Genomic DNA, 144,179 nt, shown 5'->3' with positions numbered 1-144,179 from the left:
TCTTTAGTGTCTGGTACTCAGAATATATGATTGCTAGGAACCCACAGATCTTCAGGAAGGCACAAGAAGTGAATCGTGAGTGAGTAAAAGCCTCCTTCCTCAGAAGCAAACATAATTTTACTAGTGTGTTTGGCTCTTTCCACTTCTTTTGAAAAGACATATGAGGAATATATACGCTTGCCTCTTCTGGATTTGTATTTCTATCTGTATCTTCTCCTTTATGATCTTATATTTTGATTCCTTGGTATAATTGTCTTTTCCGAGATTCATTAATGTCTATTGTTCCTTCCACAGAACTTAATTGTCTTAAATAACTATGTAATTAAGCATAGCCAAAGCCCTGACCTCGTTAAATTTCTAACCACAGAATAAATGTTCACTCAAATCTTAATATTGATATAATATATATCCATGTCATACACCAGTGTAATTTATGTGATAAAAATAAATGCAAAGTTTTCTGATATAACATTTACGCCATTTTTAAGAATGAAGTAGAAATGTACATTTATAATTGCCAAAGTAATGTGCGGCCATAATTAATGATTATTGTGAAAGTAACTGATTTTATTACAAACAATTATTTGACATTTCCAAAGAATCAAATAGAGAAATAGATTTATGGTTCTTATGAATACTATTATAAGTGCTAGATAACTTTAAGAGAAATATCCTTTTTTTTGAGCTAACACATCTTTATAAAATTTAAATAAAAGGCAGAATAATTGTGATTAGAATAAAACATAATTTTAATCTTTGTAAAATTGTTTGATATAATAGTATTTATAACATTAAGCAAAACTGTACTTAGGAATTGTATTTAGCATTTAGCTAATTAATTCTATTTATGCCAAGATGTCCTTCAAGAAAAACTCCCATTTGGAATTTTTCATGATTTCTGAGGATGAAATGAAAGTGGATGTCAACTTTGCCACCTCAAAATTTTGATTAGAAGGAAAATTCCCCAAATAATTTCAATGATAATCAGAATAAATAATTGATCCAAAAAAAATAAAGAAAATGACATGAAGTTAATAAGAAAATACTCCACACATTTTGTTCTCATTAATCAAACTTCAAGGTAACAGACACTGCAAGATGACTTAGAGACAGTTACTAGTGATTTTGAGTCTCTGGAGGTTGACTATGGTGTTTGAATTTTGTCAAATTGACTATTCCTTTCCAGTATTTCTCAAAGTGTTGTCCCTGACTCAGTAGGTCAGCATCATCTGTGAGTACAGGGCCACAGTGAGTTTTATTAGGAATCTTCTAATGATGCAGGGTTGCAACAAAGTATGAGAATCACTGCTCTCGACTGTTAACCATTTTCTGTAGTTGAAAAGGAAAAAATTTTGAAAGTTGCCCAGTTACACATCTGAAGCACACAGTTTCTTCTAGAAAAGACATTTCTTGTTTTTGTTATTTCAAAAAAAATTTTTTAATGTTTATTTATTTTTGAGGGACAGACAGAGCGCCAGTGAGGGAAGGGCATAGAGACACAGAGAGAGGAAGACACAGAATCTGAAGCAGGCTTCAGGCTCTGAGCTGTCAGCACAGAGATCAACACGGGCTCAAACTCATGAACCATGAGATCATAACCTGAGCCTGAGTCAGACAGTTAACCGACTGAGCCACCCAGGCATTCCTAGAAAATAAATTTCTGAAAAACATGTTTCTGAGTTTCTTTCTGCTGAAAGCAAAAAGGTATTACTAAATGTGTTCATTCAAAGCAAGCATATTTTACACCACCATAAGATAGCAATGGTGAATATTATCTAACAGCTGAAAGTTCTTAAAATTATTGTTCTTGCATGGTATTTCAAACTTTAAAAATTTGACTATCAGTTTTAATAATACAATTGCACTCATAATAAAAATTTTGATACAATTTTATCTTTCTTCCATGAGTTGCGATGGTGACATTTGTCTTCAGCTGACTATTGGTATTAACAACTGACCATTCTCCATTAGACCAAAAGGTGAATTTTTGGTTTACTTGTAGTATGAAGTTATAGTTCCCTTAGAACTCAAATCAGGAAGATATCCTTTTGCTTTTTTCATTCATTTATGTAGACCCTTCCGTTTCTCTATCTTGCCTCCTCATTTGTTTCCTCATTTGCAATATAAAATTGTTTCATATATTCATTTACTTAATGGATTGTTTCTCTCTCCTACTTGACTGTCAACTGCATAAGGCAGAGAACATGTTTGATGTTTTATCCCTGATGTTTATAACAGTACCTTGTTCCAAGTCAGCATTCAATATTGGTTGAATAACTGAATTCATAAATTAATGCATTAGCATATTCAATTAGAATGTACTAAATGTTGGTGGGGCACCGGGTTGGCTCAGTCGATTAAGCATCCAACTCTTGATTTTGGCTCAGGTCACGATCTCAGTTTGTTTGTCTGAGCCCCCCAGTGGCTGACGGTGCAGACAGAGCCTGCTTGGAATTCCCTTCTCTGACCCTCCCTTGCTCATGTGCACTCTCTCTCTCTCTCAAGGTAAATAAATAAACTTTAAAAAAAATAGTATTAAAAAAAAGAACGTACTGAATCCTAGATATATGAGCCAAATGTCAAAATACAAGGTAAATGCCCAAGAAATGCTCCTTAGTTACACTTAATTTCTAGTTCCTCAAAATGAAGAGATTAAACTAGTTCTAAAATTTATAGATTGAAAGAGTCTCACATGTAGTTATCCAGGCATGCATTTAATATATTATTATGACTAAAGATGATACAAACAAATGGAAATCTATTCCATGCTCATGGATTAGAAGAATACTGTTAAAATGTCCATAGTATCCACAGCAATCTACAGATTTTAATGCAATCCCTATCAAAATACCAACAGCATTTTTCACAAAACTAGAACAAATAATCCTAAAATGTATATAAAACCACAAAAGACTCTGAAAAGCAAAAGTAATCTCGAGAAAGAACAAAGCTGGAGGTATTACACTGTCAGATTTCAAGATATGCTACAAAGCTGAAGTAATCAAAACAGTATGGTACCAGCCCACCACAGACACATAGGTCAATAGAATAGAATAGAAAAAAATAAATCCAGAAATAAACCCATGCTTTTATGGTCAATTAATCTATGACAAAACAGGAAAGAGTATGCAAGGAAAAAAGTTCTCCTTAACAAAGGAGAATGGTGTTGAGAAACTTGGACAGTTACATGCAAAAAATGAAACCGGGCAACTTTCTTACACCATACACAAAAATAAGCTCAAAATGGATTAAAGACCTAAATGTGACACCTGAAACCACAAAATCTCTAGAATAAAACATAGTAATTTCTTAGACACTGGCTGTAGAAATATATTTCTAGATCTGTCTCCTCTGAAAAAGGAAATAAAAGCAAAATTTAACTATTGGGATTATATCAAAATAAAAAGCTTTGCATAGTGGAGAAAAGCATCAACAAAACAGAAAGGTAACCTACTAAATGGGAGATGCTATCTCCAAAAAAATATCCAATAAGGGGTTAATATCCAAAATAGTTAAAGAACATATACAACTCAACACCAAAAGACAAATAATCCAATTAAAAATTGGCAAAGGATCTGAACAGACATTTTTCCAAAGAAGACACAGATAGCCAACACCCAAATAAAAAGATCCTCAACATCACTCATTATCAAGGAAATGCAAATTAAAAACACAATGACATATCATTTTAAACTGTCAGAATGGGTAAAATCAACAACACAAGAAAAAAAACAGGCATTATTGAGGATGTGGAGAAAAAGGAACCCTTGTGCACTGTTGGTGGGAATGCTAACTGGTGTAGTTACTGGAAAACAGCAATGGAGGTTCATCAAAAACTTAAAAATAGAATTACCATATGATCCCATAATTCCACTACTAGATATTTACCCAATGATTACACAAGCACTAATTCAAAAAGATATATGCATCCCTATGTTTATTGTAGCATTATTTACAACAGCCAAGATATGGAAGCAACCCAAGTGTTTATCAATAGATGAATGAATAAAGAAGAGTGATACACACACACACACACACACACACACACACACACACACAATGTAATATTACTCAGCCATGAAAAAGAATGAAATTTTGCCATTTGCAACAACATGGATGTATCTAAACGATATAATGCTAAGTGAAATAAGTCAGAGAATGACAAAGGCCATATGATTTCATTCATTTGTGGAATTTGAAAAGCAAAATAAGCAAACAAAGAACAAAAGAAACAAACTAAAAAAAACAGACTCTTAAATACAGAGAACATACTGGTGGTTGCTAGAAGGGAGGCAGGTAGGGAATGGGTGACATAGAGTGGAAAAAGAGTACACTTATGAGCACTGAAAGATGTATAGAAGTGCCGCATATTGTACACCTGAAACTAATATAACACTGTATGCTAATTATACTTAAATATATATATATATATAATTTTTATTCTGTCATCTCTTTCATTATCTTGAAGTGATACACACCCCTTACCCTCAAAAAAGTCTTTGTTTATATCCCTTCTGAGCAAGCATATAATATAGTTGATGAATCATTTCTCTCCCTCTTATATTGTAAGCTCCCTATGGGCAAAAGAAGTGCTATTTTATGTATCTTTGCATCCTCTGATATCTCATATATTGTCATGCTATATACACAGAAAGAAAGAATTAAAGTTAGTAGCTTCAAGAATTCATGCCAAGCTTTCCTTTCTCCTTTGCCTTTAACCTCACTGTTGTTGGCTAGGGTGAGCAGAGTCAATCATACAGCAAAGATATCTGGGCCTGTGAGGAACTGGTATTCTGACCCTTGCGAGACACATGGCCAATGAGGAGACTTCAGAATCCCTAGTCATAAAAGGGATCAATGAAGTCCATGTCGGTAAACTAAGTGAGCCTCTTTTGAGATCAGGGAAACGTGTGATTAAAGCTGCCATCCTTGTCTTTCAAAAACATCCATAGCCAGCTAGATGTGTAAATCTAAAAGCACACTAATCATCAGGAAAAGACAGTGAAGAGTGGTGTGCAATCTGGAGGCCTCCTTGGTATGTTCTGCTTGGAGAGCATGAGGAGGCAAGGCTTCTAGTCTGTTCTCTGATACTCATTAGCTGTGAGATTTTAGTCAATATGATTTAGACTCATGAATTGAAGATCCTTAAATATCATATTCCCAGTGTTTTCATTTGACTTTCTTAGGGCCAACTTTTTCTGAAGGGTTTACTCTAAATTTACTTTCTTTTATTCATTTCATAAATTATTTTGAACCTCTATGAAAGACATCATAGTCTAGTTCAGTAGTTAAGAATATGTGCTCTGCTATTGGATTGCATGGATTCAAATCTTGACTCTGCCTTTATTAATTATGTCAGTTGAGCAATTTATTTCATATACTTCAGGCCTGTAAACTGGGCTTAACAAAAGCCCCCATGGTTGACATGAGGATTAAAAAGTTGGCTCATCAGAAGTACATAAAGTCATGCCTGGAACACACAAAGAGATGAGTAAGTGTCAGCTATAATTACATATGTGGGAGAAACTCCCAAAGTATGTGTCCCATAGCTTACATCAGGAGAGAAATAACACACAGCATAGTGCCTGTCCCCAAAGCATAAGCTCACACATTCATGGCAGAGAAATGAAATAAGAAAACTAACCATTACACTAAGGGTAACAGTGCTACACACAGGGTCTCAACACAGCCCAAGGGTACCAGATTTTACCTTATGAAGATCAACAATTTTTTCTAAGAGGAGCAGGTACTTAGCTCTCGCAGGACACACTGCTGTAATGCCCGCATGAGGGAAGGAAGGTAATTACCGACAGAAACTGACTACAATAAAGAAGGTCCAGAGGTTTTGCAGGTCCCTCTGCCTTCAGGGGAACTGCCCTAAAGTAGTTTCAGTATGAATCTCTATGCTGTCACCCCAACCTGTACAAAGGACTTCATAATCCTTTACTAACATCATTGGGATTTCTTCTATTTTAGCGAGAAAAATATTTAAAAATAATAAAGCAGTGTATCTTTTAGAACAGATAGGAATTTAGGAATTAGATCTAGATTCAAATTACGGCTCCATGTCAATGAATTTGAGCTAGTTCTCTAACCTCCCAGAGCCTTTCTCCTTTGATAAAATTAGACATAATCACACCTACCTCATGAGTGAAGGAGGATCACCCCTAAGGAGGTGTATGGCGCATGGTGGCAGCTCCTTTAATCACTGCATTTATTCCTTTCTACTGAAAGCTTTCAAAAGCGAGATTATTTGAAATGCAAAAGAGTTACAAAGATGGTTTAGCAATTAAATAATTTATCTCATCTTGGTAATAACTACTTGCAAATACGGTTCCCAGAGACCTTTTTGTAGTATTTTAATCACAGAGGTTAGAATTTAACAGTAAAGAACATAAAGAAGGAGGAGGAAGAGGGGGAGGGAGAAGAGGAGTCAGAAATATTCTAAATCAACATGCCTTGATCAACTTTTGCTTAGGTAATAACTTGTCCTGAAATTTCATCACATTGTAGTGATAATATCATAAATAGTTTTCAGTTTTTGAGTCTCTTCCAAATCTACATTGACCCCCAGTCAAAATAGATCCTTTTCCATTTTGATCACCTCCTCCCTATTTTCAGAAACCTCTAAAGCCAAGCATTTGCCAGAAGCAAGCCCAGAGCTCTTGGACAAATAAATACACATTTCCATCACAAGGAAAAGACAACATAAACTGGGAGAAGCTGCAAAACACATTACGTTTAGTCCAGCGGCCCTGCCCTATTTTTCTGGCACCCTGCTGCACAGTGTGTACTAGGCCCTTCCAGATTTCTCTGGGACACTGAAACAAGGCATAATCCTCTCTGTCCCTTCAAATATAGAAATACTCCCATTACAATGAATTTAATTGCTGAAATAGAAGTGGTAGACGGCCCAGCTGTAATCTGTTATCTTGCGAAGGGAAACCAGTTTCAGGAATATCTCTCAATGGCTTCAGCATTATATTTCATTTCTCCCCTCCTCCCCAGTCCATAGACAATCTTTCTCCCAAGCTATGCCAAGAGACATTTGTATCACAAGATAGCAGGCTCAGCTGCAGGAACTTGCTACAATACCTTCATTTTTATCACGGCCATGATTTTACAGCCCCTCTTCTTTTCCTAGAAGTGCATGCACATTCTCAGTGTTGTGCTTAGTTAAAAATAATTGTGGAATGAGCTCAAAGCAAAGAAAGTAGAAGGTGTGATTTGCATGCGCAGAATTCTTGTTAGAAGCATCAAAACTTGTGGAGGAAGACTGCATTCCTTCTATCAAGTGTTTCTCTTCCTACCAGTTCCATAAACTAGAAAATGCAGTAATCATGCTTTCAAAAATAATAATGAGAACGACAATGATATATTTTTTAAAAACGAAAAAGCCTGGTTCAATCTCTCTCTTCGGCTACGTTTGTCAGTTTTCTGACTAGCCTCAGTGGCAGACAATTAGCACAAAGCACTTTCTATTCGGATGAGATATCACTGTGGTGGAAAAACACGAGGAAACGTGAAAAGTGTTAGACAGTGTTGGGCTAGAAGGGTGAACTGCTGCAGAGAGAGCAGCACAGGCAGCTTGTTATTATGAAATGTCCCTGGATGCGATAAAACAGTCAAACAAAAGGTATTTCTTTTCTTTCTTAATTAACAACTCGAAGATAAATAATTTTCCTCTTAAGCTCAAATCAGGATCAAGCAAAAACTGCTGTGTCCGCTGACTTTCCAAAGCTGCTGCATGAAGCATCACAGACAGCCATTTTTTTTTTAACCTCCTGATTTATTCACTTAAGATAAATGCCTTCGCTATCATAACCTGTCAGTGTCATGCAATGAAAAGGAAATCAGTGGTGGTAACCAGTGCAAAGCTGCCTAGCATTGCCAGCCTTAGACACCAGACTCAAACTTTCCCTAAGTCCAGCCTCTCCGCTACAGGAAAGAGCCCACCAGCACGTTCCTCATTCATTAACTTTCTAAAGACATCTGTCTTTGCAGAATCTCTGAGGCGGCCGAACATGATATATGAAATAAAGAATCCTGCCCACCTCATGCACAAAGAGAGAGGGAAAAGCAGTGTGTGGAGGAAGCAGTAATACTGTGTAGGTTAGCTTCAGCGGACTCAACTGGCAGAGATGCACCTCATGAAGATTCAAGGAAAGGAGTTTTCTCTGTTTTTCAGTTCTTTGAATTTGGCTCATTTCCCTTGAGTACAAGTCACCTCTAGAGGCAGCTAATGAGGTACAATTTACTAATAATAGCAATAGGAAAAAATAAGAAAATTGCCCCTAAGATAACAAACAATCTAGGTCAAGTTTCATCCTCTTCCCATAAACTTGCAACATATTTACATATAATGACTCATCAACACACCTGCTAGTCTCTTTTTGGATTGAGAAAAACGAAAACAAAAACAAAAAACAAAAAAAACCTCAAAAGCCAACATAATACTTAGACAAAAATAGATGCTTTTGGGGTGCCTGGGTGGCTCAGTCAGTTGAGCGCCCAACTCCTGATTTCGGCTCAGGTCATGATCTCAGCGTTGTGGAATCAAGCCCTGGGTCGGGCTCTGTGCTGTGCTGCTTAAGATTCTCTCTCTCTCTCTCTCTCTCTCTCTCTCTCTCTCTCTCTCTCCCTCCCTCCCTCCCTCCCTCCGTCCCTCTCCCCTGCTTGTGCATGCTCTGTCTCTAAAAAAATAAAATAAAATAAAATAAAATAAAATAAAATAAAATAAGATGATTTTGTTGGGATTTTCATTTAGATATGTACAGCATCCTATAACCCCCTGGATATCATTTACAATATTTACAGCAACATTTATAGTAATACAATCTTAATGATATGTATGTGGAGATTTTTTTACTTATCATGGAATTTGGTCTTTTTTCTTGTCATAGCTGGATATCATGAAATGTTATTTTAAAAAGTGGACTGCCAGGCTACATACAACTTTCTTTCTTTTATCACCTGCAATTTCTGAGGTCTTCCCAGAAGGAAGTTAGACAGAGGCTTTTAGCTTACCTAAGGTAGTATGTAAAGGGGAAACATGTTCCCTTTTAAGAAAGGTATTCCTTCTTCAGAGAAATCGCTGCTATCTATATAGTCCATGGCTTCATAGTGAGGGTTCATAGCCTATGCTCATCTCTGGCAATTTCTAAAGTTTGTCATGAAAATGATCCAGAAAGTGAAATCAGAGAGAAACAACCCACTCTGACTTATCTGACCTCTCCGATAGTCCATCAACACAATTGACCCTATTCAGTCTTACTGATGCTATTCCTCACATCAAAAAGACGTCGCTGGGTCGCCTGGATGGCTCAGTCAGTTGAGCATCCGACTTCGGCTCAGGTCATGATCTCACGGCTTGTGAGTTCGAGCCCCGCGTCGGGCTCTGTGCTAATAGCTCGGAGTCTGGAACCTGCTTCAGATTCTGTGTCTCCCTCTCTCTCTGCCCCTCCCTTGCTCATGCTCTGTCTCTCTCTCAAAAATAAATAAACATTCAAAAAAATTTTTAAAAGAAGACATTGCCATAGGTAGCATTTGTTCTAAGGCAGTAAAAGCAGGAAGGACCGAGTTTTGCCTGTAGCACAGGTCTCCAGAGATGTCATCATTTTTATTAATGTTGGTTGCAATGATGTTTCCTAGGTTTGTAATGAGATTTCAATGCTGAGAAAATCTCTGTCTTGGGCCCCTACTTGAATCATTAGCATGCCCATTTGATGCCTCCATGGTGGGTGAGGGTAGTGAAGAAGTTAGAAGCTCTGTTAATAGTCACTTGCTTTTTTTCTTGAGTTGGTCCCTTTCAGTAGTATAATAAATGACAAGTTACTTGACTCATCTGAGGTCTATATTCCTCTTCTGTTAAACATAGGAAGTGTTTGGGTAGATTGAATGAAGCAGTGTGTGCAAAAGTATTTCAAATGCTACACAATGCCTTATAAATGACAGGCTTTAAGATATTTATTTGAGAAAAATTAATTAATGCATTCCTTAAAATTACGCTAACCACAGTACTGATTAATATGCTAAGAATAGCATCATGATGAGCTCAAGTTAGGAGTAATGCCCTTGGGGTCTGTCTCCCTGAGTTCAAATCTTGGCTCCTTTGGTTCAAATAGGTGACAATGGACAATTTCCTTAACATCTCTGTGTGTCAGTCTTCTCAGCTGTAAGGTGATGCTAATTCAAGTGCTGTCTTAAAGGAAAATTTAGAGGACTTAATAGTTGATATATATCTGAAGTGCTTAGAATATTTTCTGACATATAATAAGTGCTCATTAAAAATTAGCTATTAACCTCATTGTCATCACCTGAGGTGATATCTGAAGTATGAATAAGAATGGTAAAGTTAGAGGTGGGAGAGCATCAATTCACCTTGGGGTTTATTCCTCTATGCTTTCTGGAACAGAATAGCCCCATGTATTTGTACATTACTACTACGTTTATTAACTATTATTATCCCCACATGAGACACTTGAGGCTTAGACAAGCATATTAATTGTAACAGAATTCCAGAATACCTTTCTTCTAATAATGTAAATCTCTTTCTTTTCAAAAGTAACTAGCTTAAATATAAGCTTCTGTGACCTTGTGTTCCCTAGTTAAATTTTGTAGTTCATCAGGACTAATCTATAAAGAATTTAGGTATATGGCATCTCCACCTCTGACCATGAAATCTATGGTTAAAACAATGTAGCTCATTTTGGCATTATAGCCTTGATAATGGTCAGTATTATTACTGAACAATTACTATCTGGTTTCTTTCAACAGCTGTAATTACCCAATTTGGAAATTATTTAGTACTTCTCCTTAAACTGAACTTCTCGCCTAAACTGAACTTAAGTTGACCAAAATCATGATCATCTTTTCTTAATTTCTTGATTTTCTTCAAATCAAGACATACTTTGGGGAAGCTATCTGACATATGTTTGTACTCCTCCTGGTACAATATGAAATAAAAACTAAACTTACTTAAAAAATTTTTCAGTGTTTATTTTGAGAGAGAGAAAGACAGACCTTTTGAGAGAGAGAAAGACAGACTGGGTGCAAGTGGGGGAAGGGCAGAGAGAGAGGAAGACACAGAATTGGGAGCAGGCTCCAGGCTCTGAGTGATCAGCAGAGTCCGATGTGGGGCTTGAACCCACAGTGAGATCATGACCCAAGCCAAAGTTGGATGCTTAACTGACTGAGCCACCCAGGTGCCCCAGAAACTAAACTCTTTTTAACCTCTTGTTTTTCAAGGGGTGCCTGGGTGGCTCAGTCCAACTCCTGATTTTAACTCAGGTCATGATCTCACAGTCAAGACTGAGCCCCTTGTTGGGCTCCATGCTGGGCATGGAGCCTGCTTAAGATTCTCTCTCCTCTTTCTCTGCCCCTCCCCTGCTAGCGCTTTCTCTCTCTCTAAAAAAAAAAAGAAAGAAAGAAAAAGAAAAATCTTATTTTTCAAAACTGTATAAGCCTCTAAGACACATTCATGATGTGGCATTAAATGGAAAAAAATCAAGCAAAATAATATTATAACGTTATAAAAATCATTTTAATAGAAAAAGTACTTACAATAGACATTAAAATGATAGTGGTGATCAACAGAGTTCTAAAGCCTGAACCATTTTTATTCTTTTCCTTACACATGACAACAATTTCAAAATTTTCCTTTAAAGATATGAATTACTATTATCTGGAACAGAAAACACGCACATGACAACAGTAATAAAATATTTTTCCAGTTTAGCTCAGAAAAATATAGGAAAAAAATGAAAACTCCGCAGGTGAAAAAAAGGGTTCTGAATAGGTCAGGATTTTCAAAGGAATGTTCCTGGGGCTTGACACGGGGCTTGAACTCACAGACTGCAAGACCATGACCTGAGCCGAAGTCGGATGCTCAACCGACTGAGCCACCCAGGCACCCGTTTTTGTTTTTTTTTTAAGTAACAGAGAGTGACTAGAAAACTATGGGATCCACCCAAGATTTTAACAACATGGCAAAGGGATACACAACATAACCTAACAAGTAGTTGGAGACAAAATAAAAGCATCCTACATGTTACTCCTGTGATGGGGCCTGCCTGGATGGTGATCACCTGGCTGGGTGCCTACCAAGCTGCCATGGATGGTTTTAGGATTCAAGAAATCCCAATCACAGAGATCAAAAAAAAAACAAAACTTAAAAATCAACATCCACAGGAGAGGGTCTGAAACTTCCATGTAAATGAGTTTTAGCAAAAACAACAGATAATATTAGAATATTTTTGTTTCAATGTGCAGAGTGGTTATGACAGGGACCCAAGGGCAGTCAGGGCAAGGAGAAAAACTGCAACAGCAAAAAGACCTTGAAGATGTGAACTTGGGCAGGGTGACCCTGATGGAGAGGACAAACTGGAGAGGGCTATGGGGATCAAAATCCAGGTGGCTGATTTCACACAGCTCTGCTCAGTTATCTCCATCCCCAACCCGCCCCCATCCCAAGACAAGGAGAAGATGTAGACAAAGGTCTGTTTCACCCTCCATATCCTCAATCCTCTCTTTTTAAATGGCTACAATGATCTCAGCAAAAGAATTTACTTAACCATATTAGTAACATCTTAAATGATGCAATTTTATCTTGTCAGTGAAATAGCTGCAATTAAAACAAATTATCTTTTTCCATTCACAGCTTAATTCAGATAGCCTATCTGATAGATACTTTTGAAATGTTAACTTCTGTCAGTCTTGTCTTATTTCAAAATTAATTCATGTTTATAGTATGGATTTTAGAAAATTCTAGTGCAGGGCAAGTCCATGTTTGTGTAGTTCCCCACGGAGGCACCAGTGCCAGCACAGAGGATATGAAACCACCTGTGATTTCAATACTAGTAATTATCCTTACTTTTTGATATCTATGTTCCCAGTCACATGTTTGTAAGTACACACAAATAAGTGTATGCATGTGGGTGTAAAATGTGTGTTCACATAGTTTTACAAAACAGTCAGATGGCTGTTATAGGGCACCTGTCGAAAATACCGTTACAAGGATGAGTCAAAACTTTGGGACCATTGCTCTTCAGAGTCCCAATATTTGACCTTTCCACAGCAGCCCTGAGACAGAATAAATGATTTCTGCAAAACACTTATTTAAATCTCCCCTCCTTTTTTGAAGCATCCTGCTCTCTTGCTTTTATTCTTGTGGATAAATTAGAGAGAAATATCTCATCATGTATAAATAAGATTAGAAGTAGTAACTATGGGAAAAGTAAAGAAAAACCAAAATGCCTCCTTTTCTTAATAGACTGTTCCCTAAATGGTCTTTAGGCTCTCCTGCAGGCTGTAGCTAAGACCTCTTTAGCATAAGTCTCCCAATCACGGAGTGAGAAAACACCACCAGGGGTCAGGAATATTCAGGCAGTTGAAGATTTCCACATTCAGGGACAGCAGTTCATCCAAGTATCAAGGGAAATAATGAATACACTGTGGTACATTCATACGGTGGGATACCAGTTAAAAAACATGCTTGAGTTCCATGTAACAACACGGATAAAATCCCAAATGCAGAATTTTAAGAGAAAAGGTAAGTTGCAGAATTAGAGGTGCAGTATAATACCACATATATAAAGTTTAAAAACAAAAATGTGAAATATGCTTTTATGGGGACATTCATTTGTAAAAATTAAAAGTATGAATGAGAATGATACAGACAAATTTCAGGAGATTCATTACCTTAGGGAGAAAAGGAAATGATAGATCATAAGGGGTACAAGAAGATCTGAGTTAAATCTGTGATGCCTTATTCCTTCAGCTGAGTCAGTATACTCAAAACCATTTGTGGTGTCTGAAATATTACATAATGTAAGAAAAACAGATGATATAGTTCCCATACATGAAGACCCAGCATGCTAATGATGGAAAGTGTCTCATGGCCTGTGAGCAAAGCTATTATAAAGACAATTTTTAGGTTATTCTTTGGGAAAACCTAAGGGGATTGCATAAAAAGTGAACAGCTTCTCTTCTATGGCCAAGGAGTAAAATGGAGCCAAGGCCTTCAGGAGTAGCATATCACAGTGGAAAAAGAGTTTATCTGTCTTTGTTTTAAGAATAAAAATGTCTTTTTCATGCAAAATTTCTAGGATGTATCCTGCTAGAGCTTTACATTATGACGACATCGCTCTCATTATTCTTCTTTCAATGGGTATCCCTGGAAGCGCCCAACCCTACTTAATTTCAGCTTATCAGACAGGATTTCCTGCTACTTCTACCTTTGACATTGCCATCTGACACTGCCCATGCTGAATGAAAATACCACCCAGGTCTAGATTCCCTTCCCAGCTGCGTTACTGTCACCCACTATGTCAGCCGTTAAGACTCACTGGTACCCCTGTGAGATCAGGAGTCCCCTGTCTGGAGGTGTTCAAAAAGAGGCAGATGGTTGGCGAACTAGAGAAGGGATTCTAGTAGAGCCTGGTATGGTGGAGTAGACAACCTCTGTGTATTTACATCTATATTCACCCAATCAAGAAAATCTTTGGTGTTTGTATTTACTTTGTGCAAAGCACCTTGCTTGTTCCATGTATATATAGTTCTAGGCTATGTCTTTGCAAATGTGTCTCTGTTTTCACAAAAATGGAAATCAGGACACAAGGGAGAAGAAACTTATTTAAGGAAACAACAGGCAGGCTGTGGTCTGCAGACCCATCACTTACAGTCTCATTGCCAAGAGCACTACGAGAGTCACAGGATCATTTTGGAGATAATGGTTAAATTCACAGACTCATAGATGTCTCACCATGGAAGAGACCCTAGAGGTCACCTAATTCAAATACTTCATTTTACAGATGAGGAAACAAAAGGGAGGTTCAGTGGCTGACTGCAGAACCTATTCTCGGATAGAGTATTTATTTCCTTTCCAACCTTGAAGGTTATGTTCCTGAAAATCCCCACGGAAATGAGAAATTATGTTTGAGGAACTTATGACCTTTAGAGGAAAACAGTTTGGGAAGTAAAATAGTGAAAGAGTCTGAGAAAGTTATATAATTGTTTTACATTTACTAACATGAAATAATACAGATGCCATTAATATTCACTTTATTTTACGCTAAACAAATTTGTAAGGATGAGTCCCTGGAAAATGATTTTTATTTACTTTTCAGAATTCCTTATTACCAACTCTGAAGACACTCCTACTCCCTCTGCACAGTATTTAAAAACTTGTCATTTGTTCTCCTCTTTGCAAATAGTAGTTACAATGGATAGTTTTCTGTTTCAGGTACTGTGGTCTTTACTTTTTTGTGCTTTTGATATGGTCATTCTTGTGGTCTCTCTTACCTTGACTCCATTTCTTCCTGATTCTTCTCCCACTTCTTTAGCTGTTCCTTCTCTGCTGCACTTTAACTGTAGCTACTCACCAAGATTATGCCCCAAATGTTCACCTCCTCTGTTTAGTTTCCTTATCATTATTTGATAACTAGGGCCTGTCAAATAAACCTTCTTAATTACCTTTCTGATCTGTGCCCTCCCCTCTATTCCTGCTGCTACTGCCTTAATTCAGGATACGATCATCTCTCACCTGGACCATGCAGTAATCTCTTTACTGATTTGTCACTAGTTTTACCTTTCTCAAAAGCATGATCTGCAATGTAGTCTGAGTGCCATTTTTCTTATGACTGCCTACAGCTTTCAGGGGCGCCATACTGCCTACAGAACATAGTCCAAACTCCTAGGTCTTGCATCCTGTGCTCTGGCTATATTAACATATTGAATCTATTTAACGTTGCCTAATGCACTAGGATTGTTTCATCTTTGGTGACTTTGTCAACAGATGGTTCTTCCTCAAATGTTCTCACCTCTGCCCCATTTCTCTTCCTGTGTGCCACCACCTACCTGGTGAACACCTTTTTCTCTTTAAAGACTCTGCTCAACCATCACCTTTCCTTGAAGGTACCATGCCCTACTCTCTTTCTGCTCACATCATACTTCACTGAGAATAGGAGTTTTCTACCTTTTCTGAAATCTGAAAAGCTGAAATCTGAAATCTTCTATCTGAAAGATTCTATCTACCGTCTCCTTCCCTCTTTACAAGTGAATGTGTCTGCTTTTTATCAAAGGCCTGTCCCTTATTGTGCTTGGGATCCCACTCCTTTTACCTTCTCAGGAACTTCAGGGCTTCTATCACACCTCCTCTACTGAATTATTCCCACCAGCATATAACATAATCTAGTATGACCATCCTAAAAATCCTAAAAAAATAATATTAAAAGTTCTATATCGATCCATATCTCCTTCCAGTTATCATCTCATTCTTCTATTTCACAATAAAACTCCACAAAATAGTTGTATATACACAGTGCCTTTATTTTTTTTCACTTCGTGCTTACTTTGTAATTCACTTGAAACTAGTATTCATCCTCACAACACAACTGGTCATTAATGGCCTCCATATTATGAAATCCACATTTTCACCTCATTAGAACTTTCAACAACATCCAATAATTGACTTACTCTTCTCTTAAAATTCTGTCTGTTCTCAGCTTACATGATTCCATATTTCCCTATTTTTTCCCTGCTTCTGTACCCATTCCTTCTAAGTCTCCTTTGTGTCTCCTCTATCATATCTCTAAATATCGAATATTTTTAGTATTCTGATCTAAATCACAAGCATAATGTTTCCATAAGTGATTTTATCCATCTTCATGACTTAAAATGCTATGTTCAGGCCAACAATGTTTACATTTGTATCTCTAGTCTTAACCTTTCCCCTGACCTCCTGACTTATATACCTATTCATGTAACACACTCTCATGGATGCCTCATGGTCAACTCACATAAACATATCCAAGAGCCAGTTTTTATTTCCCGCACCATCATCTATCTAGTTGCTCAGACATGAAACCTAGGCATGTCCTCCCTGTCTCTCTTCTACATCTAACTGATCACGGAGTCCAATCATGTGTGTCTTATAAATGTATTTCAAGGTGAACTTCACTGTCACACTCTAGTCCAAGTTATCATGATCTTAAAGTCAGCTGCAGCAATACCACTCAAACTGATTTCTGTGCACACAGAACACAGCTATGCCCAGCTCTAATTGATTCTCTACATAACACAGAAATAGTCTTTCCTGAAACACAAATCTCAGCATGACACTCCTGACATAAAATCTCACTTTGCACTTTCTCTTAAGTCCAGGCGTACTGATATGGCTATAAGCCCCGCTGGTCAACCTCCTACCCAGATCCCCAAGCTCAGCCTACACCAGCATTCCCTCACCCTCCACACTCTCGACTCAGACTCCTGATATTTTCTCAGGCAAGTTGCTTTCTTTCTCCTCTCAATCCTTCGCACAGCGATCCCTTTGCTTAGAACCCCACTCTCCCTGTGTTCTCACAATGACTTAGATTTCTCTTAGGTCCCGGCTTCATGCCATCTTACTTAATGTCATGTTTTCAGAGAAACCTTCCCTGGTGACCTTATCTTTGTCAATGTCCCATTCATTCTTTTATCTCCATGTCCTGTTTGTTTCCATAATTTGTAATTATATATTTATTTACTCATTTTGTTGCTATTTGTTTCTTGCTTTTTCTACTACTTGACTCTGTAGAAGGCTCTGCATAACTGACCAAAATAAATCCAGTGCTGTCAGAGAGCTTGTCACCTAGTAGCACTAAATAATTATTTGTTGAATAACTTAATGATTTTTGCAGTCATGTAAGTGTTTTTTTGATTGACTGAAAATAGATTGCCTGAGGTGACATGTAGGATCAAAGAGGGAGGCATAGAAGATAGCACCACTTTGGGATAAAATTTCACTTCAAAGTCAGCAACGCTTCAAGAAACAGTTACCAGCATTCCTGGAACTATTATGCCATTATCTACTCCAGCCTACTTTGGCACATTAGCATCTCTACTTACTGACCTTTTGCATAAGAATAGAATAGAAAGTGGCTTGAAACCATGAATACCTGAAGGTTGACATTTAAAAATTCATCCTCAGAAGAAATAATATCCTGATTATCGTTGATTGTGCTAAAAGATTCTAACATTGGATTTCATTTTGAATACTCTACTAGGGTTCTCCAAAGAAACAGAGCATTTTACACACATGTTACATAATACACATAAATACAGGTATATTTATAAACATATATATCTTATACATATAAAAATATAAACATATTTTATGTTTATATATAAGTTATATATATACACGCTATATTACATATATTTCTTATCTATCTTCATTTTGTGTACATTTTTGTCTTCCAATTCAAGAGCTTTCTTAAATTATATATATATTTTCCTACTTTATTGTTTTGGTCTTCTTTGGGGGAAATTTATTAATGCACAAACTGAATTTCCTTTCTCTTCTATAATCCCCCTTTTTTCTTTATGATTATTTTTTAACTTAATTTTAATTTATTCCCTCATTTCTGTTTCACTTTGCTTTTCTATTTTTTATCCTCTGCGTCTTACTCTCTGCAATGTCTCTTCACTCATGCTAATAACTACTCTTCATTTCTGAAATAATTTTATTTTATCCATTTCTTTCAGTACCTGCTTTAACTTCTCCTATTTTGATATCTTTAGTCTAGGCAACACTTCCTTGATATCCTATATTTCTGTTTTGTGGTTTTCTTTTATAATAGCAATTGATTCAGTATACTTTTAATACTGAGTTATAATTTTCATCTATTTTGTAGATAATTTTCTTCCTATTGAAGGTGGCTTTGCAGAAAAATTTTGCTCATTTTTAAAAACATTTTTTTTGTGTGTCTTTGTATATGCACTGTGCTTGTTCTTTATTTGATACTTATATTGAATGAGGTGGGTTCCTTTGGATTTGGTTAAGAGTCAGAGTTTCATAGAGAAAGGACAAAGGACAGGGTATCCCTCAAGGCTTTCTAGGTCAAAGACACCTTTGGTTGCTACAGAGATAGACGTTTTCTTTAAAATATAGCACAATTCTTCTAGAACCAAGTTTAATTCAAGAAGATGTATTCAGCCAGTCCTGCATTTGCCTGGTTCCTTCACCAGCTGCCGGTCTTTCCCTACCCACATGGGTACAAGCCTTGCTTTCCAAAATGATCCACTCTCTTTTGAAGGTACTTTTATTTATTTACTCATTATATGTTTGTTTGTTTTCGCTGTAGCATTCCAAGATCTATCTTTGGGCCTACTGGGCGCCTTCCTCACCTCTCAATATGCCTCTTCCACCATTTAGTTCCTGTTAAATCTCAGCCTACCTCCCAGCAGTTCCTGTTCTGGGCAGAGTTCTCTCCTCTTAGCAATGTATGTTTTCTGGAAATTTCTGAGATCTGCATCCACTCAGCCTCTCAGCCTGCCCACACCTTCTCAGTAGTCTGTCTCGGTGTTCTACAGGACAGCTGAGAGTTCCCTTGGTCTTAATTACTTTGAAAGAGTTTAATTTTTTTTCTGTTTCCTAGTTTCAATGAAAATAGAATTTGTGGCCAGTTTTGAAAAATTCTCCCATTGCTCGTTTGTTTTCTAGGAGGAAACATGGAAATATTCGAAACTAAACTACTACTGCTTTCCTGCAAAAATCTCTATGAAAACGTTCTGTTGCTATCAGGCCTGCCCCTAACATCTTCGGTTTCAGGAGCGAAAGCACATATGAAGGCCAACATACCGTATGTCAAAATCTTTAAGGGTTATAAATCAAGCTAACAAACTATTAAGTGAGACATGTTCTACTCTCCCTCCTTTGTAAGTACATCTTCATAATGATCCCAACGGGCAGATTCAAACACATTATTTTCAGACTCTGCTGAGTTCCGCTCCAGTCCTCACCTGCCCACTGCACTTCTCTTACCACCTTAAGCTGTGTCTCACATCATAAGGGCCTCATGAGCACCTGAGTGGACATCCCAGCCTGACTTTCCAACTTCCCTCCACATCATCAGCTGTCCCTTGGCTACCACACAGACCTGAAGGTGTACCCAACTGCAATGCAATGCCCAGGGAAGGTGTGAAGGCTTTGAAGGTGGACTCTGGACAAAGAGTCTGGCCCCGGATCCCTGAAGCATGTTCTAAGAGTGGGCTGGGGCACTTTCCTCTTGCCCTATTGTTTCCTTACCCAGGGCAGAAGAGCTTTGGCCAAAGGAGGCCAGAAGAGGACCATATATTTTTCCAGTGCTATTTTAATTTCTACCATTAATAATGGCGCACCTGGGTGGCTCAGTCGGTTAAGCATCTGACTTCGGCTCAGGTCATGATCTCGTGGTTTGTGAGGTTGAGTCCCGCGTTGGGTTCTGTGCTGACAGCTCAGAGCCTGGAGCCTGCTTTGGATTCTGTGTCTCCCTCTCTCTGAGTTCCTCACCCTGTTCATGCTCTGTCTCTCTCTCTCTCTCAAAAATAAATAAACATTAAAAAAATTTATAATATTTATTTGTCATAAAATGATTTTTTAATAAAAAGGAATTCTAAATGAATCAATTTTTTTCATTTAAAAATATTTTATAATTTTACTATGGGAAATTTAAAAGCTAAGCAAGAGGAAGTCAGATTACTGATAATTTTCTTCTTTGTCCTTTAATATGGCCATGGATTTTCTACTCTCAAGATGTATTATTTTCATAATTAGAAAAGAAATTGTTATTAAAAATGAAAAGAAGCCTTTGAAAATAAATAGTGAGACCCCCTAAAATGGAGTCTAATACTAATATTTACAGGCAAAAAAAAAAAAAAGTCTGACTGAGGGCATATTTTCCAAATGCTTTTCTCCCAACACACAAACATGCAAACACACACTCCCAGATCTTAAGTGTATTATTCTAAAATGTCCCTTACCAAGACAGCCGATTTGCCTTTGGGTTTGGGATATAAGATGTACCTGGGTGGTGTCTGTAGCTATGGCCCTTGTGCACTGTCCTCTCTGATGTTCAGGTGCATGGTCAGCAAACAGAATATCTACAGAGAGCAGCCAGCTCCTCTCCACAGGCTTTCTTTTCACCTGTCAGGGTGCCTACATGACTATTTCTATTTGTGTGCATATAGTAACTGCCTACGGTGGGCTCCAAACAGAAACAATGAGTATGAAACTGTCAATGTCAAAGAAACACTAGGTCCAGAATTCCCCAGAATCAGTTCCAAAGTGGGGGTTTTCCAGTATTTGATTTATGGCCCTTGTTCCCTTTGGGTCCCAGGTTTCTCATTTTGGAAAGCTTTCAGAATTTTTCCTCAGAACATTTCCCCTCTCCACCTTTAGGACCCCTAATTGGATAGAACTGATTATATTATTAAACTTTTGTTTTATTAATTACCAATATTTGTGTGGAATACAAATAAGACTTGATTTCTTCTATCATAACAAATCTGTCTTTAGAGTAATATTTCAATTTTTTTTTGGCTTGGAACTAGAGGTAGGATACCAATTTAATTCATCTCAAGTTCACCATTTTTCAATTTGCCTAATTAATTACCACTTGTTCTTCACGTATAGGATTCCTTTTGTGAAGTCAAACCTCTTTGGGGACTCACATAGCAAAAAACTTAGACAAGAATATTTGTGGCTTTAAATAATTCTTGTAGGTCTTGAGTTAATGGGGCTCTGATGAACAGGTCATTCCTCCCTTCTGAGAAGTGCACCTCCACATCTGACACTATGTCCTTATCATCTGTAGCTTCACTTCCCTATAATAATAAGACAACATCATCCCCCAGGTGTGTCTTCTGCTCTGCTAAGTGTGCTGCAAAGCATCCCAAAGTTTGTTTGGCATGTTGGTATTTTTTATGTGTATTCTCTTGGCTTTGTTTTCTTTTCCTAAGAACAGTTCCTTTAGAAAATGGATCTCCAGCCTTTATGTTTTTATGTGTGTTTTTGTTATTTTTTTCTTTTATGTAGTTTTTAAATGTACCTTACATAAAAATTAGGATGACTATTTATGCAAAAAAAAAAGAAAGAAGAAAAGGAAAAATCATCTGTAATTCTACTATCCAAGATAATCGTTGTTACTATCCTCATTTTAGTGCACAATGAAAAATGGAGGGTTTTTTTTCTCCTTTCCAAATCCACTGCTATACATAATGGAAGCCTCTCCAAGGATAACCCTATTCATGAGCAATTATTCTAAAGTGTTTCATTTCTAAATATAGAATCTAGATTCTGAGAATTTACTAAATGCAAGGATGACATCATATAAACAGATATCCAAACCTCTTATGCCATATTTGTGAAAGTGCTCATTTCTGTGTTTGAAGATGTATGGCTCTTATCTTTTTATACCATGTTTTGCCTGAATTTTATTTCTCCTTTCTACATGATCCAGCCAGCCATACTGCCTGTGTAAATACAACTCAGGCTTCTTTCTTTTTGATGCTCAGAAATCCATCTTCAACATTTTTGATCAGTGTGCAGTGCATTAAATACTACAGCAGATGGTGCTTTTTGATGATGTGTTTCTACATGAAGCAACATTTTGTCCTGTATGCTGCATTATCAAAAAATCAAACATGTAATTATGCAAATATGTATGCCTTTATAATAATCAAGTTTTATTGTAAATGGTTGATGCACATCAATTTGATCCTGTAGTGCTGTTTTAAGTGCGGTTTAAGTGGCTTTTCAGTGTACCCAGAGGCAACACAAATGCATCTCTGGAATATTAATAAAATCCTGAATCTTTGAGACCCCAACTGGAATCTCATTGCTTGTACTGATTGAAACAAAATGCTAATCCTTTCCTTTAAAAAAATCCCCTTTGTTATTTAAAACACTGATATTAGTATGATATGAAGGGCCATTTTATTTTAAATTGTATTTTAATGTAGTTGTTAAAATAATGCCTAATCATACTATATTCAGTCTTCACAATGTAAATTTGATGAGACATGAATCCAATCATTTTGCAACAATGAATGCAGTCATGTATTTTAACCAGTCCGGTTTTTCTAATTCCATAAATTTCTATTGCCACTGGCTGTTTACTGGTTTCACTTTTGGATGCATTAGCTGTCTTTTGTGGGGACATGTATTGTGAATATTCATTGCAGAAACAATTGACTTCTTAAAAAAAGAAGGGGAATTCTTTAAGTTGAATTCCTATGAGCATTTTCAAGCAGGATTATAACATAGACAGTGGAATTTATTACTAAACAGAATCTGGGTTTTATACATTAGATTGTTTCATTGGTACATAATAGTGCCCGCTCATCTCTCCCCAAATACAAACACTCTCGCACATTCTGTTGTGGTTAAACTAACCAGATGGACTGTGGGTACTGATAATCTATGATTGTAAATTATTTTTGCTTGTTTCTTCCTCTTGAAGAGAAATAAAAGGATGAGAAAAGCAGAATACAAAAGGAAGCGCTTTAAAAGGAATGTAGCTTTTAAAGGGAAGAAAATAACCATGTAATTTCCCTTTTCTATTTCCAGTTATCCTTCTCTTTATATTTGCTTTGTTTATTGGGTTTTCTATAATTATGGGTTATGTTTCCAATGGCTGCCACTCCCTGGCAAAATGAAATATTCACTTTTCCCCTTTGGTCTCATGCCTCGTTCCCCTGTGCTATCCTTCATCTTACCATAGACCACACCTTTCTTCCAAATATGTGGATTCATTTGATGTTTTCTTTCTTTTTCATAAACTGCCATTAAATCTCTGGCTATTTTTATTTGCCTTTTGTACAACTTTCTGATTCATAGTCCCTAATGCACCATGGTCTATATTCACTGTGTCCTCCTTATTTTGGTCCCTTTGGGGGTTGTTTGCCATGCAATCTGCTGTATGCATTTCTTTGTCAAACTTACATCATTTCATCTCTTTCAAATTCTTGGGTCTCCATTTACCCATTTCTCTGACTCACCAAGATCAAGATGCGTAGAAACATAGATAAATAAATTTGGGGAGCAGGGATGGAAGGCATGCTGGAGTGGAGACTTTTATTGCTTAGATGTCTATCTATAACCACATGTTGAAATAAAGCATTGAGGATTCCTATGTGAATATTCAGAAATAACTTCAGTGCACTATCGTTTTCTAAAAATCCTTAGGCTTAAGACTTCCTATAATTTAATTACTCTCAGAGATATCAATTATCCATGTCCATTTTGCTCCTTGCAGGCCTCCAGGTCTACTCTTGATGGCTGAAACTGCGCTGTTTGGGTTAAATCATTAAAAATTCTATGGGTTTTGATACTTGTTACTGCAGTGGGACTTACAATACAAAAATGTTGTGGTCCAAGGACTATTTAAATTGCAAACACACACACACACACACACACACACACACACACACACACCCCTACATTAATGTAGTAGCCATTTGTAAAGGTCAAGGCAAGCTCTGGACTGTTTTCATATTCCAATCTATGTGATTTCCTTCTCTGTCCATAATCAGAGCCCTAGTGATAGCTCCTGGAATCAAGAGGAACTGAGCCTGCATTTATGTTTGAGTGGCTATCATATCCAGATTTTACTAATCACCATGGTATGAGTGTGTCAGGGCTGACCTGAAGATCTATAAAAACTCATATTCATAATCCATGTATGACTAAAGAAGTTATTTCACTCAGACTTTATAATCTTATAAGTAACTGGTTTTTTGTTTTGTTTTAAAGGTTATTCATTTTGAGAGAGAGAGAGAGAGAGAGTGCGGGAGAGGGAGAGGGAGAAAGGAGAGGGGGAGGGAGAGAGACAGAATCCCAAGCAGGCTCTGGCTCTGGCAGGGCAGAGCCAGACGCAGGGCTCAAACTTATGAACCATGAGATCATGACCTGAGCCAAAGTCAGACGCTTAACTGACTGAGCCACCCGGGCGCCCCAGTGACTGTTACATACAAAAGATCAAGAACCAGTTAGTTTCTTGGGTTTTTCCTCCAATAGTCAGATTCATACATGACTTGAAGTGTATGTTGATGTTTCATTCAGCCTCTTAATCTTTATTAGGAAAATCAATAGTGTCCCTGGCCTTCTGACTGCTTTTTAAATATGCAAATGTAACACAATACTGTTTTTTCAGCTTTTGAATTTAACTTTAGATGACATGACATTTCAAGCTCAGTTTAGAGATAAAAACACGACACTAACATACACAACTGCAGCACTGATTTTAATAGAGTAACAAGAAATGTAGTCACATATTCTGCTGAAGTTTCCCCAGCAGAAATTGCTTCTGCATCAGAGCCTATTACAGATGCAATTCACTAAGGTCTTATGGGTGACAAAGCTTTAATTAGCATCACATTGTTTTCTAATGTGATTTTGCACTTGTAAAAACAGGATTAGGAATCAAAATATACTTTTATAAATGCCAATTTTAATTGCATTACTGATGGTTTGCAGGTCTTTAAGCACCCCACGCAGCTTCTCACATAATACCTCTCCATTTGAAGGATTAAGTGTAAAACATAAAGAAAAGATGGCATATATTGTCCTATAAAATACTTCTAAATCAGAAGAGGAAATACAGTCATTTATAGTATACAATATTTCATCTAACACCAGCACCTTCCTAGCAAGTCTATACCCTCACAGCAATCAGTACCCATAAAATAGGTAATGCTTAGTAATTGTCTGCTGTTTTATTCCATAGCAGGGAAATTAGAGCAGCAGTGCTCAATGGGTGTGCCTACTTGAGAACAAAACTCAAGACCCACTAAATTCTTTCTAGTCCTTCCTTTACAAGAAATCTGCATTGTTTTGTTATTTCTTTTTTTATTTAATTTCCTTGCCATCTTTTCTTTTTTTTTTTTTAAAGTAGGCTTTATGCCCAGGGTAGAGTCCACCGTGGGGCTTGAACTCACAACCCTGAGATCAAGATCTGAACTGAGATCAAGAGTTGGATGCTTACCTGACTGAGCCACCCAGGCCCCCCAATGCCATATTTATTTTACTTTTGTGTTTATTTCTATACATGACCCATTTAAGAAAAGGGCCATCTTCTTTTGCTGAGAGAATTTTCTCGAAGATCATGGTAAGTACGTTTGACCCTTGAATTAAAGATTTGCTTTAAAAATCACACTCTTTCATCATCCCATCAGGTCTCTATTCTGAGTGCTTAATAGACTTGTGCCCACTCACCCACACCACACGCTTTCCACAGGTAGGCAACAACTTTTCCTCACCTTTAGTCAGAGGCGGGTCCAAAGACACAGTGGGGTTAAACAATTTATCAAAGGTTAGCCAACATTTCAGTTGGAGAAATATACCAAAGTGTGTGTTTCTATTCCCTAGCTTGCAGCTATAATCACTAGACCTGACAAAGGTAATAACTGGACATCATAAGAAGGGATCTTGTTTTAAAAAATCATAATAACTTTTGTTCGATTTTGTTTTACTTTTGTGGATGAATACTGCTTCTAAGTTTTGGTTATTTGGCCAGGGGTTAGAATGGAAATGATCTTAATTGAAAGTGACAGTTTTAATTTTGAAATGTTGCCTCTGTGCCACAAATGAAACGATTTTGGAAATGGATTCTTATTCTATAGCAGCTCTACACAGTCACAGCTCTTTTTACATAGTCACAAACTATGTTGGTGTCCACTTAGCTCTTTTCCTGAATCGGTGGGAAGAGAAGACATTTTATATTACCATATAAATGTAATTATGTTATTTGTTGTTAGTTTTAAAACCTTAAAGTTCTTTATATTTTTTTATATTTTTACTGTTTTTTCCACTAATTTTTTATTTAAAAAATTTTCAAATTAATGAGAAAGAATGCAAGAGCAGTAAATGAATTCGATTGTTTTTAAATTTTTGATTTTCTAACAGGAAAAAAACTGACTGCTAGATCAATGTAAATTTTTAAGTTTTTTTCATTTCTCTTTAATTGCTTCTTAATTTCTTATTGATCCACTAACTAAAGGATTATTGTTTGATTCACTGAGTGAGCTGGCAAGATTGTCTGGGTGAAATTAAATCAGTTGACCCAGCCTCTTTTGCTGGAAATTGGGTTGTGCAATTGTAATAGCTTTATGCACTCAATAAGGCGAAGAGAGAAAGGACAGCCCAGCCAGGTAGCTCCAAAACATGCTTCCTATTTTAACTCATTACCTTGCCTTTGCTGTACCAGTTAGGCAAGGATCTCGCAAGAGAAACCACCCCCGCCCCCCCCCCACCCCGAAACAGCTTTGGGCTATTCCCAGAGCCAAAGTGCGGCTCAACTGTCATGAACTTTTATTTCTTTTATTTATTCTTACATTATGGTATGAAAATACCAAAAGAGAAAGGTCAGTCATTAAACTGTCCCATATTCCTTGTCCAACTTTAACCCATACTTTTCATATCAATGTTTAGTTTATTCTCCGTTCTCTCCTTCCTGCTCCTCTATGTCTTTCTACTTTACCCCATCCCTTCACTTACTGTTGTCTGTCTTAATTCCTATCGTTTTTCTCACTTGCATTTCATCCAACTAATGCAGAACCATCTGTCTTTTTTTTCTGTCTAAAGACCCTGAGCACTTCTGAATATCAGCACAAGTCCTGTGGCCTCTGGAAAGCTGATCCTGATGTGGCTACTGGGCATGTGGCACTCCCTTTTATTACTCTTTTGGTGCTTATATGTTATCTTGTGCGACTGAACATCTTACAAAGCCTGAGTGATTATCTAATTGTTTCATGTATGTCTGTCTTGTATACATTAGATCGGTAAACAGCTCTGTGCCAGTAGGTCTTCCTTTTTTGTATCCTTCTTGGGGTCCCTTTCCCCCCACTTTGCATAGAAATAGATCTTATCAAACAGGTGTGTGGGGAAGTGAGGTGTGCCCTGAGATCTCAGGGAGAAGGCAGCAAGTAGATTGGAGAGGACCAGATCCTAACAAGGAAGGAGGAGTTCCAGGACAGGTATGGGGTCAAGGACTCAGCCTAAAAGTACAGCACAAAGAAAGTAAGGATCTGAACAGGGTTACATGGGTGACATTTCAGCATCAAAAATGGGTAAGGACTAAGAAGTGTCTGCACCCTCTATGATTACATGTATGTAGGGATCAGCTTCCTGACTGATCTCAGGGTAGGGACAGATCCTATACACAGCTACGTGGAATCGGGTGGAAACATCTGTAGCACAGAGAGGAGTGAGGGAGCAAGAGCCTAGCAGTTTCTAACAGGCATACAAATAGTGCTTAATAAATGCTGGTTCATTAATTAAAGTTCACTCAAAAGCACTAATGTAGCTCCTCTTCCCCTGGATGCTAGCTCAAGATATGGTAAGTAGATAATATTCAAATCAAAATCTACTAACATATATTTTTCTGAAGTCTATCAATCTAAAGCTTTTTCCTATTTACCAAGTTTTCACACATTGTATACTAAGGACCACTGCAGGGACAGGAATAAAAATTTTATATTCAGCTTGTTTCAATAGCGTACCCCAGATTTTAATTGCCAAATTTCTCTTCTCAACAAACAGTTCTCACTATCTTTTGTTAAATATATCCTGGTAGCCACAGCCAGTTTACAGTCATGAGAAAGAAGTGTCTTTTAATTATTTCTATGAGCTATGGTCCTATAAATGTTTACTGGCCCCTAAATGTCTCCCTTTCAAGTATTATTGAGTGGTGTTCCTGATATCTGTAGGGCAGTATTTCAAGCATCTCATACATGTTGCCTACAATGGAGAACTTTCAGTCAGTTGTAGATTCTAAAACCTCTGTTTCTGACATGAAGACAAGTTCTGGCACTCATTTTTATGTCCATTTGTCACCCACAAGAATAATGGTAGACATAATTAGTGGAAAGAATATTAGCTTGGTTGCCAAGAGACCTTGGTTCTAATTCTGCTTCCATTGCCAACCCTCCCTTTGGTCTTGAACACACTCCTTCCTCTGTAGCCTCTGAACCCAGTTCTCTCATCTGTAACAGAAGGGAGTCAATCTGTATTGACTAAGGCTCCTTGTATTCGATTTGATGTTTCCTTCCCTGGACAGAATATAAGATTTTAGGTGTCATAAAGTTTATATAAATACATGAATTCCTGACAAATTAAAGTGCAGATAGGATGTATACAAAGGTACTTGATATGTCTTTGTAATTTTCTGGCAGTTTTGATACTGAGCAGGAAATTTTTCTCATGCGTTTAGTGGTCTCCTGATGGCTGGATTAGTCCTTGTCATAGAGCATTCATTATTGCTTATTTAATCCCTGACTCTTTGAGGTTATGCTTAATAGGTCTTAATTTTTATTCTCATAACTTAATGGGCCACTTATTATGTGTCATGCAGCATTCTAAATCCTTTATATCTATTTATTCATTTAATCCTGAAAACATGAGTGCTATTATCTCTTATCACCAGACCAGGATACACAGGCATATACAGCTAAAACTGTTGCTTAAGATCACCTAGAGAGAAGTTAGAGATCTTCAATTGGAAACAGGTAGCACAGGTCCAGAATCTATGTTCTTTGATGGTTATACTATTTTATTTTGCCTCTTCTCCTCAAAGCACTTGAAGGGAAAGCACAACCTCAGCTAATGTTTTCAGAGTAGGTGAAACTTTCCACATATGCTCTATGATCACAAGTTACTTGTAGGGTAGCTGTTAGCACTACAAAACAGTTGGTTAAATTTTCATACTTTAAAATGCATCCTAGCCAGCAGGGACCGAATAAAAATGCTGATGCTCTGAGAATGCCACCCCATTTGGAATTTGAGGGAATGAATCATAACAATCAACAGGGACACAGAACATCCCCACATCAAAGAGGTGAAGTTAGTCACAAGTGACAATCCAGTGTTAAATAATTAAATTGTTTTAGTTGTTAACTGTAAGTGAATGTTGTTTTTAATTGCACTTTAATAATGCCATGCCCTTTATAACCAAAATTAATGTTTTCTGTCACTCTGTTTTTGAAGTATGTGCCAGTTTAATTAAACTATTAATGGTACAGATTCTAAGTACTTTATATTCTCCATTAAATGTATCTGTTCAACAAGCATAAGCAGGAAAATGGAGTCAGTGAGGAGCAGGCTCACATTCTGCCCAGTTAAATCACAAATCAGCAGATAAGATGATGCTGTGTGCTTATTTAGGTGCTTACTCCCACGGTAAACAAATCCACTTCCAGGTTGTAATATTCACTATTTTGTTTAAAAAGAATGGTGACTGGGGCACCTGGGTGGCTCACTCGGTTAAGCGTCTGACTTTGGCCCAGGTCACGATCTCACAGTTCGTGAGTTCAAGCCCCACGTCGGGCTCTGTGCTGACAGATTGGAGCCTGGAGCCTACTTCGGATTCTGTGTCTCCCTCTCTCTCTCTGCACCTCCCCAGCTCATGCTCGCACTTTGGCTCTGTCAAAAATAAATAAACTAAAAAAAAAATAAATAAAAAATAATGGCAATTTGAACTTTTAAAAACAAGAGTTTATGGAGCTTTTAGGAGACAGACAATCAAAATGCAGGACGTGAAGAACTATGGTGGTAACCGTTCCAGTTCACTTGGGATCATGGGCCCCTTTCTGCCATCTAACTCTGACAATTCAGGGCAGAGAGACAACAAGAGGGGTAGGCTTCCTCTCTTTTATCCTGTCCGGATTGCATAATTATAGTCAAGTCTCCTGCAAAACGCATGAAACCAACCTAACACAAAGCAGCCATTTGTTTTTATTGCCAGAAATGACAATTGATAAAGTAAACACTGTGCACACCCCAAGCGTCTCCTGGATTCAATTCAAGAGAATCGATTGAGTCTGGCTTAAAGATTAGGAAGGGCTAGAGCAGGATAATTTCTTGTCCCTTCAGCCCATTGACAACATATGCAAATAGAAAGGGGACCCTAATTGGCAAATGCTTCAAGAAGCAGGACAGTAGAGAAATTACACTTCTCCAGCAAGAGGAATGGTGGGGCAACATCTGCTGCTTAGAGTTGAAGATGTAACATGTTATAATAGAGACAAGTGTGTCTTTCCTTTGTGTGGCAGATCAATCAATAGCTTTTCATGTGATCTTGTTCACTATTATGTTAGTAATGAAACCCTCGTGTGATGTGACAACTGTGGAATAACATTTGGTCACAAAGCTGGTGTTAACAAGCACAACTGGCACTCTGGTAATTAGACTGATTTCTGGTCTCTTCTTTCACAAATTGTCGATAAGTGCAGTAAACAGGCCGTTGATTCCTTTCTGAACAGCTATATTAAGCTTCATATTCTTGGAAATTCATCTAGGTTTGTTTGCAGGGGTGAACAAATAGATTACATGACAATCTTTCTTTCTTGGCCAGCCTGTGCATATGTAAACACATGCATGTAGATATGCATCTATCTATCTCTGCTATAGAATCTTGTCAGGAAAATGTAAAGCATATACTAACATGTTTAGTTTTAATTAACCGGCAGTGGGCTGAGAACAAGAGCCAGATAAACGGGGACTTGGTGCAGATTCTTGGGTTTAAGATTCGCTAAAAGAAGCGGAGAGATAGACCTTAAAAGGAAGGCAAAACACATAAAAAAAAAAAAAAAAAACCCTAACCATTTATTTTACACTTTTGTACAAGAAGGGCTCTGTTTAGAACTATAATTAATTTACAAGCTTAGCCTTGGGAAGAAGCTTAAATATATGATTCTAATATCTATTCCTTACTATCCATTCTGATAATTATTTTTGGCCTTAATGTTTTCTCCTGCTATATGGATTTTCTGCAGAGGGGTCGTAGAAGCTCTTAAATATAGAACAACATGAAAATCTGATCCATCTATAGACAAATCAATGGGCTTTTCCCTGAGGACTTCCCCATTGTTAACAAAAGGTGCTAATTGCATTTAAATGTGAGTGGCACTGAGTGCTGGGTGAAAAAGTTTATCCAGATGGGACCTCTGCTTCAGGGAAGCTCTGATCTGAGCCAGCAACCCTAAAAAGGCCTGACATGCTTTCAGCCAGTCAAAGGACAACTTCAAGTAAATCAGCATTATATGATCATGGGAAACATTTGGACGCCAACATGAAAAGCGGGTAGAATTGGGTCCTTCATGAAGATTCTGTTTTAAGCCCCTCTGTGTTTCAGTCCATCCCTGTCCCAGACATTTGTTTGCTGCTTGGTACACAGATGCTTAGAGACAAAAATACATTTGGTCATGTCAAGTTTTTCTTTTTTTTTTTTTTCTCCTCCTGGACTTAGAATTGCATTCTCTGACAGGTTTTTAGATATTTTTTGTTGTTAAGTTCTAGTGGATGTTGAAGTATTTCAATCATATTCCTCCACAGAGATGATTCTTGCCCTAGTCCTCATGTAGCTTTTCCCTAGTTTCCCTACTTTTAAGACAGTTGCCGAGAGGATGGAGTGCCATCTCCGGTTATAAATGTTTCATGGGAGTCAAGTGGAAGCTTAGTGTGTCATGAACTTGGCTTTCTGACCAAGTATTCTCATAGGCTGATTACCTCATATAATGATTCCCCTGGTATGATGATGATTTATGCAAAACACTTCCACAAACTTTTACCCGGTGGCTAGTCCCCTGATAGTGAGGGTACAGATAGTGGAATCCTTTCACAATGTATATGTATATCAAATCCTCATGTATATACTTTCAATATCTTGTAATTTTATTCGACAATTATACCTCAATAAATGGGGAAAAAAAAAGACACAGTGCTGTCCTCACTGTGCTCACAGTCTTAATAGAAGCTTTCTGGGGGTGTCTGGGTGGCTCAGTCAGTTAAGCATCCAACTTCAGCTCAGGTCATGCTCTCACGGCTCATGAGTTTGAGCCCCGTGTCAGGTCTGTGCTGACAGCTCAGAGCCTGGAGCCTGCTTTGGATTCTGTGTCTCCCTCTCTCTCTTCCCCTCCCCTGCTCCTGCTCTGTCTCTCTCTCTCAAAAATAAATAAACACTTAAATTTTTTTTTAAAAAAAGAAGCTTTTCTGTAAGTCATTTTCAGAGGTTTGACTTAATTCAGAAAGCAATGATGGGACACTGAAGGAATGAAGCCAGGAGAAATATATGGGTATGAAGGATAGTTAAAGTGGGGAATCTATAATATTTGGCACAGTTCATTCATTAACTGTACCAATATTTAACATTCTTTCTATGGCTCCCGTAGAAAGATATGCAAAGCATGGAGATAGCAAAGAGAAATGAGACAAGGTGTTACTCCAAAGCCATATAGTTGATATGGTCTAGGTAAGGCAGAAAGGCACCCAGAGACTGTGCTACGGAGCAACAGAGGCTCTGAGGGAGAAAAGCCAGAATTCAAATAACTACAGAGTCTGTTCTTGCTGCTTATGCCTCAAATGTTAGTGTTCTGGGGTCCGCTGAATGCAGGCTCCAGTAATTTGACTTAAACACAGCCCTACATGAAATCTTACTTAACCTTCCCAGTAATATTTCGAGGCCATTGCTATTGTCCCCATTTAGTAGATGAATAAAATTGAAAGCCAGAGGAGGCAATTTACTTGCCCGAAGTAATATAGTTAGTAAGGAATGGGTAAAAAATTAGGACAAAAGTCAAAATCAAAGCCCACCTATGCTTTATACAGCACCAAAATTTTCAGGGACTCATAACGTATGTTGTAACATGTGGGCCACCTACCTAGGATTCTCAGGACACAGGTTAGCCACCACCCTCTACATTTCAGTTATGTAAGTCATAGAGGGTTAGTCCTCAACTGGTATCATCTGAGCACTAGAGAAGATCAGAACTTGAAATTTCTGCTCAAGGCAGCCTGAGAAATAGACCAAATTTATAGATATCAAATTAAGAGTCAAAACAACCAAATCTAAATAGCCAGCAGTATATCCCCACATAAAAGCTTAGAGCTAGCTTTCAGGCAACGGCAAATCCATAACTCTTGAAAGGCTAATGAAACAAAAGACACCAATATGCTCACTGCTTGATTGTGGAATCTAGAGATCATTTATAAATCTGCCAACTATTATAAATCTGACTGTAAAGACTCTGTGTTGAAAGTTGGGACTTTACTTTGAAATATATGGATGTCTTTGTCCACATCATTCATGGCCCTTTATGCATAGCTGTCCCTCTCATACTCTCCCAACTAGTCATGCTAGGCAATATACATTTTCTAATTTATGCCTGATAATTACCCAATGAGTTAAAGGGAAAGTTGAAGCTTAGAAACATTGCTCTAGGTTATATTGCTCTATGGTTTGGAGCCAGAATTCAAACCTAACCCCTTCTTGGTCTTCCCGTATTTTCGACCCTCTTAAGTATATGAAAAAGTAGCAAGGGATAACAGATTTCGTCCCAGGATATTAGCTAGAGATGCTCCCCATGTCCTTGCAGCTGCCATTTGAAGCTCATCCCCACTGTTCCCTGATTTCTGGCTTTGGACACCTGCTCTTGGTCCTTCAATTTGGAGACCACATAGATTTCCTCTGTATATGCCCCACTTATGTCTGTTTTCTACACCCTCTCTGATATTATCATCTACTCTCTGCAAGACTATCTTTATGAGACTCAAGTCAACAGAGCTGGGGTGTTTATACCTTCACGAACACGTCTTGAAAAGGGAGAAAAACTGAGATGCCATGCAAAGATGTTAATAAATTCGCGATGAGATTGAAGATGAATTTTAAAAAGAATATTGGTTGCAGCATGGAGAATGTATTGTAGGGAGGCAAAGTGGACACAGAGAGACCAATTAAATGGCTACTGCAGCAATGCAGATGAAGAAATGGTCTTCGCTTGCACAAGGATAGGTCCAGTAAAGAGTAATGATTAAGAACACAGACTCTGGAGTCAGACTGCCCAGGTCTGATTCCCAGCTTTGCCATTCTCTATGTGGCCTTGGGCAAGTTATCTAACTTCTTTGTGACTCAGTTCTCTCACTTGAAAAATGAGGTTAATAATAACAATAATAGTATCTGCCTCCTAAGGTTATGAACATTAAATGAATTAACATAAACAGAAGTGGCTAGCACATAGTAAGTGCTATTAGTGAGGGCAGTTAAAAGTGAGTGAAGAGAAATTATGTAAGGAGGTAAAATACATGTCATTTAGTCGATTTGGTGTAAGAAATGAATGATTCCTAGGTTTCTATCTCGAAGCACTGCTTTCTAAAGTTTCAGTCTCAAAAAGTGTAATTTTGTAAGGAGGGAAAATCGGAATGGGAGGAGACCTGGGATTGATAATTATGCCTGATAATTGCCCAGTGAATTAAAGGGCCAGAAAGAGATGGCACAAATCTTCCCCTGATTCTAGGGCCTGTGTTGTTTCACTGTGGCCCGCTGCCCCACAAGCCACAGAGTGACACACAGGTTCAGACTAGCAAGTGAAGGGGAAGGATCAGGTTAGGGCAGCAAGCTGATGAATGATGATGAATGTAGTTCAGAGGGTGCATTTTAACGGGGTAATGCATAAAACCCTCATTTGGTACCGTGACACTTGAGGTATTTGTTATTTATTTTTGTTCTTACTTTTATGCAATATAATTAACTTTATGAGATAAGGCTTATTACAACTATTCTATCTTCAGAATGGTTTGTATCATCTGCTTTTTGCGAGTTTTTGTTGTTTTTTAACCAGATGGTATTTAAAATTTAAAAAGCAAGTAGATCGGTTCTCCGCAAGTACGTAATGGAGAGTTAGAAAATAGTTGACCATATTCAGGGAAATTAAACTATTTGTTTTAAAAATCAATGAAACTGAGATCTACAAGATACAAAACATCGTAAACATAAGGAAAACTCTGAGTTAATACTAGAGAGCAGCCACGATTCCTTTTTAAGTTTTAAAAACTGTTTAATTAATTAACCATAATCCTCTAGATTATTTATATCCCTTTAAAGATGTCCTACTTGAAACATCTATCTGCCATATTATAAACACAGATGATGTCATTCCTTTATTTATTCATAGAATACCCGCTGTGTTCTAGGCAGTAATCTGGACACCGGGATACAACAGTGAACAAAATCAAGTCCCTGTTCTCATTCACCTTTGCTTCCAGTGAGGGCACAAACAACAAATAACTGAATAAATGAGTAATATAATGATACCATATTTCTACATGTATAGAATAAGACCCAGAGCAACAACTCCCCTCCCTCTGTAGCAAGTAGCTTAAATCATGTTTTTCTCTTACAATAGACCAACATGCCTGATTGGTGAGCACCTTAATCCCTTGGTATGTTAAGGGATGTCCCTTCCAAGTATCTGCTCCACCATCTCCTATAGTACCGTTGTTGTGATCTGGTCAAGTTGGGTCACGATTACATCCAGGGGCAAGAAGGTGAGGCACCAGGCACTTCCCTGTTCATTCTACTGGAGAGACTTCAGACACTAAGGGAGGCAGAGAAGTGTGTGGCTACACAAGCACATGGTCAGCTTTAATTCCATTACTTTGGAAAGAGAGGGAAAAAAATTTTTGATGGACTTCTGATCTCTGAATAGTACTATATGTTAGTTTAATTCAATATAGGAAATATTTATGGTAAATTGACATAAAAGTTTCTTCACAAGCCTTGATTAACCATTCTCCTGGGGCATATAGTTCGCATCTAACTTTTTATTATTATAGACAAAAGAGCCATTAATAATTTGTGGTTATTTTTTTAGATTATTCCTTAAGATATACTCTAAGAAATATAATTACAATACTTGGAAAATTTTATTTGCTATAAATCATTTTCCAAAAGCATTATAGACATGTTTCATTTACCCACTGAGTTTCTTTCATACTCTTGCTGGACATGAATATGAAACTGGTTATTCCATGTTAATATGAGGGAGAAAAACACTATCTTACTATTTAAATGTACATTTTTTTATTGTTAATTAAAGAATGTCCCCCCCCATAATTGTTTAGTTAACTGCATTTTTTCCATTTACTTTGTGGAGTATTTGCATTGAATTGAATACATTTTTATACATTAAGGATAAATTTTTTGTCATATTTGTTACCAGTATGTGTTTTTCCTAAGTACTTCTGGAGGCGCCTGGGTGGTTCAGTTGGTTAAACATCTGACTCTCGATTTCATTTAAGGTCATGATTGCATGGTCTGCGAGTTTGAGCCCCATATGAGGCTCTGCAACCAAAGTTGCAGAGGGATTCTCTCTCTCTGCTCCTCCCCTACTCTTTCTCTCTCAAAATAAATAAATAAACTTAAAAAAAACTAAGTATTTCTAAATACTGTTATCAGAAAATACTAGCAATTGATATATTGATGGTGTACAATTATGTTCCAATAATAACCCTCATTGAAACTTTTTGCTTCTCTGGTCAATGGTATTCAGCAGTCATCCCTTTTATTGCTTGTCCCTCGAGCTTTCACACATCCAACTCTACACAAGCCTGAGCAACTGCATACTCTCCATCCCCAGTCTCTAGTGTGACTGAGTCATGGTCTGGGGAAGTTGTATGGAGTGCTGGGAAAAGATGCCTCCTGCTTTTCTCTTTTTCTTCAGAGCATAACCTCAAGGATGTAATCTTAGGTAATGTTGTCCATCCTTATTCATTTCACCTTTGAGAAAAATTTGAAAGAGGAAGGTTTAGGGTAGCGTGAGATCTCATTGTTTTGCTTCCTCTGTATGTTTAGCTGTCCCATTCATTCTCACAATATTGCACATGGTACATTCTCAAACAACTTTCTTTCAACCCATTCTATCACTTAATGATGTGTCTTAATTAATACATAGTGTATATAATATGGATTTTCTTAATATATTTTAAGCTCATTAATGATAAATTCTTTTTTTTTTTTTTTAATTTTTTTTTTCAACGTTTATTTATTTTTGGGACAGAGAGAGACAGAGCATGAACGGGGGAGGGGCAGAGAGAGAGGGAGACACAGAATCGGAAACAGGCTCCAGGCTCTGAGCCATCAGCCCAGAGCCCGACGCGGGGCTCGAACTCACGGACCGTGAGATCGTGACCTGGCTGAAGTCGGACGCTTAACCGACTGTGCCACCCAGACGCCCCTGATAAATTCTTAATATATATTAATACACATATTATATACAATGTATAAATTTAATATATTTTAAGTTCATAGTCATTATTTAAACATGAAAACACATGAGAATTCTATTTCTCAAAACTATATAATTGCATTTTTTAAAGAACATTTTGATTCTAAATAGATCAGTCAGTTTTTGCTAAGTTATATTGTGAAAACAACCCTAAATCAGAGTGTTTTTTTTCAAATTCTCTGAATTAAAAATTAGAAAGAAAGTGAAATAAATTTAAAAATAAAAACAAGTCACCTTTCGGGGCGCCTGGGTGGCGCAGTCGGTTAAGCGTCCGACTTCAGCCAGGTCACGATCTCGCGGTCCGTGAGTTCGAGCCCCGTGTCAGGCTCTGGGCTGATTGCTCAGAGCCTGGAGCCTGTTTCCGATTCTGTGTCTCCCTCTCTCTCTGCCCCTCCCCAATTCATGCTCTGTCTCTCTCTGTCCCAAAAATAAATAAAAACGTTGAAAAAAAAAATTAAAAAAAAAAAAAGTCACCTTTCAATAAAACCTACTCTGACCACCTTATTTATTTATTTAAGTTTATGTGTATATTTTGAAAGAGAGAACACAAGCAAGAGAGGGGCAGAGAGAGAGGGAAAGAGAGAATCCCATGCAGTCTCCACACTATGAGTTTGGAGCCTGACACAGGGCTTGAACTCATGAACCATGAGATCATGACCTGAGCCAAAAATCAAGAGTCAGTGGTGCCCCGGCCACCATATTTTTAAAAGAAATCATTACTACCCCTTTACTCATGTTCTTTTCTGATTAATTTTTATCCATGATATTATTTCTTACTAGCATACTATATTATTTACTTTTTAAAAAATTATGTCCAGTTGAATATAAATTCCATAAGGGCAAGATTTTTCTCTGCTTGTTCAGTCATACTTCCCCAATGTCTAGAACAGTGCTTGGCACATACTGGGCACTCAAAAAATAATTGTTATATGAATGGGAAAAAAATTTCAGTGGCTTGCACCAACAACAAAATTTCCCTACTCATGTAACATGTCTTTCAATGACTGGAAGCATCCCTGCTCTATGGCCTTCTCATTCTGAGACCCAAGTGACAAAACAGCCATACTTTTGGAAACACTGGCCTTATTTGGAGACAGAAAAATTTATGATAAGACACAGGACAGCTCTTACACCTTCAGCTGGAATCACAGTTCACTTCCACTAACATTTCCTTGGCCAAAGAAATCAATTTGGCCAGACAGTATATCAATAGGGTATAGAATATATAATCATCCCAAGGGGCAGGCAGTGGACATTTGAGACAATCATATGGTCTACCACATTAGTGTTCTTCTCATTTTCCTTCCCTAAAACATGTATGAAAAGTGTCACCTGAAAGCAGAGAAAAATCTTCACAATGTATTATGTTCTCTTGAAAGAATACAGTGCAAGAACAACCAAGTGATAATGGGATCTAATCTATAGTTTGGGAGTAACTAGGTGAGAATAATTGCTCTAAAAGAGATCAAATTCAAAGTAAATTTGAGTTCTTCTAACTATGTATTCCCATGTGCCCTCTCGTCCTTTCTCTCTTGTTCTTATAAAATACTCCATTCATAGGTAGTAATTTTTTGAAGATGTAATAACCGTAATATTGCCTGCTTTAGATACTAACAGAATTCTCAGTGAAATATTCAAAATGAGAATTAGTTATACACGTAACCATTCTATGAAGCTTAAGAAACCCCAAACCAAACATACTGAAAATTTTAAGTGAAAAAAAAAAAAAAAACCTTTCTACCATTACAAAGGCAAAAACTATCAACCTCCATAAAGGTTATGGATCCTAACTCAAAATTAAAGTAATTTTGAATATCAAAGGAGAATACCTGGTAAACAGATTCCCCAGGGGCTTTAGGAATTAGCTGAGGTTTTTTTTATTTTTTTTATTTTTTAATGTTTAGTCAGTTTTGAGAGAGAGAAACAGAGAATGAGTGGGTAAGGGGCAGACAGAGAGGGAGACACAGAACTAGAAGCAGGCTCCACACTGTCAGCAGAGTCCGACACGGGGCTCAAACCCACAAACTGTGAGATCATGACCTGAGCCGAAGTTGGACGCTTAACCTACAGAGCCACCCAGGTGCCCCAGGAATTAGCTGAGGTATTAAAGGGGAGGGCAGATGCACAGATATCAAACTTGCCCAAATAGTTCAGTCATGCCCAGTTGATTTTGATGTATAGAATAACCAAACATATACTTATTATTAAATTGACCTGAGTGCTTCATATCATACTGGCTATAAATGCCTTTCCATAACCTTACTCACTAACTGTATTATTTGATAAGCCACTTTCCATTTTGACTTTCTCCCTTCTTACTATTTTTGTTTTTCCTCTTTCCCTTGAATTTGTCCCCAAGTACACCAGGAAGGATCCTAGGAGCTAAGGATATAGAAGATATGTTCCCTGCCCGTGAGGAGTTTACACTGTGTGGTAACACAAACAGTTAGGTAAAATAACTATTAAGAAGATACTAAGTGCTTTCATAAAGGTATTTATGTGGGAGTAGAGCAGAAGAGCACCAGCTCAGTATGGAGTTGCCAGGAACTCAAATGTGAAGGATGAAGAGGTGAGCTAGGAAGTACAAAGTCATAACTTTAGATGGAACAAGTTGTGCAAAGTCAGAGAGATATGGGAGAGCCCAGCCCAGGGAACCTAACCTATAGAAAGCATGCTGGAGAGTATTGGCGGCAGGACTATAGCACTGGTTCTCAAGGAGGAGTGAGGGGTGGGAAGAAGGGGAAGACTACAGCCACCCAAGGAACATTCTGCAATGTCTGGAGACATTTTTGGTTGTCACAACCTGAGGGGGTTCCTACTGGCATTTAGTGGGTAGAAGCCAGGAATCCTGCTAACCATCCTACTGTGAGTGGGACAGCCCCTCCCCCCAACCCCCGCCCAACAAAGAATTATATGGGCCACAATGTCAGTAGTATCATGGTTCAGAAATCCTGGGCTAGAGAATATTAGAAGCCCTGATCCTCCTACATATTCCGCTTAAGTTTTTAGAATACAGAGCCTGAAAGAAAAACCCTTTAATATCAATGTTCTTCTCAGCATTTGGCTGGCAGGGATAAGTCCCTGATAAATGCAGTTATCCCATTTTATTGATTCTAGGGCCTACTGAGGAATTTCTCGACTCTACAAAGATTCTGCCACAGACTTGTTATTTATTTGGGTAAAAATCCGTGATGAACACAGCATCTATAATGGATCAAATCAGTGATTTTGTCTTGAATTCAACAGATGAGTTAACTCGGTTTTTTTGTTTTTTTCTGGAATTCTAAATGAATAGTGCTGCTTTGTGGTGACACAAAATAAAGCTACCAGGCTCAGTAGACCCTTTATATTTTATCCCTCAATCTTACCTTCCTTCCTAGCATGGCATGCTTGAGTTCTTTCTTCTTTTCTAAAAGAAAGTAGAAAAAAAAATCTTCTTTCTAGAAATCTTCATCTACTTGAAGGAGAGTCTGAGTACCCCGAAATATCTAATCTTTCCTCGCCCATCCACCAAGGCAAAGTACTGTTCCTCTTGTAGGATTTTTGTCTAAAGTTATGATGCATACTGAATGCATAAATGAGCAAATTAATTACACTGGAGTTTTGTATCAACCACAGTTAAGCCACTTATTCCTCGAGTAGTCTGGTCAAAGGGAAAAGTACTCCAAGCTTCTGTGGATTATACAGATCTAAGTTATATTATTAACACTCGAGAATTGTGCTATAGTTATTATGTATTACACACAATGTATGTTATTATATTTAATTACACAATCATAAATCTCATAAAGCAAAGAGAATGGAAAACCCCTTTCTTACTATTACAGCCTGTTTTCTACTGATTGTTAGGATTAACACTTGAAACTCTGGGATATTTTAGGTCATCTGAAATCACTCGGTAGAATCATTTGTATCCATGCCCTCTCTCTGCCTTAGCTATGATTTCCATCTTTCATACTGAAACTTGGGACAAAAGTAAGAAAATACATACAATTATGTGTGCAGTTTTCCAGTGTAATTTTCCTTTTCCAGTATAAAGAAAATCCTGTTTTGCCAAACATCCTATTGAAATTGGTTAAATTTACCCCCAATTGTTGTTTGTTGTTTGCCGATTAGTTTTGCTAATGAATTAACTAGTGCAACCGACCACTTGCAGAGCTATTCTCAGTATAATGAATGTAATTATTTAGCACTAAACCAGGACAGCATCTTTCTTTTTCTGTGACAAGCATAATTCTTTATTCTCCCATTAGCCAGGTGCCCTGGTCTCTGTAAACTAGTTATTGACCTGCTCATTTAAGGAGCTTCGCTCTCAATGCTTCTTCCCTTATTTAACTCAAGTAAGCGCCTATAATTTCTCCACACCATACGAGGTTAGCATGTAAAGAGTTCATTGTTCATTTATTGTGAGTAAAGCAAGGCGTCAGGGAGCTATTCTTAGATAGATGCTCAGACTCCTGAGCCCTGCTTACTTGTCCCTGGTTATAATGGATACAAAACCGTATGGGGCTGAGCGAGCATCATGTAAGCTCCGTAGGAAATCTGAGGCAATGAATCATGGAGCCGGACTCCTGCTGAGGACTGTGTGCCTGAACAGACTACAAATAGACAGAAAAGCAGCTTAAGCAAGTGGCTTTCATATGACAGGAATGCATATATTAGGCATAAGAGGAAGACTATTTGGATAAGGATGTTTATATATAAAGGGCAATAATAATTCTTCTAGCCAGACTCTGAGAAAGCAAACTGTTAGAGAAGAACAATGCCCCTTGGGTCCACATTGACGTGTTTCAGCCGTATCTTCTGCCACCATTTAATATCCTTTTTTTAAAAAAATGTCACACGATATTGGATCACCTTGGCCTGATTTATTGTGTCAGGGCACACGCAATGAGACATAGTGAGATGTGACTGGCGAAGCCTAAAGTAAAGATTAGATGTCACAAATTAAAGAAAAAGCCACTGCCATCATTCACGACTGAACTCCCCTTTGAAACCAGGGAAAAATTAAAAGAGTTTAAAATTACATAGGAAAGAAAGTTGTGTGTATAACGTTTGAGGGATAGTGTTCTCTTTCTCCCACATTTTCTTTAAATAGCAAGTGCTATAAGTTATACCTGACCTCTATCTGTAGAAACATAATTGTGCTGTTAAAAAAAAAAAAGTAAGTAATAAACACCCCCACCTTGGGGAAACCTTGTTAACATTTTTATTAAATTTTTATGTTTGAATAATGATACTTTAATATATCTTTCTCTTGACTGCAATTCCCAGAGTCCTTTTAAGAGTAACTTGGCTTGACAGCCCAGGAATTTTGAGATAAAGAAAAGACAAATTAGGACCAAGTCTATTGGGGGAAACAAGATTATATTGGAAAGTTTATGGTGTGAAGAGAGCAGAAACAGAATCTATTGGTTTTCTTTCAAGGCTGTTTATGTATATGTATGGTAAGTGAGAACAGTCATACAAACATATACATAAACATGTTTACGTTCGTCCCCACGCATGCTCTCTTGACTTTTTAAGCTAACCATACAAATATAAACATGGATGGAAATAAACGGTTTCTTTCAGAATAACAAATATGATTCAAGCTGGGAATACGCCCAATGAAGTAAACACTAAATTAAGAATATTACCAAGCAAGAGAATGCACTAAAAAGAAAAGGACAGACTTACAGCAAATTACAGTGCAGGTACTTTGAATCTTTTGACAGAACTGTTCTGTTGTGGGTTCAGTGAGCATGTGGCTATTGGGCATTCTAAATAAAATAATGCTTCCATCAAATAAAAGCTAGGCAATACCTCATCACATTCTCAAGACACACAAATTGAGCTCCAAAATTCACAGGTCTGAAATCAAAATTCCCTTGCTGTGTTTAAAAAAAGAATTTAAAGTTTCAGAAATAATGTGCATATCCTTGAGGTTGTTAATTACAACCACTAAAGGTGAAGGGCCATGTAAATCAGGTTTGTTAGTGCACTGCCATCTATGTGCCACAAAGCCATTGACATAGAACACGGCCAGTAAATACTTTTGAATAGACTTTGAAATGACAATGTGTTAGCTGACTTGTGTTGCTGACTTGATGGTAAAAGAAAACAACACAAGAAGTTAAGATACAGAAGTTCTAAGATAAAGTTTTTCGCTATACTTTCAATATTATTTAATACATAGACATTTTTAATTTAGATGTGATCAAATGTATCATTTTTCTACTTTAACAGCTTATAGTTAAGTGGTAAATGTATCATTTATCAAATGTGATCGAATGTATCATTTTTCTACCTTAATGGCTTCAGGTAGTTACCCGAAGTTAAGATCTTGTCTAGTAGTATCTTACTTTTTTTGACGCCCAAATATTTACTTCTTTTTTATTGATTAAAACTGACATACAACATTAGTTTCAGGTATACTATATAATGATTTGATACGTGTATACATTGTGAAATGGTCACTACAATAGGTCTAGTTAACATCAACTACCAGACAAATTGACAGAATGTTTTGTTGTGTGTGTGATGAGATCATCTGAATTTACTCTTAGTAACTTTCAAATATGCAATACAGTACAATTAACTATAGCCCACAGGCTGCACATTTTATCCCCATGACTCATTTATTTTACAACTGGATGTTCATACCTTTTGCCAGTATTCATACATTTTGCCCACCCTCAAGCTCCGACCCCTGGCAACCACCAATCACTTCTGTGTATCTGTGAGTTGTTGTTTTTGATTCCTCATATAGGACAGATCTAATGGTATTTTTATTTTTCTATCTGATTAATTTCTCTTAGCATAAGGCCCTCAAGGCCCATCAATGATACTGCAAATTATAGGTTCTCTTTATTTTTATTCTTTCTTCCTTCCTCCCTTTCTTCCTTTCCTTTCTTTCTTATTTTAAGTTTTTATTTTAATTCCAGGTAGTTAAGATACAGTGTTATATTAGTTTAGGTGTATAATATAGTGATTCACAGCACTTCCATACATCAAGTATTATCTTCTTTTTTAAATTATGCTTTTCACATTTAGACCTTAAATCTACTTGGAATTAACTTTTATAATTTATGTGATATAATTGATGCATAATCAGTTGTCCTATGTGTTAAGTTTTTGTTAATCCCTTCTGTTACACATTACTACATCTGGAATATAGTAGTTACTTATGACTATATTACTTTTATAGTAAGTTTTAGGGGCCTGCTTTTAGGCAATCTTTTGTTCCAAAAATATTTTCTATGACAGTGCCACAATGTTTTATAATTCTAGTTTTATGGTAATAATTTTGGAAGCTTGACATGGCAAAATATCCCACCTTGTACTTCCTCAAACTTTTCTTGGCTAATATTGGCCTTTGCATTTCCATGTGATTCTAGAAAAAATGTGTCAAGTTCCATGAAAAATTCTGTTTTTAAACTAGACTTGCATTTAATGAACATATTAACCTAGGGAAATTAAATGTTTTAATATTATTGAGGCTTTCTAGCCATGAACACATAAGTCACCTCATTTGTTTGGTCTGTGTTATGTTTTATTATTTTCCATATAAAGGTTAAGAATCGTTTGTGAAATCCGTTACTATGTTCAGCTTTTGTGCCCCTTTGTATGATGATTTTGGTATTGCATTTCTAATTCACTTTTGTATATTGAATTTGTGTCCAGAATACTTGCTTAATGCTCTTATTGATTCTAATAGTTAGTAAATTATCTTGGGTTCTCTATGTAGACAATCATATTGTCCTTGAAAAACGAGATTTTGATTTTTTTTTCTATCTGTACATATTTTATTTCTTTTTCTTAATTCCTTGCATTAGCTAGGCCCTTGAGGACACTATGAATTAGAAGCAGTCATAGTAGCACCCATCTTGATCCTGACTTCAAAAATAAAAAAGTTCTAATTATGTGTAATATTTGCTACAGCTTTAGTAAATACTACTGAAGGGGGTGCAGGATGAGACACCCTAAAATGTACCACTTCGGCATAAAGACTATCTCAAGTTAGGGGCCCCTGGGTAGCTCAGTCGGTTAAGCGTCCGACTTCGGCTCAGGTCATGATCTCACGGGTCCGTGAGTTTGAGCCCCACGTCGGGCTCTGTGCTGACAGCTCAGAGCCTGGAGCCTGCTTCACATTCTGTGTCTCCCTCTCTCTCTGCCCCTTCCCTGCTCATGCTGTGTGTCTCTCTCTCTGTCTCAAAAATAAATAAACATTAAAAAAAAAAAGACTATCTCAAATTAAAAGTAATAAAAGCCCAGCAGATGCAGGAAAAGCTTTCTGCCTCCCCCCCCCCCCGTAACTGCCTAATTTACATTGGAAAGGAGAGCCTACAAGAGAGAAATATTAATGGACCCCCTTTACCTAAGGAACTCATCTGTATAGTAGGACAATCTTGTTTTTCCAAACATCTCCTTTTACCTTCTTGCTAATGAGTTTTCTGTCCTTTGCATCCTCAAACCCTACGTCTTCTGCTTAGCTCATATAAGCTTCATGTTGCCTCACTGTCTTTGGAATCTCATGTCTGTGTGTAGATTCCCCATACATAATGCCTATTACATTTGATTTTCTCCTGTTAATCTGCCTCATGTCAATTTGATTCAAAGTCCAGCTAGAAGGACCACAGCACAGAGGAAGGTCTTCCACCCCAACAATACTTTATTAGGTTAAGGAATTTTCCTTGTAGTTCTATTTTGATTATTGTTTTATTTTATCATTAATGTACACCTGGATTTTTCTGTATCTATTGGTATAGTTATGTGTCTTTCATCTTTATCTGCTGTGAGAAATTACATTTATGTATATTGTAGAATATTAAACCTTGAGTACATGCAACTTGATGGCAGTCAATAATTTCCTTTTCCTCTAATAGCCTTTTTGAAATAGTTGAGTAATTTTTCTTCTTTCTTCAGTTTTTGGAGAATTTCACATAAAATTGGGATTATCTATATTTAAAGCACTGGCAGAATTATTTTAAACTGCCTAGGTCTGTAATTTGTGGATATATAGACAGGGTTATTTTTAAGTAGTGAATAAATTTACTTAATAATTACAGATCTATTCATATCTTTAATTTATTGGCAAGTCAGTTTTGTTAAATTATATTCTTTTGGGAAGCTGTTTCCATTAACTTTCTAATTTACAAATTTATTTATAAACAAATGCTTAAGTATTTCAAATTTAAAGTTTACATTGTATTATACCATAATTTTTTTGCTTATTTATTTATTTATTTTTATTTATTTTGAGAGAGAGTGCACACATGTGAGCAGGGAGGGGCAGAGAGAGAGAGAGAGAGAGAGAGCGAGAGAGAATTCCAAGTAGGCTCCACACCGGCAGAGGAGAGTGCAACATAGGGCTTGATCTCACACTGTGAGATAATGACCTGAGCCAAAGTCAGACACCCAACCAACTGAGCTACTCAGGTACCCCTACTATAATTTTTTTTAATCTCTAGCTGTAGTTGTTTTCTTTGCCATTCTTCATTGTATTCTTCTGTCTTTTTCTTTACCTTTAATCAGAACCATAAGAATGTAGCTTATTTTAATGTGTGTGTGTGTGTGTGTGTGTGTGTGTGTGTGCATGTGTTTTGCCTTACAGCCAACAATTTTTGTTTGTTCCCTCTTCTATTCTTGCTTTTTCTACTTCTATATTTTCTACTGTTGTACTACTTCCTTTATTATACCTACATGGTTTAACTTATTTTTTCAATTCTTTAAATTGTTGACTCAACTCATAATTGTTAGTTGTCTTCTTTTCTGACAAATATTTAATGATAAAAATCTCCCTCTAAATCATGTTGGTATCATCCCTCAAGTTTGATATGTAAGCTTCTCATTTTCAATTTTAAAATAGGTAAGAATTTATTATAATTTTTTGACCCATGAGTTAAACATTTGTGTTTGAATGTCCATGGAATGGTTTTTGTATTAATTGTTAATGATTTAAATAATGATGCAATGACTCTGTTGTTCTTTTTGTTGTTGATTTCAATGACAATGCAATGATTCAATTGTATTTTCATTAGAAAACATGGCCTATATCTTATTGATTGTTTGCTGTCAGTGAGATATGCTTTAAACTTGTTGTCATTTTTATAAATGTTCTCTTTGTGCTTCAGAATAATGCTCAGGGTTATATATAAATCTATTAGAATAAGCTTAGGTAACTAGATTGTTCAGATTTTCATACACTTACAAATATATATTTTCTGTGTAATCTACTAATTGTTCACAGTGTTTTGTTCAACTAAGCCAATATGACTGTATATTAATCAATTGCTCCTTATAATTCTCTCAGTTTGTTTACTAATATATTCTGAAGCTATCTTATTAGGTACTGAAAAGTGTGGAATTTCTATATTTTCTTGGTGAATTGTTCATTTTTCATTATGTGCTGACCCTTTTTATCCCTAATAATGTCTTTGATTCTATTTGATAATAGATCAACCACAGTTTTCATTTTCATTGGAATATGCTTATTGCATTTTTTTCCATCTCTTTACTTTTACCTTTTTGTGTCTGTATGTTTTAAGTGTGCCTTATGCAAATAACAGGAAGATATTTTTTTAAAGATCTGAAAAGTCTCTTTTTCAAGTGTTAGATTTAGTTTATTTATATTGTTTGTTTACTGACATATTTAGAGACGGTTCCATCATCATATTTTGCTTCCTATTTATCACGTCTTTTGGTAGGAAATGAGGTTATTTTCTTCCTTTATGGATTATAGCTATTGTGGATTTATGCTTTTACCTTCCTCCTTTACTGATTTAGAAATATGTTTCATTTCTATCCTTTTAGTAATTAGCCTTCAAATTTTAACACACCTTAATGAATACCTTTTCTAAATCTAATCATAATCCTTACCTACTCTCAACAATCAAAGGACTTCATGCCTTAACTTAAAATTCCTTCAGTATTACATGTATTGTTGTTCAATATTTCATTACCACAATGAAGTGATTACAATTACTAATTTATGCCATCAAAATTATTTAGCTATACTTCACGTTTTACTAATTTGCTTACTACTTGCATCTCCTTCCTTTCCAGTTTCTTCTTCCTCAAGTACTTCTTTTAGAATCTCTTTCTGTAAGGATGGATAAATGATGTATCTAACAATCTTTGTGAAGAATGTTTTAAGTTACACTAAGTCTTAAATGAGAATTTAATCATGCAAAGTTTATATTTACAGTTACTATTCTCTCAGAACCTTAAAATTATTATTCTAACACCTTTTGTCTACTGTTGCTTTTTTCAAAAGTTTATTTATTCTGAGAGAGAGAAGGAGAGAGAAAGTAAGGAATTTTCTTTCTACTCCTATTTTGATTATGGTTTTATTTTATCATTAATGTACACCTGGATTTTTCTGTATCTATTGGTATAGTTATGTTTCTTTCGTCCTTATCTCCTATGAGAAATTACAGTAATGTATATTGTATAGTATTAAACCTTGAGTGCACGCAACTTGATGGCAGTCAAAGTCAAAGAATTCCTTAACTCTGCACCAGTGGGGAGGGGCAGAGAGAGAATCCCCAGCATTCTCTGTACTGTCAGTGTGGAGCCCGACACAGGGCTCAAATTCACCCACTGTGAGATCATGACCTGAGCAGAAATCAAGAGCCAACACTTAACTGACTGAACCACGCAGGCACCTCAGACTATTGTTGCTTTTTATTTGGTATGTTGCAATTCTGCTATGATGTATCTGTATGTGGATTTATTCATTCATTCATTAGTTTATTTAGTTATTTATTTAGTTCTACTCTGATATTAATGTTCTATATTATATTATATTATGTTATATGTATTATATTAAAAGCAAAAATAAAGTTGGGTTGTATGTAAAAAAGTATTATATGATGTTCATCATATATTATTAAATCTGAAAAATTCTTAGACACAACCTCTTACGGTAGGTTGATTAATGGCCCCCAAAGGGATCCGTGTCCTAATCCCCAGAACCTATGGATGTTACTTTATATGATTAAAATAACTTTCATAACATCTATTTTCCATTTCTCTGCTCACTCTCTCTTTAGCAGTTTGTAAAATGCTGTGTAAAATGCCCTTCAACTCCCCAACTGAATTCTTAATTTCACTGACTATATTTCTCTTTTATAAATATTCTATTTGAATCTTTTTCATATCTGCTTCCTATTCCTTTTTAATCACGTTATTGTATTTTTGAGTTTGTAAGCCCTTCTTCTACATCTTAATAAATTTTAAATGTACTTATAATTTCTTAGTTTTATATCTAAAGTTCATAAGGATCAAACTAATGTTTGATATGCCTGCTGACTCTCCCTCATTGTGAATTATTTCCTTCTTTGTTTATGATGTTGAATTGTAAGGTTATATTTATGTGTGGGAGTCCTGTGTAGTCTGGTTGGAATGCATGTCTCCCAAGTGAATTTGAATGTATGTATTACAGATGCCACAAAGGGATCATCAGTCAGAAATAATTTTGCATTACTTTTTCCTATTTTAATTTAATTTGGGGAATTTTAAACTCCCAGGCACAGACTAAACTTAAATTCCAAATCTTAGAAAGGGTACATCCATAGGTAAAAATCTCAGAGGAGACATTCTATCCAGATCCTAGGTGAAAATGAGCAAGTTTCAAGTTTCTTTACACGTGCTCTGTGCCGTTAGTAGATTTCCCTATCCACCCCTCCAACTTTCTCCATTTTTTTATCTTTAAGTGTCCTCCTAAAACCTGCATTTTTGGGTGGGTCTCAATTCCCATTCTTCACCTTGAATAGGTCCATAATCTAGTCTCCTATTTCCACTCATATTAGTCCACGAATGTGTACATGTCCCAATGGAAAGGCTCTCATGGCATAGTTTCAGAATCAGTTCATTTGCTTTCAGCTCTTTTTGGTTTGTTTTCTGCTTCATTTCTTGTCGCTAGAGGTTTTCCCAGTTTTCTGAAGAATTTAGCTTTTATAAGGATGATGGTTCTATTTTATCATGCATTTGTGGGGTTTTGTAGTGAGAAAGAATTTCATGTTGGTTTATTTATAATTTTGATAGAGTTGAAAGTCTAGGAGACTTTTTTTTAAATAATATTTTAAATCAAATCCATCTTGAGACAAGGCTGTTTTTTCTTGCTTAGATTGAAAGTATTCAAGCAGAGTTGGAGATGATATTTATGTAGATGTTCAAAAAGTTTTTCCTTTGAGAGAGATGGAGGAGATCATTTATAAGCTTGCCCTGAATCTGGGATTTAGTTTCCCATATTCAATCACTAATCCTGAAACTTGTTTTCTTTTGTAGATGTTCTTGGATTAATTTAATTAAATTAAAAGGCTAATTTTCTTTAATGAAGATGGCTATTAGCTATCGTTTTCTTCACAGTATTGTCAATATTCTAATAACCATAGATCTCCTATTTTAGAAATAATAATCTCAAACATAAAGTTGTTAGCTCAAGGAATTAATATAAATTATATATGACTGAAATATGATATTTAATGAAATTTGATTCACTCTCTGAGCTATATAAACTTATTTTTTTTCTTTGTTACTTTTCTGCTCTCTTTCCTAATAAAAGAATTAGGATGTTAGTTATAATCTGTGTGGATATTAAAAGAAAAATGATAAGAATCCTATAATTGCCACTGTCTATTAAATGATTACTATGGTCAGATATTAGTATAAATATTCCATATATATATTCTATATATGTTGTCCAATTCATCCTTAGAATAGTCTTACAATATTCATATAATTTCACCTACGTTTTATTTGTTTATTTTTTTGAGAAAGAGAGAGAGAGAAGGGGAGGGGCAGAGGGAGAGAAGAGAGAGGCAGGAAGAGAAACTTAAGGAGACTCCATGCTCAGTGTGGAGCCCAACACGGACCCTGACCTCATGACAGTGACATCATGACTTGAGCTGAAATCAAGAGTCGGACGTTTCACTGACTAAGACACCCAGGTGCCCCAAATTCGCCTACTTTTTAGATAAGAAAAATAAGTATGTATATTATAGTGTGTAGTAAAGAATTTAACCTTATCCATATAGAGGCTTGTGGGAGGTGATCTCTAAGCCTTTGGAATGTCATATTTGATAGGAATGTCTTTGTTTGCCTGAGGTCATGCTGCAGTATGGTTTCAGATAGAGACTGATTATGCCAGAAAAACCAACAATTGTGTGGTTTAATGTGGGAGCTTTGGGTCACTTGGAGATCCACCATACTGGCAATCAATTAATTAATCAATCAAACTGGGTGATAGAGCAACAATAAAAACTCTGGACTCTGGGAAAACACACACACACACACACACACACACACACACACACACAAAATAAAACAAAACAAAACAAAATAAAACAGGACTCTGGAGCTCAGGGGAACTTCCTAGATTGGTAATATTCCATGCGTATTGTCATACATTGATATCAGAAAAGTTAGGTGTTCTTACTCCAAGGGCAGAGGACAAAGGAAGCTCTGTTTTCGATATTTTCCTGGATTCTGTCCTATGTGCTTTTTCCTTTAATTCTAATTTGCATCCTTTCTCTGTAATAAACCATAACAACAAGCGTAACAGCTTTCAGTGAGTTCTGTGAGTATTCCTGGAGAATTATTAAACTCCTGGTGTTTTGGGGAACCTCCAGAATGTGCAAGTAGTGTTAGAATTCAGTTTGGTCTTGTATGGACTGTGTTCCCTCTACCTGAACAGTTAGTTAACTCTAAGCCAATATACAGTTACAAAAAGTGGGCTGTAGAAACATGGAAAACTGAGTGGAAAGAAATGTCTATGCAAGTCAGAAACTTCTAACAGTTTATCTAGAAGTTAAGGAAAGAACATTATTCTAGGTAAAATAAACAAAGGCAAGGAATCAAGAAGCGAATATCATATTTCACTTAATCAAATACTCCATGGAAGAGCTACCAAATAAAACAAAGCTACCAATTAAATTGTCATATGTCACTAATTTTAAGGTACATCCTCATATTAGTGGTAATACTATCTTAGAATCAATAAAATATGGTAGACTACTTAGGAACTGATGTAAACTAAGTGTGGCTGAAACATTAGATATTTCAAGGCCGGGAATAAAGGAAAAATATAGATGGGAGGGGTAGCAAGAAATGATGTTAGGGAAGCAACTTAGAGGCAGACTGTGAAATTTAGGTGAAACATAAATATTCACTGTATGCCATTCTTCTAATAAGAGCCTTACATAAAGTATGTCTTTCAGTAGTAAGAATGACTTGAAAGTACATTATACATATAGAGAAATTGAAGTTCAGAGAAGCTACAACGTTAACCAAGGTCAGAGACCTGTTAAGTTGGAAGGCTAAGACTTTAAAGCTGGTGTTTCTGATTCTAAAAGACATAAAGTGTTCAGATTTTACCTATAGCGGGGGCCATATGGAGGGTAATGACATTTTCTTTGGGAATGTAACTCTGGTAATACTGGGAAAAGACTAGCAACAAAGAGAGGGTAGACTTTTGCAGTAGCGTGAGCTAATATTTTGTGGTCATAAGCTAAGGAAAGATGAAAGTTTCAACCTCAAAAGGAACATTTAGGGAACAAGGACTACTCTGAGATACCTCAATTGGAAATGTATGACTATTAGAGTCACAAAACATTTGGAGAGAAAGTGAATTATGATTTAAACTTCAAACTCATTTTAAGTTCCAGGCACTTACTAAATATCCCAGTTGGGCTAGCCCATGTATCTGACAGGGTCAACTGTTGCACATTTAGATGTCAGAGTACACACAAGTTTAGAATATTCAAATGAATGAAATCACCCAAGCACAGCATATATAGATAAAACGATTAAGGCCAGATCCCAAAAGCACCCCAACATATAAGGGGCAACCAGAAGAAACAACTAGATCAGTCAACAGAGAAGTAGAAAGAAAGCTTCCCTGCTGTTTCATAAGAAAAGAGAAGTCAACCACAGTGTAGCAGAGAAGGGCTGTAAACCAAGAATTACAATTAGGTCAGTAAAACCGGCCGCAGCAGTCACTAGTTAGTGACCATAACAAAGTTATTTGGTTGATGGAGACTAAAACTACATTGTAATGAGTTAAAAAGCGAGTATTAGTTTTTGTTGTGATTTAGAACAACCACTATTCAGTTAACTCACAATTCTGTGGGACAGTAATTTAGGCCAGGCTCAGCTGGGTGATTTCTCAGTACTCAGTTGCACCTACTCTGCCAATCAGTTTCCGGTGGTTGCCTGGCTGTCAGCTGGGGTGATGATGGTGCTTGGGCCGCGTGTCTCTCAGCGCCCAGCAGGCTAGCCCCAGATTTGCTCACATGGCAGCTTTGAAGGGATCCAAGAGAGTGAGGAGAAGCATGAAAGGACTCTTGACATCACTTTCCCCTTCTACTGGCCAAAGCCAGTCTCAAGGGCAGTCAGATTTAAGGGGAGAGAAAATGGACTTTACGTCCTCATGGGAGGAATGGTGAACACACTTCAAAAGGATGTAGAAATAAGGAACTGTGGCCATTTTTGCAATCTACTACGAAGGACAAGATGAGGAAGAGCAAACAGGAAATAGTACCTTGTCAATAAAGTGGTGATGAGAAAAATAGTACAGAACACCTCAATGAAAGGAGACACAGCAGGTCTTTTACTCCATAAGCAGGAAAATAAAGCTCGCCTTTAAGGCTGTTGCATCCCCAACTCTTTTGGTGCTACTGCTCATCATCTGCATCCATCTTGCTTTCAGTTACAAGTCACTGCCAACACCATCCATCCCCATGTTTGGAAACGCTTCAATATGGATATTGATTTGAAGACATAAATCAGAATGAGGCATTTGATCTCATCTGGTAAGATTTGTTTCTGTCAAATGTCATTTTCCAATTAGCTACTGGAGTAATCTTTCTAACCTGCCTTTTCTAACAGTGTTGGCTCAGGTCCTTTCAAGAAGTAGACACCAAAAGAAAATTGTGATTGAAAGAGAATTATCAGGGAAACGCTCAATCTAGGCTTTTCTACATATAATTTAATAAATTATCACAGGACTATAGTGTTTTATCAGCCTTCAATTTGATCACTGTAGGTATTTAAACTAGCTGTTGGCACAAAAATCACTTGCTCTAAGTCTTGATGTTTGAGAACACTACTCTGTGACCTGACCAATGATGTAGTATAAGAGTCCTAGAACAACAAGATCAGTTCTTTCTTCATACCGCTAGTTAGTATTCAAGTACAGGGTTTTGTTTATGATGTCATTATGAAGTATCATTCTCTGGTAAGAGAATTTAAGGATACTTGTTGTGATACAAATTTAATGCCACTTATTGAAACATGACACATTTGTATCATCAAGAGGATGAAATCTCTCACATAAGCCAACACCATAATATTATTACTAATAATAACAGCGATAATAACAACAGCTAAAGTTACAAGTGTTATAACTGAATATTATGTGCTTTGCTCCAGCTCTTATCAAGCAGAAGGAAGAGTTGGTCTCATTATACTCTAAGATGACTGTTAATTTTTAATAGTGTTAATGTTTATTAGTGACAGATGATTGGCTTTAAGTGTCTTATGAATAATAAATAAACTAGGTGGATGTCTGGTGTCTGTCTCAAATGTGCATTCAAGGCCAATGGAGCTGCCCTTCACTTGGCTTTGGAGACCTTGCATGCATAGATGATAACAGAATGTACCTTCAGGAATTGGGGCCAACTTTTCACATTTTAGCACTGAAAACAGTGGGGGAATTCTTGGCACTTTTTCAAACCTCTGAGATTCCACTGAAGTCCTGAGATATAGGAAAGTTCATCTCAGATGTTTTAGCAAATAGAAAACTGCTGGAAAATGTTTCTCTTGTTCCCTGGCCCTGTTGAATTCATAACACTTAAACACCTGTGTCCATCAACTAGAACACACAGGATCACAGCTAGAGCTGTTCTTGACTTTGCAATTTCATTGACTGACAGTTTAATATCTATTTATTTTCACATCTGACACCAGTAAAGACAGGCTGGCATCATGAATGTCAAGACATTATGCTGACAACTGTATTTTTTTTTTTATCATTTGGGGGGATAGAGGAAGGTTCAACATTCCCAAGGAAAGTATTCTTTTCAGGCACTGCAGCTCCAATAAAGACCAAATTATAGTTCAGATATAATTGGCAGTAACTATTGATAGGTTACCTGTACATGTTTATATAGGAACGGGTACGTTCAATTTGAGATTTACTAGTAAACTAACTGTTACTGTTATACTCTGGAATGAAATGTGTAATTATACTATTTAAATAGCTGAAACAGCTGCCATTACTGTGGACCGTGTAAACAGTGTTTTCCATGCTAAAATTGAATGTTTAGAATATGGTCCCTTATTTTCAGCAGCTCTTGTTTAGTCTCTGAAATACAAACAAGAGGTCTAGCTCCATTCCAGTCCATAGTATCAGAACAACACTCCAGGTAAGACACAATCACAAAATGAAAGTGAGATGGATTTTTAAAACCTTAAGCAGGACCACAGTGTTGCTCACAATTAACCACAAAGTAGAGAACATAATGTTCACATTGGGAACTGTGCAAAATACATTTTCGTTTCCATATGCTGAAGCAGCTCTGGAGAAAGGCCTTTTGTCTCTCTCATTTACACCTGCTATCTAAACAGAAAATAATTCAATTTTACTATACCTCTATGTATGGCTGGGGAAATATTATTATGATGCTGCGATCACTGAACTTTTCAGTCTGCTATCTTGAGAATTTTCTCATGGCTAGAGGTAAGGTCTGATAATTCACAGAACCAGTTTCACTGTGCAACCATTAAGGAGCTGCCTTATAATCAGGCAGTACTGAACGGACCGACTTTATTGCCTTTATAGTTTAGGACTGAAGTATACTATTACATCTTACAATTCTCCTCCCCAATGTCATTTTGCCAAGTACTCTAAGAATGAAATATGCTCTCTAAACTGAAATTTTGTTCAGAGTGCATTCATTCACAGAAATTAGGCCTGAGATTGATTGTGGATTTCCACAAAATCACATTAATTTCAGTTCTTGGCAATTACAGTATAATTAGTGTTATTGATGTAGCAGCCTCATAAATAAATATTTTGTAGCCATATAGAGGGCTTTTGTTTGTTTCTTGTTTTATGTGTTTGTTTAGGCATCATTTATGGCTGAAATTAGGACTGGGTGTCTTCACTCTTTCTGTGAAGGGAAGCATACAGGGAGGGGTAAAGAGAAGAAAGGAATCAAAATCCTCTCCTCCAACGTACTGAATCCAGTTCAGTGGCACATATATGCAAACTGAATCTTGATTTCCTGTAACCTGAGTTCTCCATATCCCACGTCCCCAGTGCACTGTCAATTTCCTTGTGTCTATCCATACTAACCCTCTTCTTGGGTCCCTATGAAGTGTGACCTCAGATGCAATGTTCTTAGGTCTTTTCTCCAATACTCCTAGTGGTTTCCTATGCTTATTTTGCTTTCACCTCATCTCTTTGTGGTTTGTAAATCTAACTGTCTTGATTTGCAAGGTGCACTGGGTTTGGAACCTGGAGCACTGGACTTGAGTCCAGCCTCTACTACTAACATATATGTTAATTGAGCAAATACTCATTTCTAAAATGAGAGGGATACTAATTTATTGATTCACCAAATGGTTACTGAACAATGACTATGTGTCAGGCACTATTTTAGGTGCCAGGGCACAGCAATGAAAACAAAATCAGCCGAGGTTCCTCCCTCAGGGGACTTACATTCTAAAGTTATCTACCCTTAAAGGATCAAATAGAAAACAGGGGCACCTGTGTGGCTCAATCAGTTAAGTATAATACTCCTGGTTTTGGCTCAGGTCACGATCTACAGTTCAAGAGATGGAGTTCTGCGCTGGGCTCTGCACTGACAGTGTGCGGCCTGCTTGGGATTGTCCCTCTCTCCCTCTCTCTCTCTGCCCCTCCCCTGCTCATGCTCTTTCTCTCTAAATAAACTTAAAAAGATATATGTGAAAGTTTGTTATAAAACTATATCTCTAATGTATTTTATGCCAATGATAACAAGAAAAAAATTGTTTTGCTTTTGTTTTGCCTATCCCAGAAAAAAATTAGCGTGCCATTGTATAAAGCCTAGCTTCCTAAATTTGGTGAAAAGGAAAGGAAATAGAAAGTTTTTGCAAAACTGTAACATAAAGGAAGTTATTGGGAAGAGTGGGAAAAGATGGAGTAGAAAACAGAAAAAAAGTAGAAAAAAAATACAGATGATCAAATTGACAGTATTGAGTGAACCCACACACAAAGTATATGGTGTTAAAGAAGAGGGGCCAATGCTGATTTACTGACCAAGACAGAACAGTGCAGCAGAAAGAGCCAGGACTGGGAGTGTGCTGACCGGGTATCTACTTACCTTCTCTTCTTTGATCTGTATGATCTTGGACCAGTCATTCTACCTGTCTGAGCTACATTCTTCTAGTCTATGAAAAGAGAAGGTGGACTCCCTGACTTCCAAAACTGCATTTCAGCTGTTGCTTTCTATGACTCTAAAGCAGGAGTTTGTGTCTTTGGGTTTAGTCTTCAACTAGAACCCTTCGAAATGTTGCCCCAAGAGAGACCCAGGATGTTTTTTTGTTAATAGAGAAGTATTTGATTTTTCGTTGTTTTTTTTTTTTTTAAGGCTGTGGTAAAATACAGAAAACAGTGTTTATCATCCTAGCCATTGTTAAGGATACAGTTCAGTAGGGCTGAGTACATTCACATTGTTCTGCCTATCTCACTTTTAAATGTTAGAGAATAAATGATGATGCATATTGTCTCTTCATTAAAAAACTGACAGACATTTAATCTTAATGAATATTCCATCTTTGGATTTTTCAGGAAAGTATAGGTTATTCAGCTATGTATAGTTTTCAGCAGTATTAGTTCTGACTAAGGAAACAACCTCAAGCAAATTTCTACAGTGACTAAATGCAATTCAAATTACTTTCATATGTTAGTCCTAAAGGTATTCTCAACATTCCCCCCTCTTTCCTGAGAGTCTATAAAGGCCTTGGCGACGGGGAGAGTCTTAGATTTCCACCCAGCCTTAACAGTGGATTTTATAAATAAACAGGGACAAATAGACTATCATATTTGTGATCTGCAACAAGGAAAACTCGAGCTTCTCCTGACTCCATGTCACCTCTCCTGCCCCCCAAAATATCCAAGATGACAAAGAGTTCTAATCTAATTATGAACACAAAGAGACATCATATTCTAGAAATAATAAAATGTAAGTAAACAATATTTTCACATTTTAAGCCCTGTGGGAAAATCCTTATCTTTACTGGATAGAAAACTTACGTGGGTGACAATCAAGTGACCAAACGCTAACCCCCACACCCCTGCTGTCCACTTTCTCAGGGAACAGTGACTGCTTTTGCTTCTTTCCACAGCAGATTCTGTCATTTTCCAGACTCAGCACTTCAGGCCACACTCATGGGTGTCCAACCCCCATGAGCTTTGACACTGCTGCCACCCAGCCCACCTGAACTGAGTATTCCCAGTAGAATGGGGAGGAAGATGAGACCATCATATGATTATAATGTCATTGTGTATGTCCACCTAAAAAAATAGTTTTAAGGGATAATGTGATTTTCCATTATTATGTCACCCTTAATAATACTATTTTGCTAAAAAGAGATAAGCAAAAAGAATGGTATATGAGTTGGGGCACCTAGGTGGCTCAGTCGGTTGACTGTCCAACTCAGGTCATGATCCCAGGCTGTGGGATCAAGCCCTAAGCTGGGCTCTGCACTGAGCACGCAGCCTGCTTAAGATTTTCTCTCTTTCCCTCTCCTTCACTTGTGTGCTCTCTCTCTCTCTCTCTCTCTAAAAAACAATAAATAATAAAAACTATTTTTTTTAAAAAAGTAATGGAATATGTGACAAAGCCATAAAGCAGGTATCCATCCAATTCGGGCACTCAAAAATGGTGCCAGGCAATATTTACCAACTTGCAACAACTTAAAGGAGCTACTACCTTCTTTGGATATGAAGTTTGTAGGGTTTCTCACATAACTCTTCCCACCACAGCCATTGTCTAATATGGGTGGTATAACAGACAATACTCCAAGAGTGACAAGCTCTTTCCAAAGTAGCTGCAAAATGAAAGGGCCATCTTAGCATGTCTCTGTGTGAAAAACCTGCATGGCCTTTTCAATCAGTAAATCAGTTCAAATAAACTAAAGGCATTCTTAAATCACCACCTCTGGTTTTAATTTGGGGAATGGCAAGTTTGCCACCAGGCCTATCATTACTTTTTTAAATGACACCCATCACTGGGTCATATTTATGAGTATTTTATTTGTTCATGTGAACATAATTCTTAACACTGTAATAGTATAATAATAGTGACTTTTCATTTATAAAGCATTTAAATGTTCAATGTACTTCTACCCATATGATGTATTACACTGTATATAAAGTGCTATTAAATGAGCAGTCAAATAATAAATATCTCAAATACAACCATTTGGAATGTGGAAAGTTCTGCAATATCCTTATAAATTCAAAATGTCTCATTTGCTGATCAAATGTCTCAAATATGAACACTGCCTAGAACTGATAATGAAGATACTAGGAGTTCTGAAAACCTATAGGAGAGATTTGTCTGCTTTTCTTCTGACAAGTTCTACATTTAGATCTCAAAAGTAATTACCAAAATCTTGTTCCCCTTAAGTACTTTACTTGTGATATGTCTCTGAAAGTAGCTCATGATCTCAGGATTATGGAGTCCATTCAAGCCATTCAGATGGTAGACATAACAACACGTATTTTTTACAATAAACAGTATATTTGTTCTGTAATTACCTTATGGATTGCAGGGTCAGAAAGAAAGGGAATCTGCTGACAACTGAGCACCACCGAGCCCACAGTAATTTCTGGCACTAATTAAATTACATGTTTAGCTTGATTAATTCAAATAGTTTCCTTCTTTTCAGGACACATTGTTCCATCATACTGCTTTGCTATAACTGGTTGCTTGGATCTAACACTTCAATACATTGCATTCATTTTCAGAGTTGATGTGGAGTGTGAAAGGTAAGAAAGCATTTGTGTGTAATTTTAGATATCCAACACACAGGGAAAGCCTCTACACTGCGGTGGTGTTGGATGTGGAAAGGGTCTCGGCTACAAAGCCATTTGGAAGAAAGCCTCCTTCCCCCTCCCCAAAAAGAAAAAAAAAATTCACAATGCTTATCTCCAACTTACAGGACTGACAGAAAAACAAGCATTTAAATACAGAAGCCAGGAAGCAATTGGAAATACTTAGATATACATTAAATTTTGATCCTTTTACATGATATAATCCTTAATTCAATTCTTAATTGTCATCAGGTATGCGTAGGTAAGTATTGCCTTTCTGGGTTATGATCCCTAATAAAATAGGCTTGTCTTTTTCTTTGAGGGCCAAATGTAGAATATTATGTGTATGGTAGTACAAAAACCAAGACATTTTTCGCTTAAAAAAAATAAGCAAATATACTTATCAAAGTTTTAGTCTTAAATTAGCCTCAGCTATTGGGTTTGTATTTTCACCTCCAAATAATGAAGAACAGCACTTCTGAAAGATAAAAAATAATGAAAGATCTTGAGTGGTTTTATTAAAACAACAATAATAACATAACACATTTTTTTGCCAAAAGTTTTGTCCTCATATACTTCTTGCAGCTATAAAGGTAGTATCCAAAAATGAGCACGTCTTTCTTTGCAATTACCAAAGGGCTGCATGTGTGTGTGTGTGTGTGTGTGTGTGTGTGTGTGTGTGCGCGTGCGCGTGCACGTATGTATTTCCAAATCATGCTCATGTGCTATGTAGCTTTCCAAAGTCAAGGGAGAAAAATATTCATAGAAATCACAGAAAATCAGGGAGGTGGCAAAAGTTCTGGGTCTTTTCCAGCTGAGAAAAGGAAACTGGCTTCATATCGTTAAATAATACAGCCACCTAGAAAGTTAGCAGCAGATTCACTCAAACATTATGATCCTGAATGGACCACCTGTATGTTTTCTATCACATCATTCTCTCCTTATAGACAACTGCTTTAAAATAAAGTTTGTTTTAATGTTTAATAATACAATCATAGTGTTTCAAACACAGACAGGGGCAAATAATAATGGAAAACAACATGTCCCTCACCCCACTCTCTCTTCACTCCCAGTTCTGCTTTTGAGGGGCTCCATATATGATCATTTGCAGTTTTGTCCTCCTGATATACCCTCCCCTCACCCTCTCCATAGAACACTCAAACTGACATTTTTTGCTTAACTACTTAAAACACTGTCTCTTACCTTTGGCTGCGATGGATAAGAATTTAATGCATTTACACCACTTCCCACTTTTCTCTCCTCAAACATGCAAAATATTTAAAACATTTATTCTCAGTTTCTCCATTGGTCATCTTTGCAATTTCAGTTTTTTACCCTCCTTTATTATCCAGCAGTAGCTCTTTCTTCTCCACTTTTAACGCAATGACATTAACCTTCCCACACTCGCCTCCACCTCTCCTTCTCACCTGCTTTATGAACATGTCTTTCAGTCTATCCTGACTTTTACATTGTCTAGGTGGCTTTCATTTAGATTCTGTTTTTACCCATAAGAAACCTTTTGTTATTTGTCTATGGATGGATCCTAATGAAAACTATCCATCATCACTTATAACATTATGGCTATGTAAATAGTGTTCATTTCATAGTCAAGGAGTTTGCAGCAATTATATTTTCTTCTCCACAGATTTAGTGACATAAATCCTATGACACCCAAGGTGAATTTTTCTGATGTCAAATTTGAACAGATTCTCCTGTTTTTTTTTACATTTCCCAGATGTCTTAGTCTTTCCTTTGCGCATTCAATAAATACTTAGCAAGCATCCATTGTAGGTGCCAGCACCTCAACAGTAAGTAAAACAAAGTCCTTGCTTTCATGGAGCTTCTATTGTAGTGAGGGTGGGGGGACGGAGAAGACGGTAAACAAGGACACAGTAAGTATATCCTCATGCCAAGTGGTGGTGTGTTGTCAAGAAAAATAAAATGATGAGAGAGAAAATAACAAGACTTGCTGTTAAGTAGGGTGGTCAGGTAAGACTTGGGTAGTAAAGTAACATTTGATGAAGCAAGGCTTTGTTCTGTTTTATTATTTCTGGAGTGATCTGCAGAGATCTAAGCTAGTTGATTTCTGTTTGCTGCCACCTGGAACTTTTCTTCATTGGTCCATTAGGCTGAGTTCACTGTTTCTTACTTTCAATGAATTCCTTTGTTCTTCTCCCCTTCTAGATTTCTGGTTTTTTGCAGCATCCATCCTCGGTAACTTCCTGAGAAGGTGAGGCATCAAATTTTCTGTGTCCCTGCATGTGTGAAGATATCTTTATTTTCCTCTCACACTTAACTGATAGGTTGATTGGATATGTGTAATTCTAGGGTAGGGAGAAGTAAAGCAAAGGAACTCGTGTTTGCCTCCATTGTCATGAATTTTGCTTATCAGAAGCCTGTTACCAGTTTGATAATATTCCTTTACAGATGATCTCATGGTTCTCTCTGGAAGCTTTTAGGATCTTTTCCTTCTCCTCACTGTTTATAAAGTTTCAAAATGATGTAAAAGAGGTTTGAGTGGGAGAGAGCCAAAGAATAAGAGACTCTTAAAAACTGAGAACAAACTGAGGGTTGATGGGGGGGGGGGGAAGGAGGGGAGGGTAGGTGATGGGTATTGAAGAGGGCATCTTTTGGGATGAGCACTGGGTGTTGTATGGAAACCAACTTGACAATAAATTTCATATATTAAAATAAATTTTAAAAAATGATGCACTTGGGATTAGGTCTTTCTAACATTAATTGTACTGAATAATCAATATATTTTTATTCTCTGAAGACAGATGTTTCTGCTCAACAAAATTCTCTTGCATTATTCTTTCGATTTTTTTTCTGTCTGCCAATTATTCTTTCTTTCTGTAACTTTTACTAATCAGATCATTAAATGTATTAGATTGATCTTCTATCTCTCTGACTTTTCTTATATATTTTATGCTTCCTTTTCTCATTCTGTGTCCTGGGGCAGTGACATGTATTTAAACCCCAACACTTCTGGGGCGCCTGATGTGGCTCAGTCGGTTGAGAGTCCGACTTTGGCTCAGATCATGATCTCATGGTTCACAAGTTCGAGCCCCACATCAGGCTCTGTGCTGACACCTCAGAGCCTGGAGCCTGCTTCGCATTCTGTGTCTCCCTCTCTCTGCCCCTCCCCTGCTCCTGCTCTGTCTATCTCTGTCTCTCAAAAATAAATGTTTAAAAAAAATGGAAAAAAACCACTTAAAAAAAATAAACCCCAACACTTCTGTTGAATTTTATATATCAATGTGGTATTTTTATTCTCTGAGAAATCTCTCATTCTCTGATTGCTTCTTTGCCTAATGTCTCTTACCTGTTTTGTTTGTTTCATTTTGGTTGGTTTGCAATTATTTTTCAAATTTGTCTGAGTTCTAATTAAAAGGATTCATTTATGGAGGTTTTATAACTTTTTTATGGGGCATTTTTTGGGGGTGTTTATTTTCAATTTCATGTGACCAGCTTTCCCAAAATGATGATCTGTGACTATATTCTGAATAAGGATATTTAAAAACACTGCTTGTGAGCACTATATTTTTAACTTTTTTTTTTTTTTTTTTTTTTTTTTGGAAGAGAGAGCAAGAGCGAGAGAAAATCCCAAGCAGGCTCCACACCCAGCTTGGAGCCTGGGCTCAATCCCACAACCATGAGACCATGACCTGAGCCGAAATTAAGAGCTGGACGCTTAACCGACTGAGCCACCCAGGTGCCCCATATGAGCACTATATTTATGGTCAGGATTTGATGACTGGGCCCACTGTTACTTTGGGACCCTCAAATGGCATGGCTTTTTCTGGTGTTTTGACGTCTACCTTAGACACACTAGTTTTCATCAGATAGCTCACTTAATTTCTTTTGAGAAGAAATTTCCAATCTTTTGCCTGAGAAAAACATCTATCTACCAAGCATTCCATGCAATGCATGGACATCATGCTGGTGATGGAGGTCAAATGCTTGGTAGACAGAGTTAATTAACATTTCTGCTTTCTGGTTTACTTTCCTTCACACCTAATATTTCTGAGTCTTGAGTTCCTTGGGGTTTCTAGGGCAAGTAGGTCCCTCTCTGAGCCCATCTCTCTTCTGTTACCAACCATTTGCTGCTTCCCCCCAACTGAAATTTTTTTTTGTCATGTCTCCTCTGATAATTTCCTTCTTATTTTGGGGGGTTTGAGGAGGGAGAGACAGGTTGGAGAGGAAAAATGCACATGATCTATCCACATTTTAAAACCAAAAGCAATCTGAAGTGCATTGTAATCCTAGGTGTCTCCCTTCAGAATGTTCCCCCTTAAGTTGTCACGGACAACATAACTATTGGAGACAAATGAGTGTAGGACACAGCCATTTAGGGTGTGCTTCTTGAATGCATATAAACACTTCCATAAAAAGACTAATCTACCCACTAACCCCAATCAACCACCCACTGCAAGGTGATGGAAATAAAATGACAGGTATTTAATGCCACTAAAATGGCTTAATCCCACGGTGTCTTGCTGGATAATGCTCTGCTCAAAGTAATTCTTCTGATTGTGCCTGTTGTTATTATGCTGTTAATATTACTAAATTTAATATCAATACCCACAGAGAGACAATGGTTACTTTTCATGGAAACTCCATGGTTCCAATTTGTACCAATTGGGTATTAAATAACTCACAAAAATAACTCATAACAAAGAGCAGAATGATATAACCTATGTATCATAAATTGGATACTATGTTATGATGAAAGCTAAAAACAACTGAATATGTTTAATGTTTATGAAAGAAAGCTGTGTACTGAAATTCAACTAGTTTGACTAAATTCAGTTAGAAAACAAGAAGAACAAAACACAGGTGGAGATGAGGGGATGGGAATAAAATTGTGCTCATTTCTAGGTGTCTGTCTCCAAATAAATAGATTTGACTGAAGTATCTCTTTTCAAGCAGTTGTGTATCTAAAAATAATCTTCCCTTTAAGAAGACTTCCATATATAGTTGTTCTGTAGGAAGCCCTGGGGGCAAAGAGAAGACCTTTACTTAAGTGAAAAGGAGCCTGAGAATTGCCTCTAGGCAAAAGCCATTATACACTTCTCTTCCATCCTTTAGACAAGCAAAAAGCAGAGCTTCCCACTGATACAAATCAGCTCACAACTTGGCTCTCATTAGCTCTAAGTTTATGGAAATCTTTAGAAGCTTGGTTCACCCCACCAAGCTCATTAGGTGTTTAAAATTAGGCATTCTTTTCATAAGGAGCAACAGGAGTTCTTCCTGTAGCACAGGTATATATATAATGTTCCCCCAGGCTTTGTTAGGTTAACAAAGTGCAGTGAGAGTGCTCACTAGGCCTCCTTGGCTGTACTTGTTAGCTCAGATTTCATACTTAGCGCTAAAATAGAGCAGTGATTGGTATACCTAAATCCATTTAGAGTCTAGGGCCTGGATATCTGATCTTTTTTCATATACTTTTAATCCCAAATGCATCCATTTGTTTACTTCCTATTTCTGAGATTGTTGGTGCGGAGGGGGAGGCAAGGAACATTCAGTTACTAGTGTCAAGTGTTCTAAAATCACATAGAAAAATATTCCTGCAAGGGATAAAGGATTCAGGAATACGCCTCCAATTGAATTCTGCTTTATAACAAGGCCTACACTTTTCGACTTCCATGAGACTAGGAAGTGAAATTGTCTGTGCTCTCTTCGATGTAATTATAGTCATAAGGTGTCCAAAGTCTTTTTATTTACGTCAAATTAGGGCAGATATCCAAGGCACTGAGCTTGCTGAAATGGTTTTGTTTAATGTGTTCCATACGACTTGTAAGATTCTGGGAAGCAAGGGGGGCAACTGGGGAGTCAGGATGTGTTCCTGTGCAGTAAAAAAGATGTCTTAAAGAAAAACCGTAGCTGGCAGGCCCACAGCTTTGGATCAAGGGTCAGCCAGTGTCTGCAACCTTGATAACTCCTGTTGCTTTGCTCCCACTACTTCCCAAATTATCAAGACAATGTAGAAATAGATTTCTCCTTATTACAAAACAATGCTGTGGTACATAAAATGTCAGTCTGCTGTCCCATTACCTCATACATTACAGGTATAAATCTTGAAGAGGGCATAGAGTTCAACTTGCCTTTAGCATGGAAAAGAAGCAATTACTTAGCTGTTTAGAAAAATCCTAATATCGTTACCAGATAACCCTAATAGCCACCTGATATCTAGCTATTATTTTAAATGCATTTAAAACACATTTTAAAATCTCAAATTCAAATCATATGGAAATAATAACATAAGTTATCATAAAGGTGTTTTGAGATAATGCTAAATGTCAATTTAGCATATTTTCCTATATTGGTTTTCTAGAGTAAATGAATAGGTCCTTTTATGAGGTAAATGTCCTTTGGTCAAATGAAAGGGACAATCATATTTAAAGGTCAGTTAATATAGTGAGGTAGATGTAGTCACTAATGTTCAAATTTCAAATCTCTAAAAAAGGGTGCCCACTATTTTGACTAACACTGTGCCCAACAGCTTGGCCGCTTATCTCCTTTGTTCTCACGCTGTCCTACCATGTTGATCTAGTATTTCTTTTTTTAGCCTCAACCATTCTGTCTAGTGTGTCTCACAATCTAGTGACAATAATCTAATTCTCTTTCTGTTTTTGGTACAGTGACACCCACCATCACATATATTTCAATGGCAACCCTTTTTGTAATTCCAAAGAATTGTATTGCAGAACTGAATTCTTTTTTTCAGCAAGGTAAGAATTCTCTTAGAATAAGGGAATTAAGTCTTCTTAAACAATAACAACAACAACAACAACAACAACAGCAACAACTGAAAATCTGACAATTCAGACATATCCTTCCAGTCCTGGGACCATGTTTCTTAAGACTACCTGGGTGAAGGCACTTAACAACCACTTAAACTGAACAAACCTTCCTGCTTACAAAACAAGATTACATTGTAGTAAAAAGCAACTCTCTTTTTCCCCCCACTTGGACCCTCAATCCGTGCATACCAACACATACACACAGCATGCATAACTTGGACTAGTTGTTACCCTGAATTAGCCACAACTCTATGGAGTTACAGAATTGGCCTCTTTTGGGAAAAAAATATTTCAATAATTCTAGTGTTTGAACTAGAAATAGAAAAGTAGTATTTTATAACTATTTTACCATTACAATCATGAAGACACAGTTACTAAGAATTTATTTAGGACTCTCCACTGATATAAACCGTTCTATGAGATTAACAACAACCACCATGACAATCGAGTCATTAGTAAAGTGAAAAATTTGAGTAGAGTGGTCATTTACTCAAGAACTCGTAAATCCTAATTTTTCTGTGTTTAAATATCTGCGTTAATGGTATATGTTATCTCAGCCTGAGTGTCCCAATTCACAGATGCTACCAGAACAAAAAGGAACCTGAAGGCCAGAGGTCACAATGTGTTTTTCATGTTCATCAAAGTCAACATAAATATTTAAAAATAACAAAATTCATCATACTTATTTATTCAACTGTGATATTCTCCTCCAGGACTATTCTTTCAAAATTGACACTCAAGTAGAGGAATATATTTCAAGTTTGCAGTCTTTGAATAATCCAATTCAAGCTGTAGTATATTTTCTTAAATAAGCTTTAATAGGAGTTGATAAAAGGCTTTGTTTTACTGGTGGGTATAGTTTTATAAAGCTATGATCATTGATAGTTATTCATAGGTAAACTAAACAGTAAAAACATTTTTTTAAAGAAAGAAATAAGAATTTCACTACAAAAAACTGGCTTTGGGCTGATGAGGCAGATCAACCCTAGAGTGACCCAATAGGACACATGTTTGTCTAACCTCCTCCTCTTAAGTGCAGACAGAACTTGGGACTTGTTTCTGGCCAATAATATATAGCAAAGGTGAAAAGATTTTTCAAATGTAGTTAAGGTCCCAAAGGAGTTGATCAAAAAGGAGATTATCCTGTGTGATCTTGACTTAATCAGGTGAGAGGCCTTAAGAGAGGGACTGAGTCTCCCTGACTTCAGAGACTCTCTCCTGCTTTGAAGAAGCAAGCCACCATGAGTTGTACAGCTGCAAAGAAATAAATTCTGCCAGCAGCTACATGAGCCTAGAAGAAGACCCCAGGCATCAGGTGACAATACAGCCCCAGCTGACATCTGGAGTGTAGACAGCTTAAGACTCTGAAGCAAAGAACACAACTAAATCACACCTGGATAGGTGACCTACAGACTCTGTAAGATAACACATGTGTGTTGTTTTGTGATAATTTGTTAAACAGCAAAAGAAAACTGACACAGCTGAGCAAGAGAATATTTTCACGTGGACCAAGTGCGGGGAAAACAGTTTGTATAAATGAGGCTGGGAATGGGAATGGATTTGGGAATTTTTATTCGGGAATTTAAGTGGATTGGGGGGGGGGTTCATTTGGGAGCTCCTCCTCAAACTATTGACTGGTTAACCTTGCTTAAAACTGACGAAATAAGAGAAGACATTTCCCAAACTGATGCATAAGGAACACTATGATATTTTACAACCTCATCCACCTTACCTCTGCCCTTATCAAATGACCACGAAGGAAGATCCTATGGTCAAATATCTTTGACAGGCATTATATAGATCCCACTTACCACCACCGCTTTCTCTACAAGCACCACCACTGGTACCCTACCCTTGAAGGTTCGCAGTGCAAAAGTTTCTCAGCCCGTAGTAATGAAACAAAACAAAACAAAAAACAAAAAAAATCTCACCTTTTTCAAAAACTATGTGGCCATCAAACTGTATAACAGAGTTCAGTAGAACACACTTTAGAAAGCAGAGTGGCAGGGAGTTCCAGTGTGCGGAGACTGTGCTAACTGGGAAGTGGAATGACATGAGTAAGGATCACCGTCGTCCTCAAAAGTAATGCGCTTTGGCAAAAAGGGTGACTAGGGTGGAGAATGGCGCAAACAGATGCTGGCCATAGGAAGAAGTTGTTTCAGACGGCAGAGGCTTTCTTGACCTTGCCATTCATAACTCCTTCATAGGAGGGTATTTACATGTAACTATTTATCTTTTAATTTCACCTCAGCGTGAGACTGGATGAGCCGCTAAATGTGACTTGGTAACAAAAAAGAAACCAAACTAGTGGGGATGATGATGATGATCTCGTTTCTTAATGTTTTATTTTGACCCAGGACTGGCAAACCCATCCCTGGATAGAAAAGTGAGACTTTTGACCTTCAGTGGCCTCACACCTCCTATTTCTCCATTGTGGCCCCACAAGATGCCCTGTGCTGTTATATCATCCTTAGGTGCCACATTCTCCTACTCTAGTCCATCTCTTCTGCGGTGGGTCTTTTCCTTCAGATTTATCTCTTCAACCTCTTCCTGTCTAAACTCACCTATTTCTACAGTCCTAGCTCTAAGCCAATCGTTTTCTTGTTTGAAAAGTACTCAGATGGGGCATCTGGGTGGCTCAGTCGGTTGGGCGTCCGACTTCAGCTCAGGTCACGATCTCGCGGTCCGTGAGTTCGAGCCCCACGTCGGGCTCTGGGCTGATGGCTCAGAGCCTGGAGCCTGCTTCCGATTCTGTGTCTCCCTCTCTCTCTGCCCCTCCCCTGTTCATGCTCTGTCTCTCTTTGTCCCAAAAATAAATAAACGTTGAAAAGTACTCAGATATCTTTGTTAATAGGTATTAAAAAGTCCTCTTGGCTTTCTTAATTCCAGTAATGGCTGCCCAGCCACAAAACAATAAGCCAAAAGAATTATGGATTAGACTCAAATACAAAACCAAAGTATTTTTAATAGAAAAACTTAAATTTCACTATGAAAAGAAAAATGATCCCTCTTAGGCCAAGAATCTCTTCCTATTCCTATTTAATTTACCCTTTCTTGATACTTACAGGCCTTTTTCTCCGCCCACCAGAACCATTACACCAGCCGTACTCCATAATATATGCCTAACGTACCAGAATCCCTCCGTATGTACCTAATCTCATAGTATTGCAGTTACCTACAAGCATCATACTCTTGTCATGTGCATTTGTGTCACTGCTGCAGCCTTGTCAGCAGAATGTTAGATGACTACCCAATACCGATAATTAGCAAAGAAAGGATGGAACTACTGAAGTCCTACAGAAGATACTTAATCAAGGGATGGAACCCTGAAATTAGGCTGGCTCTCTACTTTGGATCTGTATAATATACAATGCTTTGCAGGCAAATTGCATCAAGTGTCATAACATCAGACACCACTTTAACTAATAGATACCTGTGTTGTGCAACATAAGTGATTTTCTCTGATTAACTAGAAAAAGAGGGATTAGCTAGATGAATGGGCATGCTTGTGGCTAGCTAATGAAGCTTGCAAAAAACTTGTGTACCAAGTTGAGGGTGTGAGGCCATTATCTGCACTTGTCAGCAGGGCTGGCACAGGGTGAAGTGAATGAGGCACTTGCCTCGGTGCAAAATTTAAGGGCACAGGGTGACAATAATCAAGAATAAACCTATTCCATCCCAGTATTTTTAAAAGTCTAATGTAAGAAGTCATGATAAAGTATCAAATGGTTAACAGAGGCAAAACTAGTAACAATGCTGTGCCAAGCTATATTGGAGCCTCAAGCCAAAGGAAAAATCAGCAATACTAATCTGTCTTTATTTAACATTTTGATATTTTGTTCATCATAAACTTTTCCATAATTTTTTTATTATTTTTTCAAAATACTTCCTTTGGCACTTCTCTAAATTTTGTGCCTGAAGCTAGTGCCTCACTTGCCTCATCTTAGTCCTGGCCCTTCATTAGATCTATATGTTAATGTTCTGGCTAACTCCTTCAAAATATTTTCTCATTCTTGTTAGTCTCTCATAGTTTGGGGTCAAAAGTCTGTGACAGACATTTATAGTCAACTGGTTCTCAACAAGAATGCCAAGAATTTTCAATGGAGAAAGAATAAGTCTTTTCAACAAATAGTACCAGAAGTTAGATATCTTCCTTACACATAAGTGAAAATTAACTCAAAATGGATCACAGACCTAAAATAAGAGCCAAAGCTACAAAACTCTTAGATGAAAACGTAAGAGTGAATTTTGTAACCTCGAGTTAACCAAAACCGTTTTAGGTTTCACACCAAAAACAAGTGACAAAATAATAGACAAAACAGACTTCACCATAATTAGAAACTTTTGTGCTTCAAACGAAACTATCAAGAAAGTAAAAAGACAACCTGAAAAATGGGAGAAAATATTTGCAAATCATATTTAATAAGGGACTAGGAACTAGAAAATACAAAGAACTTTTACAAATCAACAATAAAAATGTAAATAATCCAATTTAAAAATTGGCCACTGATCTGAATAGACACTTCTATAAAGAAGCTAAATGGTCAGTAAGCACATGAAAAGATGCTCAACCTCATTAGTCATTAGGAAAATATAAATCAAGCCACAATGAGATGCCACTTCACACTCACTAGGATGCCATAATCAAAAAGACAGAAAATGTTGGCATGAATATAGAGAAACTGGATGAAAATGTCACAGCCATGTTGGAAAAAGTTTGGCAGTTAAACATAGGGGCACCTGGGTGGCTCAGTCAGTTAAGCACCTGACTCAGTTTCTGCTCAGGTCATGATCCCATGGTTCGTGAGCTCAGTACCACATGAGGCTCTGCACTGGCAGTGCAGACCCTGCTTAGAATTCTTTCTCTCTACCCCCCCCTCAAAATAAATAAATAAACTTAAAAAAAATGTTTAACATAGAGTTACCATAAGACCCAGAAACTCTGGAAGAAGAGAAATGAAAACATGCATCCACAAAAACCTGCACACAAATATTCATAGCAATATTACTCAAACAGCTAAAATGTGGAAATAAATAGTTTAAATAGTTTAAATTTCCTTATATTACCCTCACAGAATTCAGCATTCCTTAATACCAAACCACAACAGGTAGAAGCGCAAAATGCTAGTATTGCCATAGCGGGGCGTGGGCTCTTAAAAAATACAAATTCCTCCCAACATTTTCTACCTTGTATTTCCTGAATGTATTCACGGCATGGAAAGACTTACAAACAATATTATAAGAGGAAGCATTGAAGAAACAGGAAAACCTTTTAATGAAGAGCTATGGGGAATGGGAATATAGTCACTGCCTTCCAATTTTGAAGGGTACTGGAGAGGGAGTTGAGTTTTCTTTACAGCTGTAAAAAGGAAAACTGGTATCAAAGAGTAAATCTTATCGATGCCCGTTTTTTTGTTTCAACTTCTTATAAAGAACTCTCAGCAGTCAATAGATGAACAGAACCTCCTTTTTCCCAGGCACTGGAAATGTTCACACTGGAACTGATAAACTGTGTTTCTTTAATAAGGTAGGACATTAAAATCTACTCCGAGATTCCATAATTCATTGTATCACCCAGTGATGTCACTCATGTTAATTAATATTCCTTTGTAAATTGTAAAAACCAGTAACTACCTCCAACTCATTAACACCATAGTATTCATTAGTTTTTTTTATTCATTTCAATACTCAAATAAAATAAACTGTTCTGAAGAGCTATGATATATTTTGTTTTGTTTTGTTTTTAGAGGATGGAGAGAAAAATTGGAGCATGTGGCAGTTTAGAGTAAGTTTAGAAGCCAAACTGAGAGCCTCTTGGGTCAATCAGAAACCAGTGTAGGTGGGGCGCCTGGGTGGCGCAGTCGGTTAAGCGGCCGACTTCAGCCAGGTCACGATCTCGCGGTCCGTGAGTTCGAGCCCCGCGTCGGGCTCTGGGCTGATGGCTCAGAGCCTGGAGCCTGTTTCCGATTCTGTGTCTCCCTCTCTCTCTGCCCCTCCCCCGTTCATGCTCTGTCTCTCTCTGTCCCAAAAATAAATAAACGTTGAAAAAAAAAAATTAAAAAAAAAAAAAAGAAACCAGTGTAGGGCAACACACTCCTCAGAGGGCACCGAAGAGGGGCGGGAGGTCACTGTTCTCAAAAGTCACCTACCTTTCTCAGAGGATAGGGACAAGATCCAAAAAGAACTTTCCTCTCCCAATAATTGTCCAGCATGCTGGCTGTATAACACAAGTCCCAATGTTATTTCCCCTAGGCAAGAAAGGATGGTTCAGAGAGGTCCCATCAGCTCTCTGCTGGAAACCATATATTTTTTTAAAAAAGATCTTTATCATTCACTTCTTTGAGATACTAAGCAAGATAGAGTAATAAAAATAAATTAATTGATAATTAATAAATTATGTGGTATACGAGTACTGAATCATTGCTATTACCCTATCTTAATTCATTTATAAAAAACTTATGTTTTATTTTTATTTTTGAGAGAGAAAGAGAGGGGGGGGGTGAGTGGGGGAGGGGCAAAGAGAAAGACATAGAATCCAAGCCAGGCTCCAGGCTCTGAGCTGTCAGCACAGAGCCCTATGGCAGGCTCAAACCCACAAACGGCGACATCATGACCTGAGCTGAAGTCAGACACTTCACCAACTTAGCCACCCAGGCGCCCCTTAATTCATTTTTTAAAAATGCACTCAATAGGGGTACCTGGTGGTTCAGTTGGTTAAACATCTAACTCTGGATTTCAGCTCAGGTCATGATCACATGGTTCCTGAGTTTGAGCCCCATGTTGGGCTCTGTGCTAACCGGCAAAACTTGCTTGGGATTCTCTCTCCCCCCCCCCAACCCCTCAGCCCCTCCCCTGCTTGTGCTCTCTCTCCCTCAAAATCAGTAAATCAAACCTATAGATAAAGAAGTTTTTAAAATTTTAAATTTATAAATAAAACCAACAGATAAAGAAGTTTTAGAGTAGGGAAGTCTTCCACCCATTTCCATCAGTTATGAAGAAAACAGCTGTGAGCAGCTCTGAGGTTGAATTTGAGGTATTGTTTAAGGAAAAAAGCACAGTCCGAATGTCAGGGATCTAACAGCGTTGCTGCTTTGCAGCACAACATAAGGAAAAACACAACTAAGAAACATCTATATTCATTATCCCTCTATAACCACCATGCCACATATTCCAAAATGGCTCCATAGAAATATGCCGAAGAAGACAGCTGAAACATTCATTGGTAAGTTATTGGCTTTGTATAATATACATTTAAAGGGAGCTACAAATGTAAAGGCAGATGTGTAATATATGGCTGGCACAGTTTTTATTTTCTTATACATCTTGCTACTGTCTGGGGGCAATGCTCTAGCGACTACTGAAATATAATAGCTGCTTTCTCTCTCAGTACACAATTTGACAGCATTTATTCTTTCCTTCAGTGAACATAATTACTTCACATATGGAACCTGTGATAGCCTACAGGCATCTGAGAGAAACCAGAATCATGCAATCTGTCCCCTTTGTGAGCTTAATTTACATTCACAAGTGTCATTTTATTAGGGCTGGCATCATGTAGGATAAAAATTACAGGTCAGCTATGGCATGTCACTGGGAGTGTGCTTAAGTCAATAATGTGGTATTATTACATTTGGGATAATTTTACAAGGGAGATCTCACAGGAGGAATCCGACCCTTATTTCTTAGTTTTCAGCTTTACTATTACCAACAAGGTAATTCATTTAGAAATGAATATCGTAACAGATAGTTTAGCCTGCTGTAAATATTTGTGCTGAGTGTCATACACATCAATGTAACTTTCCAGCATCATCTACAATCTTAATGGACATGGAAGATTTACCTCGCTAACTATTAAAAGTGGGCATGTTCAAGTCCGTGTAATCATAACGGCATCAGTCAGAAGCCTGTGCCCTTTATTTTGGCCTGGTTGAGAGTAGAAATTAAGAAAATTGTGCTACTGACCCTCTCCATCATAAGTTAAAACAACACTGTTGGTTTAATAAATGTTCCCTGGAAATGGGAAGTGTAGGGCAAGCTGTAGGCATTACAACTGGTGATTGTTTCCCTGTTTGAACAGCGAGATGGACTTGAGGTAATGCTTCCTATTTGGCACCTTTCTCTGCTGATAAGGTCAGAAATAAATTTTAACATGAGAAATTAGACATGGTCAGTAAAGTCTAAATCATGATTTCTTCATGATGCCATATTCTTTTATGAGATATATGGTCTAATAAGCCATAATTCAGAGATGTAAGGATGATGCAGGCTGAGAGAGATGAGCCACGTCAGAACAAGCCTTCAAGACAGTTGCTGAAAATGCTCAGCTTCATCCTACTAGGGGTGTTCACAGTATGAGGACAGTGGATCAAAGTAAAACCAAAGCTGAGTCTGTGGAAGGGCAAAGTTAGGGAATAGAGTTCAGATACTAAACAAAAAGCAGAATCATTAATATCATAGTGAGTGTCTAAATAAGCAGGTAAGAGTATTTGGGATTAGGTTCATTTACCAAAATACTCTTTTTTAAGACTGATTAAAAAAAAACAACTGACTTAGGTGTCATTGAACTTTAAAACTACCTTATTTTCTTAAATACATTTAGTTAATTTTTTATCATATTAGTCCATAATATGATCAGAAAATCCAATGGCAGGCAGCTAATTTTGAGAAACTATTATCCCATATCCCATATTTTCACATATTTATTATCCAGAAGCAAATCCTTTTAAAACCTTCAAGTTATAGCCATAACCTACATATTACTTAAATGTATGCCTAGGCTGACATTTTTTTTTCCAGCTCTAATGAGGTCTAATTGACAAATAAAAATTGTAAAATATTTAAAGTGTACAATATCATAATTTGATATGTGTATACATTGCAAAGGATTACTCTATCAGGTTAATTAACACATCCATCACTTCACATATTTATCTTTTGTGTTGGACATTTACATGTCTTCCTTGGAAAAGTGTCTATTTAGGTCCTTTGACCATTTTTTAATTGGGTTGTTTGTTTTATGCTATTGAGTTGTAAGAGTTCCTTGATACTAACATTTGATTAGATATGTGGTTTGCAAATATTTCCCCCCATTCCATTGATTGCCCTTTCATTTTTTTTTCTTGATGGCTTCTTTTGTTTTGCAGAAGATTTAGTTTGATGTAGTTCCACTTGTTTAATTTTGTTTTTCTTGCTTTTGCTTTTGGTGTCAAATACAAAAACATCACTGCCAAGACCAGTGTCAAAGAGCTTATCACCTATGTTTTCTTCTAGGACTTTTATGGTTTCAAGTCTTATATTCAAGTCTTTAATCCATTTTGAGTTGATTTTTTTGTGTGTGTATGGTGTAATACAGTGGTCCAGTTTTATTTTTTGGCATGTGGCTCTCTGGTTTTCCCAGCACCAGTTACTGATGAGACTATCCTTTCCCCATTGTATATTCTTGCCTCCTTTATTGTAAATTAATTGACTGTATATATGGGTTTATTTCTGAGCTATCTAGTCTGTTCCATTGATCTACGAGTCTGTTTTTACGATAATACCATACTGTTTTGAGTACTATATAGTTTGAAATCAGGAAGGGTGATGCCTCCAATTATGTTCTTTCTCAAGATTGCTTTAGCTCTTTAGGGTTTTTTGTGGTTCCCTACAAATTTTAGCATTCTTTGATCTATCTGTCTGATTTTATGACAATACCATACTGTTTTGATTACTATAGCTTTGTAATATAGTTTTAAATCAGGATGTTATCTATGGGCTTCTCATATATGACCTTTAACATGTTCTCTTTCTGATAGTTCATTATTGGTGTATAGAGACACAACTGATTTTTGCAAATTGATTTTGTATCCTGAAACTTTACTGAATTTATTAGTTCAAAGAGTGTTCTGGTGGAGTCTTTAGGGTTTCCTATATATCATATTATCTCATTTGCAGTTACAGTCAGTTTTACTACTTCCTTTCTGATTTCTGATGCCATTTATTTCTTTTTCTTGAATAATTCCTCTGGCTTGGACTTCCAATACTATGTTGAATAAAAGTGGTGAGAAATAGCATTCTTGTTTTTCTTCCTGATCTGGGAAAGAAAGCTTCCAGTTTTTCTCTACTAAGTATGATGTTAGCTGTGGGCTTCTCATATATGGTCATTATAAGATCTACATATTGTTCCCTCTATGCCCACTTTGTTAAGGATTTTTGTCACGAATGGATGTTGACACTGTAATTTTTAAACCATGTTTTTATACAATTGAGAGAATAGCATGCATATTTTGGTTCTTTTCAATATTGCTTCTGAAAATGCTCTACATATGACTATAAGAAACATAATATTGTCTATCCATCCTCTACTAGTGGAACATTTAGCCTATTTATACTTTTTTGCTATAAATAATGCTACTATTATTTTCTATAACTAGAGTCAATAAGAAATTTTCAAATGAGTAAGTATAACTTGAAAGTTTGGATACTATAAGGAAGAAAATAATTTCACAAATGGGAGCATGAAATTACAGCTACCACAACAGAAGAAACATACATGTCCTGTGCCATTGTTAGAGGATAACTTTATTCTACCCTATCCACTTGTTTGAGGGATGGATATTTACTTGGATCCAATCAGGTAAATCTTTGGTTTGTGCCTCATTCCAATTTTTCTTTAGAGGTGAGAAAGATAGGCTTTATCAACAGATCATATTCCACAGGTTGACAGAACAGCCCTATCGCAATTATTTTTATGAGTAACAATTATAACCTGTCTCTAGTGTTGCACCTTATGAAGAAGGTAAAACAAGTATTATTGTCATCTGCATATTCCAGAAATGTAGAGAGCTTATGGTTACTTACCCCAGGTCATGCAACTATTAAGTGATAGATTACGCCAGTTACATAACTGGTCACATCATGCAAATTATACACCAATACACACGCACAAAAGCCAAGTGACATCCTTAACTGCATTTCTAAATCAAGAATTCAAGTTTATATAAATTCAGTTTACATAAAAGCCAACTGACATCCTAATTTATATCTTTAAATTAGGATTTCAAGCTTATTTAAATTTAGTTTATTGAAAGCAAAGTAACATGCTGAACTACATCTTCAAATCAAAATTTTATATTATTTTATTTTATTTATTTATTTTTTCAATATATGAAGTTTACTGTCAAATTGGTTTCCATACAACACCCAGTGCTCATCCCAAAAGGTGCCCTCCTCAATACCCATCACCCACCCTCCCCTCCCTCCCACCCCCCATCAACCCTCAGTTTGTTCTCAGTTTTTAACAGTCTCCTATGCTTTGGCTCTCTCCCACTCTAACTCCTTTTTTTTTTTTTTCCTTCCCCTCCCCCATGGGTTTCTGTTAAGTTTCTCAGGATCCACATAAGAGTGAAACCATATGGTATCTGTCTTTCTCTGTATGGCTTATTTCACTTAGCATCACACTCTCCAGTTCCATCCACGTTGCTACAAAGGGCCGTATTTCATTCTTTCTCATTGCCACGTAGTATTCCATTGTGTATATAAACCACAATTTCTTTATCCATTCATCAGTTGATGGACATTTAGGCTCTTTCCATAATTTGGCTATTGTTGAGAGTGCTGCTATGAACATTGGGGTACAAGTGCCCCTATGCATCAGTACTCCTGTATCCCTTGGGTAAATTCTTAACAGTGCTATTGCTGGGTCATAGGGTATGTCTATCAAATCAAAATTTTAGATTTATATAGTTTTAAAGTTGATAATTCCACTCATATATCTGTAGATAGCACCTCTTAGAATTTTGCAGGGCTTCTATGCTTACCATGATAACCTTTCTTAAGTTTAGAAAGAAAACTTTGTTAAGGAAAATTATATATTGTATAAAGAGCATATAATATATATTTACTAAGAAAGTCTATAATATGTAAGATAAAATACAAAATATAATATATAAAATGACACTTACATTTAAAAGTATGCATTATAAAATTGCTAGGCAAAATATAAACATACATGTTTTTCTAAACCTCAAAAATGAGGATTATGAACATGTACTTTTGAAGGGGAAGTAGACACTTTCTGCATGCAGTTTCTTGTTTTTATTTTAAAAACAGATTTGGCTTATAGACTGGTTAAAATTGTTATTTAACCCTGGAAGCCTTCAGAGAGGCTGTCTCCAACCCTCTTACCCATTTGGGCAGATTTCAAAAAATGTTTTTTATTTTGAAATAATTATAGATTCACAAGGAGTTATAAAGATAGTACAGAGAGATTTCCTACAATGAGCTTCTCCAACAATTACCACTTACATCACTATGATATAGAGTCAGAATTTGGAAAATGACATTCATACAATGTGTGTATATAGCTCTATCCCATTTTATCATATATATAGATTCAGGTAACCATCACTACCCCTTACAGTCATATCTACTTCTCACTTCACCATCCCTAATCTCTGGCTAATTTGTTCTCCACCTTTATAATTTTTTCATTTTAAGAACACTGTATCAATAATGGATTGTATTGTGACCTTTTGCATTGGCTCTTTTTTCACTGAGCATAATGGCCTTATGATGCATTTGAGTTGTATATCATTTTTATCATTGAATAGTATTTTATGGTATGAACGTGCCACAATTTGTTTAATCAATTTTGGGTGGATGTTTTTTTTTTTTTTTTAATTTTTTTTTTTCAACGTTTATTTATTTTTGGGACAGAGAGAGACAGAGCATGAACGGGGGAGGGGCAGAGAGAGAGGGAGACACAGAATCGGAAACAGGCTCCAGGCTCCGAGCCATCAGCCCAGAGCCTGACGCGGGGCTCGAACTCACGGACTGCGAGATCGTGACCTGGCTGAAGTCGGACGCTTAACCGACTGCGCCACCCAGGCGCCCCTGGGTGGATGTTTTTAACTAAGGGTCTGAACTGGACTCAGAAATGGAAGCATAAGGAAGAATCTTGTCTACCTACAAGGCATACTTCTGGTACTCAAGGGGTTTTGCTCATGAAAGAAGTAATTGAAAAGGAGATAAGGTAAAAGGTAAGCGTGATTAATGCAGTTTTCTGATTGAACTTTAAAATGCTATAGACTAGAGATTTCTGGAAGATGGCTTAGGTCCTGATAGTGGTTTGAATATCTTGTTCCTAGAAGCCAAATTTTACACAAGTACCAGTGTCCAAAGGACCATAATTAAACCAATCAAGCAGAAAGTCAAAGCAAGAACCAATTCATAGACCTACAACCAAATCTATTTTAAAAATCTTGTAGTTTATCACTAAATATATATGTTCTAAGAAAGTTATCAGAATACTTTATTTTTAATCTATGACTTTTCTTTCTAGAACAATACAATCTTGATCAAAAGTGTGAAAGAAAAAATAAAATTAATTACAATTGTCCCCCTGGCCCTCCCTGTTGTGCATATTTTCAGTAGTGTTTCCCTACAGTTTTGTATGAAATTTCGTTTGGCAACTAAAAAACCTAGTCACTGATTTCCTGATTAAATAATAGCTCACCCTCTGATTTTCATTCTGATTGCTAACAGGTTTATGAAGTTAATTACCTTTTTTATTGCTATTTATAACTTAAAAGACCAGTATGAAAATCTCCAGTGGAACAATTAAGACTTGTTTTTTCATGAGAATTGTGGAATATATCTTTTTTTTTAAGATTATTTATTTATTGGGGGAGGGGAGGTGGTATGTGAGCAGGGGAGGGGCAGAGAGAGACGGATAGAGAAAATCCCAAGCATGCAGGGCTTGAACTCATGAACTGCGAAATCATAACATGAGCCAAGACCAAGAGTCAGGTGCTCAACCGACTAAGCTACCCAGGAGCCTCTTGAGAATTGTGGAATATATCTTATTTTCAAATTGGAGTTTTCCTATTTTTATAGATTATTTTTTAAATAACTTACTTGATGTAAATGTCAAAATGTGTCTACATGATACTATATCAATGATGGGTAGAACTTTTTGTGTGTGATTCTAAGAATTCATATCTAATAAATAAAGCCTTGCTATCTAACATTTAAAGAGCTCCTCGAAATCAATAAAACTCAAGCTCCCCCCCTCAAAAAACACCTGCTTTACAAATAAGGAAATATAAATGGTTAAGAAACATTTTAAATGTTCAATCTCAATAGTAATAAAGAAAGTAGTCAAAGTAACATTAAGATAATATACCACATTGTCAAAGACTTTTTCTTCTGTTTTTAGTTACAGTATCTAGTGTTGAAAAGTATGCAGGGAAATAATCACTCATGCCCAGCTGAAATGTAATTTGGCAATGTGTGTCCAAACTCTTAAAATTTAGTAAACCCTTTATCCTGCAATTTTATCATAAGGAAATGATACTGGATATGTTAAATTTTTATGTATATAACATTATCACTACATTTTTAATATGAAAACTAAGGATAAATCTATTACCAAAGACTAGAAATTGGTTAAATATAGTATATTTATATATTAAAATTCTATGCAATAATTAAAAATTTATGTTCTAAAAAACATAATTGATGTGAATATATATGTATGTATTTCTAAGTAAAAGTAATTTATATAGCAGTTTTAGTTTAAGATGCCTGTGTGTATGTGCATGTGTCTCCACGTTTGTTCATGTTAACTATTATTTCATACTGACTATTCACAGAGCATGAGAAAAAAAAAACACTGGGGAGATACTATGTCAAAATGATAGTAGCTATGGTATTTCAGGTATTTCTAACATATTATACCTATTTTTTAATTTATATAATCATTATGCGTTACTATCATAATCAGTATTAGAAAAAACAATAAAAGTTCTTTTAAGAAGAAGCTAGAGAAAGGTACACCATTTTTCTTAGTGAATTTGACAAGAATGATAAGTCTAAGATGAGAATGCAGAGACTCCTTTCACATACTATGAATCGTTATAAAGAGAGCAACTTAATTTAAAAAAAAATAATACTCTTGATTCAAGAATGGTGATTAGAAACAGAATGACTTACTATATTCATTACCTTAAGCACAAATGTGAAGACTTGGAGAATAAAAGAACTCAGTGGTTCTCAGACTTTGATCCCATTGGGAATGAAAGTCTCTCTCTCCCCTTCATGTTCCAAGTTCTAACATGTAATTCATCCAGCAGATTCCTCTACAAACACTTAGGTCTTTGATAATTGCTAAGCTGACCAACTGTTAAATGCCTTGGTAAAACTACATTGCTTCTACGTATGGGAACTCCAAATCTCAACTTGCATTCTCTTGTGATTCTAGAATGCATTAGTCGATGTACGTATTTGACAAAGGGTCTAGTAAAATTGTGGAGTAAGTAGGCAGCACAGAAGGGGACTCTTCCTATTTAGGGTCTATGAAGCAGCTATTTAACAATGTCTGCTCAAATATCCTACACATTCAAGAAAACAATTTTTAATAAACCTGCAGGCCTATACACACTCTACATCCAATCATATCAGACTATTCCTGGTTCCCAAGCAACTCCATGCACTTTGACCAACCCATACCTTTGTTCATGCTTTTTCCTCAGTCTGGTATGTCCTTGTCCTTTGCATCCTTCTGTTAAAATTCAATTCATCCTAAGGAACAATTCTATTATTCCATTACTGCTTCTTCCCTTTTCCATATTACTTGTTTCAGGGTGAATTCAAGCTCTCTCTTTTCCTTTCCCTGAAGAATAAGTCTTTTCTTTTTCATTTTTCATTCACCTAACATGTAACTAAGGGCCATTACTCAGTAGACACTCAGAAAACATTTGGTGAACTAATATGGCCTAGTAATCTAAACTTACAGATGCTTTTGGGTTTAATGATCCTCTCAGATATTGAAAAGTCATTTGGAATGATAAGATTTATCAGAATTCTAAAACATCTTAAAAGACTTGTAATACTGCAGCTAGGGTATTATTTATGAGTCTGTATTCTACCACACACACAGAACATACTTTTTTTGAATAACACATAATAATGAATTTAATGACCTCTAAGTAATTTTTTTGTCCCCATGAAAAATTATCTCTGGAGCGTTTGAAAGCAAATTTTTGCTATTCTTTCTTCTTTTAATCATATTTATGTTAATAATTTGCTTAGCAAATGTTTGGCACATTAGAATAATCATAAATTCCAAAAAAGTGAGATTGATTTATTCAACATATATTTGCTAATCACCTGCTACGTGTGAGATACAAAGTGTTAATAGCAGTTAGCTCCCTCCCAAACACATACACCCTTGCCCTCATGGAGCTTACTTCCTAGTAGGGAGAATCAGACAATAAGAAAAACATGTAAAATACAACCATGTATATATTCCTGTAATAAATACTATGAAGAAGTACTAATAAATATATGAAGAAAAGTAAAACAATGAAAGGCTGTCAGAATTTGATGGGAAAATAAATCCAAATGACTTAGACTTAACCGTGTATCTCCTTTTACAATTTTTTGTTTATTCTGTTTCCTGTTCTTTGTATCACTCCAGAATCTCTACATTTGTTAAGTTATGATACAAAGCACGATGGAGACTAACTTGATCTGAAAGCACAGGATTTTAATGGATTATGCAACTTTAATGCAATGTGGCCAAGACCATTTGAACAGCTTGGAGAAATAATGAGAACATCTCACATGCTTATAAACAGGTAAATTCACGTAGCATATTGGAGTCAATAAATTAAAAGACAATAATTATTTATTTTTATTTTTTTAACGTTTATTTATTTTTGAGATTTGAGAAAGAGAGGGAGAGAGAGAGTGAGCGCAAGCCAGGAAGGGGCAAAGAGAGAGGGAGACAGAATCCGAAGCAGGCTCCAGGCTCTAAGCTGTCCCAACATGGAGTTCAAGCCCACGAACCATGAGATCATGACCTGAACTGAAGTTGGACGCTTAACTGACTGAGCCACCAAGTGTCCTAATAATAATTGTTTTTTATTAGTTTTCTTTTTGACAGGAAACATCAAACATTTTAAGAATAGGTATTTGAGTCCAGTAATATAGGAACTATATTACAACACTATTGGGATTAAATATCACTGAAATAACCTTAGGTTTGCATGGACAATTTTCCCACCATGACCATCCCCAGGATTGCTTCTTTCCCTTTAAACTCTGAACCTATCCTGTCAATGACTGACACTACCTACTAGGTACGCAGAAGCATCCCGACTTTTGGTGTGAACCTGTCACTTAAAGGGACCTTGGGTAAATTATGGATTCCTGAGAAAGATGATCCAGGCCTTTGATTAGGCATTTCTGAGAGGAGAGAGGAAAAAGGGAGAGAGAAAGCAGGAAAAAAGAGAGGGGGCAATGGAGAAGGGTGGGGGGGAGAGAAGAACAGAAAAAAGAGGGAGGGATAAGGAAGGAAATGAAATATCGGAAGAAAGAGAAGGAAGGATAATAATAGAATTGTGGCAAAATTTAAAAGAAATAACATGCCAGGATGTAATATTGTCAAGTGCTGCCTAAATAACTTTTGACTTTCTGTCTGTTTCCAAGAAAATTCTAATTTTCTTATTTACAAAGTTTCTGCTCCTTGACAATGCCCTGGCTTTAGGTCTATCTTTGACTTCTGTAAGCCATGTTTTTCTTTGGCATTACCTATCACAGAAATTTTATCTAGATATCTGTTTATTTCCAAAATTACTTTTTTTTAAACTTACTCTAGCATCTGTTGCCTAATATTGGTTTTAGTTCTCTCTTACCCTTTATTTATATTAAATAGATATATAACATCCACTAAAAATTTTCAGTGCTAAAGGTCTTGATATTTTAAAGCTTTTACAGCTCTGTCCTGAATTAGTTTCAAAACATTTACACAATAGTTTCTCCACACTACTCAACACAGCCACAGTATTCATATTTCACTGATGTAGGGATGATTGTATGTATGGTACAACCCTTGTTTCTCAGTTGGTCTTGAGATCCAGTGGGCTGACTATAATAAGTGGGTCATCTTGACATTAGTAACCTTTATTTGGCTTGTCTGATCCAGTTCCCACCTGCTATTAGAGAGTCCTCAAGCATTGTAAATATCTTCCTCGCCACTTAAGAACTTCTGGAACTCCCCAAGGGCTTCTAGCATGTGCTTGGAAATAAGATCCGTCAAGCACTGTGTGGATTCTGACAGGTATTGCCGCCATTCCCCGAGTCCCACTTGCATGAATGCTGTACCAGCCAGTTCTACTATCCAAGTATGCACACCAGGGTGGCCTATGCCAGACACTCCAGCTTCATCCTCTAGTACCATCACCACCTCTTTTGATGGGGCTGCTCAAGTACTGGAATGTTTATGAAGCTGAAGCGCCAATGAATTCTGTGGCAAAATAGAGAAAAATGCTTGCTTGCTTCCTTCCTTCCTCCCCACTCCATCTCTCCCTACCTCCCTTTTTTCTGTCTTTCCTTCCTTTCTTTCATGCAATACCTTGTTGTAACGGGCACTCAAGCTGTGCGGCTTACACCTTAATTAATGACAGTTTCCAGTGAACATAGATCTCTCAGTTTCTATGCACACCCCTCCTTCACATTAGATTGCAGGAATGAAACTACAGGAATGACAGAGGCTCTGCTGTGGTTAGAATCCCTCCAGCAACTGATACAATGGTAACTGGGCAAATCAAGGATGCCCCACTCCCTCTTTCCTAACTTCTACCAGTCTCTGCAGCCCCTTAAATCAATAGACTCCTGCTTTGTCTAACTTAGGTCAGGAGATGTGCCCACAAGGGTCTTGCTGTCAGCAGCAGAAACTGTTTAGGCATAAACTAGGAGCACCACCCCACAAGATAATCCAGGATTTTATCTTCCCATTTCCTGTCTTGACCACTTTACTCTTCTAGGTTTTGATCACTTAACAATTTTACATTTTCTACTTCTTGCTAATCATATAGATGATAATTCTCCCATGCAGTAATTTCACTACTTATTTGACTCCAAGAGAGATTATGTTGAGAAAGAGAAAAAGATTACTTGAGAAATATCTTGCGGGTCTCAATAACCCATGCTACTCATGTCTTCCATTTTAAAAGCTAATGGATAATTAACTCACTTGGCAATTAAATTTGAATTATACTACTTGTTTGCTATTTAACAATACTTCATTTTGACTAGTTAATATGTTTCCAAAATGGAGCTGCATCCTATTACACGCAATCAGCTTTATTATTTTCATACTTAGAATTAAATCATGACAAAGCAGACTTCAGCTAAAAATGTGTTCATTTGCCAATCCTTTCCTCTGATAAATTCCCACAGTTTAGCAGGGTGCCTGGAATGTGTGCTAAACATGTTGGATGACTGCATGAATGAATGAATGCATCAATCAATCATTCAATCAAGTTCTCCTGGGATACACTATGATCTTGTTAATTCAGTCTTCATCCATCCCCATGATTTATTCGGATCTCTGTTCACCTAACTAAATCCTTACCAAAGGACTTCCCTAGCATCTACTCTTATTTACATGTCATATGTAGGGACTGGCCTCCATTCCTGGGTGTTCCATTTTGTATGTTAGGAGTTGTTTTCAAGGAAGAGTTAGTTCACTGATTTCCTTCAGTGCTGTCCTACCATACCTTCTCCTTTGCTCCCATTTGCTCTCCCTCCCTTTATTGTCACTGGTCTGGCCCTCCACTTACATGACTTTACATATCCAGTTCTCATGGCCATTTACGACTCTGGGCCTTAACCCCTAACTCTCTTCTTTTGGATTCCTAGTACAAATTCTCTCCTTTTGATGGGATATTTCCTCAGACATATCTCCACAAATCAGGTAAGTCTGAGACTTCCTCTCCCTATCAGTTGCCTCCACCAGACCTGTCTAGTCCCAGAGGCAGACAGATGGATTGTTACAGAGTACTGTTTTTCAACAAGAGATCTATGAATCTCCTGATTCAGAATTACCTGCAATGGTTTAAAAATGAAGTTTTTCACCCTCCTGTTTCCAAGAAACATGGAACTGGCAAAATTGAAGATAATTTTCAAATGCATAAGAACATACCCTCATTTTTTCTTTCTTTAAACTGTTCTTTATCCTGATTGATGTAAATGTAATAATACCCCCAAACCATGTTAGATCCAGTACCGCTAGGGTTAATTTCAATTTAATAATTTCAATTTGCGTGTCAGAAAGCACTGAAGCTGATATAACTGGCTTAATTTGTAAAGCCCATTCCCACATTTGTGAATTCCTCTGAACAAAATGTGAGAATTCTCTGTATGTGTATCCTTGGGCACAGTTATGTATATTAACCACTCTTAAGCTGTCACAGTGTTTTGTGGGTCAGAATTTTGTTAGGTTTATAAAAAATTCTCCCCTAGATAACTTGAGGCAGCTTTTTTGATAACATATTTTGAGATTCACAGATTGAAGTTCTGATGTCACTGTATGTCTTGAACTAAGTTTTCCTGGATTTCCCTAAGAGTGGCATTTTCCAGCCCCAAACCCTATAGCATTCTGTTTATTTCTAAGGCTACTTATCATGTTGTATCTTGAATTACATTTGTTTTCATTTATTTTATCTTGATGGCATTTCAGGGCAAACCACTACCACCTGTCAGCAAAATGTGAGGGTAATGAAGCTGAAAATCAGGGGAGGGTCAGGAATTGGATAGTGAAGAATTATTATCAAAATGCAAAACTCATTCATGTTCCTTTCATGGAAGCAGAGTTGAAGATGTGGCTAATGGAACAAGACACATTAAATCTATATAGGGCATGTGCGAGGATCAAAGTCCATGGGGAAACATGAGGTCGCAGTAGGAGGAAGCTAATAAAAAGGCACATGTGGAAAGTAATGGTAGTGTTCACTTGTTCTATTCAGATTTATTGTCATAGATGGACTCTCATTACCATTTTGAGTTTTCTTTCTAAGGTTCAGGGCTTCTCATACTTTACTTCATCTGAATGAAGTAGCCTGCTTCATATAACAAGTCGAGAATCCTATTTCCTGTACTCCTATAACTCCATTGGTTATTCCTTTTTTTTTTTAATCTCCACAGCATTTAACACTCACACATATAAAGTGATAAATCTGAATGGATGAATTATACATACATTTTTCACTTCTAAGGGTTAACTAAAATTTTTGAACACGCACTGGTATTTGGTTGTGCATGCTAGTATAATTTTCTGTGGTTGAGGTAGCAAGTTCTCCAATTATACTTTCTATTGCCTCATTAGTCTTTACCTATTAGCAAGTAAGTTGTCCTTAATGGGGTATTTCGGATCATTTTAGTGATGGTCATTTATAATAAAAAGAAGAGACTACAGTAAACCTTGCACTGAGCTTTAATGTATTATTTAATTCTTACTCCATCTGCAAGTGTTTATTTTCTTTTATTAACTGTATCAGAAGAGGCTAATTTGTATAGCGTTTACATGTTATTTTCCCCAGTGAGGTGTCTGCTGTCATGCTTCTATGGCTCTATTATACCAGAAAATGATACAGCACTGCTTTCAATTGCTTTAATATAAAAATCAATAAAAAGAATTATATGGGGGGGGGAAGAATTCCCCTTACAACTGAGAATATGTAATAAACAGAAATGAGGAAAAATCTTGTAGTTGGTCAAACTTTTTTCTTCTTCTTTTACCTTTCTTCTTAAAAAATAGAAAGTCCCCTCCTGTATGTCTCAGAGGCACAGCTGTGTCACTGGCATGCCACCGCTGAGTCATCTGTGGCAGTCACTGTGTGCTAGTTAATTCTGCACAGTGCAGGGTAGGAAAAGGACCCATCAGAGAGTCTACAGCATAATTAAGAAACACTCTTCTCATCCCACTGCTCTCCATTATCTCTTCTTTTCACCTTGCCCTGTGTTTTTCTTCTTTATGAAATGGTAGTAGTTTTTCAGTCTCGGTGAGAAAATAACAATTTAGCTAACCCCAAATGACTTGTGCACCAAGTTCCAGGTATGTGGCCGAAGTGAGAGATCTTGCCTAGTCATTTTCAGGCCAAATTTGAGGCAGATAAAGGGAAAGATAGAAAAATGTCTCAGGTCAAAAACTGTTAGCCAAATTCATTAAAGAAAACTGGATGCTGTTTGACTAATTGGAGGCTTTTTATTCCAAGATTTTTCCCACCCTCACTGTCTTCAGAAATTTTTGTCTTCATAAACAAAGCATTTTGCATAAGTAATCTGTACATCCAAAATGGGGCTCAAACTCACGATCTTGAGATCAACAGTCACATGCTCTACTAACTGAGCCATCCAGGCAACCCTAAACTAAGCATTTTTGATAAAGCCTTTCAGGTAAAGCTTTTTTTTTGTGGGGTTGGGGGGGGCGGATAGTAATATCCACACCAGTCATGACCTGAAGTGAAGTGATACCTCACTGAAATTCCACTTTGTTTCAAGGTCTCTGAGCTGGCAATCAGTCAGATTATCAACATATGACAAATAGTTACTTCCGTGTGTGTGTGTGTGTGTGTGTGTGTGTGTGTGTGTCTGTGTCTATGTGCGTCTGTGTGTGTCTCTGTGTCTAGCAAAGTTATAGGTACACAGTATGGTATGTCTGAAAATTTGTTTCAAGGATATGGCTTCACACTGTAGAGATATTTTATAATGGAATCCCCAAGCATTCACACACCACCAAGATGTTTTTCTGTCTGTCTTCTCATTTCAGTATTTAAAATGAATCTTACAATATAATCCCCAAAGTATTATGTTATATACTTATTTTATGTATATGTGGATGTGTAATCACAAAAATTTTTAAGATTGATATGACTGGACTAATAAAGCAAGGATTATTAATTAAAATCACACATATGAACAAACATTATAAACTATAATTACATTAAATATAAAGTTTTAATAATTTTTTTTAAGTTTGCAATGGGACATACACTTGAGTTTGTCTCCCCTAACTTCTGTTTACCAAACTGGACTCATTTTTGTTCTTCATAGACTATCATGGAGTCATTTTAAAAAGCATATTTGAGAAAAAGCAGCAAAAGGCTTTGTCATACTCTAAATCAGGAGAAAAGTCATGTTTATATAAAAAAAAATCAGGATGGCTTACAAAAAATAAAGGTGGGGGAGGCAGAGGATGCTAAGGTCACTTGGAAGCCATTCATGTGGGTGGTGGCCATTTACGTTTCAATAAAACATGACTACTTACCATAGCAACCACAGGAGTGGACGGTACCTGTGCTGCCTCTGAGATGCAATACTTTAATAAAGAAATACTTGCAGCGAAGAATGGACAAACATATAGGCACATTTTTATAATCTCATAATAGAAAACAATACCTTCTGAAAAAGCATTTATATTTTCCCAATTTTTAATACCGAGCTACTGTTTGATAATCAATACTATGCTATAAGCCATCTGTCTTGCTTTGTGACTAGCTTGCCTTTGAAAGTGATGATTTTTGTTTGTGTGCTTGTTTCAACAGGATGATTGTTGCATTTCAGGAGGCACCAAGAGGTCATGGGAAGGTAGCTTTTCTTTTCCTAGAGAATGGGGTACAAAACGACTGAAGTTCCTGCTAGGGGATACACTGGTTCTTGTGATTCTCTAAGGTCTTTCCGGGGATATGGCTCACATATTATCTCCTAATTTCCTTCTAGTTTCACACAAGGAGGAGGCTCCAGAGGGGTTTTAACGAACATAGGAGTTAGGCTGCAGTGGTCTGCGGAGGAGACTGCTTTTGGCTACAAATTAGATCCCAGTGCTTTTTTCAAACCTCATTTATATACTTTGATTGCACGTTTACAGTTTACAACACCCTAAACTTTGTCCCTGAAAAGAGTCCTGAATTATCTTGTTATCAGTTGTTTCATATTTTTACAATGTTTATTTTGCATGTGTAGGATTATTCATGTATAATTACTATAAGCAGGAATATTCCATATGTTATAAAAGTTAAATTTTTACTTAGAAATCATAGCCAAGGAACACTTTTTTTTTCCAATGAAAGTAATTTAAATTGAAGTAATACCATCTAATACCACCATCTGTACAAGTATGCTACTTTTAGAGTAATTAAATATGCATATCTGATCCACGTACAGATGAACGAAATTTTATTGAGGCAGTATGCTATATAAATCCCCTATGTATTAAAGATGAGGAACCAATGGCATTTTATATTCATGAATATACAAATAAACACAAAGAGAGATATCTGATAAGTTTTATCTTTTCTAGAAAAATATTTTATCAACTTTTTCTAGTTAATATCTTTACTAAATAGTATGATCAACATTTTATTGGTCTAATATTCTGCATTGATTTCAAGCTTCACCAGCTATTTTCATGTTGTATGTATGTCTGGATTTATGATAGGTGCCCAACCACTTATCGTTTGCAGGTTCCCAGAGAGCTGAGCAATGCAGTGAAACTGAAATCATTATGTCGTCTGAATTCATTACAGTTGGACTTGCCCCTCCATGAAACAGCACTGCACAGCCAATAGGAATTCATGGCCCCAGACCTTTATTACATCATCATGGTTTATAGTCCGTAACAAATACAAATACAGAAAGGAACCACAACAATATGACCTGCCAGCCTACCTTCTGGGGCTCTGCCTGATGAACTTGCATTTTTACTGCATGGGGCAGAAGCAAAGGGAACACACTCTGTTGTTACCCCCTTGTAAGACCAGACCATGGGTTCCTAGTCTCATCTTTGACCACATCATCACCACCATCTATCATCACAACCAATCTCAATTGGGAAATGCAGTCATTTAGGTAAGATCTCCCAGCAACAAGGTTTGGTGAGGTTTTGCTGATGCCAGTTTAAAAGTGGCTTCCCAATGCAGTGAAACACCCCAGTTACTTTTTATAAAGCATTACTACCTCCCTTACTGGAACTGACACGTGAACTGGGCCATAGAAATGGTCTGTATAAATTGACAGCTACTAAAGGAAGACTCTGTTGAGGACATTTTCATCCCAAATATTTAGGAATGGAATGTCTTTTTCTCACACTGTTCTTAATTGTTGGGAATTTGGTAATCAATGTTAATTTCCTTCATATCAAAAATTCACATTGAAGTCAAATTACACGTTAACTGGAAAGTGTTGGAACTTTTTCTTCTCTTTAGCATCCTCTCAGTTTTTGTAACCATACTCAAAGTGGGTAAAACTTGCAAGCGGTATGGAATGTTTCTTTTTATAATTCATACTTAGCAGTCCTTTAACAAACAAACTAAGAAACTAAATGAATAGTTTTTCAACAAAGGGAATTCCAAATTGCTTCTAGAACAGAAGCACAGTGCATGCTCTGCATATCTTATCATGTAGTTTTTTGTTTTTTGGTTTTTGGTTTTTTTGCTTAGGACAATTTTCCTTTTTCTTGTTTATAATAACTTAAAAGGACATAAAATGCAATACCTTAAGCATCAGATTAAAGTTCCATATAATATCATTGAAAACGCATTAAAAATTATGGTATTAGGGGCGCCTGGGTGGCGCAGTCGGTTAAGCGTCCGACTTCAGCCAGGTCACGATCTCGCGGTCCGTGAGTTCGAGCCCCGCGTCGGGCTCTGGGCTGATGGCTCGGAGCCTGGAGCCTGTTTCCGATTCTGTGTCTCCCTCTCTCTCTGCCCCTCCCCCGTTCATGCTCTGTCTCTCTCTGTCCCCAAAATAAATAAAAAACGTTGAAAAAAATTTTTTTAAAAATTATGGTATTAGAAATATGGAATTGTCCTCCAAATATTTTCTCTTTGCCAATGAATTGAAATTGCTATCCAAAATTGACTACATATTCCAATGTCAAATGGTAATAACGAAACAAAGTCCAATATACCTTAGAAAATTTTAATCATGGAATCTTACAAAAATGTATACCCTAGGGTTTGTCTATTTTCATCTACTCTGGATAACTTTTTGTTTGTTTGTTTGTTTCCCTCTCAAGTTGCATTTAAGGTTCAAGGAACTGTTTGCAGGGAAAGGTCTTGTTTTTATTGGAGACTACTGACGAAGTTCCAGATTCACCCAATCTGAAGTCTGTCACATCTGATACCCAACAGTCATTTCAGAGATTCCATAAAATCTAAAAGACTCAATAAGAAAGGATAACTGGATAGCCTGCACACCATCATGTCTTACTTGGAAAAAGATAGGTTAGATGGGACAGAAAGAGTTAACACTGGATTTCCATATTTTCTTCATCTTCTTCAATTGATGAAGTTTTGGGGTGATGGTGGGTGGTCTGGAGCCAACGGCCAAGAAAGAACTCTTGAAGATGTCTTTGGTGCAAAAAAGTGATTTTATTAAAGCACGTGGGACAGAACCCATGGGCAGGAAGAGCTGCACTGGGGTCGTGAAGGGTAACTCATTATATACTCTCAGGTTAGGAGGGGGTCAGGGATAGAATAAGTCTCGAAGGAATTTTGGAAGCAAGATTCCAGAATCTTGAGGGGCTAGCTGTTGCTAGCAAAACAACATTTATTACTGTTCAGTAAAACCTCAGTCATAAGACCCTCCCAATGTATATCAGGGGGCCATAAACTTGGAGTATGATTGCCAGCATATATCTTGGGGGGGGGTGAGATAAAAAAAGTTTCCAAAGGAGTTTTTATATATTAAAGTAGACTTACAGGTTCCTGAGGGGTCAGATAATGTTAAGCTAAGATTCTCTTTTGCCCCTAGCAAAGTGTCATCATCTAGGCAGCTGAGCTCCTAGAGGGAGGTCACTGTGCTCATATCAAGGACTTGTCAATGGGCTGCAGGTGGTAAGGGAATTTAGTTTTTCATTTGCCTTAGTTTCCCACATTACCATGGGGAGGACTTAAACCATTTTCCTTTGGTTTTGGGTAGCCAGGAATGTCCGAGATATATTATACATATTCCACCTGGGGGGGGGGCATATCACCCTGTATTTTGCTCTCAGCTTGCCCCGTCCACACTCCCTCATCACAATGATTATGTATTAACCTTTCTTCAGTAAAATAATTCATAGCTTTAAAAATAGTTGATCTTGGCTTTAGGCTGACTCTGTGTTCCAATTGTAGAACTCTAAGGTACACCATAACACAAACAACTAAGTCTTCCTAATCCTCCTACAAGTATAGTATAATCACAGTGACCATCATTTTATTATATAATGAGAGGAGTCTCACGCAGAGTTGGTTTTTTGATCCATCTAGTGTCCTGAGACTGGGAGGATTCATAAGGACTGGTAAAAGTATGGGAATGAAGTACCCTTCAGAAGAAATTAAAAGCCGAACTATCACAGGAGGGTCAGGCTTGTTAAAATAAGCAGCAGATAAGCAGCTCTCTCAAAAATGTTTGCTTTCTCAAGACATTTCAACCAAATATGAAAGCAGCTCATACTACCTTTAGTCCAAATGTAGAGGACCAAGTGAACGAACATATCTCTAGTTTGCACATTTTCTGCCATCAAACTTCTAAATACCTCTCAGTGAAAATCTGAGTAGTAAAAACTTTACCTGAAAACTGTGCCCCTTCAAAAAGTACATACTTTCTTATCATGGATTTCAAATACATGGTTTTTGAATGCCCTTTGAAGTAATCTTCAAATTCTTTATGCTACTCTAAATTAAGGATTCTCCATCACAATACACTTTTATATATTCACATAAATAAACCTATACTGCTTCTGAGCACTCCTCTTACTGTCACCATCATCCAAAATCACAGACCAAGCCAAAAACTTATTAGTAATCCACATTATAAAACTAAAAATATATTATGGGGGTCAAAAGAAATCTGTAATTTAATTTGGAAAATTATTTCAGATGTCTGACCTGCTTGCTTCTCCATGTATTTTCTGTTAGTTTTTGTTTGTTTTGTCTGTTTTTATTACTATTTTTGTGTGTGGAGTTTTTGTTTCAACTTATTGTTATTATCATTATCATTATTATTATGCTTTTACTGAGATCATGCTGGACATGGCTTTTGTACTAAAGGGATCTGAGAGATGAAGTCAAATGAATATGAGCTCTCAAAATGAAAACTGACTTATGCTATCAAGTCCAGAAAACATCCAAAAGCATTCATTCCCATCTTCCAACACAAATAAGGTTTCACCTATTCATGTGTGAACACAATCTAACTTAGATATTTCCTATTTCCTTCTTTTCCAGGAAATGTGCAGCTACTTGAAATTTTTTAGGTACACTTGAGTTTCCCACCTTAGAGAAAGATGGTGTGGCATGAGAGATATCACAACTACGCATGATTGAAAGCTTTCTCTTGTCTCAACGTAGGTATATTTATACTTGCTCATGACCTTTGAAAAAAAAAGTATGTACACTCTTTAAAATTATTTCAGAGACTAAATAAAGTAGATCTAAAAAAGAATACTTTTTAAATGGTTAGGAAAATAACAGAATGATCTTATGTTTACAATTCTCCCTCAGCTCTTTTCAGATAGAATTTTAAAACAGATTTTTGTCTACGAAAGATAGTATTCATTTATATTGTACTAGCATGAGGTGATGCCACAAGGTATTGTCATCTATTTAAAATAGTTTTTAGTCTCTTGGGATGTTTATTTGAAATAGTTAAACTAAACTACGGTTTCTACTGGGGAAAAACTGAAACTCCAGAATTTTTTTTATTCAACATTCTACAAGGCAAAAGAAAACTTAAACATTTGGAGGGATAGACAGGGAGCATCTCCGCAGACACTGAGGCACTATTCGGTGCCTAAATTCTAATACCAACTACAAAACTAAAGCCACATTTCTGTTTAGATCTTTGGCAGAATATAATAAAGGACAGATGTAAAATATCATCTCTCACTTAATTCTCAATTTTCTCATTCTGGAAGTTAGAATTAGAGTAAAAACTATATGACAATTCAATTAGTAAAAACTATAGTAGACATTCAATTAAAAGGGAAGCTTGGAAAATAGCTAATATGTACCCCAAAGAGACATTATTAAGCCTCCCTAGACAAGAGCCTTGGAAGGTTTACTCACAAACCCACAATAGGAAAAAAAAAAACCCTGACAAAAACACATTCAGATTTTTAGCTAAAACTTACTTCTTTTTTTTTGTTTTTGCACAAAAATGTTCATAGCAGCTTTACTTGTAATAGCCAAAAATGCAAATGTCCATCAATTAGTGAATGGTAGATGTATGGTATATCCATATAACAAAACATAATTATCAGCAAAAAGAAATAAATTATTGATACACACAAAAACCTGGGTGAACCTCCAAATTATGCTGAGCAAAAGAAACCAGGTAAGAGTACATGCTGTGTAAATTGTACCCACCTGTGTAAATTCAAGAAAACATAAGCTGATCTACGTTGATAAAGAATGTACATCATTGGTTTCCTGGGGATAGTCAAGAGGCAGGAAAAAGGAATGAAAAGTTACACAAGAGAACTTTTGAAATGATGGACATGTTTGCTGTTTTGGTTGTGGTAATGGTTTCATTAGTTAAGCATATGTCAAAGCTTATTAAATCACACACCTTAAATATGGCATATAGTCTGTGTGTCAATTAAACCTCAATAAAGCAGTTAAAGAAAAAGAATTCACTGATAAGACCAACTTGGCTTCCTGCCTATCCAATATTTGTTTTCCCTTTCATTAGCTTAATGGAACCCCAATCTGGTGTGTGGTGGCAGTGTGAATGGATAATCTATGCCACTCATAACAATCCTATTGCCCTCCCTCTACCTGCCTCTTTTGCAGTTGTGAAAAGCCATATAACCCAAATCCAAAGAGACCTAGGCTGAAGTCTGCTGATGATGGTTCTCGGAGTGTTGACTCTCTCAATGAAATGGGATTAAGATGGTTTGATCCTTTCCCTTTCTGCCTTCTTCCTTAAAACTAACCTCTTTTATTAACAATTATCAAATCCAAACTATGACTGCGATGAGAAAACTGTATCTAAATGGTAATGAGAGCAATACTAATAAAAACAACAAAAATTAATTTAAAACTATACAAGGTGGTCTTCCACTTCTGACCATGAAAGAGGAGGTAGGTACAAACTTACTCTCATTATAAACAACTAGAAAACTTAAAAAAAAAATATATATATATATATTTATATATATATATATATATATATATATATATTTATATATATATATAACAACAGTTTTTAGAAACTTAATGCTTTATAATGACCCCAGGTTTCTACTTGGAGGCATTCTCCAGGCTATGGTGCAGGGAAAACAACAGAAGTCTTACCAAAATGAGGACAGGAATCAGCTTTTGGTAAGGCCAAGGACACTAGAATTTTCAAGGGAGAGTACAGAAAAGGAAGGAGATACATAGAAAGTGCTTCAGAAATCTGCACAGAGTCCCCTTGAGTATGTTAATAGATACTAATCTACACACACCTATTAGAAACTCTATGAAGCCAAGCAAAAAGCAACTTTTAGAAAAAGAACAATTATAGCATAGCTACAAAACAAATGATTCTCTGATTCTCAGAGGTCACATAAAGCAGGAAATCATTCAAATCTCAACAAACCAGGTTGGGGAGATTTCACTGACTATATGGGACATTCATTAAAGAATTCAGAAGGCTGACAACTTATTAGCAGGACTAAATTTGGCCTAGAATAAATCCTACTCTCTACCTACCAAAAATCCTTAAAAAAAAGACTCAGATCCAGTGCTTACAAATGTGAGATTCACAATGTTTCCTTACTATAAGAAGTAACAGGAAAAACTGACTTATAATCAGGAAAGACATCAATTGATAAAAGCATAATCAGAAATGACAGAAATAATGGAAGTAGCCAAAAAGATGTTGGTGAGTATGCCCAAAGAATTAAAGAAAAACATCAACATAAAATGGAGAACAGGGGATTTGCAAAGACCCAAACTGGAGCTACTACAGATGGAGTATAAATAAATAACCGAGATTAAAATCTCACTAAATAGTGTTAATAGCACAATAGATAATGCAGAGAAAAAAAATCAGTGAATCACAAAATAGCATTAGAAACTCTTCAAATGAAACTCAAACTGGAAAAAAAAAATCTCAACAAGAATAACAACAAACACAGAACCTCAGTAACCAATGAGACAATATCAAGTACTCAAACATATGTATAATTGAAGTTGCCAAAGAAAAGGAAAATATGAGGACAGAAAAAATACTTGAAGGAGTGGTGACTAATTTTTTTTTCAACTTTAATGACAAGATCAACTTATAGATCCAAGAAACATTTAAGGTCTAAGAAGAATGAACAAAAACAAAAATACACTGAGGCACACATAATCAAATTCCTCAAAACTACTGATAAGGAGAAACTCTTTAAAAGGCTAATAAAAAAGATACATTATATACAGAGAGGGAAAAAAATGGCAACAGATTTCTTATCAGAATATCAGTGATCCAGGAGTAGACAATGGAATGTGATCTTTAAACTGCTAAAGAAAAAATAATCAGGGGTGCCTGGGTGGCTCAGTGGATTAAATGTCTGACTCTTGATACTGGTTCAGGTCATGATCTCACAGTCATGAGATCGAGCCCCATGCTGCACTCCACACTGAGCATGCAGTCTGCTTGGGATTCTCTTCATCTCTCTCCACATGTGTGGAGCTCATGTGTTAGCTCTCTCTCTCTCTCAAAATAAATAATAAACATTTAAAAAAGAAAAAAATAAGTAACTGTGAATATAATATTTGAAAAATGAAGATTAATAAGGTACCCTGAGAGTTCTCTCAGTCTGTTAAGCATCTGACTCTTGGTTTCAGCTCAGGTCATGACCTCATAGTTCATGGGTTTGAGTCCCACATCAAGCTCCTCAATGCCAGCACTGAGCCTGCTTGGTATTCTCTCTCTCTCCCTCTCTCTCTGTCCATCCCCCACTCATTCTGTCTCCTTTAAAATAAATAAACTTTAAAAAACATTTAAAAAAATTTTATTCAGAGCATAACTAACTAATTAAATTATAATGTTTTGTGGAATACTTAACATATGTAGAAAAAATATGGTAACAACAGGCATAAAGGATATGAGAGGGAAATGATAGTAAACTATTATAAGGTTTCTACATTCCTTATAATGAAGTATCGTATTTGAAGGTAGACTGTAACTAACTAAACATGCAACTTTTAAATCTTAGCAACTACTAAAAGTATAAAACATAGAGGTATAGGTGATAACCCAACAGTGAAAATAAAAGAGATTCATAAAAATAGTTAAACAAAAACAAAAGGCAGAAAAAGATAAAAAGAAAACAGAAGAAGAAAAATATAAGTAGAATAGAAAAAAATAAATTTGCATATTTAAACCTAGCCACACCAATCATACTCCCACTAAATGTAAAAGGAAAAAAACATTGTAATTAAAAGGAAGAGATTATTAGACATACAAAGAAGCAAGACCCACTCATCAATAATAATATTAGAACCTGAGTTTAAGTATAGACATAGGCAATATAGATATAAATATAGATGCAAAGAGATTTACCATGCAAACACTCACCATAAGAGAGCTAGCGTGGCTACATTAATATCAATGTGGGCTTTAAAATAAGAAATGTTATCAGAGATACAGACATTTCATAATGATAAGAAAGACATAACAATCCTGTGTATATATTCAGACACAAAGCTTCAAATACCTGTAAGAAAGCCTGATATGACCTAAGGAAGAAATAAATATATCCACAATTGCAATTGAACATTTCAACATTCTGACTCATAATTAGTAAGACAAACAGAAAATCAATAGAAACATATACATGATTTTAAAACATTATCAACCAACTTACCTAACATTCACAGAACACTATACCAGCAGCTGGTAAGTACAGATTCTTTTCAAGTACACATGGAATATTCCCAAAGATAGAATATATGCTGGGTTATAAAGTAGTCTCAATTATTAAAGGAGTAAAACACAGATTATGTTCTCTTGTCATGATAGAATTAATTTAGAAATGAATAATGGAAAGTTATCTTTAAAATCCCCAAGCGTTTGAAAATTAAATACCACAGGTGAATATTGTACTGGAAATCCTAATTAATGCAACAAAATAAGAAAAACAAATACTATACCATACATTACCAAATACATTTACCATACATTAAAATGGAAGAGACAAAATTGCCATTATTTATAAATATTATGGTTGCATACACGGATAATTCTGGATAAATTAATCAACAGACTAATATGTAGTGTCAAGATTCCCGCATATGGGGCGCCTGGGTGGCGCAGTCGGTTAAGCGTCCGACTTCAGCCAGGTCACGATCTCGCGGTCCGTGAGTTCGAGCCCCGCGTCGGGTTCTGGGCTGACAGCTCAGAGCCTGGAGCCCGTTTCCGATTCTGTGTCTCCCTCTCTCTCTGCCCCTCCCCCGTTCATGCTCTGTCTCTCTCTGTCCCAAAAATAAATAAACGTTGAAAAAAAAAATTAAAAAAAAAAAAAAGATTCCCGCATATAAGGTCCATATACAAAATTCAAAATCATTCCTATATAGTCATGATAAATGAGAATATTTAATAGAAATAAAGGATTTCATTTAAAAAAATGAGTAATTTTTAAATCAATTTCTTAAAAAAATATCTTGAGGAATGTGACAAACTAATGCTAAAATGTATATATGTAAGAAAAAGACCAAGAATTGCTAAGACAATTCTAAAGAAGAACGAAGTATGGGTAGTTGTTCATTGTAAACAAATTTATTACACTTCCATAATAATTAAGAATATAATATTGATCCAATGATAGACCAATAGACAAACTGAAAAGGAAAAAAAGCCCAGAAACAGACCCATGTACATACAAAACTTAATATATATCTGTGGTGACATTACAAATAAGTAAAAAAAGGAGCCTGTTAAATAAATGATATAGGGAAAATTGGTCAATTATGCAAAAAAAAAAAATAGAAATTGGATCCCTGCCTCACATTGTACACGTTCAAGCTGAAATTAGTGATTTCCTAATTTGTATTTGACTTTGCAAAACATTACATTTTTAAAAGAAGATAAGACTGAGTAGAATTTCTTAAACATGACACAAACTAATATGAGCCATAAAGGAAAATATTAACATTTTTCTTCAAATGTTTAGAAAAAATCTTCAGATAAAGTAAAAAAAATAGTCATAGTCAAAGTTGGAACAATTTGAGAAACAAAATAAATAGAGTATCATTGGATTATAATCTAAAGTATAAAATAAATATCTATAACTCCATACTGCTATAAATAAATGATTGAATAAATGGGATAGAATAGACAAATCTCTTATGCAAAAGAATTCCAAATAATTTATGTAACATTTCATCTCCAAGGGGGTGGAATAGAGCTTCCCACTACTTAAGTGTGGACTGCCTATAGTGACTTTCTTCCAAAGAGTAAAATATGGAAAAGGGAAAAAATGACTTACTTTACAATGCAGAAACCTGACAAACACTACCTCAGGTGACTGATGTTAATATCAACAGTAAATAAGTCATGTTGATAGTGTGTACCCTTCATCTGATGTGATTAGAATGTCACTTTTCATCTGTGATTTTCCTCCCTAAAACCCTCAACCTCAGAATAACCATGAGAAAAATATCATACAAATTCCAACTGAGGAATACTTGATCAGTATTCCTCAAATTATTAAGGTCATCAAAAATAAGGGAAAATTGAGAAACTGTCATAGCCAAGAGAAGCCTTAAGAGATATGATGACTAAATTAATGTGATATCCTGGATGGGATCCTCGAATGGGGTGGGGGTAGGGGAGGACATTAGATAAGGAAATTTGAATAAAGTATGGATTTTACTTAATAATACTATATGATATTGGTTCATTAATTATGGTAAGTGTACCACACTAATGTCAGGTATTAATTAATAATAGGGGAAACTGGGTGCGGGGTATACAGGAATTTTCTGTACTACCTTTGCAACTTTTTTGTAAATCTAAAACTGTTTTAATTTAAAGGTTTTCTTGAAAAAAGAAGAGAGCCATAGTTTGGGAGAAAGTTTTTGCAATATGTGCAAAATATGCAGATTAACGTTGAGGACATATAAAACACTCAATAAATCAATAAGTAAAAAGCATGTAATCTAAAAGAAAAATTGGCAAAGAATATGAACTGTCAATTCACAGAATAGGTAATCTTAATGGCCATATACTTATTACAGAGAAACTCAATGTCATAATCATGATGGAAATACATATTTAAATTTCAATGTGATAAAATTTCAGATACACCATGTGATTTAAAATTTTAAAATTTGACATTGTAGAAGGGGAGGTGGAACAATGGTGATTCTCATGCTCTAATTATAGAGTGAAAATTAGATCAAACATGCTGGAAATCTGCTTAAAAACATTTAATAGAGTTGAGGATGCACCCTACCTTTCAATCTAAGTATTCACCTCAAAGTATATATAGTTGGAGCAGTTTTCTTCCTAGTGGTGTATTAACACAGCTGGGGTATACAATGATGTTCATACAATGATATGCAGGCATAGGTAGATCCAGGTAGATCTCTCTGAGAGACAGAGAGATCTCATCTTTGAGTTGAGATCCAATCCAATGGTGGATTGCCCCAGGTCTAAAAAAATCTCTCGGTGCTGAAGAGATATTTCAAGAATGCACAGCTCAAAAGGGAAAGTCCAAGGACTGCAAAAAGTAAGAATGGTTAAAAAATACTGAAGGGAGTAGGGCCTTATTTAATCCAAGTGACAAAAACAGGCAAGGCCCATGTCTTTATCTTTTTATCCTTCTTTCTTTCCATCTATCTTAGAATTCAAAAGTGAATTGGTTGTCATAGAGATGAGTATAAAGCACTCATATTTGAATTGAAAAATAAAGTCATATATTTCTGACAGAAAGTAAGTCTGATAAGTGTTTGTTTTGACAATGAAGACTGGTTTGCCCTTTTAGTTAAATGATAAACATTTCCCATAAATCAGATTAGCCAAATCTGCTCCAAGGTTTTGACCAAAATATATTTAAAGCATAAATGCAACATAGAATATGCTGAAACATGTATCCTTTGTAATTCTTACCTTGAATTCAAAAACAAACAAACAAAAAAGCATTAACTTAAAAATGTACAGAGGGATAGTTTTCAAATAAATGAAATGTCTATCAAAATGAAAACAGAGTAATGAACTCTGGTATATTCATACAATGTAATAATACACATCATCAGTTAAAATGAATGGATTTACGTGTACCTTCAGGTACATCAAAAATGTGAAGTTGAAGAAATAAAGCAAGCTACAGAATACGTTCTGTGAATATCCTGTCAATTAGTATTTATTGAAAAGTTATTATATTGCAGGCATCATTTTAGGTGCTTGGGATATAGTGTCAACAAAACAAAAACCTCTGCTCTTACAAGACTCAATATTCCCTTGGAGGAGGAAACACCCAATCAACAAACAAAATGTCAACAAATACATGTGATTCTAAAACTATCCAGTCAGATAATGGCAAGGATGGGAAAGCAAGACAGGGAGTGCTAGCTAGACAGAGTAGGTGAGGGACCAGGGGAGTTACAATCATAAATAGACTGGTCAAAGACAGCTTCACTGAGAAAGAAACACATGGAATACTTGAGCAAGTGACCCATGTGTTCATCTGGGGAAAACAAGTTACAGGCAAAAAGAACAGGAAGTGGGAAGGCCGAATATGGAGGTTTAAGAAACAAGGAGGCCATGTGGCTCAGGCAGTAAGGAAGAGAGTAATCAAGGGGGTCATAGAGTAAGAGCTCCTAGATTGTGAATAAAAGAGGAAGGAGTCTTTGGAGGATTAGGAAGTTATCTAATTCTACTTATAAAAGCATCATAAAGCTTCTAAGTTAAAACAACAACAACAACAACAACAACAACAACAGGACTGCCTGAGGGGTGCAGTGGGTTAATTGTCCAGCTCTTGGTTTCAGCCCAGGTCATGATCTCACATTCCTGAGATGGAGCCATCCCTGAAATTGAGCATGTGCTGACAATACGAAGCTTTCTGGGGATTCTCTCTCCCTTTGTCTCTGCCCCTCCCCTGCTCACTTGTGCGCGCTCTCTCTCTCTCTCTCCCTCTCTCTCAAAAATAAATAATAACAAAAACCCCCAAAACTATAGAGGTAGGAAGCAAAAGCAGAAGGATGACCACTTATTTACAAGACTGTTTAAATATTACAAATGAAATATGATTATAGTTTGGACTATTGTGGTGGCAGAGTAAGTGGTCCAATGCAGTCAGATAGGGGTTATACTTATTAATACAATTGGAAGGAAAAATCAAATTGCCTTAATAGAATAATATGCATAGCATGATACCATTTTTAATACATTTGAAACTATAAAAACCAAGATTCTACATTCCCTTTTTATATACACAAATATAATTAACACATAAAAACATGAATGTGAAAGATGAAGACCAAATTTGTAATTGTAATAATCACTGAGGAGACAAATAGGGGACTTCTACTGTATGTATATTATACTTTAAACAGAAGATGTATTATTGCTTCAGCTCTCAAGAAACTTTCAATCCAGCCATAAAAAGATCAGCATACATTAGAAAGTCAAGATCAATACAAGATAGAAAATGTGCTGAATTATAGGTATTGATTAAAATACCAATGAATCCAAAGAAAGCAGCACTATGGCTTGAATATGTCTAGTGTGTAATGTTGCACAAAATCTTTCTTATGGCCAAAACTTATTTGCATTCATTGATTTATACTAAGCTAGAGAAACAAACCTGGGTGATAGTGAGGTAGTACAAGTACCGTGTCAACCATATCAACATTGCAGTTCATAATCACACCACAATGACAATGTGTGCATGTGTGTGCTCAGGGATAGGGGCAACAGGTGTCAAATTTTAAAAGGAATGGAGAAAAGCCAACATAGTCTCATACAAACTCTTCCAGGAAACAGAAAAACAAAATACTTAGCGGATCATTTCATGAAACAAGATTACACTGATAATAAAATCTCACAATAATGTTAGCAAGAAAGAAAAATGCATGCCAGTCTCTCTAATAACATACTTACAAAAGATTCTTAAGCAAATTATTAAATAATTGAATCCAGCAATATATAAAAAGGATCATTCATCCCAGCCAGGGATGGGAGTGTAGATTTAACATTTAAAAAACCATAAACAGAACTCACCTTTTTAAGAGGACAAAAAAATAGAATATGTGAACATCTCAATACATATAGAAAAAGCATGATAGAAGTGAATAGCTATTTATTGTTTAAAAAGTTACAGATTAGAAATAGAATAGTCCCCTCTTAATCTAATAGTAGTTTCCACAAAAAAAATACAGAATATTGAAATGATGAATCATTAAAAACTTTTCCCCAGAAAACAGTCATAAAATGAGATGCTGAATATCACCATATTTCTTTAATATCACACTGGGGGGTCCTAACCAGTGAAATAAGGCAAGAAAATAAAATTAAAGGTATTAGATTTAGAAAAAAATAAAATTTCATTGTTCTGGGAAGACATGACTGTGTATAAAAAAGATCCAAAAGAATCTACAAACCATAAGAAGTGAATTTGGCAGGTCACTGTACACAGGCTAAAATGCAAAATTTATATAACTACACACTAACAACAAACTATCAGAAGATAAAAATTTTTTAAAGTATAATTTCTAAAAGCATAAAAGCCAGAAATTATGAATCAATCTAATAACTGGTGTGCCAGACCTCTACAGAGAAAACTATAAAATTCTATTGAAAAAGAGTAAAGAAGACCTAAATAAATGAAAGATAAATCATATTTGTGAGTTGAAGAGCTAAATGTTTTAAAGACAACAATTCTTTACTTGATCAATAGATTCACTGCAAAACCAACTAAAATTCCAACATGTTGTTTTGTGGAAGGTGACAAGATAATTCTAATATTTATATGGATATACAAAGGTCTAAAATTGCCATGGTATCTTGAAGAAAAGGAACAAAGGTGGAGAACTTACACTATCAGATGTTAAAACTATGACGTATTGGCACTAAAAAAAGAAAAAAACAGACATAAAGAATAAAATAACAAATCCAGAAAAATATCTACATTTAACTATAATAAAAGTGAAAATCAATGATGCTGCAGTACAGAGGGGTCAGGAATTTATTTTTTTTAATAAATGGTCCTGGGCCAATTGGAGATCCATTTGACAAAAAAGAAATCTTTCACCCCCTTCCTCATACCACACACACACACACACACACACACACACACACACACACACACAATCCAGAATGATTAGAATCTAGATTGAAAGATAAAAGTAAAATTTAAATGAATGAATGAACAAATGTATAATACCTTTTAGAAGAAAACACAGAATATCTTAATGAGTTGGGGTGAGAATAATTTTCTTAGAAAGGATAAAAAAGAAGAAAAATGGGTGAAATGGACATTAGGATTGAAAACTTCAAATTGTCAAAAGGCAACATTAAGGACAATAAAAAACAAAAATAGTAGTAATAGTTATTTCAATGTCATGAATTCCTATTCACAATATATAAAGATCTCCCAACAAATCAATAAAATAAAGGTAGACAACCGATTTTTAAAATTGGGAAATACTTGGGGCACCTGGGTGGCTCAGTCGGTTAAGTGTCCGACTTCAGCTCAGGTCATGATCTCATGGTTCGTGGGTTTGAGCCCCGCGTTGGGCTCTGTGCTGACAGCTCAGAGTTTGAAGCCTGCTTCTGATTCTGTCTCCCTCTCTCTCTGCCCCTCCCCTGCTCACACTCTGTCTCTCTCTGTCTCTCAAAAATAAATAAATGTAAAAAAAATTTTTTTAATTGGGAAAAACTGAACAGATAGGTCTCAAAATGAAATGACAAACAAAATGTGCTCAACTTGGATTATCAGGAAAATGCAAAATTAAAACCACAATTAACAAGTATACAACACCAGAATGGCTAAAATAAAAAAGGCTGTCAGAACCAAGTTATTAGCAGAATTTGGATCAACTAAAACTCTCACACAATGCTGGTATAAATTGAGGAGTGGTAAAATCTTTTGGAAAACTGTTTAGCAGTATCATTTAAAACAGAATGCATGTACTTAATGACCTAGCAATTTGTGTAATTTTCATAGAAGTACCATTCATAATAGCCATAAACTGAAAAAATCCCAAAAAACTGTCAAGAGTAGAATGGATGAATTATTACATATTCATAAAATGGAATTCTATACTCCAGTGACAACAAACGAACTGTAGCCAAATGTAGCATTATGCAAATCTCACCAACATAATGTTGACCTAAAAAACTACACATAGAAGTATATACTGTATAATTCCACTTACATAAAGTTCAAAACTAGACCTCTTTAAACAAAAGTTCAAATCTACCTGTGGCATTAGAAAGGAGAAAATGGTTACTCTCAGGAAAAAAGACAAGTGACTAAAACAGGTCTCAAGGAAATTCAAGGAAACAGGTCCTGATTATGTTCCGTTTCTGAATCTGAATGCTTGTTATTTCAGTGAAATTTTGTGAAAATTTATAAACTATACATTTGTGATCTCTGCACTTTTCTACAGGCATGTAACACTTCTGTATAATTACCAAAACAAAACAAAACAAACACATGTACTTGAGGAAACTAGGGAGTGGGGAGTGGGAGGGGAAAATGCTTAAAGATGAACTAGGCTCTATATTTAAGTTAAAATTTTAATAAATAAAAAGTAAAAATTATAAGCAAATTTTTAAAAATTAGTAATGGAACCTCAAGCATAAAATTCACTAAGAAGAAAGAAGTCTGGTAAGAAAAGCCAGAGCAGATATAAGTCCTGATAGTAGGCAGTTAACAATGCCTAGTATGAAGCAGCATGTTCTAAAGTTAACTCCCTAGGTTGTGATATAACCCCTGTGTTAGTCTGGTAAGGTTGTCACAACAACATGCCACAGATTAAGTGGCTTAAACAGCAGAAACTTATTTTCTCACCATTCTGGAGGCTAGAAGTTCAAAATCAAGGTGTTACCACCTTTAGTTTTTTCTGAAGCCTCTCTTCTTGGTTTGCAGTTGGCCACCTTCTCCTTGGACGTGGTCTCTCTTCGGTGTGTGCCTACCCCTGGTGTGTGCATGCATATGTGTGTGTGTGTGTGTGTGTGTGTGTCGTTAGTTTTTTAAAAAATAGATCCAGGCATGCCTGGGAGGCACAGTCAGTTAAGCACCCAATTCTTGATTTCAATTCAGGCCATGATCTTGCAGTTCATCAAGCCCCACCTCAGGGCTCAATAGTGGGGAGCCTACTTGGGATTCTCTCTCCCTCTCTCTAACCCTTCCCCATAAATAAATTTTAAAAAATAAAAATAGATTTTATTTTTTAGAGCAGAAAAACTGCAGAAAGTACAGAAATTTTCCATACATCTCCTCCTCACACATGGATAGCCTCCCCCATTATCAACATCCCAGCAAAAGTAGTACATTTGTTACAACTGATGAACATATATTGACATCTCATTATCATCCAGAGTTCATAATTTACATTACGGCTCACTCTTTAGGTTGTACATTCTATGGGTTTGGAAAAATTTATAAAGCCATGTATCCATCATTATGATATAATACACAATATTTTCACTGCCTACAAATTTGTGCCCCACCCATTCATATTTCCCTTACCCCTAATCTCCAGCAGTCACTGATCTTCTTGTCACCATAGTTTGGCCTTTTCTAGAATTAATTGGAATCAGACAGTATGTAGCCTTTTCAAAATGACTTCTTTCACTTATTAGTAACATGAATTTTAAGGTTCCTCCATGGTTTTTCATGGCTTGAGAGATCATTTCTACTTAGTGATGAATAATATCCCATTGTCTAGATGTACCGCAGTTTCTTCATCCATTCACCTACTAAACGGCATCCTGGTTTCGGTAATTATCAATAGGACATCCTCAAGTTTTGGTAACTATCAATAAACCAACTATAAACATTCATGCATAGGGGTTTTTGTGGATGTAAGTTTTCAGCTCCTTTAGGTAAATATCAAAAAGCATGATTGCTGGATCATATGGTAAGAGTATGTTTAAGGGCTGACCTTTAGCATTTAGAAATGAGTTAATGAGGGGCTGAAACTACTTCCAGAAATTACAATGTAAAAACAAGGAAGATCTGACCAGATTAGTTCATGTCAGCCTAGAAACTGCCCCACAAGCCACAATACATTTTGCACTTCCCACTGCCTTTTTCCATGTCCATATCTCTTCCTTTACTTCTATTTCTTCTTCTTTCCTATCTGTATCTGCCAAGCACTTTCTTCTTTTTTATGTCTGTTGATAGGTATTCCCATTACCATGGTTATATTTCTTCCCTCACTGTTTTTCTTCCTTCCCTTTCTATCTCTCTTCTGCTCTTTTCTGTCTTCCTTTTTTCCCACAATCTATGCCTTTCCTCACTTAAATCAGTCATTATGTAGAAATCAAGTGGATTTTTAAACTATGCCATATTTAATTAAAGTTTATGTTACTTCTTGATTTTAAAAGTAAAAGTATTAACCTATATGATTTTTTTTAAGTTGACTTATTTTAAGAGAGATAACACAAGCAAGGGAGAGGCAGAGAGAAGGAGAGACTGAATCCCAAGCAGGCTCCACACCATCAGCGCAGAGCCTAATGTGGGGTTCGAACTCACAAACTGTGAGATCATGACCTGAGCTAAGATCAAGAACCACCTGCTTAACCGATGGCCACCCAGGTGCCCCTTAATCTATATGATTTTAAGGGAAACTATAAATTAGTTGTATCCCAAGAACCAGAGGAAAGGCCTCCTCAATGTCAAGGTCAACTCCAATTTTCAGGAAACCCCTGTGACCTCTAGATTAAATCAACATCTTCATCTGGCCTAGGAGGTACTAAGAAACTTAATAAAATTCAGCTATTATTTTTTCTTTTCACTTAATGACTTTTTTCTGCTAATGTATAAATCTATGAAGTCAGGGATTATAGTGTTCTCTACACCTTATAAGCTAGCATCTAGCTGTGTATCTGGAGCATATAAGGTGGTTAAACATGTTAAATGAATAAATAATGAATAAAAAATTTCAACCCATCTCCATTTCCATGATTTCAAAAATAGCCCAACTTTCTCAATCTTTTTAATTCATCTAAAAGTTTTCTACTCATTCCACAGGTCTCTGAAAATGTGAAGACCAAAAGTGAACTGTGGGGAATGAGATAATACAGAATGGATTCATTTCTCATAGGCAGTGGATTCTGAAATAAATTCTATAAATTTTAAACGTTTCTTGTTGTGATCTCATCTTTAGACTATGATGTGCTACACATTTTTCTATTTTCCCCTTACCCCTTAATGCTCCAGAAATATCTTCTTTAACATTGACTTACTCTCTACCTATTAGACTTTCTACCTATTAACCACAATGGGCCTTTTTTCCTTACGGTTTCTTATTCCCATCCTGCGATGTGTATTTCTTTTTTTTTTTCCCCTGAAAGGGTGAAAACACCAATAAATGAAGATAAATTGTTGGCTTTGTTCCAAAACAAGCTTGTTGTTTTAGGACCCCAAACTGTCTCAAACATCATTAAGAAGCAGCAGGCCATCCAAGGTTGTGCATCAATTAGCAATTAGGTCACACGTTGGGTGGCTGGAGGCACTCAGCCTTTGGCCTTGTTCCTTGCAACACACCCAAGCAGGGCACCGGTATCCAAACAATGCCCACCCTGCTGTATCTTGTTCCTTAATTGGGATAACTTAGAGATGCTAATGTGCACAGGCAGACCCTGTCGCTCCAATTAGGCCTCATTAGTGGCTCTGCCAGTGGTGACCACTGCAAAGTGATATTTGCTCTTGGGAAGGCTTTGTGAGGTGCTCTGGGTTCCTGCAGAGAAGCAGTAAGGACATGTTTTACACTCTTTCCAGCAACAAACTCCTTCCCTCGGTTCTCTACAACCACTGTCAGTGTGGCAAGCATTACTTTTCGTGGTTCAGTTACAATACCATGACTACTGTTGTCTGGGGTGGCAAGTGGAAATTCTGACAGACACCCACTTGGAGAGGACTGGTTTAAATGTCCTCCTTTTCCCCTAGCTCCCACTGACTTTGCATGAAATACAGAAAATGTATTTCATTCATACAGAGACAGGCTTCTGAAACCCAAAGACAACACCGCTCTGAATCCTGAAGTATCCCATAAACAGTTGCCTAAAAAGCAAAAACTAGAAGGCAACCATTTTGAAAAATGCCTAGGGAATGAAGAATGCAATTTTTTTTTAATTTTTTATGTCTGGGATATTTCAAAAGGGCAAATTTTGAGAAGGATGCTGTTCTCTCTACAATGGGAATGAGAATGACATCACTCTCCACAATGGGAAACTGGATGCTGGCACACTAACAGAGGACTCTAGATATTTTAGTCTCTGCAAATTTAGTTTAAAAGGAGACACAATGTGATCCTTCATGATGGTCACTGGCACAAATCCACCCGGGTTATACCATTGTTAGAGTTTACCCCATAATCCAGCAGACAAGAGCTCCTTAAAGGCAAGGATGGCAAGACAAGAATTCCCTACAATGGGATGGGGCAGGACTGAGTAGGCATGTGATTAGAGCGTCCTGCTGCTATCCTCTCAGTTCACTCAAATGCCACTGTAGTTCTTGTTTCAGTATTTACATCTTTTTTCTTAAGAATAGGAGAGAGTGAAATACATACACTCAAATGTGTAAGACTGGAGACAGATTGATCAATAATACAGGACATTAAAAAATGGCAGATCTGACAGTGTCACTTGCTTGCAATTAGTTGTTTAAAAGATCCTTTTTTTTTTTTTTTTGACCATTCACATTCTAGGAGCTGCCTAAACTCCTGGCACTGTAGTTATGTATCAAGACATTCACTACCTAAAGAGCTGTTAGGAGAATCATGAGAGTAGAGCTTTGCTAGTGGCCATTTCCATCATGTGATTTTTTCCCCCTAGTTACTTGCATCCTTCTTCCTGCCCCTTGACTTGTATGAGCAGTTGCTGCAGAGATGGCAGGATGTCAATGCCCCCAAAATTGAACCTGTGATTTGTTTTTCTTTGATTTATGTTCTTGTAGTCAATAAACTTTATAAAGGAAAGTATCAGACTGAACAATCAATCAAAGATAAACAGATTCCTGTCCTTTAAAAGCATTTCAGCCCAGTAGGTGAGTGCCTCATTCATCTTTTGCAGGCACGCTTTTGGCCTTTCCACTGAGACACAACGGACGGCTCACTACAGGCAGCTTTTCTACCAAAGGGCTGTGGCAGTTGAGCTGAGATTTATCAATTTCATGGCACCAGTGGTCCTGATATAGTATCATTTTCAGGATCTAAATGGTTAAGCATGCTGTTTGCATGCTGAGACCCGGCCTTTCCATCTACCTGAAAGGAGAGAGAAATGAGTAGTTTTAAACACTCTAGGTTTACACTTTATAGTTCTATAAAAATTTTTATGTACTTTTTTTTTTATTCTAAAAAGCTGAATTCCTTCTTTGAAAAGAGAATTCCCTCTTCGTTCTATTAGTGGTTTCTGAATCTTCCCTCGAATCAGGCAAATGTCATCCTGCATTTTTTTGCTTCTCCGCAGCACAGATGGTGTGCATATGCAGATTGGTGATTTTCTAATCAATACAGTGGCACTTGGGAATATCTGTAAGTATTGTAATAATGCATTAGTCAGGAGTGATGTTGTAACACACTGAGATCATACACATAAATCTAAGACACCATGTCTAGACACTCCAGGGAAGATGGCATGGCATGGGTTAGAGCAGGCATTAAGGGAGGGCAATATTTCAAATATGATGGGAAAATAATGCAATTTGCAGACTTTAATAAAACCACTGGGGAATTAATTTCAGTAGGGGTACATTCTCTCCCCAAACATTCGCATTCTTATGTTTGCTTCATGGACACTTGTAATGAGATACTTTTCACCTGTTATCTCAGGCATAAACACAGAATGGGATCTGTGAATTGAGCTGGATTTTTAATGTGCTGAATATGAAAATAATCCCTTTATAGGTAGTGCTTTAGCTGTACAAAAGTGCATTATGCAAACAACACATAGAGAGAATAAACCTTAGAGATTCAGAGTTAGAAGAGCTTAGAAATTAATTTCCTACACATACCTTGAGCGTGCTCAGAGTCCACTCAATCATAAAACTTGACCAACTGAACCTGCAAAGTTTTAATAGGGATGGGTTTGATGATGAAAAGTGAAAACAATATTAAATGTATGCCTGTTTTAACACTACCCAAAAGTTCCAGGCTGGTTATATATACTCTCTGCTGCTTTCAATGCCATTTGCCCTTGAGTCCTTTATTTTAAGCAGCCACACTCAGTTTAAATTCTGCAGGCTGATGGCGGACCTGATGTCAGGTATTTGCCTTGACAGAAATGCTATGATAAAAATGTTAATTCAAATGTATCCAGAAATGAAGACTGTAAGTATTTCCTTTTTTTAACGTTTATTTATTTTCAAGAGAGAGAGAGAGAGAGAGAGAGAGAGAGACAGAGCATGAGTCGGGGAGGGGCAGAGAGAGAGGGAGACACAGAATCCCAAGCAGGCTCCAGGCTGTCAGCGCAGAGCCCGACGAGTGGCTCTAACTCACAAACTGAGAGGTCATGACCTGAGCTGAAGTCGGACACTTAACCAACTGAGCCACCTAGCACCCCTAGACTGTAAGTATTTTCAAACCAAACACAAGTACAGGATGCACAGACTACCCCCACCCACTTGCCTATAAGTTTCAAGCAGTAACACAATAGGCCCCTGGTCCCACAGACTGCTTGGTCTGTCCACTGGTTGTCATTTTGGGCCACTGCTGCCTAAGTGAAGACCCCTCAAGTCTCAGGCCAGCTCTGTGCTTCTAACACTCTGGAGGCTTTTCAGTTAAAATGCGAGAGAAGAGAAGGCTAGATGGAATCAACCCAATTATCTCCGTAGCCACAGAAATGCACATGATAAATGAACTCCAACCTTTTCCTTTCTGATGACAACTTGGGCACTGAATGGAGGTGTGATTTTTTTTTCTTTCGAGTGTGTGTGTGTGTGTGTGTGTGTGTGTAAGAATGTAGTTTTCTATACTAGAGAGTGAAACACACTTCCTTGGCAAAATATCTCAAGGCATAATGCCTCCAAATACCTGTAGAGTTTGGTTCTATGAAGGCTTAGGCTTAGAAAAAAGTTTATTTTTTTTTCCCTTCAGACTTCTGTCCAGAGGGAAAGTACATCATTGTAGCATCTCATTTACAGAAGTTTCTTCTTGCAGCTTTAGTGAATTCACTTCCTTATTATGTTAATTTTTAAAGTTGTGTTACTAAATATTGTCCCCTGTATCTTTCTTTCAAATATTGCTTTTAAAGAGGTAATAAGAATACAAACAGAACGTATAAAACCTGTTTCATTTCCTAGGCCCCTGACCTACTTCCCTCTTTGGTAGAAGGCACTTTTATATACATTACTAATAATGGACACACATTTTGTGAGAAAGGTTAGAAAGCTCAGCAAGAGCAGAGGTCAGGCTAAGGTTTTCCATATTCCTCGGGTCTTCTGCCATTCAGACACACCCAGTGGTCACTCAATATTGCTCAGTGCAGCTTCAAGAGCCCCTTAGTAAGTAGCATCCACTCAAAACATAAGACATAGTTGCTCTCCCTTTCACATTGAGGAAAACTAGAAAATTCCATCCTAATATTTCTTCTGTAGCTCTTACTGTATCCCACTATTTTCTTTTTAACTTCATCAACCTTTCTGTCAAAGGCAGGGTACAGGAATCTGCCTGTTGTCCTTTCTTTGTCCATCTGTCTACAGTTCAAAATACTACTGGAGTTTATCCCATTTGAATTCTGAGTCGTACAATCATCAAAACTTAAACTGTCATGTTCTTTTTGCTATTTTTTCCCCATCTTATTCTTAGACCCTAATTCCCTAGTTTCTTTCACTTTTAAACATTTTATGATAGCTATCACCAAACTATGTGTTTAAGAATATGTTGCTGCAAACACTAACAATTTCACTCATTTTTTATAATCCACTTCACTATGATCTGATTACCCAATGGCAGTTTCTTCCGGTTCTAGAGAAATTTGTGATGGTGGTATGATCACAGAGATAATGTGTGTTCATTTTTATTTAATAATTTGTGTTTATAAAGTGCATTTGGGTGGGGATGAAAAGGGGAAAAAGGAACAATTATTAAACAGCATGTATGCATGATCCTTCTCATGACTCAATGATTAGGGTTTCAGCCTGAAGATGAAGCATAAAGGTCTTTGTAAGGGGTTGAGCATCATGTTACCACAAGGAAGAGATCTCAAAAAAGAGACACAACATTGCCCCCTCAGAATGGGGTCCATGAGGGAACAGCAACCATTTGAAACAGAAAACAAAATCATAGGGTTCCTTACATCAAGATCAGTCATAAATAAAATTATTTTTCAGGAGACAAAGTTCATTTCTACATTTATAACTCAATCCCTCATTGTGGTCATTTCTTCCTCAAGGTCATCAAAGCTGTTTGACTTTCATAACAATAACCTCTAAGCTTACACTTCACCATCTTGCCCAGCTAATAAGATTGGATCCTGCATGTGTCAGAAGTCTGGTGAGAAGATCCCACCAAAATATCTGTCACCAAACCAAACAGAAAAACTCTGATTTCTTTGATTTAAGGATTTGTTTGCCTGTTAAAATGTAAATACCCCTGTGGAAGATAATATTTTATTAATCGATTACATTTCAGTATTAATGATATTATCTTTACCTAAAATCAAGTGTTAATATACAGGTCTTAATAGTCCATGGCAGAGAATATCTCAGAGAAATGAAGTGTGTGTCACTAAGCTGGGGAAGGAAGGTGGGGGGAGCAGAGGATAGTTGCTGGAAACTGAGCTGTCCCAGCCTGAGTGGCAAGGCCCGGGCTGTGGACGGATTGGTGACTGCAAGGTGAACCACCGACAGTGAAGCTTCTTGTACTCCCGCTTTTAGGTAATTTGGCCTTAAAACTACCTGGGGTATTGTCTGTTGGGGAATTGCCCTCGGCAGGCCCCCTGGGAAAAGAACCATTAGGGAAGAAAATAAGGTTCTGCAAGAAACTGAGCGGCCTTACATTTAGCCCTTGCCATCCCCTATGGAGACTCCTCTACTTATAGGAGGGATAGCCTCATACATTTGCCAGCAAAGACAGCCTGTAAAGGAGAGACAATGGATTTGAAAGCCTCACTCCGGCAACTAAGGAGTGTATCTCTGGGCACACGTGATTTCAACCCCTAGGCCTACCTGGCCCCCCGGAGGCATTCCAGATGATGACTGAACCCAGTCGGTTAAGGTACAGAATGGTTCATTGGTTCCTAGGCGCATTGTCTCTCTGAGAATGTATGAGGCATGGGTTTCTAAGGCTTTTTCAGCCCCTTTCTGGCACCTCGGACCGAGGCAAACACATTGTTCTTCTGGGCTCATGTGGTTAGGAGGTCATGTCCCTATAACTGTTCCACTTGAGGTGTTGAGAAATGGAGGGCCTTTCACGAGAACAGCAAAGCAAATGCTTTGTAGATTATAGATAAACGCAGATGCATAATGGAATAATGTAAGAAATTAATCAATAATCAAAGGGTATGCGGGAAAACTAGGGGAAAATCGCCATGCTACTTCTTAAAGGTTGATTACACATAGGAACATTTTCAAAGTTAGGTAATGTTAGAAAAACATAGATGACGTATGCTACAAGGAAATCACCTAGCATATATAATGTCATGTTTGCTACAATAAATCGGCCAGTTCAACACACTGCTGTTGTCTGTGCCCATTTTTATTTTAGTTTTATTTTTTATTTTAGTTTTTTATTTTTTAGTTTTTTATTTTAGTTTTGTTTTATTTTCACCGACGCCGTTCTTCCTTCGGGAACCCCTGGTTGCTGGAGCTGGCCTCCAGCAGATAGTGAAAAAACTGTAACAATACAAAGCTAGTGACACTGAAAACTGATTTCTTTGCTTATCAGTTATGCCTTGAACTGTCCCTACCTGAAGGTGAAACTATGGAACAGGTATTTATGAAACAACAAACAAGTATTGCTAAAATAAACAGTTCTCTGTGTGTACTCTCTAGCTGACTCAAAACTGAAGACGGGCACTAATTAATTACTGTTTCCCCAGCATGAGACATTATGCCCAAAGACATGGAGCACAAGGTGAAAATGTAGATTCCCCATCTTGTGGTGTTTACCAGGAATGCTGGGCTCCCTCTGTCTCCTAGTTCTTAGTCCCCTCCTATTTTCTACAGCAGATCAATTTATCATCAGATGACAGATTACTGATTAAACCAGTCTTAGCATCAGTTTAAGTCCGAGTCCTCTAAAGAAAGAATCTGCCATTTCAAAGACTATGGGACTCTCATTCTCTCCCCACTCTCCCAACCATTTTAAACAACTGAGGACATAAAGTTCATTGAACAATGCTGGAAGTAATTTGAATTATTCACAAAATAGTATTTCTATATACTATTTTTATGCTTTTTTGCAACTCCATTTTTTTTCACTAATTGTACATGGAAATAAGAGGACTGTTTTCTCTTCTGTTTCTCTTCTGACATTACTGAGATAATGACTGTGTAATATTTTATACCAATAATGCCATGCAAAAATAAAATGCCATTTTAAAGTATCTGCATTAAATTAAATTGTCTAAACCATCTGGTAAAGAGGATGAGCACTGGATTTATAAATCAAAATGGACCCAGTCCCAGTTCTACCCTCTCACAGACTGTCTAGGGCCCATGTCCGATTACTCTGTAAGATAAAGGGGCTGGACTCTTCAGCATCAGCAAAACTGTTCCATCTTGTCTGCCAAGTCAGACCGGTTTGCCAGTTGACTACCTGAACATCTGGATTAAAAAGGGTCCAATTCCACTGATCGGCAACATTGGCCAGAAGCAAAGTAGTGGAGAGTAGCAGGACCCGGACTAGATTCAGCCATGCTGGAACTAGATGATCTTAAAATGCTCCTCTGACTTCTGGAATCTTCATCCTCAACTACAGAATAATTTGTTTTTGTTGTTTAAAAAAACTATACACAGGTACAAAACTGAAAACTATCTATTTATTTTTTAAAGAAAGCAGAAAATTATCAATAAATTACATACTTAAGAGTAAAATAACTTGTTAATAGGGTTAAGTAAGCTTTACTGTAGCCTGGAGCACACAGTGTATTTACATAAAAATTTGTCTTAATATCTGTAGATTCTGTCCCATTGTTTTAAACTATTTTGTCAATCCCCAGTGCTTAAAATAAAAAAGTCATATAGTTCACAGTGCTGATGGCACGGTGATGAAGTAATGCCATCTGAAAAAAACATATTTATGGGATTTTAGGGTCTCGTGTGTTTTCAAACTAACCATACTTTTCACCTAAAAGTACATGTTAATTGTCAGAAATTGTGACAGGCAGTGTGTAAGTCCCATTTTATACCAGCATGTTCAATATGAAAGAACTATAATTTTGTGATTGATATTAAATTAGGAAATCCCATGTGATCACACCATATCACAGGTTGGGAATGACTGTATGACTGTGTGTTTAAGGACCTTAATTATTATCTTGTCTTTTTTTTTTCTTTAAGAAAAAAAGTCTTTTCTTTTCCTTAACCGGCAATATACCCTGTAAATAATGTTGTTCCCTTCACACTAAAAACCATTTAATTCCCTATTATCTCACTTCATTAGCCAAATGTCCTGTTTAGGCAAACTCTGAATATAAAGCACATTATAATGTAGTAGGAAAATAATATTTAGAAACAGCCTTTAACTGAAAAGAAAAACCCAGCAAAACAAGTCAATGCAGATGATACGTATTCATTATATTCAGGCTATTTCAGAGATTTAACTGTTATGATTGACCTTGGAAATCAACTGGGAGAAATTTCCACATGTTGTACTAAGTTAACAATGAATTCTGGGACAGGCAAAAGTAAGAAAAGTTAGAAAATAATTCTCAGTAAAGATTCTGAATATATGTAAGACCTTGGGCTAAACCAGAAGGGCTTTAGAGATGAAGAAAATCCTGTATATCACCAGCCCATATCTCTATCCACCACTGCCCTCTCCCCCAGCAAAATGTCCTTTGAAATGTAAGGAAATATGAATATGGGGTACATTTAACAGGACAAATAGTTACAAAGAAGAGCCTGCACTGTGTGTATAAAGAAAGAAGGCCATCCCCAAGAAGGAGGTATGGGAGAGGCTATGGGCCCCAGGCAAACATAAACACTTCAGAGGTATGTTAGCCCTTGCTGGCAACATCCTTCACCCTCTCAGATTTCCATTCTCAGTTCCCTGCTCATTCACTGTCATCAGGAGCCTTGCCCTAAAATAATGGGGCCTAATACAGTCAACATAACATAAATGACCCCTCATTGTCAAACTCGAGTGGTCCCCTTTACTAGGAGCAGAGCCGCAAAGAATTGCTTTCCTCTAAAGCTCAGAGAATGAGAGATAGCAAATGTCAGGTAGGCCTTCCTGTTCCAGCTACTTCTCCTTCACACTAACTGAAGGAGCTGTTTTAGCTCCTTTTCAAAGATGAAAAAAAGATCATTGAAAACTACAAACCCACACATACTATGAAATGAACTTTCCATTCTTTACTTAGTACTGAAATAGAGGATACTGTAGTACCATCATCATACTGCTGCTCCCTCCTTCCTAGGCCTACTCTAAGGGAGGATTACACCTCTCAACCCATTAATGTCAGACTTAGTCATGTCTTTTTTGGCCAATGAGTAAAAGTGGAAGTGTCAAGGGGCACCTGGGTGGCTCAGTCGGTTAAGTGTTCAGCTCCTGACTTCAGTTCAGGTCATGATATCATGGTTCATGGGTTCGAGCCCCACATCAGGTTCTGCACTGGTAGTGCCTAGCCTGCTTGGGATTCTCTCTCTCTCCCTCTGTCTTGGCCCCTTCCCCACTTGTGTGCTCTGTCTCTCTCTCTCTCAAAATGAAGAAATAAAAAAAAAAAAGAAGTGGAAGTGTCAAGTGCCACTTTTTCTTTTAATATGAAATTTATTGTCAAATTGGTTTCCATACAACACTCAGTGCTCATCCTAAAATAGCACTGCTAGGAATTTACCCAAGGGACACAGGAGTGCTGATGCATAGGGGCACTTGTACCCCAATGTTTATAGCAGCACTTTCAAGTGCCACTTCTGAGAAAATTTAAAGTCACATCATTTCTCTTTTGCCAGAAAAAAAAAAAAAAAAAAGGACGTGCAGTTCAATTTGAACTATATGAAAAACAAATAACTTTTTTGGTATATGTACCAGATATTGCATGAGACACACTTACACTAAAAAAAAATCATTTGTTTATCTAAAATTCAAATTTAACTAGGTGTTTTCTATTTTTGTTTGCTGCATTTGGCAATCCTTATTCTGCAGGATCCCAGGTAGCAGGTGCTCTATGGGTCTGTGTTCCACAATAAGGAGCAGGTGTAATAAGCCCTCAGTGGACTTGCAGCCCACCTGAAATGCAATCAAGCTTTGTGGTCTCAAGCCACTTAGAGTCAAAGGTCACTGTTTCTGTAGTGCAATCTAGAGAAATATGACTGATAAAATCACCAAAAATTCCTCACTAAGATACTAATGAAACCCTTAACTAAGAGAAGCTAGGGAATGTCCCTCTGGTTCTAGTTTGAATCCTTTCTATGCCACTCTTCACATCAGCTTCTATGTCCACTGCTTATCTACATTGGTCTAGTCTGATGCTCTTCCCAGTTGGGTTTGGTCACTTCTTTTTATCAGAGATCCTTGTTAATGGCAGCTGTCAGTCTTCCTAACTGCAATTCCTGTGAATTCAGATTCCATGGCACAGAGGTGACTATATGCATTTCATCAATGGTATTCCTAATACTTTACTAATGTCAATCAGTCCCTAGTTGCCATTGCAGAAACTGGGTATAAATTCTGGAAATGCTAGAAAGTGTATGTGATCTCTGCAGAAATATTCACTACAAAATATATTCTGGTTATGTAATGGTGGTTCCTTCCCACTAGTGGTTGAATCCCACTAGACAGAGAACCAGGGAACTGGCTTTAGTGTGATGAACAGAGCAGGTGTGATAATTGGCCTCATGAAGCTTACAGTCTAGTGGGTTAGAGAATTCACAGGCCTCCCTTGATTTAGGAAAAAGAAATACATTAAGTCAGGTTTGGCTATTTTCTCCTTCTCCTTAACCATCATACCTCCCAATTTACTCACATGCTCTCTTACTTTCAGATTTATATCTGTAATTAATACTCGAATGTCCCTGTATCTGTAGCAGCTGCTGGTTAAACTTTTTTATCTTCTGCTAATATGAGCTTTGTAATTTAATTTTTTAATGCCCCTTTAAGTAAAATTTATAATTGGTTCCCTTAGGGAATATACCATATTTTACTCTTGTATATGCAAATTCAAATAAAGCACACTACCAAATGCTCACTTTTAGTAGATGCAGGGCAGGAGGAAGGTGCAATTAAAAAAAAAAAAAAAGGATGACACAATCTCTACCCTCAAAGAGCTTGCCTATAATCTCCCAGAAAGAATTAAAACCAGCACCACTAAAATAGTTAATTAACTATGGCATAAATAGTAAATGTTAAGAAAATGATTAAAATAATAACAGCTACAAGATTTCAGAGAATGAAGAGCCCTCTGTGGCCCAAGAACTCAGGGAAGGGAACTAAATGTGGCCATGAAGGATAAGGAGGAGTTTCATTGGGCATAGAGGAAGAGGGCAGGGCCTCGTAGGCAGGAGATAATGGCAAAAGAACTTAGTGAGAAGCAGCAGGGAGGAACTTTATAGAAATGATGAAGGGTCCTTTCCACAGGTATCCTATGGGCAGTTTATGGCAGATCTAGAACACCAGACTCAAGGGTTTACATTTTAATGACAATGGATAAGAATAAAAGTTTTGAACCAAATAATAATAGTGTAAATTCTAATTTGCCTCTTCTTAACAATTATATCTGTGGCCTTTATTATTTTATAAATAGAGTCTAGACTACACACATTTTAGGATCTGTATGGGGGTGTATGTGTGTTTGCACACAGCTGTGTGACTGTTTAACCATTCGTGGCCCTTAGACTGGGCCATTCAAAACTACATGTTCCTCTCATGGATTTGCAAAGGCAGAATGTATTCATGACACATATTTTAATTGCAAGTGACCAAAAAAGCCAACTTGAAATGCTTACAGAAATTGGAGGAATTCTGGCGAGAATAATGAGATATCCCAGGGAATCCAAGAAAAATCTCAGCCACGAAAAGTTCAATAATGTAGCAGGGCTCAGGCACTACCAGAACCACCAGGGAATAGAAAACTATTTCTAGTCAATGTACCTTTTTAGTCATCGTTCCATTTCTTTTCCTCCTTGTGTAAACCAGTTGGTTCCAATTCAGGTCATAAAACTGGCCACTGAAGGAGCTCCCAGGTTAATTTACATTTTACATCTTTGATTACAAGAGAGATTGCCAAAACTCCCACCCTAAAATTCAAAATTTCACTAAGTAAAATAAGTCAGAGAAAGACAAATACCATATGATTTCACTTATATGTGGAGTCTAAAAAACAAAACAAATGAACAAACAAACAAAAAGCCGAAACAGACTTCTAAATATTTATGAGAGTGCAAATTGATAGGGGCCATAGGGGAAAGGGGAGTCAGATGGGCAAGATGGGTGAAGAGGAGTGGGAGGTACAGCTTTCCAGTTATGGAATGGATAAGTCATAGAGATAAAAGGTCCAGCATAAGGAATATAATCAACAGTATTGTAATAGCATGGTATGGTGACAGATGGTAGCTACACTTATGGTAAGTACAGCATAACATACAGACTTGATGAATATACTGTATACCTAAAACTAATGTAACACTGTATGTCAGCTATGCTTCAGTAAATAAATAAGTAACTCACAAATTCAAAATTTCAGGGAAGAGTTTCAGTGGTCCAGTTTGGATAAGATTCTAACTATTGAGTCAATCAACTGTGGCACCCAAGGCCAAAGTCATATTGTATAATATGGTCATTCCCATAAACAACATGGATGCCAAGAGAAGATGTGTGCCTAGAAAAATTGGAGATGGGCCACACACGAAAAAAGATGTCTTGTACACAGAAGTGACAATTACAACCATCTTTTACACAGAAAGAATGTATAACTTTAACTAAAAGGACACCTATTACACAGGAATGCTAAATCACTATCCAAAACAGAACAAACTGAGACAATTCTGATAGGACACCAGTCTCACAAACCTGCTACTACATTTAAGGGCCTGGGTTCCATCTCTAATATGAAGACAACAAAGGAGACCTAGGAGATAGGACACTGATGGAGAGGTGAAAAAACAGCTTGTGAATAAATAGCTCGGAATAAATATTGATGTGGCCAATAGTTTCTGAAAAACTAGAAGGGTCCCCTCAAAATGGCCCCAGCCACATATTCACTGGTCAGTCTGAGCATGTACTATAAATGACCTTCTAATTTGCAAAGAGCAGATGGTAACATCAGCTATTACTATACAAGGTTTGCTGCCATTGCAGAACTGGTTGCTGTAACAAGCATACATGGGAAAGAACAGTGTTGAGATTATCACAAATGGATTTTAAGGTCTTTTCAAACTATCATTAGGATTTATCTTTAAACTGGAATTTTGAGAAGATGTATCATCTTAGGAATTTGAAATGCAAAATGTTGTTTCTATATGCACCTATTTGCAAGTACTGTGCAATCTTGCACTAAACTTTTTAGTTTACTGCAATGCGCATTTCAAGAGAAATATAAACTCTAAAAGTAAGGACCCTATCTAAAACTTTTTGTCTACAATCCCCTTCTCCCCATGCCCCACCTCATCACTTCTACCTAGCAATTATGCCTAGAATATTGCCTTGACCCAGGAATTGTGCAATTAACATTTATTGGTATATTCATGACATAAAATACTACAGAATCCTCAGATGGTTGTATGCAAGATAGATTTGGTAGTAGATAGAAAAAAAGACTAAATATGTCACAATAAATTTGGCATGGCTTATTAGCCTACATACATACTCCACAGTGTGATGGCAATGAATATGAAAAAAAAGACTTTTTTCAAAATATTAGGAAGAAAAGCAATTAACGGGATTTAGAAATTGGCAAATAACACAAGAAATAAAAAGAAATAAGTAAAGGGAAATGTGAGTTTTTAAACTAGGAATATCATAGAGTTAGATAAATCTGGAGGGGGATTTGGGAAAAGGATAAGTTTTAGGAGATAAGAAATATTTAGATGAAAATATCTAATAATATTTTATTATTTACAGTCATAACATCTTCCAAAAGAAAGCACCATATTGAACATGCTGAGTACTGAACTCAGGATCAGGCAAGTCCAGGCAAATTATCACCTGAGATGATAATCAAAGCCATAAGGTCTTATGCTTCAAAAACGTGAAACAAACTGTACCGATATGATATTGTCACCACCCCTTAAATTTACATATACAAATGGGGTTGGTAAAACCCCATTCCATGAGTTCCATGTGTAACTCATAATCTACCATAACAAACAGGCCTACAGTGGGTCTAGAGGAAAGAATCTGGAATTGCAGTTTATGGTTTGGATTCTTAACTCTGCCACTAAATGGCTAGGTGATATTGGGCATGACACATATCCTTGCTAGGTTCACTGTCCATCTATAAAAAGAGGATGTTTGCATAGATGTTCTCCCAGTTTCCTTCCAGTTCTAAAATTCTAAGATTCTACTCTCTATCTGGACTTGTAGACTTGGCTTTTAAGGGCTGCCATTCTGTGTTTTCACTTAATAAAAGGTTGTTGATTCTGTCTGACACCTAGAGGTATTAGGGAACTAGGACTCAATTCATGAGCAGAATAAACAACTTTGGCAGGAATGGTTGAGTAATTATCTTTTTGCCTACAGTAATCCAAAATGGCCATCAATTTGAGCCAGTCTGTCAGGAGTAGAGTAACAGATGGTTTTACAATATATCTTGATGTTTTACCTATAATAGTCTATTTTGGTATGACAATCCTATCCCCCATGAGACAAATGGCAATATCTGGAGATAGTTTTGGTTGTCACAACTGGGAAGGGGGTACCACTAGCATCTTGGTGGGGCAGGGGCAAGGGGTTCTGCTAAAAATCCTATAATACACAGGAGAAACCCCCCCATCCGCAATAAGATATTATCCATCCAAAATGGCAGTAGTGCTGAGCTTGAGAAATCTTTTCTCTTCTCCATCTTTCCTAAATCCATTACAAATTAGCAGAAACATCATAGAATATAGCCATTTCATGGATGTCCTATTCACACAGTCTTTTCACATTTCCAGCCTTGCAAAGTTGAAGGCGCACAACTCTGTTTCCTTAATCTCCTGGAGGTGAGGGGGGAAAGAATTAAAAAATGGACCTGCAAGATGACTTTACAGTTGTGTCTACACCCACAACATGATTAAATTATATTTGCAAAAGAAGTTTGGTTATCATAACACAATGGGCTTTATTTTTTTTTTCTCTACTGCATTTTTCACTTTGAACAAGTTATTTTGGCAAATAGAAACTAAGACTTATAGGGAAAGCTAATGGATTTATTCAGGAAGCACAATGTAAAATTAGTGGCAGGTTTTAAAAACTTAACTCTTTTAGACAAAGCTCAAAAACTGATTAACAAGCTAGTAGTGACTATTGAAAGAACATGCTTTCACATCTTTTAGAAAACTGCTTTAAATTATTGTGAAAGCTTACACATATTCTGAATTAACATACATTTAAGTATTTCAGTGTTCTTTTTTAGTCCTAATGTTCCATTTTCAGTTTCTTCACATTTGATTTACAATTATATTATCTGGAAAATAGAAAAAGTGTGCAACAGCAAACTTCAGGTGGTGTTATAGCGATCTGTGTTACCTGGCTCCATTTGTCATTTTCTTTCTTCCCTTTTTTGTTATTATTTATTGGCATTTTGCCTGTGGCAAGACACAGTTTTTAAATGTGGACTTCATGATGTTGTGAGTCAATCCAGAGACGGTAAAGTATCTCAAGGGCAGCACAGACGATAAGTATTTCTGAATTTTAATTTTAAGCATTTTAGCATACATATGCAATGGAGGTTTATTTATTGAATTTGAAAAATTAATTCCTTACAGCCTTGAGTGTATTTTGCTTTGTCTGCCCCTAGGTTTGTACATATTGGTGTTTTTTTCCTTTTTAATATTTCAACAGGTGAGGTTAGCAAGACAGCTGATGATGCTGTTTTACACCTAGAGGTCTTATGGAACCAGAACTGCATCCAGAAGCGGAACAAACAATTTTGGGGGATGGTTTAATAATTGCCTTTGGTAGGACTTGTCTCACATTCATTAAAAAGTCTAGGTGAGACTGCTTCCTTGATCTTCATTTCTTTTCAGTTGCCAGGCAAACAAACAAACAAAAATTCTTTCCTGAAAGCTGTTTAGTTATCTAACCTCGAATATCTTTGACTAGGGTGGAAGTTACACATCTCAAATATCTCCATGTTTAGAAGTTAGAACTTGGCAGACATTTGCTGGAATGCGTGACTAGTCTGTTTTTCTTGCTTTTGAAAGCATTTAAAGTAGGCTAGAATTTTAACCTTTATATAATACCATCATAATAGTTTTCACTCTTAAAAATACTTTTGTGTTCTCTCTTTGGTAAATAAAAAATACATTGTTGTCTAATTATCTTTGATGTAGGAAGTGACTGGAGAACAATTAATATAAAGATCATGATTTTTATTACTTAGGAAATGATAAGGGAATATTAAAGTTCTCTAGTTTACACTTACAGATATTTGAACTTATCTTCTTTTCTCATTTAGTTTTATAACTAAATCTGAACTTAGGCTTGTAAAAGTGACAATATATACAAAGCCTACAAAAAATGTATCTTGTATAGAAAGTAGACAGCAAGTATTCACTTTTGCCTGTCAAGGAAATGCCCATAAGAATTGTTGGTAGGCGTCTAAATGTGGAGGTAAGTAATAAGCAGGTATTGACTTCTGTTGAGATCAATATCAAGATTTGTTGACCCAAAGAGGTTAAAATTGACTGAAGAGTGGGACAATAAATCTTGTTATTGACTAGAAAGCAGAAGTCAATATATGTATTATTATAAACATTTTTCTTTTACTGTAGATGATAGGGGTGGAGTCATTTTTAAGGCCTTAAATGCATATAGCCACATGTTGTTTATACCATCGTGGTGGCCAACGTAGGCTCCTTGGCTTACCAAAATGCATTTACTCAAATGACATCCATAACATTCCTAGATCATTGTTCATGGTGTCAAACATTCTTCTTCCTGTACTTCAGGTTCTCTTATCCTGATTAATATCAAACTGAAATGTATTCTACATTTCAAACTTGTATGATGAAATTGTTAGAAAGGGAAAAAAGCAGAAAAGATATTTATTTTTTTTTTTCCTCTGGAGTGTAGAGCTCTCCAGATTCTCTGATTACTGCTTCCACTGTGTGTGTGTGTGTGTGTGTGTGTGTGTGTGTACATGTGCACATTTTGTGGACACATGCACATGTTCTGTGTGCCCACTTAATATTCTTCTATTTTCAGGCAACAGAGACTTCCTTCCAGGTTGCCCATTGCTAAGATGACTCTGCTCCTCACATGAGATATTATATTTACCAGGTAATTTTAAAACCATGACAAGATAAAGACACGTTTAAAAAAGTACACTTAAAATTAAGTTTTTTTGAAACCACAAAATAATGCAAATGGGGTGTTACCAGGTCATATTTTAGTTTTTCTATTCATACTAACCACCCAGTCACACATAAGCCAAATAGAGATTTTATATTACCATAGTTTAGAGAAGTGGAAATGGAAAACAATTTTCCATTGTTCCAAATAGCTCTCATGTTGATAAGAAATCAAACTCTGTACATCCAAGCTGAACAGGGCGTGCTGGGTTACACTAAGTCTCTGTTTGTCTAGTAGCTTTGCCTGAACTGAGGTCTGTACACATAGATCGTGAGTGCATGAAATCCTGGAGGAATATTTGGCCAGGACATTGATGTTATAGACTACGAACCCAAAATTCTCTCATGCAATATGAATCCACCCTCATCCCTCCATCCCTAGCCTCCAGGTAATAACAAAGGGAACACTCATAAAGCATCTTTTCTTTCTAACCATCTCCCAAAAGATAGCACTTCACAAGGAAGAGTCAAATCCATAAATGCTCCATAATCTGCAAGTTAGGGATGAAACATGAGAGATGCCTTCAATGTCTCACACTACAGGATGCCTCCAATTCCTCAATACACCCCATTGTGCCTCACGGCTGGAGAAAGCTCTGCACATCCCATTTCCTCCTTTAACTGTGAATTTCCTCGCTTCTATGGGTTTAGATTTTAATGGTTGAATTACATTTACATCTACTTGTGCATTTGCCATCAGCAGCCAAGTTCCTGCCTAAAGCCTTTACTAACTTTGAGAACACATTTCTCATAAACAGCCTCATTTAGTTTATCTATATAAATTCACATAAGAGTTCTTAATTCCTAGGAAACTCCAGGACACCTCTCTGTACTAAATGGCAGATCTTAGCTGTCTATTGGTTTTAAGTGCTTTACAATGAATCATAGCTCAAGACAAATCAGTAATTAGGCTGAAATGATTCCAAAACCATTGAAAATGTGGTAAAATGTTGGTTAGCCAGATAAGTCTTAGAATTTGTGGTCTCTAGTAAGAAGAAAATAGTTCTACAATGAAAATACACCCAAATGGTACTGAAGAATCATCAAATACGACAGTATATTGATAATACCTTAGAAATACACCCAGGTTCATACACCAAAATGTCTGCATTTTTACCATAAACATGAGAAAGTACAACATGAGGCAAGCATGTAGCTAGGGCATGGCTCTGGGTTACCACCCCCACAAAAAAAAAATTATGTTTTTAATCTGATGAACCCTATTACACAAATTCTATCTATGTATCTCCACGTGCTCGCTTCGGCAGCACATATACTAAAAATATCTATGTATCTCCATATATATGCGAATTTTCCACAAAAATTAAGAAATTCCATTTTGACTCCTTACTACTTATGATTACTATGATAGTATACGATCTTACCCTTTGCCTCATAGATATTCTCTACACAAAGATGAAAAAAATAACATGATCTAAGCCCTCTGTCTTCTTGTAGTGATAGGTTTACAGGGGTCACCTGAACTTTCTCACTTGTTCTACTGTTTAGCAACTTAGGTGGGTTAACAGATGTCCTTGAGTAGATGAAGGTCAGGGATATACTTAAAAAAACTTTTTTGTAAGTTTTGATGCCCATGACATAACGACTTTGAATAGGGCTCTGCATAACCCATTAGGTCACTAGAAATGATTCATTCAATATGTTAGCCCGTATCTGTTAATACTCAATTTTGACTAAGATATTATCCCCCATAATTGCTTTGGATGATAAAATTGTTTCCTTGGTAGATAAGCATTTTTTTTAACTTGGAAGTTTAGAATTAATTACAGAGATATTTAAGAGAATCAAAGACATAGTGTTAATATTTATGTGTTAAGGAAGCATGATTAACTTTTGAGTATTTATAATGTTTAAGATATTTTAGTTTATTAGAGAACAGGTAAAATTTGTGATTCAACTTAAAATGTGTAATTAAGCAATTGATTTAGGCCTGTGAATTTAAGTAGAAATTTAATTTAGTTTATACAGTAATTACAGTAAGTATATAAAGTAAGTACTAAAACATTTAAGAGAACTTGAGGTTCACAATATTTCTAGGTTTAATTTATTAGAGCCATTAGAGGTATTTTAAGTGTTCTGGAAAGTTTGTTTTTAATCACACATTTGAAGTATCTAAATAAGAAGTCACATATATTTAATTTATAAATTTAGTTTAAAATGTTTGAAGGAGATTAATTAACTTAGTTTGTACATGGGTCTAAACATTAATCAAAGGCTTCATAAAAGTGATTGCTAAATTTGCTAGACTTACAATTACAAGATTATGGAAGAGCTAAGTTTTCAAATTTTTACAACTAATAATTCAAATATATTTTTAACTAAACTCAACCTTCGAATAATCTTTCCTGAACACAAAATCTACCCTTGAAATTACTGTTACTGACAAGGCAAAAGAGGCACATCAGAAGCAAAACATTCACATTGACAAAGGTGGTGTGTAAGAAGGTAAAGAAGTATTAAATTATTGTACTAGTAAAGACCTCCTACAACGACTGCCTACCAGAGATGTCTTCAAATACTCTCAACTTCTGGCAAGTTTGATAGTATTAGTACTGAGAAGCAGAACAGAGCAAAGGTCACAAACTCAGGCCCTGGGGTCAGATCCCTGTGGTTTATACCCACGTTGCTTTATGTACTAGCTATGAGATTCTGGGTGAATGCTCAACTTTTTAAGATTCACTTTCCTTATTTGAAAACTGGAGGTATCAATACTGCATTGTCATAAATTATTGAGAGACTTGAATGAGATAATGCTTACAAGTACTCAGCAGAGTACCTGGCATCAAGATAAAGGCTAAATAAATGTTCATTAGTACTAGGAAGAGGAGGAATTTTCTCCTACAGGAACTAGTGTCACTCTGGTTTTTAAACAGATACCCTTAGACACAATATATGGTAATTGCAAATTCAGTGAAATCCTTTCTAGAAAGTTATGCACCTGGTAGTGGATAGAAAGAGGAAAGAACAGCTTTTTTTTTCCCCTGGTGAATAGAAACCACAATAATCGAGAATTAAGAAGGATATTGTTTATCAACAATAAGCAACTCTTACTTGTCTTCTGATAAAAAACTATTACCTGTTCACTCTCAAGAGAATTATAGTTTATAGCACCCAATAATTTTATGACCTCTTTAGTTTAGCCCCTGCCCAAGTGTACTATTATAAAATGAAGCAAGAAAAGAATAATATCAGAACTCAGAACTGTACATTTTAAAATATTTAATGCTGAACTTTTTATAATTAAAGGAAAAATAGGAACGAACTTACCTTTATAACAAAAACTAATGTATTAAATAAATGATAATATATCTATAAATGGGTATGCCATTCAGCCATTAAGATTAATTATGGGGGTGGGGGCGCCTGGGTGGCTCAGTCATTTGAGCATCCAAGTTCAGCTTAGGTCATGATCTCAAGGTTCACAAGTTTGAGCCCCGCATCAGGCTCTGTGCTGACTGCTCAGAGCCTGAAGCCTGCTTCAGATTCTGTGTCTCCCTCTCTCTGTCCCTCCCTGCTCATGTTCTGTGTGTGTGTGTGTGTGTGTGTGTGTGTCTCTCTCTCAAAAATAAATAAAACATTAAAAAAGATTAATAATGGAAATGTATTTATGTTATCAGGGATATGCATTTAGAATATATTGATAAATGAATTTTATAAGCAAGTTGCAAAGCAATATATATATATAAAATAATTCATTTTTTGTTTAAAAAAAGAGGGGGGACTATCCCGTCTTACCTATGTATATTATATATATCTATAACATATATAATAATAATATATGTAAAGTAATATATATATTATATACATATACACATAGAAACAATCTAGATAGCTATATATGGTTATATGCATTATTGGCAAAGATTTTAATGTTCATGTCAGAGTTTGTGAAAAAAGGTCTCCCCTACATTATTTGCTAATAAAGGTATCACTACAACCAACCAGAAAAGTAATAGAACAGTTTCCAATGAACTGTTAAATGAGGAATCCTACTTTCGGAACTCTAAGTAAGTAAAAGTACTAGCATATACAGAGATATATTTCTTAGCCTCTTTTTCTGTTGACTAAAAGGAGGAACAAAATACATACTCGTTAGGTATGCCACAGAAATGATGCAGTGAAACTTCAGCGGTTATGTGATAAAAGACACTGAATCTTCTACCTTGTTCTCTGTTGGATTACTAACCCAAGAGAAAGAAAAAGCCAATGCCAGGTCATGAGGATACTCAAAAAACCATATGTAGAAGTCAACATGTAAAGAAATAGAAACCTCCTTCCAATAGCCAGCAAGGAATTGAGGTCTCCAGCCCATGGACAGCTGCTTTGGAAACAGATCTCCAAACCCAGCCAAGCCTCCAGATGACTGCAGACCCAGCCAACACCTTGACTGCAGCCTCATGAAAAACCCTAAGCCAGAATGACCCAACTAAGCTACTCCCAGATTCCTGACACTCAGAAACTGTGAGCTAATAATTGTATTTTAAGCCACTTTAAAAATTGTGCACAGTCATACAAGCATTTTAGTTGCTAACGGAAAAAGAATGATTTAGATATATACATAGGTATGTATATTAACATATTTAAATTTAACTATCATAGTATCAAAAGTACAACTGTAGAATAACGTGTATAGTACAATTCAATGTTTATTTAAAAAAAAATCTAAACCTTTGTCTGTATTTGTTTGAGTGTAGAGGAAAGCACCAAATGATTCATAGAAAACTACTAATAATGCGTGGAAGAGAAGATTATAAGCTTTTTCTTAATATACCTTAGTACTATTTTCATCATATGAAAATGATGTGCTACTTTTACAATTTTTAGAAGTATAATAAACTAAATAAAAATGGGAGGAAATATCAGGTGTTGTATCTGGGTATTAGGATTTTGAAATTTTTTAAATTACATTTTCTTTCTTTTTGTGTCCAAGCTTTGCAATGACCATACATGAATTAGTTAAATGAATTTAGTTTTAAATAAATTTTAAAAATCAGAAGTCAACTATAAAAGAACTTTGAAATGTAAACAAGAAGCCATTGTACTCAGTGGAGCTTCACTCGTCAACCTGATTGTAATGTTTGCTCACAGAAACGTTTAAAATGTGAAACTCGTCAGATGCTTTCCATCAGAAGAATGCAGAGTGTTTCTAGTCTATGAAATGACTGATATTTAAAGCATTCTTTATTTCTGAAGTGGGCTTCATAGGGAAGACGGTCAAGTACTATTCCTGCGAAATGCAACCACAGCAAAGTGATAAGGATCACCCAGGGCTATCCAGTAAACCGGGAATAGGACACCTCTCTCCATGTCTGGGCCAGTCAGTTGACGTCTTGTTCCTACTGACACAAACTGGTACAACTGAAAGAACTATTTGTACACTTAAACATTTCTGGGATAAAACAAACTAACATACAAACACAAAACCTCACTGGTCACTTTATATAGCAGGAAATTTTTTGTAGTTGTAGCCAACAACATGCCCAAGGTACAACAGCTATCACTTTGACGACAGGCTGATGAGCCAGAATTCTGCTTAATCCATTGCAAACCACAGTTTTCACCTAGCAAACCACATGATGTGATTTAGTTGTCTCATGTTTCTATTTTCTCTCTGCCTTAGCAAAATTAGATTCTTCTAGTCAACCTGAACTTTAAAGATATAAGTATACTTGCATTTTTTAAACGAAAGATTTGTTTTGAAGAAGGTGAGAGGAAAGAATCGTCAACCTTGATCATCTCTTCTGAGCCAAGATGTTTAACTCACAGCAGCAGCCATTAAAGTTAGGAGAAAGACATGAATAAGAAGGAAATGCATACATCCCGATCTCACTGTAAAAATGTTCTCGAACTATCATGTCCCTAACAAATAAATACACCTTTAATGAAACCCTATATGTTTTTTTTCTTTTTAAAAATTTTTTTTAATGTTTTATTTTTGAGACAGAGAGAGACAGAACATCAGCAGGGGAGGGGCAGAGAGAGAGGGAGACACAGAATCTGAAACAGGCTCCAGGCTCTGAGCTGTCAGCACAGAGCCCGACGCGGGGCTTGAACTCACAGACCACGAGATCATGACCTGAGCCGAAGTCAGACGCTCAACCGACTGAGCCACCCAGGCACCCCTGTTTTTTTCTAAAGATAAAAAGAAATCATTTTATTTTTCCTTTTTAACGGGTTCATCATTGCTGAGACTGATTCAGACTCATGTTCTCCTTAGGTTTCAATTGGCAATGCCTTATTTGCTTTAGATGACAAATCACTTCCATGGTTGTGATGTTTAATTCTCATAATAACATTTTAAAGTCAGTTATCAGCCCTCTTTCACAGAGGCAACAGATCAAGTGCAAAGAAGCTGAGTGATTAATTCATAGGCATTCCGTGGTATTGACAGGACTCAAAATTAGGTCCTCTCTCACTCTCTAAATGTTATAGACTTCTCTTCTACATCGGCCTTCCACGCTCCTGCCTCTGTTGCAGGCTTTGAATGCTTCACAAGAATACCTCAGCCCCATTTTGCTTCTAAACACCACCCCCAAAGCCTAAAATGGAAAAGCCAACACATGAGAATTAATGATTCTAATAAACATTGAGCTAGAACACTGATTATTGGCAACCTGCCCACACCTTTGATATGTAAGCAATTATTCAGTCTACACCCATCACCTAAGAGAGGGGCTCATGGGAAACTGGTGACTCATTCCAAGACTAGTTTGGGCAAATAGAAAGGCCGAGGAAGCACCTGCACATAATAATCAGGAGGTATTGACTTCTGCTGTGGTCAGGAACAAGATTTATTAACCTAAGAGATAAATATTGACTGAAAATTTGGACAGTTCCTCTTTTTCTTCCCAGAGACCTGGTAAATTACTCGGACTGCCACTCAGACACTAAAAACTTAGAGTTTTCCTCCAGTTTTATGTCCATCTTTAGTTATAGACCTCCTAGGGGAGGAATATCTTAGTACTATATTTTAGAGAGATATTTAAAATCCTGCTAATTATTGCTTCATATTTATCTGTTCTAACACTTGCTGGCCAGAAGCCTCTTATTATACAGCAATAGGTTTTCACATCCTTGGGGCTTTTTTTCTATGGTCTTCAGTGTCTGGCTGTGAGTCCAAATTTCTATTCATCTCATATGATAACTTCTATTCTTTCCCCCTCTAGTTTTCTCTCATCCTTAAGAAGTGGTTTGCCTCCTGTGGAAACCCCTCCTAGGCCTGCAAATTGTGCAAGTGATGCCTTGGGAATGTTGTGTTCTGGAAGCTCCTTGTTGTGACATGCTTATCACTAAGTCATAGCAAACTCTTTCCTCCTCAGATTGGTTATTCACAGATGCCTCAATCCAGAGGGCCTGGTTTGAAGTGTCAAACATCCAGGTCTCTGTCCTTTTGCCCCATAGCTTGGAGTGGTTTGCATGTGTCTTCAGATGTTGGTCAGATTTATTCTCTTTTCACTTTTGAGAATGCATAACAATCACCTCACATAACCTGCTTTCTTTTCAGGTCTTTTTCCTCAATATTTCTTTTCCTTTCTTGGAGCTCATTCTCCTTTCAGGAAATTTAGATGTACATCCCCACATTATATTAAAAGCTTCACAACTGTAAATCAGTGAGGCTTCAAAAAATGTACTCTCCTCATTTAAATATACTCCTTCTTGATCAGAAAAATCAACACGTTCCACAGACCGTTCTTGTTCATGAGTATGTTTAAAGCGCTTATCTCCTTGACTCCAATAAATTATCAAAGTATTTGTTCTAGTTACTTTGAAATATCTTAGAAACATTTGTGGCATTAACACAGTGTACTGCAGATTTTGAAGTTTTATTGCTTTTCAGTTCTTTTCATTATAGTATATTTAAACTCCAATCCTTTTCTTGAGATGACTGTGTTTGACAGAGACCTGCACAGAAGTATGTCTATCTTTATATGCATTTCCTCCCCCATCTCATTCCTTCAGAGACTGTTATGGTTTTTTAACAGCAGATGTTACTAACATATTTTCTAATTCTTTTTGAGAGTTTCTACCAGGCTTTGGCATGACTGGAGCCTGCAAGGCACTGAGTCCAGTGTGCTGCCCAGCTTAGGAGGTAAAATACTTGATAGAAATGCTTAATTGTGGATTGAGTAAGACCCACTTTCTAGTAGTAACACATTTTCTCAGCAAGTAACAGTAGAGTACGTGACAACTGCACTGTGCCCTAAAGTAAGTTTTAGGTTGTATTGAGCTGAGGTCTGTAAAGCACTCCTTCTTGCTTCAATATTTTACGTTGTGCTTGTGACACTGAGGTTGGGAGGACAGGGCTGAAGAATGGGGCAAACTGGCCACCACAATAATGTACCTAATGTGTCTTCCAAGACTTGTGAATGGAGAACATCCCTAGGCACAAAAAAAGGTGATTCTCTGGGCTGAATTCACAAAGGAGTCCTTGCCTCAGGAAAGAGTTGGAGATAATCAACAGCAAGAAAGCCCTTGAAATTCTCCAAGAGATCCAAAGAGGCTGAAAAACAACCAGCAGCCACAAGGTGGCGTAATCACATTGACGTCCTCCTTCCTGCTCTGATTTCCCCATAGAAACCTTTTAATGTCAACTATCTGAGGACAAAGGTATCATTTTTACATTTAAATAAAAACCACTTATCACTAAGATTTACAAAGCATCTCGGTGCATCCAGACAGCTATCTGCGTATACTGGATAGTGTATAAATACGTAAGGTTGAGGCTGCTGAATAAAAAAAGAACCTGTGCTTTCCCCACATTTGATGACCATTTTCTTTCTGGAGGTAGTCGATTTCATATGATACAACATCCCTTAAAAAATGTAATTTAAAGATTAAGAAAAGAAAGCATTTGAAATATATTTTAGACCATATCAGAGAACTTTTGTAAAGTGCAATTTACCTTAGATATATAGGGTGAACATGAACAAGGATGCAGATATTACAGAAAGTGTCTTAAGTGCCACCACAGGAGGGACAAGGGGCAGCATCTGGATGCACTCATGGCCACGTATCTTGCTGCTGTGGCTCACTGGGGCATGGGTTCCATTCTGACTGGTGTTTCAAATCCTGGCACATTCACTTGCATTCTTGGGGATTTCATTAAACTCTCTGTGCAACAATTGCCTCGAATTTGAAAATATTTGAAAACGATACTCCAAAGCACTGCTGTGGGGATGAAATGGATGAATTCATATAAACAGAGCTGCTAGTAGCCAGCAGCACATCGTGGAAATTAGATACAGATGTCCTTCAGGGTGAACACATACCCTCTCTAGGGTGAACAGCACAGCAAAATAGCTCCTGCTAGATTTCAGCACACTCACCCCCTTACCTGGCCACCCCTGCTCAGGAAACACCTTGTACAACGGTATGTCTAGGCTCTGAATGTGAAGCACCTAAAACGAGGGCTGACACAAGTAACATAAGCCCTCTAAAAATGTTTCCTGTCATCGTCATCATCATCGTCTCCCCTATGGCCTTTGCACTGTAACCTTCCTACGTCAAGTTTATTCTACAGATATATCAAAAATGTACCCATAGGTAGGATAAGGTGGAGAAGCAATATTTACTAACAACTTTATAAACTAACTTGTTGACCTGATGGTAAAAACTGTGACGAATCAAACTTATTAGTGGGGTTAGTGTGAGAGAAAGATAATGAAAGAATAGAGAAGTCCCACAGGGTGGGACCTGGTTCCCCCATCAAGCCACTGGGCAGCTCTCCCTTCCAGCCCTAATCCCCTGCCTCGCTGAATGCTCACCCCGATGGGTACTGAGACCTGGCTATTCTTTTAGAATAGGCTTTCTGCTGTATTTAGTGCTTTTGGAACACTAGGTCTCTGGGATCCAATGCCACCACATGACTTCCGAGGTGATGACCATTCTTCAGGGTCTGCTTGCCCAAATCAGTTTAGAATGACTACTATCCTAACTGGTGGAGGATTACATGGCATCCCTGTCATTAGTGAGTATGCAGAGGATACTGGGCAAAGAACCAGTTGGCAGAATCAAGCTCCGACAAGCCACAGGGTTTCAAGGTGCCTTTTTATTTAAAGAGCATTGTTACTTGCGTTAACTGTGGCATTAGGAACAGCGCCAATAATTGGCATTCAAGAGAGTGCATAATATAGGTGAGGCACCTGACCAGGGATCTTTCGATCTAAATAAAACAAGTATTAACAAAGAAAAGGTGAAGAATAAGAGTTTTGCCCTTACCGTTTGCATCTAGTTCCAAGGACCTTGGCTCCCTTTTAGAAAAGGAATAAAGAACGTTCATGCCACACCATAGTCCACTTGACACGAGTCCTCTGTTTTACTGATTTATTCTCAGAATGCAGTATGTAACTATATGTTTACATTGCAAAATGAAGATTTCTAAAATATTATTAGAACCTTGTATGAGGGAGGGGTCTAGCTTAAAACTCAAACATGAATAATATGTCTTAATGATATAGCAATTAAGTCAGTTTTATTGTTTTGGAACTGCTAATTTTCTACTCATTCAAGAGAGAAGGGGGCTTTTGTTTTCTAAAACAAAAATTTTCAAACTGTCAGGTTTTATGCTACAGGCTGCAAGCCCTTTGACATTATCTTTTTGTGAGGCACTTTTGAAGTAAATGTGTTATTAGCACAAGAAAATTATGACTATTGTAAACAAACAATAACTACTAGTTTTTGTTATGTTTGACACATGGTTATGGAGCTGTGGCAGCACTAAGCCACTTGAAAAGTCATTGATCCAAAGCACAGTATTTTCAGGGCAGCTACTGTAAATTCTTCCATAACACAATCATATTGGGTAGTTTACGACAAGCTCTGAAGCAGTCACTGGTTACTACCTGGAAACATTCACAGGGCAAAAGGAGAAACATTATTATATAGGAGCCCCATCCAGAGGGACAGCTTGGGACCAACATGAAGTTGTACTGGGGGATATCCCATAGGGGTTCTGGGGCCCTCAAATCAGCCCAGAGAACTGTTGACATGGTACCTTAGTGACATGGTGCTCACTCTACATGGAACAGCAGCTTGGAGAGGTGATGGGGTTGTAAAATTGGGGGGTGGAAGTGAAGTTCCAGGATCTCTACCCAGACTTCAGAAGAACAGATTTGAACATCTGTTTTACATATTAAACTTCTGAGCAAGACTATGTTTAAAGGGCTACTACTTAAAAAAAAAAAAAAAACTGTTGTTGTTGTTATTTTAACTGATGTAATAAAAAGGGTTAATACTGGAGAAACTGAGAAAGGGAAATGAAAGGAGAATGAAGTTAAAAGAGGCATAATTAACACTGAGTCCTTGGGGTATGATTCCTGAGAAGTGGATGAGGGTCCTAACAGCTTTTCTGGGCTCAAGGATGGAGTTCATTTGGATGATGAAGAGCCGGAAGAGAAGAAAAAATTAATAAATCAAACAAAATCTCTCCTGAGTAGAACTTTTAATCCTAGCCATACCAAGCTAAAAATTTAGATTATCTATTTCATCCATTTTTTTTCTTAGCAGAAGCATTTCATTTATTTAAGATGGCATAGTTAATTGTATATGTTAACATGGCTAGGCTATGATGCCCAGATGTTTGGTCAAATGCTAGTCTAGATATTACTGTGAAGGTGCTTTGTAGATGGGATTAACATTTACAATCAGCTGATCTTAAGTAAAGCAAATCAGCTCCCATAATGTAGGTAGGCCTCATCCAATTAGTTGAAGGACTGATGAGCAAAAAAACTGAAGCTTTCAGAATTCTGCCTCAGTAACAGAAATCCTGCCTCAATTTCCAGCCAGAAAGTTTGCACTACAAATTTCAGAGTTGCCAGCTCCAATTATAAATACATAGACACAAACATACATAGATAAATGTATCCTATTTGTTGTTTCTCTGGAGAACCCTAACATGCCAGTTATCTCCTTGAGGTTCTGATTACACTCTAGTCTTATACTAAAAAATAGAGCATGATTTCAGCAGCCACACAGCCCAGATTCAAACCCCAGCTCTGCCAATTACTCGCAAAACCCTATGTAAGTTACTCAATCTCTTTTATCCCCAACTATAAAATGTGAGTAATGTTCCTTATCTTCCTGGTATTGCTCTTATGAGAATTAAATGTGAAATATGTATAAAAAGACAAAACAAGATTTGGCTTCTAGCAGGTGATCACAAATGGCAAAAACATGGATTATCTATTTTATCTAATATACTGAAAAATCATTCAGACTGCTTTACCAGCTCTTCAGGTCTATAAATACCAATCCTATCTCAATTCCTACTTCTAAACATAGTCAATTAAAAATAGCCTTTAGTATATATAAAAATTTCCTACTTTGAATTCCAAGGAACAATAGTGCCACAAAATAATTGAAGAAAAAAGGTCCCAGATTCAAGTAAGAGCAACAGCATGCATACTATAACACCCTCTAGGAGATCTGCATTTTACATTAGTATATTAAAGACTGAGAAATTCCGCAGTCTCATTTAACTTCGTGTAATCTAATTACAATAGTCATTAGGCCTGTTTATAAATTTCCAAGTTTCCCTCTCATTCCCTAGGAGCATGGTAACTTTTACTTCCACACTCTTGGAAATTAGATGTGGTCATATGACTTGCTTTGGACAAAAAAGTGTCAATGGAGTGACACAGAACACTTCTGGGTGGAACCATCAAAGTCACTGCCCTTTTTCCCGTGGACACTGCAGAAGCATGCGTTAGATGGAACTTCAATCAGCCTGTCACTGAGTGACGACAATAAGCAGTGCACCCTTCTCTGCTGGCCTGCTTTGGACATGGTACACATGACTGAGAAATCAATTTTTTGTTGCTCTAAGCCAGATTTTGAGGTTGTTTGTTGCTGCAGCGTAAGTTGGACGATCTCATGTCATACAGGATTTTGGAAGAAGAAAAAAAAAGTTAGGTGCCGCTGTAAGAAAAACCTTAAAATATATAGCATGTGAGGGGCGCCTGGGTGGCTCAGTCAGTTAAGTGTCCAACTTCGGCTCAGGTCATGAGCTCACGGTTCGTAGTTCGAGCCCCGCGTGAGGCTCTGTGCTGTCAGCTCAGAGCCTGGAGCCTGCTTTGGATTCTGTGTCTCCCTCTCTCTCTCTGCCCCTGCCCTACTTGTGCTCTGTCTCTCTCTGTGTCTTAAAAATAAATAAATGTAAAAAAAAATTTTTTAATATATATGGCATATGTTAGTCATTAGGTTGCAAGTAGTAAGGAAACTGGTGGCAGAATCTGAAAGGATAGCAAAATGTTTTTGCAATATCAAAATGCATATGACCACGGAATCATTTATCTCAGAATTTCTATTAGCCAATTGGAAAATGCTAATCCACAGCAGTCCTTTCTTTTCTCTTTGCATGTGAATTATTGCCTAAATAAATAAATTTGCAATGAAATAGTATATGGATGGAAAATGATTATCCAACATTTCTTTCATAGGCTAATTTTTAAGCCTCCTCAAACTGCAATGCTTTTTCCTCCCTCATAGTTTCCTTCACCCTGTCTTATTCTTCATAGTTTAGTTCAAACAGTACCTCTCAATAAAACCTTACCAGATTCAACATTGTGACTGCTCCCATTCGTTTTGGATTGTATCTCATTTCTACCATTTATAATCCTCTTCCTAATAACGTGATTAGTGTGCATATGTATCTCATCCGCATCAGATTGGAATCTCCTCTAAACTTGGAACCTTAACATATCTTAATATCTCCTACAGGACTCAGCACAGGATTTTACATTCATATTAAACTCAAAGAATGTTCGCTGAATGGAATTATGCTAAGGGCTAACTCATGATACAATTACCAAATACAACAGTAACGACAATATAATAAACCTTTTTTTAGCACTTACACTGTGACAGAAACTATGATAACACATTTATAGAATTATTTTATTTTTTATATTATGCCTATGTGGTTGGTACTATTATCTCCATTTTATAGACAAGAAAATTGAGACAGAGAGAGGTTAAGCAACCTCACCAAGTTCACACAGTTGATAAGCAACTGCCACATTTGGCAAATGTAAACGTAGATACTGGCCTCAGATGCAGAAAGGTATTTACAATTATACCTGCTATATCAGCATGCGCTTGTATTTCTTTTTTCCAATTTAGGACAGTCAACCCCATAGTTTGGCAGATTTAAGGTGGAACAACACAAAAATAAGATTTGGGCTGCAGAAAAAGAAAGGAATAAAGAGAGGAATTATAGAAAACAAAGGGGGCATACCCTGTAGAAACAAGTCCTAATGCGTGACGGCTCTCCCCTTCCCTTCTCACCCTCCCCTTCTCATAAATATGGAGCAGTGGCAAAGAGCAACGGAAGAGAAACTAGAGGAGGAGGACGCAGGAGAGGGCCTGTAGTACGTGCTGCACATATTGCTGGGCAGAGATGAGGAACCAGTGATCTCCTGGCTTCAAAACCTTAGAGGTACTGGCAGGGAAAATATTCAAATAGCCATCCTTGGATATTGGATGTTGAAAGAGCTAAGATAAGCTGCAGATTACTTTTTAATAAAAGTAGCATTGGAAGTTGTCTCTGTCTCTTATCCTTCTTATTTGCTGTATTTGTTGGAAACCCTGCCATTAGCATTAATTGAAAGAAAGCACACAGTGTGCTTAAATCTTTGTCAGGGGAAAAAGACTCCTCCAGATCAAAGAACCAACCTTATGCTCCGATGAAAAGACAGTCCTATTTCTGTGACTTGCCACAACTGATTTCTTTGTGGGCCATCTGACAATCCCATTCACACATGACAGCTGGTGTTCAATATATGTGTGGTTCAACAAATGTTGAATGAATGCCTACTATGTGCTAGTCCCAGCTCAAGTGTTGCTGGGTACAAAAGATACAGAGAAAAACTGCCCCTTCCCTCCAAGGGTATAGAAAGATTAAATGCAGGTGAGATGACACATTTGAGATGGTAGAGTCACACTGGATATTTATGGACTCTCCGAAGAAAGTACAGTAAGATGGCCCAAAGTAATGTCAGAACAGTTAATGGAGGAAGGGCTATAAAAGCAACTTCAAAACTATAAATAGGGTATTTCCAACATGGGAAAAGAAACTTCAATTTGTAAAAATTAAAAGAAAAAACAATTAAACCACAAGCCATACATATTAGAGTATGGAATATTGACTCCCCCTCAATGTCCAGGGCTTTGAAGGTGAGAGGATGTGAGAGAAGTGCACAGGCTTAGGAATGAATACAGAAGGGAATTCTACGGGGTAAGATAAGCCTGGGTATGCCTTATCCGAAGAGGTTCACAAGTCTCATTTTGTAGATAAAACCGAGTCCCAAGGATGTAAGCAAGTTGTAAGTTGTTATATACAGATAAACAGGTTGAAATTCAAACACAGACCTTCAAAACTCTAAAAATGTCTTCTTTCATTTTGTTTTTCTCCACATTACTCAGCATTCCCTTCCACAGTCAGGAAATGGCTAAGATCATTCTCAGGAAAGACAGGATAGTAGATATCTACCAAGTTGTCTCACCAGAACCCTCATGTCCTCTAAAAACAGCTGGAGGAGTTCTCACATCTGCAGAGTGACAGCAATTTGCCCCTGGTAACCATTCCGCCCCTAGTGTCCCTCTCCTCTGGCCAAGGTTTCTAGGCCAGAAATGGTACTGGACACAGCTGGGACAGTGATCTTTCCCTGGGACAGTGGATTTCAGTCACCTGCAATAAAAATAATTTGACTCAAGACCTTAGGTGGATCTTGGTGGTGAACTAAAGATGCAATGTTAAGACAACTGGCTTATAACCAGAGAGGTTTAGAGAAACGATAAATGGTGCCATACTGAAAGAGTAACGTGGCTT

Source organism: Lynx rufus, unplaced genomic scaffold (assembly GCF_022079265.1).
Source record: "Lynx rufus isolate CCGP_SWC_20201006 ecotype Redwood Valley unplaced genomic scaffold, mLynRuf1.p SCAF_2, whole genome shotgun sequence".
NCBI classification, from domain to species: domain Eukaryota; kingdom Metazoa; phylum Chordata; class Mammalia; order Carnivora; family Felidae; genus Lynx; species Lynx rufus.
Note: the sequence above shows the minus strand (reverse complement) of the source record.